This window comes from Patiria miniata, unplaced genomic scaffold (genome assembly GCF_015706575.1).
Source record: "Patiria miniata isolate m_02_andy unplaced genomic scaffold, ASM1570657v1 HiC_scaffold_7, whole genome shotgun sequence".
Lineage (NCBI taxonomy): Eukaryota > Metazoa > Echinodermata > Asteroidea > Valvatida > Asterinidae > Patiria > Patiria miniata.
The window spans coordinates 21,275,280-21,397,765 of record NW_024037074.1 but is presented as its reverse complement, the minus strand read 5'-3'; the positions used below and the strand labels follow the sequence as shown (position 1 = coordinate 21,397,765).

The following is a 122,486-nucleotide window of genomic DNA, read 5'->3' as shown; positions in this document are numbered from 1 at the left end:
GGTCCAATCACCAACATGACGTGAAATTGGAACAAAACATATCCAGAATGGGATATGATCATATTCGCAAAAGCCTTTCTGTGTCGGAACAGAATAATAATTATCATCAGCAAGATGACTTGTGTGTGAGCTGGGCAGAATAACTGAAATTCATTGTACCATCTGCAGTCATAATCCCACCAGATCAAGTGTAGAAATGTCGATTTTGTATAGGCGCATCATATTTCATATTTTTTTTTTTTTTTCTATTTTTTAAAATGTTTTTAAAACATAAGATCAGAAATGTTGATCAAAAGTCAAGCTTGCACCAAATTTCCTTCAGCTGTTTTGTGTGTGTGTGTGTTGGGGTGTATGTTCTGGGGTTTTTTTTGGGGGGGGATGCTTTGCTGTATGCATGAACAATTACTTGATAAGGTCAGGGCCGATATGGAAACCATAATTAAAAATTGAGGAGTGGTGTGGCATTCTCATGCAAGCAATCAGCCAGCACAAGCAGTCAGCTGAAACTAACTCCTGTGATACTAATTCACATGGAAACAATTCCAACCAGGATGACTTTTTCCCTCAACTTGTTTGCATCCACACAAAGTTTGTTCATTCCTGTATTCTTATGTTCATGGCTAGTTGGATTTTGCTGAAGGGAGAGGGGGCAGCCCGCAGTGTTGCAGACATCAAACAAACAAAGCTATGAAACCCCTATTTTTTAATATTTTTCAAATCCCCCCTTCATGGTAGCAGTACCTGTTGGAGTCATTTGTTACAGGCCATTGCTATACCGTCCATTTATGCCAAGTCATTTATCTCTAATTCATACTACCTATTTCTAATGGTAACATAAATTGCTGGTCGGCAGGGCATAGCACTTTTCATGTGTTATTAGCATCAAGGCAGTTAGTGCACGCTCATTTCATCGAACAATCATTTCATCAAACTTTTCATCATAGTTAATGTGAAGCACAAGCTAATTATATTTTGTGAAAGGCTGGAGCAATTTCATTTGAAATTATCATCAAGGTAGCATACACTGTACACCAACCCATAGACATAGGCATGGGCGTCGCCAGGACTTATTCTAGAGGGGGGCAAAGCCCATTTTCCCCCCAAATTACTGTATTTTCCAGCATTTTCCCGATTGATCATTTTTTCGAGGGTGGGCAGGGACATTTGCCTCCCCCTCCCCAACCCATTAAATTAACAACAATATGATTTCACGCCTCTTTTTCTTTTCTTTTTTTCCCCCTTTGTTTTTTGTTTTTCTTTGGTTTTTCCGGGGGGGGGGGGGATGGGGGAGCTTCCCCTTCCCCCCCTCGCAACGCCCAGGGGCATAGGCTCATTTAGTGTCATGTCGTAAATTAGATAGGCCTATCACCTTCACTCAATACATTGTCAAAAATATTGATGATAAATGTATTTGCATGCCTGAGTGCAACAAACATTTGGCCATTGTGTCTCGGCTTTGTGTTATGATCCAAAAATTGATCTAAATGGAAGTATGCAGGTTGCCAATATTGACAAGATTCTGGGTATTAATGGAGAACATTCTATAATTTCGGGTCCAATCGATAACTTTTTTTCAAACTGATTCAGCAAAACTGAATTCTACTTTACTGAACCTTAAATGTCATATTGCCTTTTTTGAGAACTACAGAATGAAGTTGTTAAATTTATGGATACAGTAATACTGTTTTTGTTGCTTTCTATTGCTGTAGTAAATTTAGCAACTTTATGAGCATCCCTCCAAATAAGTAGAGGTGAACTACACGTATTTAAAATCCAGCAAACTGCGATGTTAACTAGTAGTCTGCTTATAATCAAGCTGCATTGATCAAGTTAGAGATGAGGGGATGAAAACAGAAAAGTCATGAAACTTTTCCAGACATTTCAAAATTGTGGGATTAAGATCAGTGTGCACATGCAGCAATGTCCAGCACACGAGAGATCTGGTCACAAAGCACCATCTACTGAGCATGCATTTACGCGTAGTCCATGTCTCCACATAAACTTAACCCTTGTTCTTATTCTCCAATTTGATTACAACAAATTGGAAACTGGCTGGCTAAATTAGTTCTCTACAACCTCGACACGCTTGAGTGGTTATACAGGTGTCCTGATCTCACTCTCAGAATTACGGACTGGGATGTTTACACCTTTTGCCACTATACATGACTTTTTCTAGCTGCGCTCCTACAAATATTAAATGGAAGAAAGAAAAATATGTTTCAATTCTTCCTGAAGCTCAATACATTAGGGTGAAACTTAAAATGTATAAAAAAAATTCAGTGGCGAGACATACATGTACATGTATTACAGTGACAATTTCATGTAAGGCAGAATTGTTAAGGCTTGTATAGTCTGAACTTAATTTTGAAATCACTTAGGTTGAGCTGCACTCTAATTGAATGAATCAAAATTGACTTTCTTAGTGTGCACATTTCTATGATATTCAGAACACATATAAAGCCTAAATAGCTTTGGACAATATGAGCATGTTTAAGAATATTGAGCAACACTCTCACAGAAAATAAATTGGTTTTCCTCCCATGGATTTAAACCTTCTACATGATGTGAAAAGAGGCTTTCTGGATTGTGACTGCAAAGCAAATTTCTAGGGATTAAATTACTCCTGTAGATGTCACCCCTAGTTGTAAAAATGGAAGAGCACTCCCGGCCATATTTCTTTTAAGAAATCAGCAGGAAATCAAGACCGATTGTTGGAATAGGCAGGTGGAACTCTTGTTACAACATGACACAACCGTGCATGGATGACTCACACATAGACATATGCCTGCCAACACTGTCATATGATCAAGAGTACTGCTACAGTTCTGATGAAACCTACTCAATTCAAAAAGAGTGGAAAAGAGAAAGAGCCAATTAACTTTTGAAGCATTGTTTTTGTAAACAGGCAAGAATGCAACATGAACTTGAATGTTTAATGTTTTCTCTTTGTTTTCTCCCTGCACACTCCGTCTTGGATTCTATTTGGATTTCATTGGATTTAATCACTCTGTTTAAAGGGAAAATACAACATTTGCAAACATCAAAAAATAAAACTACCAAATCATTTTGAAATACCTTGCTGGACTGTTAGTGAATGACAGTGTAAAGCATCCTGTAAAATCATGGCACCTGGTATACTGTCATTTTCAAGAAAAGTGGTATCTTTGTATCAATTTCCAACGCTGATCGGCCGATCAGCGTTGGAAAAAACTGGCTTTTTTTTCAAATACTGACCCCAATTGACCATCGCACTTGTTTGCAATCTATTACAAACATATGAACGGGTACGAGCCAGCTAGACTGGTTCCCTGACCTTACAATTCCCCAATGTATGTAAACTGCTCTATTTCTTCTTATATGGAGTCAGGGAACCAGACTACAGGAAAATGATTGTTTTTCTTGGTTTTTATAGCATTTTCGAACCCAAAACCTCAAAAAAGTCAGTGTAACTATATTTGCTATATATTTCCAACCCCCCAATTCCATCCATTTCTGAAAATTACAGTAAAAGCAAATGATGTATATTCCCTTTAAGACCGCTTGGAGTCTGGGTGTAAACGTGAGGCCATTTGGGCCATCCCCATTCCGGGGAGGGGGGGGGGGGTCCCAATAGGGGCCATGCCCCCACCCAACCCCCAACCCCATCTCCCCAAAAAATGTTATAATTTTCATGAAATAAAATAAAATGTTGCGTATCTTCATCACAAGCTATCAGCTTCACATCCCTTTTAGTTTTCAGTATCACTATGTGACAACAGCACAAGATCCTTTCCGATTTTGAAAAAAAAATGAAACCAATCGAGCCCTCTTGGCCCCCTCTTGGCCCCCACAAAAAAATTCAAGATTTCATCTTTATAATGCGCAACACACTAGCCTTGTCAATAATGAGATACATGTGCCAGCAATAATCTGTTTTATTCTGTGTCCTCAAACGTCCAGCTTAATGTACAAACAGTATGAGGCAGTTACTTATGTACAAATTTTACAGATGAGTAACATCAACAATAAAATGGTGTTATAATACATCAAAAATTCATAGAGTATTTATTCATATACATTGTACATACTCGTCGGTATGTGCATAATGATAACGTACTGAAAAACACTTACAACCACGATATAGGCACTGTAAACTTTCAAAAATATACATTTTGAAGGCGATTCAAGGCATCTTGTTAAAATGTATTCAGAGTTGATTTCAACTAGTACAGGTTCCACAATCATATTACAATTTCAGAATTTCCTTACCAAACCAAAGTAAACTGTACACATGCCACACCAGGCTCTGACCCTGCCTTAAGTTACAGAGCATCAGACTCCAGCACAATCCATTGTAACTCGCACAATGGAACAAATACACATGAAGGGAATGCACAGTCAAGGTAAAATATAGCAGAGCAGGTCATTGGCAGCTATCCAAAATGTAACTGATGACACTATTCTTGAAAAGCTTACTTGGTGTAAAGATAGTGATGGCAATAAACTCCCTGGGAATTATTCTTTCTGGCATGCTGTCATTTTGAAGAAAACCCCAAAAAGGAAGGCAATATTTCCACAGATACGTCAAGTGGCGCATTTTTGGAAATTTTCGTTAGCAGTTGCTTTGTAATTAGGTGCGCGCAAGCATTGATACAACGCACACGTGCGCGCAGCAGCTACTATTCGTCGGCTCTGTGCGTGGCAACGCCTAGCTGCAATCAGCTGAACAAGAACGTGTCCCAGATGTTGATTTCGGGCGCAATTCAAAACATGACTCTGCAACTTTTGAATAGAAATCGACATCCTAGAATTTTGTTTTCTCAGAATAAACAGCATTCACAGAGCTAAAACTTCATCAGGTTAGTTGTTAAGCATCCGTGTTTTGATTTTGAACACTTTTGTTGCTTTAAACAAAAGCAATGCACAAATGACAAATGGTCTACCCTACCTTTAACCTCCAAAAAGCAACAAAATGGTAAAAAAAGGCATTGGAGAAACAGCTGTGGAGCAATTCCAATAAAGACATTGACTAGTCCCAGTGTTACAGTCTACTGATATGCATAATAATAATGACCATTTAAATGGCGTCTAGCAGTGATGTTTCTGCAGCTCAGTGAGTCGAGTATAGCTACTTCACTGAAGCTCTTCTGTGTATATTTGTGGGTGTACATGAGTTTGTTTCTGCATTCAATAATTGAACAACAGAGGACAATAGGGTCCCCGATTCTCGAAAGGTCCCCAATTTGGCGATGTGTACAAAACATGGGAGGTCTTCCTAAAAAGTTAAATTACAAACAAAAGAGGGACAATAGGGGGTCCTGATTGCAGGCACATACACACTTGGGTGCATATGTACACTGTATGTTTGCCCTACCAGGGCCGCAGTAAGAAAAATTTGGACCACATTTGTGGATTCTCCACAATTCCTGCACTTTTTGGCACAACTTTCATTCAACTGACTTGTGGTCCCTTAACTACAGAACAAGCTTACATGTGACAAATGTCTTACAACTTGGAAAAAAAGTGACAAACATCAATCCTGATCCCGAGTTGTGAATATTACTGTGATTTTATGATGATGTCATCAGGTATGGAAATACTAGTGATATCTGCAAAAATTTAACAAATTCAGTTCGTTTATATAATTGGTAAACCGGCCAAATCAATTAAATTCTGATTACGTAAGCCAAAAATAAACACAAACATTATTCAGACTTTGTCACAAGATTGGAGACCCTTTACCTTACTTAAGATGTTACAGGAAGGTGAATAACAAAACACAAACAGGAGCTTGATCAGCAGTTATTGCCCAGTGTAGCCACCAAGTGTGTAAGCTACATGTAGGCATCACCAGTCACCTTGCATCACTTGTAAACAAACTGCACTGTAATGCATAAACATGCACATGTACATTTATGTGTTTACATATAATGGGCTATATTTCAGAATTACATTCAGTTTGAACAGATATGGATTGATAATCTGAAGATACATTTTTATACTACATTTACACTATCACAATATACATTTATACATGTATGAATATAACTCAGCCATGCCAAGTACAGGTGCAGAACTGAATTGTCAATGATTCAATGCAACTTGTACATGACGACTTGCAATCATGACAGCTAGTTCCAAAACACTTACCCATCAAAGGAATTGAACCTATGAACCACATTCTGCATGTTATATGCATTGTGCAATGTCAAGACTCAAGAATGACCGGTAACAACGAGAATCCAAAATTCCCATTTCTGTGCTCTATAGAGGAATTTCCAATCAGCATCATGGCCTGCAGGATCTCAGTGTTAGGCCATTGTTGGGTATTAGGGAGTTGTTTTGTCACAACATGAAGCACTGCACATGAGGCCTGCAGTGTCAATGATAATGTCCACAACCATCTTATGAAAATCACTCAAACATCAATGATAAATAAAGAGTTTACACGTACAATGTAACACCCGAACCTGTTAATATTTTTATGGAAAAAAATACCCTGATTTATTTTGAATACAAAACTGCAGAAAATTAATGAAAAAAATGTATCCATTTTTCTTTGCACTCGAAACAAATTCACTGTTAAAGTTTGCAAGACATGTTTAGGGGAATTAAACACGTGAAATTCACAACTGTACATTCACTTCTATACCATCTTGCCACAAATAATACATCATTAAGTTACATACACTGTACATGTGCATAGCAAAATGAGACAATATTAAGAGCTGATTATACACTGTACAAATAGAGGGATGCGTTACATTGTATAGTATAATTCCAGAAAGTAATTTACATACGGTAGTCCGACAATGGATAATGCTATCGATATTGAGTGGCCTCAAGTAAATGCAGATTTTCCACCATACTAGGTCCCACATGTACAATTATTTCAACAAAGCTACTACGGATGAGTGCATTCAAATAATTTATATCACTTTCAGAGCTGGCTCAACTACTGTACATGTATATGTGCACAATGTATACCCATGGCCAATTTTCTGAAGGGTAACAAACGTTCACTCTTTCTAAAAGGGTCCATGCAATAATTTTTTCTTAGGAACACATTTTGCACTAGTTTCTACCTCTCTTAAATGTAGAAAACTATTTGACATCTATTTTTGGTTAATGTTATTGAATGTATGAAAACTATTTGACATCCCTTTTTGGTTAGTTTTGTTGAAAAGTGGGTTTTTTTTAATCATGTTAAATTGACATGCCTCCTTCCGGACGACTGAGGGCACTGTTGCTGTGATGTCACTTCAGGAAGACTTTGTTCAGTTTAGGGGTTTTCTGTTCAAATTGTGAACTAAAAAATTGCATTAAAAACATTTGTGAGAAAAGTTTGCTCATTGGTTTACTGCCATGTACTGACACAACAACGAATCACCAAAGACAAGAAAATTTACGACAACAAAATATGCAAAATTCTAGCAACTACATGTATGTGTGCTAAAATAGTTGAGGTTTCTGCCTGGAATGACATCACAGCTTGCTCATGAATATGGAAATTTGCATTAGCATGAAAACAAAAAAGGCAACAAAATGCCCTTGAAAATGGCAAAACGAAAATTGAAAATAAGGTTACATGGGACACAAAGGTGCATTTTCAAGGATTGCATTAAAAAATTACATTGCATGGGCCCTTTAAACAAATACAAGTCATGTGTTGTTCCTGTAGTTGTAACAACAGCTAGACTTGTTTTTTAATTAATTTTCAGTAAATATACTACCCTTATCTACTGACTGGCCCGCCAGTCCATTTTGAGCCACTGTTTCCCATCCCAAATTCTCTGTCAACATTAGATCATAAACTGTTTCCCCTCTATAGTCTGTTATGCACATGTGGTGCAAACAAAATATAAAGTTTTTTTGTGAAGCAATTTGGCGATAGAATTTGCATGTGAAAACCTGCAGTTGCTTCAGATTTTGTATTTGATCAAAATTTGCATACATTTAACATGTTTAATATTCTTTCTCTTGTTTTGTTTGCTTTTGAACACATTGTACAAATTTGCTCACAAAAACTACACGTAATGCTATTTCAAAGAAGAAATTCATTGGTTCCCTGTTTGCTTAAAAGTTATAACGTATATTCTATCATCACATCATCATATCATGTTCTGAATAAACCCACCTATGCCGCTTGATTATTGAGTTGTTAATATGAGTTGTCATAATTACGTTTGTGAAATTGGATTTCTTCTAGTGGTACTTCACCTGTTTATTAATTAAGCTTACAAAACTACAAAGCCAACGAGATGTGCGGGGTGTGCTTTATAAAACAAAACTTACAAAGTGCACGGAGCCTTACTGCCTTAATAATGTTTCAACCATTAAACATTATTTTCAATAATTTTACAAGGTGCACAGTCATGTATCATCACAAATGATTTGGTGGACCATGGAGGAATGAGAACGAACTCACTATGAAACAGCTATGCCCGTATCAACCACGTTGTAGTTCACTATCAATGGGAACCCTCATTTGCCGAGTGTAAACAAAAGCCTGTCCTTGTACTTAGTACAGATGCAAATCAAATTTGACTTCCTGGAATATACACAGAATAACACATCTGCCTAAGCTGCAACGTGTCAAATTGTTGCAAATTAAAGTGAGAGTATTTGCTGTCAACGTCACAGATTTGCTATGCAAACACATTACCGTGGTAAGGTTTTAATATTTCTGGATTTGGACAAAATATACGAAAACCCTAACCTTGTGATAAAAAAGCATTTTTTTTTTTTAATGAAGGGGTACCTATACATTTAGGATCATCTTTCAATTGCATAGCGAAGACTTTACTACATGTCACTCTCATTTAAGGATGTGATGTTTACACATTTAAACGAAAAACAATTCTACATCCGTTCCAAAAAGGGACCTACGTTCACGCGATCTTCCTTTGAGTTAAACATACACAGCACCAATAATTAACGATGTTTTCGAACCTACTTAATTTACAAAACCTTAGAAGACCGCAGTACTTGATTACAATTGGGGTGCACGCATAGTTACGTTTGTACTTTTACAATGACTGCCCTATATTTATAATGTCAGACATACAGACATGCAGACATACATGTACATGTAATGGGCAGGCATGTGGCTAGAAACATTTAACTGTTTAAACAGTTCTTAGAATATTTGCTAAACATTTACAAAATGAAACCCAAAGTCACATCCTTATTCTCATTCAGAGTGTTCACGATGAGTTCAGCTTAAGATGAGTAATATCATGTAGACCATCAAGCCACTTTGTTGCATTATTTATCCCCTTAGTGACCATAGCAACCAAAACTAAATGACTGCTGTTGCTGCAGATAGAATAGAAAGCATTTTTTTTTTTTAAATTCAATCTTAAAATGTTTTGTCATTACCAACAATGGTAAGTCAGTCATTAGAGCTCTAGAAAAAAAGTCCAGTTACGTACATTGTACATGTATGTTTGTATAAATTGAGTGTGTGATTGAAAAACTCACGTCTGCCTCATTTTTAAAAAAAAAGGGCAATGGCATAAGCACTGTAGATTTGCACAGAGTGTTAAAAACACATACCGTAGGAGGCAAAGAAAGAGTTCTTTTTTATCATGTACACTTCACAAACCTTCATGCATCAATTCAGACACATTGTTGCTTTTTGTACACTACAGGTACGCTGTATGGTCCACAAACTATTAACAATATTTAGTTGACTGCTGTGATGTGTTACCCATGTATGGCATTTGTAACACCCGAGGGGCACATACATAGCACTGGAGGCGAGGCCGAGGGTGCTATGTCCCCCAGAGGGGGTTAAAAATCACATATATTCCTCAATCCACATCACAGCAGTCAACAACTGTTTTGTTATATCGTGCCAATAAGTAAAAAGATAAAGGTTTTCAATGCATAAATAAATGAAATCACTGCAGTGTAACTTTTTGATTACATGTACTGCGAGCTTTCCTGCTGGAATTGAGATTGAAAGGTTGCAGTTCTCTGCTGCAAAGTGCATGGGCCCTGCACATGCACCCTGCATGTGCGCGCAATATATGCAATGCTGTGATATGAGATCATTTTATGCAACGCGATGTATATGAGGCTATTCATATGCAACGCAGTGTATATGAAGTAAACAGTCATTTGTATAGACTGGACACATGGCCGTTCTAGACCAATAAAAACACAAGATAACCATGTTATTTGAAACTTTTGAGAAATGTTGTGGAATTACACTGGGCTGACTGCATGCGATATGGTTCTGCCTAAACCATCTTCATCATCATCCTCCAAGGTGATGACTTCATATGGGGAGCAATCCTGAAGGCCAAGATGGAGACACAACCATGCATAGAAACCCTTCTCTAAGTCAGTCACTGAAGTCCTCCATGAGGTAAGATACCATGAGAGTTGCTGGACGGAGGAATACAGTGAGATACCGAGAGCTGTCGTCAGGATGATCGGAGGAAATGACAGGATTAGAAGAGGACAGACAACGATGCGGTGAATCCATCCCCTCTCGTCGTAATAGTAAAGGAAAATGTTATACCAGGTAAGCACACCTAGATAACACGTGACAACTAATGCTGTTAGAAAGACGAATGGAATGCAGATGATTGTGAGTAGGATGATATGGGGACCTTGCTGGGGACTGTATCTACATCCATCATCATCATCGTCGTCATCGTCTGGCTGATCAGCAGTGGTCACTCTCTGGTGTTTATGAGGCTGGCCCAGCATGTGGCATCCACTGCAATGTTCCGTTATTTGGTCATGCTGGTGGTAGGGTTGTCTCACGCCATTTTCATCTTCAATATGAATCTCTATCTCTTCATTCGGAAGACGAGATGAGCATCCTCCTCTGGTGGATGATGTCCCATGACACTGGCCAGCACCACCCTGTTGTCCATCTTGTACATTGCTCTCTGGGCTGTCAGCAACACAATTATCAATGCTTTCAAATTTGACGTGCTTGTTCAAAGGTGCCTTTGGCATGGCGAAACTGAGATCATAAACTCCAGAAACTGCAGGTTATCTAGCACGTCATATTATCCTGAAGCCCAAAGCTCTTATTATCCTGAAGCTCTTTGACTGATCATACACAATGTAGAGTCAAATAAATTTTCCCTGTAGGTGAGGTAAAAAAACACAACAAAAAACTCAATTTAGTGGGTGGCCTACATTGTCATTTTTGTAGGATGGACTTTGCGTTGGTGCGATGTATGGGCTTTTGCCCCTCGCATACTTTTTACTTGTACATGTGAAGACAGTACAGTTTTAGATGTGGGAAGAAAACCCCACTTAGGAATATTCTGAAGAAAAAACACGGAATCAGGTAGGGACTGAAAACGCAATCCACATATTGGCCCAGCCAGGAATCGAACCCGGATCACAGCGGTAGAAGGTGAAGAAAGTACCTCTTCTTTGTTTCCACGCAATTTGCAAATATTCCAAGGTCGAAGCCCCCGCTGCATGCTACTTTTAAATTATTCAATGGCATGCATTTATAAGAAGTAAAAAAGTGAGGAAAAAACACAGCTCGTATTTGCCAGAAATTTTAACTGTGAGCATGGTGAGCATGTAGCCCCACTTGCGTGGCCTCCGTATTGCTGCGCTGTACGTTAGGCCACACACCTGGTTTCCCAACCTACTGAGGAGTTTACTCCCAAACTGGCGCATATGGACTCCAGAAAGATGTCTGAATTTCTCGAAAAAAAATGAAGAAATATCACCTAACCTACCCGGGGGGCAAAAGATGAGAAATCATAGAATACAACCATATCAGTGGTATATAAAAAAAAATGCCAAAAAAGGGTGCGCCAGTGTTTGGAATAAACTCCTCAGTAGGTTGGGAAACCAGGCGTGTGGCCTAACGTACAGCGCAGCAATCCACACAAGTTCCTCCATGGGCTAGATGAGCATGGTGAGTGTGGTTGGAAAATTCATCCCACCCACACAATCACAATGTCAACGATTAACCCCATACTGGATTTTCTGTGAGCCCCACACCAATGCATGCAAAATTTCCTGAAAAGTTTAGTTTCCCTGAATTTGAAATCTCAATTCTTTTTTTGTTCACCCAACATTCACTATGGAACTTTTTTGGAAGCTACTTACCATCATGACCAGTAGTAACCAGGAAACATCAAAAGGTCAAAAGTTGCACGACCTGGCTTAGCCTAAAATGCAGCAGTCATTTTTTAGGACAAACTCTGCTAATTGTACCTTTCATGGCCAATATCAAGGGGGGGGGGGGGGGAACAGTCTAGATTTCGTAATAAACAGGACTCCCGATGCAGCGTAATATAAACGAGTCCTGTTTATTACGTCAGATTTACTATGTTTTGTTTGCTGCCCCCAATGACGACTTTTACACAACGAAGTGGCTATCGTTACGGCAGCCATTGTTTAGCGCCCTCTACGATACTTTTTTGATACGCACGCAGGTATATAATTATTTGTTTCCCCACGTTTTAGCGAGCAGTGCGACGCTCAGACGATAGAGGGTAGGATTTTGCACCGCGAGGTTGCGGGTTCGCATCTCAGTTTTGCACTTGAATTTTTTTCCTTTTCTAACCTGAGGCTTTGGACATGTTGGAGGATTTTTTTTAAAAGGGAAATAAAGTCCGAATTTCATAACGTTCAAATTCACTTTTTTCCTTCTAATTTTATATTTTCTTCTCATGTTTTATAAAAGTTGCAGTCTACCGTAACGATAGAAAATGGGAAATGGGTTACGGCTGCCGTAACGATAGCCACTGCGTTTACACAAATTGCACGTTCGGGTCGAAACAGGACCTGAAAAACAGCTCTCAAAAGTACCTTTTGTACTCATTTCATGACAGACACAATAGTCGTTTTTATTTCATCACACCTTAGGCTACATTATACATATACCCGAAAAAATACATGTCTTCGAGCATTCCACAACCTCTTTAAAAAGGCATAGGGCCTAGGGCCTACACAACACGAACAGAACTTACAATTTACATTCCGCCACCGCCGGTAAACTTTCAGTCATGGTCCTGTTGTAAATCAATCATGTCAATAACTAAGCATGATCACCGATAAGTAGTACGTTACATAAATACAATGTCGTGAACTTTGAAGAGCCCTGGATCCTTCATCTGGTTCGATAAAATTAAAATACTTCACAGCTAGAAGTATAGAGCACAGCTGGCAAGTCGTCGACTGACTAGCCACTTGCCACAAACCCCGCGCGCGCGTAGAGGGCCTACAACTTAACTGTACATACGTACATGTACTGTGACAATCGTATTTTGTACACACACATTTCGCAAAATGACCCGGAGCTCGACGCTACCATTTTTAATGTAGGGTTACAACTGTCTAACTCTTAGAACTATTAGGACATATTTTAGTACCTGCAACTACATTTATTGGAACAATTTTCACTACTTTAACTGTTAATCAGTTATTCATTATATCAAATCAGCTCAAACAGCGTCTCAGCGTATTCAACTTTATAATTCATTTTTCTCCTTCCCCCTCCTCGAATGATGCGAGTCCGCGCCGCGCGCTCAGCTAGCTCAGGACATCATGACAACTAGGGTATTTTTTTGTACAGGGCCCAATGAAACGCCAAACGTCATGCATTAAATTGGTCTACGGGGAGGGCGCTCCTAGCGTTGAATAGGTAAACGCGTGTATTTAACACGAATTATACATCGGGTATAAAAAATTAATGTAAGCGGGATTGAAAGAAAATGAAGTGACGAATAAAGAAATAAATGAACGAGTGATAATATAGTAACAGGTTGAGATATAGCGATGTTATCGATGTTTATCAAATCAGATAATACAATGGTGTAGCTTTTTGAGGGGAGGTGACTGAGCAATGCAACCAGAACTCAAGCGGCGAAGAGGCCACATGGTTTTAACTTCCGAGTAGGCAGGTTTCAGATCTCCAAACTAGTCAAAGCCCCGCTTCATTTTTTTTTTTTTTAGAATGATAATGTTATATGTTGGATGGACTAAATTAAAATGTTACTATCAAATGAACTTAGGTAAACGAAGCATCTGAAAAAAAAAAAATGAAATCATACTTTGCTGAACTCAGTCAATGTGTTACACTGTTAATTTCTGTCGATTGTTTTCAGTACTATATATCTAGTAATACTCATTACTGCCACTTCAGACGGTCAATAACAATAAGACATACCAAGAACATTTCATTAAAAAAAAATCCACATTTTATTTTTTATCATTATGAATGCAATCAGTGCTCAAGTAGAACCCACTGCCCATAATATGAATAGATATAGATGATCCCATTCAACTGATGTATAATAATAATAATGATATTAATTACTTGAAAACGCGTTCCATGTTCACAAGGACATCACAAAGCTTGCGCTGTACAATTATTAAAAAAATACACAGTCTTAAGAAAGAAAAATAATAGTCATTAATAAAAAAAAAAAATTAATTAAAACAATTTATAATTAATTACATGTAGTTAAAATACTGTTGTACTGTTTACCCCCCTCCCCCCCCCCCCCCCAAACCTGTATATGAATAAACCATAAGCAAGTTCAACATGATGAAAAAGTGGAAAATATTTGGGGGAATTGTTCATTACCGCTCCCATCTCAAATCCTGTTCATGCAGTTACAGTCGGCTCATTCACAGCATAATACAGTACACATAGGCCCTACACTGTCACTTTCAAATAAAGCACTAAGGCATTTCCCCCTGAAGCCTTGAGTGGGGCTATTAATAATCACAGAATAAACTGCTTTTTAAAATGTTACATAATCTGCCTGATATGAAACAATAATAGTGCTTCGCACAACGCTGGAGCAAATCTTACCTAACAGGAACGTGGTGGCGCCCTTCCCCATGAGCCTTCCTGTTTCACATTTTTTCAGCGAAGTGTCCGATCTTCCCCTACAAAGTACGAACATCTGCTTTGGTACATATATGTGTACGTGTATGCATGGATCTTTGGTACGTGCGCTTGTTCATTTTGTTGTGAGAGCATGCAGTTTGCGATATAAAATGGGGAACCGATCGAAGCGATACACATGATCTGAGGATATAGGTAACATTTATCGAATAATATTGCTGTTTTGTTTAAAAATCATGTCGGGACAATATACAAAGGACGTTTTGATTTCAAAATGTATCGTACTTCGTAGTTTCGATAAAGTCATGTACAGAAAATAGTTTCATAATTCAGCAAACTTGCCACATTGTTTTACCGCCATTCCGCCACAAAAGCCCTAGGCGGCCTAGTCCCATTCGGCTGAGCGGATTTAGCATGCAATGTTTAGTCATGTTACTGATAGTTGTAATTTTATAGATCATAGAGAAAGGACACAGATTAATAGGCATTTCATACGTAGACTAGAAATGTTGGGCGCGATTGGTCGATGCGCACGATCGGTCGATTGCACTGCTAAAGCGATCTACAATGTAGCTTGACCTGTCATGCCTGTTACATGTGAATTCCTGATGAGCATGTCAGCTGGAGTTACTCAAGCTACAGTCGATCATGACGTTATTATTGGTCAATCCCGCTGCCACCAGTCAAACACCATTCCTTTCTAATTCTCGGCTCTGAATATTTTTTTTTTTAAAAGGTATAAGTCCGAGATAACCTACAGAATCAACCCATCGCACAACACAATCGACCAATCGCACAGATCCACCGATCGCGCCCAACAGTAATACTCAGTGTGACAGTTCCAGATCACTTTTTAGGTGTTGGGCCTTGAGCCCAACGAATGTCAGACAAGTCGACCGTTGAGACAACTCGACTCGGGACAAGTCGACCGTTGAGACAACTCGACCGTTGAGACAGGTCGACCGTTAAGACAACTCGACCGTTGAGACTGCTCGACTTAATGGAAATGAATACACGTGGAGCAGAAAAAGTTGCACAAATCTGTGGCAAGACCGATCATGGGTGCGGCGCGGGCATACTCGATGTACAGAGGGCGTCGCGTCGGGCCGGTGCGCCCCGCCCGCCCGCGAGGACCGGGCCGGGCCCGGCACGCGGGCACGTCGACTGGCGCAGCAAATGGGCGCACAGGGCTGGCAAAAACGATGTCACCGTGCACGGTACGGACAAGTTGACCGGCAAATGGGCGCACAGGCCCAGCAAAAATGATGACACCGTGCACGGTACGGCCACGTTGACCGGGGATGCGCGCACGTGGCCTTGAAAAAAACGAACGATGTGCACAGACAATCACGCTGCGCTATATCGGCTCTGTTATATGCAAAAATAAAAACTCATGTGTCATCACTCCCAAACGGCGATCAGCCGCCGTCAAAATCCCCGGTACTATCCCCGAAACTAGGCCTAAAACATGCGAGGCGACTTGTCTCAACGATCGACTTGTCTTTCCATTTATCGCACATACGGTCGAGTTGTCTCAACGGTCGAGTTGTCTCAACGGTCGACTTGTCCCGAGTCGAGTTGTCTCAACGGTCGACTTGTCTGACCCCCAGCCCAACACCTATTGGTTTTGTAAGAATTTACTGTTTTTGTTCTTCTCGGCATATTCTCAGCAAATCCTTCTCCAGAACTGTTTGGAAAAATGGAAACATATATGAACTTCATTTGTCAATACATGAATGCCCAATCCACCGCAGATGTGGTTTTTTGCAATTACGTAATCATGATGCCATCATGGGTCACGTGACGTCACTCGAAAGTTTAATAAATTTAATCTTTGAAATTCCATATAAAATCAACCGTGAGAGACCGGAACCTGAAATTTGCGGGAATCGACATGGTAATACATGATCTTCATTTTATGTTGTGCGCGTAAAATCACGTGACCCTTCCTTCCGGTCGAAACCGGAAGTGCCTAATAATTTAAAAGTGGAAAAAGATATGAACTTGCTTTTAACGATTTAAGTGTCTGCCTGGATTGACCTTTCAAAACAAGTAATGGGTGACGCCATGAAGTGTTGGAGCGCCCTCTAGCGGCAGGTTAAAAAACGTCAAAAACGCATTTTCACTTGATGTCTGTGGCGAAGTTTGCGGTAATCGCTTCAAAATTAATGTACGTGATGACCTTAATGCAGACAACACCTGTGCGCGAAAAAAAATTGATTACGTCATCAGACCGGAAGTTACAATAAAAAGACCTTTAAACCTTCAAAAATTGCTAAAAAATCAACCGTGATAGATATAATCAAGATTTGGCTAAATATAGCACAGTTAAAATAGCTCTTGAACTTTCAGGTAATGACGTCATCAAGTATCGTATTACAAGCAATCAAAGATTTCTAGATTTAGGCCTAATCTTTGAAAATCAATGTAAAATCAACTGCTACAGCTTTGATTTTGTTTTTTATGGCAATCGATACAATATTGCAGGGTCTTCATTTTTGGTATTAAGTGCAAAATCACTTGACCCTTCCTTCCGGTCGAAACCGGAAGTGCCTTATTATTTGAAATTGGCAGAAGATGCGAACTTGCTTTCAACGATGTGAGTGTCTGCCTAGGCAGTACTGTACAAACATTTTACAGGTGACGTCATCAAATGTTAGAGCGCCCTCTGGCGGCATGTTGAAAAATTCAAACATGGATTTAAACATGCATATTTTGAATTGATGTGTGTGGCAAAATCTGCGGTAATCCATGGCCCAACACCGTGTAGTTGTTCCTACAACCTCTAGTTATATAATTGCTGCTGTACATGCATTACATGCGCACATGTTGGACTTCCAGTTCCATGGTCCGACTCCATGGTACCAGTGACATAATTTCAAAGTAAAATTCCTCCTCTTCAAGTTAAAACCAAACATTGGACACGGACTCAACTTAATTAATTAAAGGGAAATAAATCATGGCTTTTGTACAGGACTGAAACTGGCCGACACAAAGTTACGGATCACTTTCGACACTTCTGGATCACGCATGCTGTGCTATGTGATACATGTCATTGTACAAATTCACCATTCATGACGCGCTCAGCGCGTGCGTCATGTGTCACGCCTTCATCATCTTAACTGCACACAGAACTGCATTGTGTGCATGGGTGATCCGCAACTCTCACGCGGAGATAAACAACTTCCAACTTATCGCCTTTTTTTAACATTTGGAAATTGGACATGAGGCCCACTCGCAAGATCAAGTCCAAATGTTAAGAAAAGGCGATTAAACTTGGGTCCAAGTAAATTACTTGGGCCTAATGTATAGTAGACTGGGGCTTAATAGCCCCATTAGTGTTGCTCTAATGCCTAACTACATGTAGTACTAGTCCAGAAATTGGGGACTCTCAATACTGTGTATGGGAGTCCCAAAACTTAAGGTATTGAAAACATGCAGTATAAGAAGTTGGAGCATGTTTGGACATGCACCAGTCCAGTCTTTGGTCTCAAATTGATATCACTTGACTTCCCTCTCAGGTGCAAAATAGTGCAGAAAGGTCTCTTTTCAAAATTGAATTGAGACTTCAAACTTGGCTGGTGGAATACTGAGGACCTTGTCTTTGCCTTATGAACATTTTTGAGAATGTTGTCAGCCCAAAAGTTGGCCTGAATTAGTTTGCATGTTTTTCAGCACTCAAGGTCCTATTCTGATGCCTAACGTGGTGCACTTTGATTTTGTTGCCTCTAGTGCCTTAATTGCTAGAGCAAATATTTCAGAGTCAGTGACATTTCATCAAGCTCTTAACTAAACATTCCTGTCCATAAACCTTGAATTCACCTAGGCCTACCCAGTACAAGGTTAAAAGAGAAATTTTACTTTTGGTGTGATTTTCCGATTTTATTTTGAAGTGTGCAATGAAACCTTTTAAAATGCATCCAAAAATAAGAAAAAGCAGGAAATCAAAATCAGGATTTTTTTTCGCTTTATAGGCCTATTCTTGTTTTTTTTAATTTTTAAAGGTGATGACCATTGACCCCTGACATTGAGAAAAATACAGCGTGAATTTGTGGACAAACCCCCTGAAAATTACAGGATTATAACTAGACATCTAGAGATACAGACTTTTTTTTTTCCCCTGGTTATTAACTGGGTAAATGTCAACCAAGTGAAAAAAACAGTACTGATTTTGATTTCTTTAGACACACGCAGCTGTCCCTACCCTGTGGCTCACAAAATGGAGGAAATCCAGTATTTGAGCCACATTTATTGGGCTTGGGCAACTAAGCCCCAACCATACAGCCTACAGTACAAAATACAATGTACATGTATGTATTTGGGATTATAGCTGTGTTCCTATTACAGGAAACAAATACTGTTGTGGATAGAGGGCCTTGATATGATTTTTGAGGGGAATTTTGGGGTCACGATGAAGACAACAAAAATGCAACACAAAATGTACTGATGGCGATCACTGCGACGCACCGTGAATGCACAAAGCCGAGCTGATACACATGGCATCTACCTGCCTTAAGAATTTCTCATTTTCTATTACGAAAAATAGGGTCATTAAGATTAAAGAACATACCTACTGTATGGTTGCAGGAGTCATTTTCTAATAATAAAAACACTCATTAAGGACTGAAAGAAACATGGGGCCTGTGACTACACAATTGCCTTGATGTATCGGTACATGTAGGCCTAGTAGGGCACTTGCACTTACAATGTAACACGGACTAATGTGAAGTGGTCTTAAGGTACCTTTACCATTAAGTGAATGGACTTGCAACACACAAAGCAACCATTCAGAGTATTAAATCAGTTTGATAAACTTGTCTTCCATTCACCAAATTGTTTAAGTCAATCTTGAAATGGAAACAACTTGACAGTCAACAAACTTTCCATTTTGTTTGAAATACTTTTGATACCTGCTGGTGTCAACTGGAGTTGTGACTGGAAATGTTTTTTTTGTTCGTGGTGGTGGGGAATTGGTTTGGGTTTGGAGGTGGGGGGGGGGCTAGCTTGACAAATGTTAATATGGCATTGTGTGCGTAATAGAGGTCATTTGAGCATGATGTAATGTTTGCAATTCTATCCATTAAGGCTACTCTGGCAAACCATGGCAAACCGATTCCAATTATTTACTATTGTGACGTTCGTCGTCAGCCAATCAGATTGTTTGTGTAGACTTGTTAGCCAATAGGAGAGAGTTTTACATTACACAAAAATATGGCGACCATTACGTATGGATCTACGGAAAGAAATGTCTACCTAGTGGCAGCCAAAGACCAGTATGTAGCACGGGGGTACCTTATCGTACATGAGTTCATGTTGGTAGCCAACTTTTGTTACAAGCAATCTGATTGGACAGAAATTGTATCAATCCATGTTTGGAATGAGTTAATCACATGAGCCATAATAAATGGACTCAGGTTGCCAGGGTACTGTCTTGGGACGTACAGGATCTTTGTAATATTGCCCTGGCTGGCGAGGATGATCCATCCATGGCTTGAAAATAAGCGCTTTCTGGAAGGTTTTTGATTATTTTACAAATTTTTTAATTCAGTAGCAATGTATGCATGTCTTGCTGATGGTTTGCATTGAATTCTTAACCCCTCATGCAGGGTGAACCAGTATCTGTCAAGATGTCCGCCACAGATTCCAGCTTTGCAGACTCCAGCTTTGACCAGAGTGAGTACTTGTATACATGTTCATGTAGCCTCATCCTGTATTTTCTAAAGGATTGTTGCCATCAACGGACATTTGACAATTTGTCATATGAAGCACTTTAAATTGGCTGCTTCTGTCAAAGAGAGAAATGTAGCTTCTGAACATGTTTGGGTGCAATTATGGTTGGACATTGGACCTTACTGAAAAGCGTGCCTCAATAAGGCACATTTACTCTGTCAAAATGTTTGAACTTCATGTAAATTTCCGTTTGGCTGAATGTTTCATGTTTCATGAAATGAAAAGGAATTCCCTGCAATAATAATTATATTTCAGTAATTTGAATGCAAATGATTCACACTACAGTTTGCCACAAAGAGCTTACCATGGAAGGGCCATTTTTGTATTGTGGGAAAACAGTTGACAAACACATTTAACAATATTCCTTTTTAAACAGGAGAGGGGCAATTTTACAAAAAATATTTTGGTTTTTTTTAGATTTTTTTTTTGGGGGGGGGGGATGTATGACTTTCACTGAAATGTTTAATGTGAGAATAACGATGAGTTAAGTCTCCCAAATTCAGTTGTGTTAGTGTGGTGTCGCTCGTTAACAATGAAGGATGGATAATTAACTTCAGTATAGTATATACAGGCATGCAACTTTTCCTCGGATCCACTGATTTCCTCGTTTTTTACTTCTCATGAATGCCATTACAAATTGAAAAACACTGTACAAAGTCTCATGTGGTTTGGAATTTCCTCGTTTTTTCCAAATTCCCAGTTGCATGCCTGTATATAAAGGATGTAAGACATAAATGTGAAAGGGGGCATCACTCCTATTTCTAATTCATGTGCCTTTCATTTGGATTTTAATTCATTTACATATACGTAAGACAACCATGATACTGTATTGCTACCAGTATATTGTAGGTGAGGAATTTGACGTGCACCTGACAGGTCATATGACCTTGACAATGGCAAATCAAAATTGATTATGCAAGTACATTTTTTTCCTCGATTTCCTTGGATTTCCTACATGTAGACCTATTATCAGTGATTTTTAGAATGTTTGTAACATTGATTGATTTGTCTGTATCAGGTATGCAGGATGATGATTTGCCTCTATCTGGTCCAACGTCTCGACAGAATAGTGCCTCCTCTCTGCCTGGGTTGAATGATGGAGGACTGCAGCTAACAGGTACAGACCGTGCAGGGCTAAATATGCTTGACAGTATATAGAAGATTGTCGTAAATGCACATTCTTCCTTTTCTAGTAAGATGGCAGATTGAGGGGAAAGGTGGAGGGTTTGTTAAGTTGAGCACATGCACACAAAGAAAGAACAAAGATAAAACTGCCATCTTGAGTAGAACTTCAAATAGTCTTATTAAGTCCACACTGTTTGCAGCGTATCATTGACAATGTAATGAGTGTTTTATTGTCGTTCCCGTAGATGACGATGATGATACATCTGATGCATTTCGTAATTACAAAGACAGACGGCGGAACGCCCACACAGCAGCTGAACAGAAGAGAAGGGATGCCATTAAGGTATCTACAGACCTCATTTCGCGATGTCACATATTGAGTAACATTTAGCTCATGCCTGCGTACTAAATACGTACATGTATATTACGTTTTGCTTTGACGTACAAGATGCAGCCATTGTGACGTTATTATGAACATTAGGTCTATATGCCATCTCACTGATTTGATTATCCCTTCCACTTTTATATCAAAATGACTTGTGCTCGTCAAATTGTCTGATTGGCAAATTATGCTTCGTAGTATACTAGGGAATAGTGTGTAAAGCAGATGGATGCAAAATTGAAGTACAGAAGGACTGTGCAGCTCTCTTCCCAACCGATTTTATCAACTTTTACCTGTTTGCATATTAGTAGATTCAAAAGCTTGATATTACACTTAAAGAGTCTGCAGGACTTCTCTGTAGCATTTTATTATCATGTCTTTTTTAAGATTCACAATCTGAAGTGCAGTATATCTTTTAAAACAAAAACTGTTTTTGGGTGGTTTTTTTTGACAACAGAAAGGTTATGAGGAGCTGCAGATGATAGTTCCAACATGTCAACAGGTTGACAGCGTAGGGTCCCAGAAACTCAGCAAAGCCACCATACTACAGAGATGTAAGTCTCGTTCTAGTGGCAATAATTGGACTAAGAATTGGACTTATGTGAGAAAAGGATCGAGGAGATTCCATTCATTACTGTTTGTAAAGTTCACTTTCCTTGATAGAAATTTCCAACATTATTGTACATGTACACTGTGTAGTGCACTGCACTGTCCCATCACAATGTAGATGCCTAGATTTCTTCAGACATTGCATGTATCTGAAGTCACCAATCTATTGAAGGAATTTTAAAACAAAGGCATTTCATTAAAACTAAGCTTAGATAAGCCACAAAGAATACAAACATTTTCAGGCTGGCATACATGCATGAACATCCTATCGTTTGTGGACTTGGTCTGTTGAGCTGCAGTCAAGTCTTTTTCAGACTTCACTGAGAATACTGGCATGTAATTTGGGATCAAAAGAATTTATTCCATAATAACAGATTTGTTGGAGTACTTGGGCTTTTGATAATGGGTAAGAATCTGAGTATTCAATAGGTTGTGCTAAAAATGTCCAAAGTTTGGGCTAATAATTGGGTATTTTCCCGCAAAACTTGTGTCGGAATGTGTGTCTAACCATTTGTATTTCTACTGACCCAAAGTACTGGGTCAGCATAACCTTGGTCCATAAGCTTGATTCCTACTACATATTTAATATTCCCTTGGAGATTCAGAAAAAGGACTCAACTACGGGTCTCATTGTATTCTTTGAAGCCCTCCTTAACCTTAATCAAATTTGGTTTGTATTTTCAAAAAGACAGATTTCCTGTAAATTTCTAAAGTTAAGAACCCTTTTGATATCTTTCCTCTTCTAAACACATTTCATATAATAATAGCGAAGGACTCATTGAAAAGTGTCAGATATTTGAAAAAGCAAGGTTTCTGTATAATTTTTGTTGTCCCACTTAGAGATTGAATTGGTCTATGTTTATGTTCTCCAACAGCGATTGACTACATCCAATACTTGGTGCAGCAGAAGAAGAAACAGGAACAAGAGGTGGAGAATCTGAGGAAAGAAGTCATGGCCCTCAAAATCATGAAAAGGTACGTCATTGACTGATAATTGGCTTGCTGTGTCAACCAGGTACTGATCTAACCACTGCAAAAAAAGAAAGTCCACACTCATTGGAGGGGTCATAATTTTGAATCTGATCGTCTTATGATGACGTCATAGACCTTTGAGGAATAAAGTTGGCTACATTTTGATACCCGGTTTGCTGCCAAAGACTGTAAATCGCCAACATTGACAACGGTTTATGAAAAATGATGCAGTTTGAAAAGTTGCAAATTTAAAGATTATGCGAGGAGAAATTGCTAAGCATAACCTCACATTGCCCGTAATTGGCCCCTTTCAACTGCACAGTGCCCGAACAAAGCGCGAGTAAATCAATTTGCATGCTCCCATGCATGCGAGCACTGTGCGATATGTATTCCCAGCCCGTTTGTTTCGGGCACTGTGGCATTGTCACGCAGCACTTTCCACTTGCGTACTCTTTAAATTTGCAACTTTTCAAACGGCATCATTTTTCACAAACCGTTGTCAATTTGGACGATTTACAGTCTTTGGTAGCAAATGGGGTATCAAAATGTAGCTAACGACATATATATAAATGATGTTATCATAAGACGATCTGATTCAAAATTATGACCCCTCCAATGAGTCTTTTTTTTCCCCCGGTGCTTATTTTTATACACTTGCAATCCCCACTCTATGGCCTGTTCTGTCAACCAGATGCTTTTGGGGGGAGCTTGAGATACAGAAACAGCTCCCCAAAAAACATGTTTTTTGTTTTTTTTGATTTACAGGTTTTTGCAAATTTGTGATCCTTATTATATCTCAACTGTACTGTCAAAAGTACAGACTGTAATTTTGCCTCTAAAATTATTTCTTTGGGGGAATGATGAGAAGAGGTGTATCAGTTCAAGAAATGCATAACCCAGAACTTTTACAAGCAAACGTTCCACCTTGGTGATATCACAAACTTCAAAAGGGCATAACTGAGCCGAGGAAAGTCTGTTTTCAAACATTAAATCATCATTAAATTTTGGGAAATGTTTATTTGAGCAATATTTACAAATGCTTTTTGGACCAGCCTCCCAGGATGAAGTGTGTTGGGAGGGAACACATCACATTTGACTTAAATGTGTTAAAAAACAACTTGAGGAGTAATAGTAGAGAAATACTGACTACTCCCTCGCTTCATTGTCAAATCAGCCAACTGCTTCGGAACAGTGATTTGACACCACTGCTCTTGAAATAAGCCATGTAGTATGTGGTTTGTTTCACAATAGGTATTTGCAGTGTGGGCATTTATCTTTTCCAAAAAGTTTTAATTGATGACCATCTCCAGTGATGTTGATGCTTTTTGCAGTCTTTGCATTTTGTCCATACATTTGTGCATGCCTGCGTGCGTGACAAAGTTTCATAACTATGTGATTGAAAATCGCAATATTTTTTTGCATTAACCCTTACTCTCTGAGGGTAGTTTACTGCATGTCAGTTGGTTATGCCAATGCCCTCCAGCTGCAGTTTATTGGCAGATAGTTTGTCTTAACAGTGAAGGCTCCAATTGGCAGGAGTTGGAGGCCCTGGAGGGTGCCTGATACTGACCAGCTGGGGGCACTCACTTTGTTATCAGAGGACTCTCATTGTTCTCTGTGGCATGTATTGGAGTGCCTGTCCAGTTACCCTTGAAATGACATGGCAGATATTGGAGGGCCATGCAAAAAACATAGGAGATTTTCTTGAGGCACATATTGGCATGCGTTGGAGGGTCTAGTAGGGTAAGGGTTAATGACATAATTACATTTCCCCAGTGACCCAACTCCTTCCATCCCCAACCCCACCCCACCCCACCCAGAATAGAGACAGTTAGGTATATGCCTCTTTAATGACATATTTCCTTTTCTTTTGAATCATACAGTAATTATGAACAGATTGTCAAAGCTCACCAAAACACACCAGGTCAGGGCCAGAACCAAGTGTCTGACCAGGTCAAGTTTAATGTGGTAAGTATACCCAGGCAGCCCTAACAGCATTGTATTCGGTTACTCCATTAGCACTTGTATTACACTGTAATAAGTTATCCCGCGAGCACGAGTGGAACACAGTGTACAATGTAGTGCGTCTGTGTCCCACCGGCCATGTGGGACGCGGACGTACTACATTTTCCGTGTTCCGCAAATGCGATAACGAATTTATCTTCAAGCAAACTTGACGCACAGTAAAGTTGGAGCTAGCACTCTTTACGCGAACTTTTAGCGGTTTAGCTCATGCAGCTGGAATGTCGCTCGCATCTTGATATACCGGTAGCGCAAAATGCAGGGTGCGATACAGTATAACATCACACTGTTGTTGCCATGGATCGACCAATCAGGATCGAGGATACAAGTTTGCTTGAAGACAATACACTTTATAACACACCTCTTGCTGTTTCTTTATCCTGGTTGATTGAAACACGGTACAGTATAGTATATTGAGTATACTCAAAATTTTTGACTGGTTACAGCGCCCTCTGAAAGTTCAACTCAAAAACTGAATCTAGGGGGAAAAGTGTTTCTTTAAAAAGTGTTTCTTTAATTGTTGAATTGCTTATGAGTTAATTGTTGAATGAAAACAGTTCAGTTATAAAACCCTGAAAAGTTTCTTTTCTTGTTTTATATTTTGGACAGAGGTGAGTTATAAAACACATATGGACTGGCATCATTTGGTCACTAGTGCACGTCTATGCCCCCCTTGGGACTGTGAGTGACCAGAACAGGGTCAATAGGACCCTCTTCTGGTCACTCACAGTCCCTCGGGGTATATAGAATATATAGCTCTTTGCAGCCATTTCAGCGCAAAGCAGCTAAAATCAGTCACAGTAACCATCTCTCAGGCATGCAACTTTTCCTTGGATCCGCCGATTTCCTCGTTTTTTACTTCTCATGAATGCTATTACAAATTCAAAAACACTTTACAAAGTCTTGTGTGGTTTGGAACTTTCTCGTTTTTTTCTAAATTCCCAGTTGCATGCCTGATCTCTGCCCTCACAGGTACCCATTTACTCCTGGGTGGGGAGAAGTAATTAGTGACAAAGTGCCTTGCCCAAGGGCAATGCACCATAGCCCCAGGCTGGACTCGAACTCACAACCTGCGGAATTACCCACAGACCACAAATTCAATGCTCCAGACATTATAGCTAAGTCCACCACATGTCCACCACAACAAGCCCAGTCACAAATAGATCACATGTCAAATTACAAGTCATAAGTAACAGGGCCTGAATAACACAGTTGTCGTAGTTCATTTGAATAGCTTGTGACTTGAGATGTGATGTCTTGTGATTGACTTGTAAGGGCTTGTGATGGACTTGACTAACACTGCTCTGCATTCCTACCCAAAGGCCACCCCATTGAACTGTGCCTTTCCTATCTGTTGTCTCTGCCCATAGTTCCGTGCCATCATGGATTCCCAGTTCCAGTCTTTTAATGAATCCATCTCAGTAGCCAGTTTTGCAGAGCTCTCAGCGTGTGTGTTCAGCTGGCTAGAAGAATACTGCAAACCACAGGTATGTAACATGACATACCAAAGACGTAATGTCCTGTGTAATTGACTATGAAAATATTGATTGCTAGGGTGATCCATTGAATGTTCCTTTTTCACATGGAAAAAAAAGGTGAGGGAAGTACAATGCTCCAGTTCTGTTTAAATGCCTATTTGTCTCAAACCACTCTAACAGCCAAGAAATGAATTGGAGTTACACAAAAAACAATTGCCAAATTTTAACTTTACTGAAGAAATGTACAAAAAAGGGAGTGCTGTGCTTGGTGAGAACAAATGCTGCCCTCTGTTGATCAGTGTTGGTAATTCCAACAGTGTCTGCAACTGTTTTTCTTTTACACTTAGTAATTGTAATTTTTTTACTTTGAGTATGGATACGACAGTGATATTTTAACAGGTTGATATTCAAAATGTGTATGTTTTATACTTTTGTTTTTATTTCCTAAATAAAAACATTTACCTTGTTGTGTTTGTCAGCTGGGACAGGATCTAAATTTCATGGACCCTGTGCTTGCACAAAAGTGAAGGGTGTGTAACTTAGGGAGAGCATGTGAAGGACACTCAGTTGATTCACACACACTGTTCATCATGTAGATAATATACTTGTATACCAGCATGCATTAGACAAGATACCATCCATTGGTCCTTCAATATCGACACTCTTTGTCACATTTAATCAGCTATCTTGAAATGCAAATGTAGTGTTTTTTTTCTGTTCAAGTGTTTTATTGATTTTGTTTTGTTAAATTGGTATTGGCACCTAGTCATGCTAGTGGTTGTTTGTCATCCCTTATCATTCACATCTTGAAAGACCTGAAATAATCAGTGGTGTTTTCTGTAGCCCATAGTATGGTAAAACCATTGACATATTGCTGTTTTATACTTGTGATGTTTTCTTTTCAGACATTACGGGAGCTTGTCTTCAATGTATTGAGGAAACTTCATCAAAACCAGGCTTTCTGATCAGACAGCGGATCAAAATCTCAGCCCAGTATGCGGTTTAGTCCCTGCTTTCTGTATAATGACATTAATTTATTGTAAAGTGAGCTTTTTCGACCATGACAGAAGATGTTTACACTAAAAAAGGAAAAATTTGTGAAGAAGTTTTGATTTTGAAAAGAGGGTAAAGAGCAAACTGACACCTGTATTCATTTTGAAATGCATCCAGCAACTGGAAACCATGTGTGGTTGTGTTGTACAGATCCAAATGGGTTATGAAATGTAACAATATGTGAAATGGTTCACTTTCATTTTATGATTTTGTGCTGCTTTTGGAAATAGCTTTTATTGAATGCTTGAAATGAATGACCATGAGCAGAAACACTGCATATTTTTATGGAAATGAAAGCAAAAGACATGATTGTCACTGTTTCACAGTCCTCCGAGTTGAGTAACGCATTGGAGCAAAACTTGCTTGTTTTTGGTGTGGTTATACATGTACATATGTATTTAGGGTGTGGATTGTTGGACCGAATGTCACTTGTAAAATTCCAAGATATTTAGCAATTGGAAAAGAATTATTCCGTATTTCGACTCATATTACATTAGAAAAAAAGATTCTAAATTCCAGATGTGTTTTTTTTTGTAAACTAAATGGGTCAAGGAAAATGGAATTGAGCAAATGGGTGTGCCTATTAAACTAGGTATTAAATGTAATTCATTCAAATTTTATCCTTTTTGGCTAGGCAGATGACTAAACTTCTTAATTTAAAGTAATATTAACAAAAACCAATTGGGCCAGTTAGCATGGAAGTTTTGAAAAATAAGGCACAGAAAATGAAACAGAAGAAGATATTTCACCCTCAACACTATTCCCTTGGACAAATGCCAGTTGGAAAGGGTCAAAACCTCTGATTCCAGCCAGCTATAAACAATGGATGATTTTTACAACAAACTTCAATAACAAATCCCAACTTGAACATAAGTCAAATTGATTATTGTCATGGCAAAAATGAGGGTAATAGTAACTTTCAGACTTGGGCAACACTAATGGTTTCCTGAGGAGTTTGGATTGGTGAAGTTGCTGGATAGACAACAATTTTGTTTCAAAAGGAATTATGTAATGCAGGTTACAGCGATTTCATCATTCAAAAGCTTTCAGTGAGATCAATTTGATGCTATTAATTCAGTACACAAGTACCCCAGCAATGCTTCCAAAGAGAAACATGGGGGGACCACTGCATTGCTGATGATGCCTGACACTCATGTGAAGATGCCATAGGTTTGTGTGCATTCAGAATCAGTTGAATTATGCATACTGACACCCATATGAGCACAGACCAGTGTGAATAGACAGCATGTCCCTCCCACGAGAGCTCTTTGTGATTGATGTCTAATGTCCATGCAGAGTCCATGGTAATCAATGCAAAAAGTGCTTAAAAATCCACAATGTAGTACTGATTTGTGTCAGCATTTGATATGGACCCATTTGTTTTACTTCAGATCTTGAAATGATAAATCAATGCGGCAGAATGTTTGTAGAAGACACACTTCACTTGTTCCAGACATTAGATTCCTTTTACATTGCATTGTCCTTTGTATGCGCCTTAACGTAGCACAGCCACAGAATGCAAACAATCATTTAAACAGCCTGGTGCATTTCAGGTGTTGAGAAAAAAAAAGGGAAATTATTAAATCTTTTATATATACATTTCAATGTTTATATCCTAACAAAGTTACCTAAAGACCTAAAGAAAGAGATATCGGCCTAGTATGGACAATTTTCATTAGTCATTACTATTTTGTTCAGTGTATCCTGAATACTTGCAAGGTGTTGTGATCATATCATATATTTAGGAACATTTCCATGAATGTCCTGCAGGCATGCAACTTTTCCTCAGATCGGCTGATTTCCTTGTTTTTACTTCCCATGTGTGCCGTTGAAAATAGAAAAACACTGTACAAAGTCTTGGAAAGACTTGAATTTCCCCTTTTTTGTGACTTCCCAGTTGCATGCCTGGTCCTGGGAAGTTGGATATTTTCCAAGTTTAGAGCATCCCATCACGACGTGATTAAGTGTCTGTGTGATACGCCCAACAGGAAATAAAAAAGGTACATGTATTTGCCGAGTCATGACCTGGTTGATGAGTCAGTTGTTTATTTTTGTGATGGTGAATGCCACGAGTCATTTTGCTGCAGTGTTATGGGGAACCCTCATAGCATACTTTGTGGTGAAAGACCATTTGGATCTTATTGGGCCAAGTTATATCATATATCAGAATGATTTTGCGAGTACATACAATGGCTAACAAGGTGGTTCTGGAACAGCGCGTCTCGCCTGCTTTTGCGATTATCTTTAAAGAGTGACCTCTGACTTTGGTGTGTGACCTTTGACCTCATGTGAAGGTTCCCATGCATGTTGCCCCTATGACCCGAGTTTGGTTCCAATTGGACTTCAACTTTTGAACTGAGACCAATGTTACGAAACTTTAACCAAAATACCACATGCATACATAGTGATTGCATAGTCTTCTTTCCTCCACAAAGTCCAGCCGAGACAAAAAAGAGAGGAATATCTATCCATTCAAATGCAATTGTTAAACAAAAGAATAAAATAGAATACTAAAGAGACTGACTTTATGACATTGTGATTTTTTTATTACAAAAGAATAGATAGATCTTTTATACAGTTCCTGTCATGAACAAAGGCAGATAAGGTGCATCTAACATGCAACTCACCAATATAACAATATATATTATTTACCTTGCCTTTTTTAAAACCATCATAAGCCTTTACATACTTAATCTGTTAATGCATGTAATTTAACATTGATGCATAATTCTTTGCCAAATAATGCAGTCAGTCATTTCAGTACACACCTTTAATCACTAGACTTACAGAGCATGAGCTAATATGTCACAATAACATAACTCATTTCATTGGCCCTTTACCATGATGCATTTAGACATTTGCTTCCAAGAAGACATGCATGTTAAATCTACATTATAAAGGCCGATCAAGTTTAAAAAAAAAAAGTACTTTATCACAACTCACACAAAAAGAATATAATGAACAAATGACATCCCTTTAAGAGCAACAGATGATTCACTAAATGTAGGCCCATATGCTAAACACTGTATTGTGAAAGTGGATGTGAAAGTTTGTGAGCAAATGTATGCAGCAACACTGTCTTAACCCACTCCTATGTATTTTCTTGCATTATACGCACGACCAAAATAGATAACCAAAACACCGCAGCATATTATATTCCGTGTCAAATCTCAAATTCAGAAACGCTGTTAATTGTATCCCTTCAAAAGCTACCATAAGACAATCAAGCCCATAAAGAGAGCTAAAATGCCGTAAACTGTACATGTAGGAATTAATATAAAAATTATACCTGATTGAGTTTTTAAAAAGGGTTGCCTTTTATAAGAAACTGTAAAAGAACCAACACTGATATAACCTGATGGTTGAGTAAATTCTGGACCCAAAAAATGTCTCTAAAACTGTTGAAAGTACGTAAACGAAAAGTATGTAATTGAAAGCTTACAAGTTCTGCTGAAGCATAGCTTACCATTGATTAAGTTATTTCAGTATCTTTTTTAAGTACATGTATTCTGGGCAAAGTGAAATTAGATGTCAACATGTTTGTATGGAATCTTGCCCTTTCATGTAGCTGGTGTTGTGCAGGGGCAGTCCCTAATGCAACAATCAATGTGTTTTGTATCAGTTCACTTTCATTCATGACTCATAATCTAAATATGCAGGTAATACTGGGGACAGTCCCTAAACTTCTTATATGCCTGTGTGGGTGGGTGCAATTCAGGCCATTGTGTGGGTGGCTTACAAAACTGCAACCAACTGGATCCAAGGTAAACATTGAATGACACCCCCCCCCCCCCCCACACACACACACACACACCAAAAAAGATACAAATTTCTAACTTGCAATGTTGTACATGAATATATAACCAATGCCATAGGAAGTAAACTGTACAGGATGTTAGAAAGTAAACTGTACAGGATGTTAGAAAGTTGGAGGCATTCCATCATATAAATATATGAAATAGTTGTACAAGTATGTTTATGTTGGTAAATTTTATACAGCCACGTTGCCCTCTATAGTTTTGGTTTGACCATCACTTTTATAGTTCATACTATTCTTCTTTTGTGGGAATATTACAATGCAATGCACTGAGTGCATGTAAATCAACCTAACGTTACCACAGTAACCGCAGTGGTAAAGATTAAGTTAAAATTTGCATATCACAAGTACTTTGACAAAAAGACCATTACCTAAAGTACCATATTACAAACAGGAAAAGCAAAATGGGGTTGGCAAATAATTGGGTTTGACACAGGGGTTAAGCATTTATTTGTCTTGTTAGTTGCGTTTCTGTTCATATGTACCTAAAGGTAAACAAAAGACATTAAACAATAAATTATTATACTATAACTGGATCATATTTCTATGGAATATGGTCAAAAACCACCATCTACTGTTCTTGCATGGAAAATGTCTGCCATAATTTGTCCACAATTCTTAAATTCTATAAAAGGTGACACATCATGCTTTGAACAACAGTATTTGCAATTTGTATGAAATACATACACATGTACTTTGATATGTCACACTTCAAACAAATAAAAACTTCATGTTTACAACTGAGAAAGCTGGTTAATTGTCAAGCAATTCTTAAAACAAAAGAACACATTGTCATGATTTTTCATTTACAAATACATGTATTTACAAGTTGATGTACAATATGCCCTTATAGACTAGTCCTAAAGGCACGCTCTGGGCAAAGTGAGATACCTACAGACGCCTACTTTTTAGTGAGGGCGCCATGCAATCTGGGCCAGAACCACTGTCTCAGGTCCTTCTTGGTGTAATCACAGATTGTCAAATGGCGCAGGATGTTGGGTAGTTTACAGTTCTCCACCATTACTGGGATCAGACGCTTGCTTCGTGCACCTACACACACACACACACACCAAGAAAACAAATAATTTTAAAAGACCATTGGCAATTGAAGGTTGTGAAATACAATGCAGTTGTTTAGGGGGATAAGCTTTTTCATTTGAATCCTATTTTGCTGTCCATGTTTAGACAATGCTCCTGATTTGTGTGTACTACAAACTACTTAATGATTTTTTATACCGCCAAAATTTTTAAAATACAGAAATTAACATCCAGATAATTACTAATTAACAGCTAATTTTGCGCTCTGTAAACAATTATTTATACCAAAAAAAATCAATGACAATAATGCATAAAGTCATATGAAGTATTATTATTAGCTTCAATGAAATGATTAAACCTGGTCAACAGCCTGGTTCATAACTCCTTGGGAAGTTTTTGGAAATTGCCTCACCCAAAAAAGGAAAACGCCACACAATCTCACGGGATTGTAGACTTTTTCACAAGAATGTCAACAAAAATCAGTTAGATTTAAAAGCACTCAGTCTGACGCATACATGTACCACTTAAAAGTTATTGGATCTGCAAAATACAGTACCTATCTTATACTGCTATCCACCCAAACCATTTCTTTTTGGAATGACTTACTTGGGGCAATGCTATGAGCAAACTTGGTCTGAAAGTTGCAGTCCTCACTCGTCAAGAAATCTGGTGACAGCACGATGATCATGCGCTTACATCTACATGCATGGAGAAGGGAGAGTATAAGAACAAGTTGCCCAGTCAGCACAGAGAGTTTCAACAATTGGCTGACAAAGCAGACTAGTCGGCCAATCCCGTATGCAGTGCCAAAAGAATTTATCTAATGGAGTAGAATTTATTAAACAACAGCTGTAAATGTTCATATCAATTTAAGTGGTGAATGTCTTTCATGAAAAGACGCAAAAGAAGGGGGTATACCTCATGTCATGTCAAGTTATGGACAATATTTTCAAAAGTGCCAACATGATTGATATTGTGTTCAGACCTACATGATCAAATGAATTAAGTATAAAGTGCCTATAAAGTATATGTGAATATGTCCGTGCAAGGGGTGCACAAACTAAACATAGTCTGTAGGTATTCTGACTCATGACATATTTTTCTTGCGCATGAACTTTAAAAACAACTTTGGTAATAAGAGGGGATTCCCATACTACATTTCTGTGGCCACTAGCCACAATGCCACATCACCAAACAGGGCATCAATCATCTTTTCTATGAAACCACCATCATAAAACAACTTATTATTATTTCACTCCAAATGTACCTGTTTTCAATGAGTTCAGCTGTGATGGTTGAGTAGGATCCTCCAGGTACCAGGTCCCTGAAATCAATACACAGTTTTAAGTTGTATGGTTCTTTCTCAAGGACGGCCATCATTTCCTTCACAAACTCACTGTCAGCATAGGTGAAGCAGACATAGGCATCAAACACCTCAGGAGGGCCTGTATATACATCAAGACAGAAAGAGACAGAACATGTCATTACCCTGTTTCTCCGGTCGTGGGGATATCAAACATATCAATTTCAACACTGACCAATTTTGTGTAATATTCACGTGTTGCATATTTATGTCAGTTGGACTGAGTTCCAGTGTGAGATCAAGTCTGCGCCGTGTTTTCTAATAAAATAACAATATTTGTATTTTTCACCTTATATCTAAAAAAGTGTGTCCCATTTTGCCATTTGACACACAGATTCTTTTCAATAGAGTACCTTTAAATGTGATTGTGACATCATTTCCTTTACCACAGCGCAAGAAATCACATGTACACAAGTTCCGTTATGATATACTTATGGGACGCAGTGACAGTGTACGCATGTACAGTGTACATGTACAGTGTACATGTACATGTACATGTAATATTTGAGTTCAGTGTTGTTGCTCAGGATGTACGTGCAGCTACACAGGTTTCCTTTATCCATACATGGGCATGCTTCTCTGAAAAACCACACCTTCACGTACCTCCACAAATTTCACAATTACCAAGAACTTTTCATGTAACTTGTCATTACATTTAATTGTTATTGTTGTATGAGTAGTAGGCCTATGCTATTTTATGTGAATACAGTTGTGATTGTACATATTTAAAAGTTGCATTTTCATATATTTGCTAATAACAGTACACATTATGGTCCTTTTTTGGGTAAGAATTCCCAAATTCTCACCATCTTTGCCTTGTTTGAGAAATACATGTGTTAATGAATTGGGAATTTTTAAATCACAGGTTAAGAATCTCTTTTTAAAAGGTAGTATTTTTCAAATACTTCTTAATTAACTGGTTAAATACTTTTTATGTGGTGACGTTTTGTAAAGCATTTTGAGATTTTCAAAGTGAAACACTATATCAAGAAAAGCAAATTATATTATCATAGGTATTTGTCTGTATGCATTTCTTTTCCAATATCAAATGACATGTTAAAAACCAGTTAACTGTATACAGTTTACAACACTTCCCATGAAATGTGTGTGTTTGTTATTCAGGAATAATGCATGCATAGTTGACAACCACTCTGAGTTACCATTTATGGGCATGGATGAAGCCTGCATGCCGATGTTATATTCAGTACACAATCCCAGCACACACAAAAAGTTGCTTTCGTTTCAAAGTAGTTTTTGCTTGCGGCAATACTGAACCTGCGCACAACTTATACAAATCCACACAAAGCGTTTGTGCAGTGATTGTTATGGTTATTGGCAGGACAAAAGTTGTGAGCTAAGTTGAAACGTTCTTTTGAAATAAAATATAACACCACCTGGGTGAACCCTTTGTATGGAATAAAGAAGGCCTGTATAAAAATAAACCATTGAATTGGTTTACATAGCAACAGGTAGTGACGGAGACTTTCAAAAACACAAACTTTCTAGGAAAGGCATGTGCAGTTTCAATGATTTTGTCATGCATAGCTTCATACAGTTTTTAGACATTATATTTTCAAAATACAACTAGCCACCAGAACTTGAATTCAAGGGGCAACTGGTTAGAAGAAAAGAGACAAAATTTGATCTATGAATCCTACAGGGAATTGTGTGCAAGATTCAGGGTAAGATCTTATTTCCCCTGTTTAAATTGTTCTTGGTGGTGAATGTAAGTATTTCTGAATCTATACTGACTATGGGAACTGAAGCCATATCAATTGACTTCCGGCCAACTTTTACAGGCAATTTAGATGCAACTAAATGCTCTATTTAAGCTAAAAGAAATGCCAGGAAGAATGAGGTACAGTTTTCTGACAATTTATGGAAATTCCTTAGAACATCACACGCTGGTATTACAATTTGCTTGTCATTATCTATTTGGAGTTTGCATGGAACAAGATGCCTGTAATCAATGGCCCCATCTTACATGGTGTGCATTTCAGTTGTAATAACCAAATCAACCCCAGCAGAAACTACAAACCACTGCTAAGAAATTACGGAAAAAATGTTGCAACCTGGCGCCACTCCAGCGGTTGTGTACAAAGTCTATGGAGAGTCAAGGGCGTCAGGTTGCAACATTTTTTTCCGAAATTATTTTTGCTGCAGGCCTACATGCATGTCATGCCCAAGAACAAAAATCACTTTGGATCGAAAAGACAACACAATCTACATGTACATGTACATGTACATGCATGTGCCATGACACCCACCTGATGGATGATCCTCCAATGTAATCCCACGCAGCTCTGGTGTCTCAGGAACATTTGGGTAGCTTTCACTCACTGCAAAACCAAATATTACACAAATTAGTGTCAAATCTAAGTCCCTTAATTTGTATTTTGACAATAAACAATTCTCTTAACTTTTTAATATAACACATGAGTGACTACAGAAATGATATTCAAGGGTTTTATGCTGAGGACTATCTTACCTTCTGGGACTTGAACTGGTTGTCCATTGACGTCTCCTTTGCGTCTCTCCACCCATCGACTAGCATCTCGCTCTAAAAATAATGATAGAAATAAATTCAAATACTCATAGGACAAATGTACATCTATATAAACTTGTTAGAAGAATGTTAAACTATGCTATCTCTTGAAACTAATGAACAATTTTGAACTGTTTCCCAGTTCAAGCAACAACACCAACAGAACTGTGTTGTGTCTTTAAAGATACCGCTATCCAAACTTTCTCATAAGAAAACAGATATTTTCACTTCATTTCAGAGACACTTTTTTCAACCGTCCAAATTCAGTCAAGCTTGACCAGGCACAATTACTGTGCATGTCATACTTGCCGCATGTCTAGTCCGAAAAATTTGGGACTCTCAATACTGTGTATAAGAGTCCCAAAACGGTATTGAAAACATGCAATACAAGAAAATAGACTGGCACCTGAAACAGCCAGTCCAACACTGCTTCAGTACTGTATCAATCAACTGTGCCAAAAGAAACGTGGCAAGTTAGGAACTACAACATGTAGTCTGTATTTACTACACATTTCTCCGTAGTCAGTCACCAGACAGATGACACTGACTAAAGAGGTCAATCTTTTCAAACAGTTGTACCATGGTTGGACATGTACCAGTTTAGTAGCCTCATTTGGAAATCACTTGATTTCCATTAAAGAAATATCTCCTTGAAAAATTGAAATGAGTCTCCAAACTTGGTTGGTGAAATACTGAGGATCTTTTCTTTGCCCAATTAAAATTTTGGAGAAATTTGCTAGCAAAAGGGTGAGTTGGCCTGATTTAGTTTTACACTTTTCAGAGCACTCCAGGTCTCAGTCTGATGCACATCTAGCCCATGCTCAATGCAAATTTCATGCACTACCCAAGCTTAATACATGTAACTGGCAACATCAGAGTAATGCATGACCACAGGGCTGACAAGTCAAGATGTTTGTGGATGATACCAAAGTTTACAGACAGATGAGGGGAGGGAGATGATGACCAAGTGAAAATGCAACAAGACCTTGCTCGCTCCAAAAGTGGTCTGAGACATGGCTACTCAGCTTCAGTGCCACTAAGTGTAAAAGGATGCACATGGGAAACACCCATCAGGAAACTGAATACAATCTTGACGGAGAGGTAATCCCACACGACATTGAGGAAAAGGATCTGGGAGTTATAATCACTGAAGATGGGAAGACTAGCAGACAATGTGCAGCAGCAGCAAATAAGGCCATGACTAAACTCAGAATCATAAAGCGCACCTTCAAGCACTATGAAAAGAAATGCTTCACAGTGCTCTACAAAACTTACATCCGTCCCCATCTGGAATATTCTGTCCATGCCTGGTGTCCATACCTTAAGAAAGATATCACTGATGATGGGAAGACTAGCAGACAATGTGCAGCAGCAGCAAATAAGGCAATGAATCATAAAGTGCACATTCAAGCACTTTGACAAGAAATGCTTCACAATGATACAAAACTTACATCCGTCCCCATCTGGAATATTCCATCTAAGCCTGGTGTCCATAGAAAGATACCGTTATGTTAGAAACAGTTCAACGAAGAGCCACAAAACTCATCCCAGGCATCAAACATCTGAGCTACCCAGAAAGCTTGCAAGAAACAAAGCTATACAGTCTAGAGCAGAGGAGCACAAGAGGGGACCTGATAGAGACCTTCAAGATTATAAAAGGATTAGAAAGTATAGAGAAGTCCAAGCTCTTCTCAACCAATCCACACACTGACAGAGGCGGAGGTCACAGGCTGTAGAAATATTTTTCCTCAGTCAGAGTGAGCACAGAGTAGAATAGTCTCCCATCAAGCGTCATAGAAGCTAAGATCACAAACTAATTCAAGACGCAGCTGGATAAGTTTTGGAAGGAACAAGGATATGGGGTCTTAAAAGGCTTAAGCCTGATAATTGCCCATCAAACAAAATGTAAGTGTAAGTCTAAGTGTAAGTTACAACCCATTTTTATATTACTCTCAACCTAACTGCCCTTTACTAAGTAGAGGACCAAGTCCGCCAAAATCCATCACTCACTCTACTTCCAATACATCATTACATGACATAATGGAATCCACCACTGAAGTACTGGTGGATTTTGATGGACAGTACACATGGCTTATATGACAGCAGTACTGGATGGTAGGCAAAATCAATCAGATTCCTCTAGCATTACTTCAGGCCTCCAGGCCCAAGTCCATCATACTCCATCACAATTTAGTCAAACCAGGCCAGCAACACTAAGTCCTCAAAATCCACAAAAAGGGGGGGGGGGGGGGGTGGATTTTGATGGAGACGGAAAGGTGAGAGTACATATACTGCAAATGCTTGTACATGTATGCAGTAACGTTCTTAGCATACTGGAAACCAACCAACATAAATTAATACACCACACCTTTGAATTTAGTTTGTGATTGCACAAAGTTTCAGGTTCTTGCAGGCATAAATTTACAGAAAAACTGTGAATGTGATGATTTTGAAGACACGTCCTGCTCCACGCCCGTTGTTTCACGCCCCAAACTAACCAACAAGTTGGTGTGATGTTTCCTGATTGATGGATGCTTTGCCCGCTATACCATTCAGATTCAGATGTATTTTCCACATGTCGAGAAACAGAAAAAGTACTCTCTTTTTTTAACCATTTCAAAACTCTCTTGGGTTAGTTAGTACACTTTGATTGTATTCAAGAACTGTATAGAATGTCATTCAAGGAGCATCTAAGAATGATAATGATGATGATGATGATAATGATGATAGTAGTATTAATCATCACAGTCTTAGTCTGCTGTACTGGTTTTCTTTTTTCTTGCACCCCGTGGCTGGAGATGCCATTTCTGCACCAACCAATATCCTAGTTCAGCTCAAGAGGAGCTGTAAAAACGGATTACTGTATCAAGTATCAAGTATGATTACAAAGGCAATAAATGAGAACACTGAACACAACAATAATAACATTGTAGTGTTAACTACCAATCAACAGAGAATTGGTTCTGACCTGTAGCATTATACGTACCTACTAATTTCCGAATATCATTCAGCACATCATCCCTGTTGATGGTGCTTAACATCTCCAACAGTGCTCCAATGGTGCTATCCGGTCTGCATGTCCAGGCTGAAAGAACTATCTTCATGGGATCTTTCTCCAGGGCAAAGTTTTCAATCTCCTCGTACTCAAATCCCATTTCTCCAGCTAACCCGGTCCAGTCATTATGTAGGACTTTGGGAGGGTTCAACATGAGTGATAGGCGAGTCCGTGTGGGTACATTGAGTGCCTTAGCAGGAACCTTCTCCAACTCACACTCATTGTTTGAAGATCCATATGAAGGCATTTCTACCTGCAACCCACACATTGTGTGTCTGTACACGTGCGGTGAGTAACCATCGCCAATACTGCTGCTCATTGTTGTGGTCGTCCTCGAAGTTGTAGCACACGTAGCTGATACAGCGCCCAGAGACCCGGGCTCATTCGATTGGGAGTCGGATCCGGAGTGTGGGAACAGGCAGGCTGTTGGTTCAGTTCTACAGAGTGTTGCTGTTAATTCTCTCCCGTCAGTTTTATGTGTACCACTGTCAACACTTGCAACCACTTGACTACCACCAGCAGTACCCGTACCATTGTCGCTTTGATTCCCGCCCAGCCCCTGACCCGGATACAAACACGCCGTGGCCTCTCGGTCACACTTCGTAGAAAATGTAGACTCCGACATAACTATTCAAAATATTTACCACACAACACTCGTTCGATTCTCAACACAAATGGGTGGACAATAACAATGGTATAAAGGTCCTTTCAGGCGTGTCAAATTGTCGATACGGGACGTGCACCATCGATGTGTACAGTCACTTCCAAGTCTACGTCATCTCTCTGCATCTATAACTATATCGGGTGATATCTATCTAGTTCTGGAGTTGAAAGTTTGCACAATGCATGACACGATGACGCAGGACGCGTACATGCACGTGTGTAGACCATACCAATCTTGCGCCATGGGTTGCACCTTCTTCTTTTTTTCTTTTTTAATCCGCAGGCTTCAGAGAGGTAAAATACAAATAACAATATGTCTATAAAGACTCATTCTAAAATATTTGATAGGAAATTATCACAATTTAACTTTGTTTGAAATCTTTACACTTGAAAAAAAAAAGTGACAGCGACCTCAAATCGTAACATGTATCACCCTATTTTAAAATGGACCATTCTCCGCTGATGCATGGGGGTTTCCCCTACAATCCGCGTAGACTAGTTCCCGCCTCTTTTAAAGGAAAAATACATCCAAAGTCGGCCGATATCAAGATACCTGGAAACGGGTGTCGGACGCTTCGCCCCATTTCCACGTCGCCCCATGTCACTTCGCCCCTAACCACTTCGCCCCATCCCCACATCGCCCCATCCCCACATCGCCCCATCCCCGCTTCGCCCCATCCCCACTTCGCCCCATCCCCGCTTCGCCCCATCCCCACTTCGCCCCATCCCCACTTCGCCCTAGATGTAGATTGTTCCTCCAAGAGTGAAATTAGGATGTCAAAGATATTGTCGTTCTCAGATAAGTGGGAGACGGGTTGGTATAGCGGGTTGGAAACAAAGTTGGATCTTTTACTTCAAGCTTTTTTTTCTCGGTAGGGGAGATCGATAGCTTGAGAGAGGTTGGTTATGAATTGTTCATTTGGTGGGCTAATTCTTTCCGTTGGTTAGCAATTAGTGAATCTGTTGGAATTGTTTTTAAGCCAATAAAATAGATGAGATTTTTTTTTTTACATGTAACAGCTGGGGCGAAGTGGGGATGGGGCGAATTGGGGATGGGGCGAAGTGATAATGGGGCGAAGTGGGAATGGGGCGAAGTGGGGATGGGGCGATGTGGGATGGGGCGAAGTGGTTAGGGGCGAAGTGACATGGGGCGACGTGGAAATGGGGCGAAGTGTCCGACATTCCTGGAAACCAGTCCAACATGGTTGTGGTTGTGGTAATATTGGGCGCCTCCTTTGTTATTTTTCTTGCAAGTCATTATAAGGTATCGATGGGCAATATATAACAGAGTCAGTGTTAATAGAAACGTCGGTATTAATAGAAACTTCGGTAAAATTCTAAATATAACAGCATTAAAAAGATTGTCAATCTTGTTTTATCGCAACCTCGCCCCAGCCGCCTCTTGAGCAACGTTCCCACTTTTAATAAAAGCAAAAAAGGGACTTCACTTCCTATTTAAGTTTAATTATATCGGATATCGGAAATTGGCTTGAATCACAAAAAAAGTAACACGAATGTTAGAATTGGCCAGGAAAGCCTAAATTAAGTAAATAAATACAAGCATTACTTGGGAACAGTGACAACAAACCATGGTCATTTACAAGTATATTAAAGCGCAAACAACTATTAGCAAAAAAGGCCAAGTACAAATTAAAAGTTTTTCTTCTGGGCTTTTTGAAAAAAAAAGTGAGGAGGCCCCCTTTTTTTCCCTTTTCTTTTTTCAAGACGGCGGATTTTCCGAGATGATTCTTGCATAGTTCTCGACTCTTTTGCGGACGTACGCATTGAAACAGATTCTGAACTTGCATACATAGCTTCAATTTTGCTCGAAGAAAATTAAAACAAAACAAAAAAACACCTAAATATAGGTTTTCCCGGCCAATTTCCGAATTTTTCTGATCATTTTCATTATCAGCCATTCAATTTCGCGTGAATTTACAGGTCTGGTCAAATTGGGATTTCTTTTTCATCGTTGGTGCATTCAATATCAATTTTTAGGAACCCAATATTTTGTTCCCAAGGTTCGTATTCGTACGTTTTGGGGCATTCTATTTCGTTTTGGTGCGTTCCATACTTAATTCGTGGCATTCTTAAATTAAGTTGTTGACATCTTTTGACGGTTGACGCATTCAACTTAGCGAACGTCGGTGCACATATGACGTATTCATGCTGTTCTTTTCTTATTCGTTTATGGGCAATAATTTTCATCGTTTGGTCATTCAAATTGATATGATATTTTTATTTTAAACATATTCCTCTTTTCCTCGGAGGTTCTTTGTAATTGTGATTGTAAAATTCATATGTAACAAATTAACTGATATGAGGATTAAATGATGTAACGAAAAATTAAAAAGTAAATGAAATGGGCTAAGTATTTTTTTCTTTACTGTTGATGATCTTTTCTACTTATTTAAAAGATTGAAAATGTATAGCAGGCATCTTTATGTTGATATGTTAATTATTCTGTTTCTTTTCGTTCTGTTTTTGTACTTTTTTTATTCATCGCTGATTGACCTATCCATCTCGTGACGTGCAAGACATCGGGGAATGTACGTTTGGTAATGGTTGTACCATCGGGGACATTTCTCTAGTCTTGGCTCGGGGGTGATTTCCCAACTGTTGGGAAACTTGGGCCACTTTCATCAGACGATTACATCGCCACTCCTTAAAATTCGTTCCTCTTTATATCTGTTTGGACACTTCTTTAAACCTTGAAAATGTATCTTTGTGTCCCCTTTAACCTTATTTTCAAGTTTTATTTGTCCATTTTGAAGGGTATTTTGTGTTCCTTCTCGTCTAGCTAATGCAATGTTTCATATTCATGAGTAAAACTGTGAGCAGAGACCTCAATGTTACACGGCTATTTCAGCACACAAATAGTTGCTAGAAGTTTGGATATTTTGCTGTCGTAATTTATTTTCTTTCGTTTTTGTGCAACGGAACATGGCAGTAAGCGCAAGCGAATGAGCAACCCTTTCTCACAAATGTTTTCAATAAGAACATTTTGGGTTCACAATTTGAGCAGAAAACCCCCATACTGAACAGTGTCTTCCTGAAGTGACATCACAGCGACAGCGCGCTCAGTTGTCCGGAAAAGCATGGACACATTTAAATGTTAAAGAAGTGCACTTTACAAAAAGATTAACAAACAAAAAAGATGCCAAATATAAAGTTTTCATACATTTAAGAGGAGTAGAAAGTTGCACAGTATGTGTTCCTAAGAAAAGTTAATCGCACATACCCTTTATTTAGGAAAGAAAGGTGTGCATCTACGGATTGAAGACGTCAGATATGATTAACGCTAAGATATAGGAATACGGACATGCAGGAAGTCTTATAAGATGTTTGACAACATGTGAAATATGTTTGCCCATTAATGAAAACGAATGCCTGATCAATACTGCTGGTTCAGACGAAATTGAATGAACAACACGATACTTTGAATTTGAATGCATCTTTAACAGGGCCGGACGTGTGAAGCTAAAATACGATATAATGATCGGATAGTGAAATTGAATGATTCTTTTTTATTGTCGAATGACGATCTGCGTGATGTTTCAATTTCAATCTAAATTGAATGAGCCAGAAGTTAAATTGAATGAAAACTTGGTGTAATTGGCCGGGCATATTGCAAATGATTGATAAAAAAAAAAAATTAAAAGGAAACTGGTGATTTTTGTTACTTGGCCTAAGCAAACAACTATATATGAGCACTGCTCTTTGCTCTGTACACCCAAAAACTGTTTTATTTACCGGAAATAAACACTTCAGTTTGAGATTAAAAAAAAATCACTCTTGACCTTCTTTCCACCCACATTGGCGCCGGATTTGTTTGGATCGTGGGCGTGATATCGCTCAATAAATAAGACTGATCATAATTCAAGAGGTCCGCTGTCAATCTTAGTAGTACATGTAGCTACATATTTTTTTTTATATAAACATACACTTTACAAGAATTCCAGCTTCCTAAATTTAGTAAAAGCAAAATCCTGTATTTCCATCCGTTATTGGTTTTATGGCCCAATGTATGACTACACTTTATTACAATTTGTGTAATTATACTGGAAATGTGCGTCATAATCGTATTAATTTTCTAATCATGTTGATAGTTGCCTATGCTAGAGGGTTTTGAAGTAGGGATGACGTTACCACGTTAAAAGCCCAGGCTCAATACTTTATCTAAAGTAGATATCATTAACATTTGTATGTTTTTCAGAGCACAAAGCATGACATTTAAACTTCGTTATAAGTAAAATGAACTTGGGAAATTGCTGTTTTAGTGTACTGTACCTTCACATTGGCAACTTTAAAGGGAATATACATCATTTGCTTTTGCTGTAATTTTCAGATATGGATGGAATTGGGGGGTTGGAAATATAAAGCAAATATAGTTACACTGACTTTTTGGAGGTTTTGGGTTCGAAAATGCTATAAAAACCAAGAAAAACGATCATTTTTCTGTAGTCTGGTTCCCTGACTCCATATAAGAAGAAACAGAGCAGTTAACATACATTGGGGAATTGTAAGGTCAGGGAACCAGTCTAGCTGGCTCGTACCCGTTCATGGGTTTGTAATCGATTGTAAACAAGTGCAATGGTCAATTGGGGCCAGTATTTGAAAAAAAGCCAGTTGTTGTTTTGTATCAATTTCCAACGCTGATCGGCCGATCAGCGTTGGAAATTGATACAAAAATACCACTTTTCTTGAAAATGACAGTATACCAGGTGCCATAATTTTACAGGATGCTTTAGACTGTCATTTACCAACATCCTATTAAGGTATTTCGCAAAAACTTGGTAGTTTTATTTTTCGATGTTTGCAAATGTTGTATATTCCCTTTAAATAAAAGTCTTGATCCAAGCTGGAGTTGGATTTTATTCCCTATATAAAGCTGGCCCCAATCCCTAAAAAGTGCATTGAAGTCACTGCGGCAATAGAGGGCGCCATCAACAAGATTAATCCAATCATCAAATCCAGTCTTCAGAATTTTGGCATTGTTACCCAGGCAACTTGTACATTTTTCTTTTTATATATTTAATAATGTTTTTATTAGTTATATACTTTGGGGAAGTTGGGCTATTAGTTTGGGAAATTTTCCTTGAAATAGGCCTATACTTATTTGAAAGAAAATTTCCCAAACTTCACCCATGCCAGAGCATACACAAGTTCCCTTTCCCATACAGACATGCAGCTGCATCGAAATTGTTGATTTCAAACAAAACACTTTTCAGAACTGATTTCATGCTTTGGTTCTGACGTCACCACCTATCCATATACAATGTATGAGCAGTCCACCCTAGTTATCTGGGTCTGTGTAAATAATCACGCCCACAGCTCTTTGCTCCTTTGTAAAGGGTACAAGCTTTACTTTGTACAGGTGTGGTGCTAAAGGCCACTGGACCATGCCATTGAGCATATTTACACCACAATAAACTACAAAGAGATGTCCTACCCTCCATTTTTTTGGGTGGTGCTAAATAAACAAAGTTGGGGATTTTTCTGTTTTGGAGGATTGGGTGTACTTGTAATCAACTAATTTGGCTTGTACCTTGTATGCTCACACCCTGCACCCTGGTAGCCATCGCTTGGGTGCAAGATTGGCAATGGAATCGTTTGCATCACACTGATATCTTCTTAGCGCAGTACACAATCCAGTGACCATTGTAAGTAAAGAGTAGCGTACACATTTCAAATATAACAAACTATTTTTGGGAAAAATTGATGACCTTTCAAAACTTACTGCAGTGCCCCTCCCAATTTAATGTTCTACGACCAAGCCTGCTCTTGTGTCCAATCTTTAAACCCATGAAATCCAAGAAGCTGAGAAAGTATTTGCCTGTGCATCGATGTGTGCGCATTTCAAGTTCGGATAGTGAAGTGTTCTCAATGATCTTGCTGTTCCATGATGAATGACATCCAACTTAACCATGGTTTGAACACCGCCTCAAAACCAAGGCAGATGGTGGGTTAAGAATCTGAAACTGGCCAGCGCTAACTGTGTTCTGCATGAATGTGCTGGAGAAATAGGCCACTCAAACTACAAGCTAGGCAGTACAGCCAAGCTAGATGAATAGCAACCAATAAGATATCAAAATCACAGTTGGCATTGGCTGTTCTAATATATACACTTGTGTCAAATTTGAGGGTGCATCAAATATTGGGTTGTATCATAAGTCTCAAAACTCCAAGGGTCTCAACTTGAAGTCTTGGTTCGGTCAAATTAAATTTGCTTCTCAAAAATTACATTTAATTTAAATTATTAAACTGTTCACACTGCATAGAATGATAATGTAATGTAAGCATGGAGCTATAAACAGGTTTGTTCGAATTTATACAGACAGTTTTATTGACATAAAATGGCCCAGCCCCCTTGCTACGAAATGACCAAGACGTAAGTGCAAGAAAGTAAAAAACAATTATGCAAGGGTGCTACACAAATATGCAACTATCGCTCTGAAGCACTGACGTCTTGGGCAAAGACTACATGGAATGCTGATCACCAATACAAAATATCAAAACATCTTATCCCAATGCATAGAAACTCATATGCAACTTTGTTACTTTTTTTCAATATGGTGCTTGAATTTTAAACAAAAAATACACAATTAGACCTTGTAAACTGACAGTTTAAGATGAGCAATCTGAAAGAGTGATCCAGTTCTTGGGTTTACATATAAAAGGTGTTAAATTTCATTTAACAAATGAAATTGAGTTAAGTGTGACACTTCCATAAAAATCAATGAGCTTTGAAGTACTCAACTTGCCAGGATATGTCAACTATGAATTTTGTCCATTTTCCTATTCAATACTGACTGCTGATTGAGGTTATCCAATAAATGTGTGGCGATATTCCACTCTTACGACCACTCCAATCATTAATTACTTAATCCAAAGAGCAGCTATTTACAAAACTTATTCTCCTCTAAATCAGGCCAGTTCCTCAAATAAGATCAGCCCCACCAGATCCAAAAAGAAAGGTACATTTTCACTACAAGAGCCTGATTTCTCAATCCATCTGCTATATTTCTTCAGTACCAGGCTTGTCAAAAGTATCTATTTGAGACAGTCATGCAAACGTAATGTTTGAAAATATTTGAAATTTACAAAGGAAATTTAAGTTTTAAATGTTAATACAGCAAGTTAATCAAAAGCTATTATACCATAAATGATTCTTATGGTAAGAAACATTGTAAAATCTGTGTACAATTATGTGACACTGGGATGCACCCTATCACCAGTCGGAGGACCAAGCTTATGGAAAAGGTATAGCCCAATTTTTAAGTACTTGTTTAAAATCAATATAGTTGATTTACAGCATATTTTGTTCAACTGTGTTGGTATATGAGGATTAAATGCTGCTCTAATAAATGTGCACCCAGAACCATATTTCTAACTTGAGCATTATTCATATTACATTGTAAAAAAAACAGTGTCTTGCCAACTGGAATGCCATATGACAACCAGAGATTAAAAGGTTTCTTGTTTCAAAAAAATCTAAAAATGGAATGGTTTGGATTTCATGCATTATGTTTATTTTGTTAATGCCTACCTACACTTGCTTAAATGCAAGTGATGAGATATTTGTCTAGGCTGGGCCCCCGATGGCTATCTGAACATCTTGGGTCATCTGAGTCGCTTGTTGAAACAGAAAACTGAAAGATACAAGAATAATGAAATATTAGATATAGCTATGCTAAATATGTCATGATTAATCCACACAGTATTTATGAGAAAAATAATAAATAGATTTCTGCATTTGCATATACTCCTGAGTGGTAGGATTTCCTGCACAAGGCGGATTGATGTTGGTAATAAAATGACCTTCATATTGAGTTTAATGTTAGGAGAACCACAAGACAGTTATGAGGAAGAATAAATGAATCCTTGGTTATGAGGAAAAGCTGATGAGTCAAAAATATTTTTAAATGAGCTTTTTTAAGACAACCTTTCAGATGGAGGATGAGAGATTCTGAAGTGGAAGGTTTGTCATTTGATAAACAATTTATGACACCAAGATCATGACAATTCTGTCAGATGGCAATGACATACACAGCCATATGGTTGCTAAGGCGAAGCGTCTGCCGTTGATAGGCAAAGCTAATCCGATTAGGTACTTAGACGCTATGACAGAGCAGTGAAATTCATGCACCCCAAAAAACATGGCCTTTTTTAATGTTGTGTTTCTCAGAAAATATGCTCAGTATGATTAAAATGTTAAATTATAACCTAAAAAGAAATTGTAAACTTCATGTTTGTGGAAAAATCGCCGTCATCAATGCCAAAACGTCAACACTGGTTACTGATAAAGCTGACCTTCAAGTCTGGAAGAAATTGTTCGCAAACTTCCCCAAATCTATGTATTTATATCAATTTCTAGGAATTTCTCCAAGTTGTTATTTCAAGAGTAGTTGAACACTTATATCATCTTAGTATATTCAGAATTTCAGCTTAAAGCTTAATCTGTTGTTGCAAACACTCCAAGGAAAATTTCGACGAGGATTTTTTGTCACCCAACCCACTACATTGTTCAGCAATGAGGGGGTATATTAGCATATTCATTAGCGTCACTCGGCGTGACTTGGCGTTGGTCTCGGTATCGACCAATGGAAGCCGGCAAAAAGGGTGATATTTATCAAGTAACAAATCGTGAAGCAGTCTTTTCTCCAAATTTTTACTGCACACCATAATGGATAAGAACCTTGGTAATATTCGTGAAGCTTGCAAACGCCAGTGTTACAACTTTCAAAAATGCACGTAGCCAGGCCTAGTTTTCCAATATCAACGAAAAGTAATGAACATATCACAATGATTTTTAGCACATACTTGGATCATTACAGGGAAATAACCCTGAAAGTTGCATGCAGATACGGTCTTCCAAATGGGAGAAATTAATTTTCAAAGATTTCGCTCGCTAACATGAACATGTCTGTGTGCATGTAGTTTCATTCAAAATAAAGTGTTATGTAACCTTTATGTGACCAGGGGAACACAGGATCTTCAAGTTTAGATGGAAAATATACTGTTTTTATTCCTCATTGGCCGCATGGCAGCAAAGCGCAGCCAGCGCTGTAAAACTTTCTTTAAATTAAACGACTTTACAACATGTGTGTGCTCTCGTTGGTGGCTAACACAGGACTGAACCAAGCTTATCTGAACCACAGGATGTTGGCCAGTGCCTCACATTCCTGGGCAGACCACATAAGGCCTTTTCACACTGTCCAAAATCTCCGGGTTGGAACCGGTTCCAACCCCGAGATTTTTTTCAACCCTTTTCCCACTTCTAACATTTCAACCCGGTTCCGACCCGGGTAGCGTGCTCTAGCCGGATCGAAATCAACCCTGGGAGGGACCAGGGTTGAAAATCTCAACCCGGATCGAAATTGCATTTTTCGGCCTGAACCGTGTCGAAAATGACAGTGTGAACCGCCCGGGGTTGAGTCACTCACGGCCGATCCGTGTTGAGTTGAGGCCGACATTTTACCGAAAATCTGACACGCCGTGCATAATATTTCCCTCCACCACTATCGCCGTCACAACACCGATCACGAAACAATTGCTCCCTAATTATCATCCAATAATGTATCGGTGTATGGAGCATCCTTTACCGAGTCTGGGCTTGTATTAGGTCTGCAAAATGTACCCCAAAAAAGTACATTTCTAATGTTAAATAGAACGAATCGTCTAACGAAATGACCGGAGCCATTTTGGAAATATTGCACACAGCTGCGCTGGTGTCGTACACAAATCGGACTCCCAAATCGGATTCCTTTAGGCTTTACTCTCTTATTATTGGCCAAACCCTTTCACGTGACAGGTCCTTCTCATAATAGGCATGCGCAATACTACCAATGAGTCCGTATTTCACAGAGTAGTAAATTCACGCTGAACACCGGCCTGTCCGTAAGCCTCGTGCGCGCAGAAGCCTCGTGCGCGCAGCAGCCGTGTGCGTCGCAATGCATTATGGGATTGAGAAAATCATCGCAGCGCCCTGTGCCGAATGCGATCCGTGTCGAGAATTTGTAGTGTGAATACACGTGGGCCGTAGCCGGATTGAACGTTACACGGTTCACGTAGCGGCCGTTCCCGTAAAGGACAGTGTGAACGTCGCGTCTCTCCGATCCGTGTCGAAAAATACTCGGGCTGAACCGGGTTGGATCCGGGTAGGTTTCAACACGGTTCGAAACGGAGATAGTGTGAAAAGGCCTATAGGGATTATGAATAAACAGAGAAGGGGGTGATGAAACAAAGTAACTAGAAAAGCTAGAGTCTAATGAATAATAATGAGGTACGTGTAGTCAGGCCTCCTGCCTGGAGGTAATTACTTTTCCAGAAACCTGGAATGTGTGGCTGACCCACCCAGGGCTAAAGGACAGATTTTCTCACAATATAAAATGTACATAAAACAATGAAGATAATAATAATTTCAATACTTTGAAAACATGAAAACAATCCAAAACTTGTGAAAAAGCATTTCCACGTACCGACTAATGGGTTACAAAACATTAATAAAACTTTCAAAAGAGATAGGAAAAGTAAAGGAGATTATAAAAAATATATGGTTGAAATATGCTTCAAATATTTCATCGGTTACATTTAGAAATCGCCTTTTCCAATCACATGGCTGTACATGTAATGGATATCATGACAATGATGGAAATGGTGATTAAAGCACTAGTAATAATGATGGTGATAATTGACAATTGTTGACTGCTGTGATGTGGGATATGGCGTTATTTAACACCCAAGGGGCGCATACAACAGGGGGCGAGGTTTGTCACTTACTTTGCCAGAAATAAATTAAATCACTTTTGATAACGGTGATCTTTCGTGCCGGAAATAAGACGGAGCGATTGCAGTTCTCAATCACGGGACGCACGGGCGTGCCCGGCGCGGGAAGGCCCTACGCGTGCAGTATGTGCTCGCAACGCTGAGGTAATATGTATGCAGCATAGTGTATATGAGGCAAACTATATGCAACACAGTGTATATGAGGTAATTTAAATGCAACTCAGTGTATATCAAGTTAGCGGTTAATTTTATGGACTGACACATGGCTGTTCTAGACCAATGAAACAGTATGAAAAGACATAATATAACAATGCAAGTTGTGGTGAGGAGGGTGACTGTGATGATAGTGATGACAATCAGGGATATGGATCATCTTAAGACCTGTTCATACTTCACACAAATGTAAACGCAAAGTAAAGGGCACAGTGAATTTGACAGTGAAATTCACTAGGTTTAAAATACGCTCAACTTTAATGAATTGTCTCGCACCAACATCTTGTTTGCATTAACAGTTTGTGGAGAGTACAAACAAGTCTTTACAGGCTTAGAAATTAGGTGTTTTTGTTTTCAACTAACTTATCGGTGTTTGGATCGGCCACATCATGTTCTGTGTTGTCTTTCCTCAGTCTTTGTAGTTCCTCTAGCTTGTTACCAACAGCTGATAAACATGTCTGGATTCCTGCAGCCTTCTTGGATCCTACACAAAGTCAACAAATACATTGGTTGGGATGCAATGATACCATTTTACCACTAATATACAGCACAATACATATTGTGAAACATAAATTATAGCATTATGAAAGCTGTTTAACATGAACACATTTGTAGTATTTAATCATACATATATGTTATCCTTATATTTATCTTGTGTGTTGAGTTTTATTGTTCTGATACTCGCAATTTTGTTAAAACTGCTGATTTGTCCTTAGCTTGCTATTTTTCACAATAGCAAGATTCTTAAGTCGACAAATTTGACTTCTAAAACCTATTTCATGTGAAAGTGCACCACTTCAGCCATGCATCGGATTTACATAAAACATCCGCTGCTGTTGGACAATTATGATCACAGGTTTTACAGTGGTTGTTCATGTATGACTTCACATTGGATACATAACAGTGACTGAATCAGCTCTGTCTACCAGTTAAAAAAATAGTTGTTTCTGGTGTTTTTTCTCCATTTTCCCCATTTTTGATTGATGTCTATCATGTCTCCCTTTGCAATGACCAAAGGGACTCAGGTTGGTGTAGCAGTTCTTTCCTCACTTTCCACCGTTGTGACCCGGGTTCGAATCCCGCCTGGGCCAACATGTGGATTGAGTTTTCAGTCTCTGCCTGATTCCGTAGGTTTTTCCTAGAACATCATTCTGGGTTTTTCCTCCCACCTCTAAAACTGTAATTTCGTCTCGTTGTCTCCTCTCTACAGGTTTCTTTGGGCTTGCGAGCTACAGTGCCTAAGGCGCTTTTGAGGAATCCTTGGTTTCATTACCAGAAATGATTAACCCTCCTATGCAAACATACATTCTGTGCCAAGTTGTCCTTTCAGTCAAAATCAAACAAGTGACTGTTTTCAAGAGTTAAACGCTCCCAGCTTACATAAAGCAGGATTGACTGGCTGGGACTGTTTATGTAACTTGATACAGCTATGCTTTGACAGTAGGAGATTGATAAGACAGTTGTGCTTAACAGTTGCCTGCTTTTGTCTGTTGACTGAACTTGTTAAGTCAAAGTGCTTGGCAGGGGAAGTGGATGGAATTTTTGACTGTCTGTGACTTTTCAAACAGTAGGAGGGTTAATAATAATGATAAGTATCATGTTAATACTTTTGAACAAAATTTTTTAATGCCCAAGTGTTCTACATCATTGGAAAGCTATTCAGATTCACAAAACACCAAAACCTTGATTGAGAAGCTTTCTGACTGACTGACATCTTTTATATTATGAGAGAAGACTTAGACACAGAAGATGCAATTACCGTGGCTGATTGCATACAGTACATGCAAAACTGCTGTCAGATCCTCAATGCTTCCTACGGCATCTGATGATGTGAACCGTTCCATCTCACTCACAAAGGATCTGAATCAAGGTAAATACAACATGAAAATGTTCAGGAAATATTAAACCTGAATGGTGAAGGAAGGAGTAAATAAAATATTCATAAAAAGAAGAACATTAAATTAGTATGTAAATTCAATCCGTAAAAGGCCCGAGACAAAAGTCACAAAACAGACATTCCAGAAGCCCCATGTATCATTGAGTCAGTGCAACAAAGTTGTAACTCAATCCTGCAACAAAGTCGTATCTTACGCGAATACACTCCGCGCAACAAGGTCGTATCTTGACATCCATTGACTTTGTGTGTACATCCGGGTTATTTTAAGCAAGATACGACCTTTAGACATCCTAAAACTCGCGTTTTGTGTAAATGTCATTGTAGGAGATAGGACCTTGTTGCACGGACACGACGATATATGGATAGAGATTGAGAGATTGATTTACCCCAGCCTGGACTGTGTACGTGCTATCAGACCCAACAAGAAGGCAGATACTGTGGGTAATTCAGTCACATCTCGGCAACGGTCCAGCCCACCTCCTTGCATGTGATGCGTTACCTCGGCAACTGAAGCAGCCATGATGGATGACATGATGTCATGTCTTGGGCTGCCAAGGATTGCTTGCTGCTGCTGTTGTTTGTGGCAGCAGTGTAAGACTTCACGCATGGCTGGCTTCATTGCAGTCAGGGTCTGGACAACACAAAAGGCAATCTCATCACTTGTTCTTTATATCCATTATATTGTACAGGGTGTAATAAAAAAAACTCAAAGCACCCTGTTTTCACAGCTTTTTAAAAACCTATTGCAAAAATTGATACATATTTGACAAGTATTGATCATTAGCTTTTCCAACAACAAAAATATTTCAAATTGGAAAAATAATTAATGAGTTATGGCCAGTTCCAAAAAGTGTCCCTCTTTTCATTTTGTCCATAGTCTTGATTGTCACTTATTAGGAATGTAATGGGCTTGGGGTGAGGGTAGCTTTGCGGTCTTCAATTTCTTCACCTTGAATGGACAGGCGCTCCTCTTAATACACAATTCTGAATAACCACCAACATGCTGAAGGGATTGTTTAGTTACCGTATGTAAATTTGGTCTTTTTCATAATTAATTCCAAATTACAGCGTGTGAAATTTTGAATTTAATGGATTACAATCTAAAATCAAGCAAGGTTGGTGTGACATCATAACATAAAAACAGAACAAACTGCAAAACTTCACAGAGGACGGGTCTTATTAGCATTCATTCTACACAGTAAACTGTTTCCTCATAGAAAATGATTTCTTGGCACTTCCATTCCTACCTTTTGTACTTGTTCCTTTGTCCCATCTGAATCCTGCATAGTTCTGTCTACCAGTGTCTTGATGAGACAACCAAGGAGATGGCTGGATGCTACATCATCAGTCCTCCCCCTGTCATCCATCAGGCTATGGTTCAGATCTTGCTGGCTCATTTGATACAGAAGTCTGGTAACCACTGGAAGTAACTCAAAGCCATAGTCTGTGCCAAGACAAAAAGGGGACAAGATCAGACCTTAACCCTAACCCTCAAGGCTATTTTGGCTAGAAACCCTGCTAAGTGCAGCAACATGCAACACTTGTCCAAGTGACAACCCTGCCCAGTGTAGCAAGATCCATCAGGCCAAAAGTCTTTAAGGCCAAACTGCCTCAGAGTCTGTGGTCACCGAATGCAGCAGGATACACCTGTGGCATTGTTCAATGGGACTAGCTCTCATTGTCTCAGAAGCTGGCCGTTTATACACTGGTGTTGGTAGCTGAATACATCAAAGTGCACCAGACTTTTCCCCCTGATGCACTGTGTTGCATATTACTTTTATTAGGATTAAATATACCACTCGGGTTGGGTACATGATAACAAATCAACTTTTGTAGAATTACCTTTGTTTTGTTGCGTTAAACACATTACAAACATTACCAGAAATTAAATATACATGTAGTTCTTAAAAATAGATGTTTTTATTTTACTGACTATCTTAAGGGTACATTGGATCATTTTGCACATTGCACAAGTCTACACTTGTGCCCTTTAGCAAGGCACTTAACCATTATTGCTTCGTCCTTCAGATGGGACGTAAAACCATAGGTCCCGTGTGTTGTGTAATGCAATGCACGTAAAAGAACCCAGTAACACCTATCGCTAAAGAGAAGGGGTTTGCCTTGTGTTTCTGGCCTCCTGTTCAAACTTCCCTGCGGAGTATTCAGGAGAAGAACCAACCAAGTACCAAGTTGATCAGAAGATGTTTTGTCAGCTCATTCTTTTGTACCTGTTTTGAGAAGCAGCTGACAGAAGTCAGCCAATCCAGTCTGGAATTCCTTGTCACTGATTCCAAGCATGATGGTCTCACTACTCATGCTGAGAATAACCTGCAATGGTTGGATAAGACGGGGAAAACCCAATGAAACAGATAATAAATGTGTTATTAAATATATCACTGCTTCCATCCATGCTAGATTAACTTCAAACGTAGTGAATACACTGTCTTTTTTTCTAACATCGGTATATTCTCAGGTTTTCTGAATACTTCTGATTATAATGTTTAGTACTTTCCAATACTTCTAACAATAAGTATATCATTCCAGATAGGCAAGCCTGTGTTGAGGTACCTTCAAGATTTCCATTCCAAGATCCAACAGATTCCTATCTGCCGTGTCTACTGCGGTTCTTTTAGCTGCTGGGCAATCCTCATCAGCTGACTGGTGATCTGTCCTGGGGTCTGGTCCCCCTTGCATCCTAGTGAGTATCTCCCTATCTGCCCATGCAATCAGCTCAGTCAGAGTCCATGTCGCACCCCTACTCATGGTTCCATCCTGAGTCTAAGTAGCAGAGACAAGTTATCAAGATAATTCTGGACGGATTTATATTATCATTATCAATTTACTCAATGTAACAATTAACTAAATATAACAATTATCAATGTAATAATTTACTTAATGTAAATATAATAAAAATATGTGTAGCAGTAATGTAGTATTTAACAGTTCACTAATAAATTCAACTTTATGCAAGCATGGGTAAAAGCATGGAGTACACATGTTTAGGTCAAATGTTTCATTTTTGGTGTTGTCGCTGTTTGACTGGTGGAAAACCTCCAGAATCAACAGTAGTAACCATGTACAGCCAGAACAGTTGAAGAGAGAGACAAAATACAGAGTGAATGATGGAAATGCTGCAGTTTGGGTGAACATTTCACCATCATTTACTCTTAATTTTGTCACTGTCTTTACCCTTTTTTGGATGTATATGGTTACTAACGTTGATTCTTTCTTCAAACGCCGGAATAACTCTTACTGTAAGATTCTGGTCCAACTGACTGACCAAATGACCAGATGTCAGGTGGATTTGCAGTCTGCAGTACATCTGAAGGGATGTCACCAAGACCTCATCAGTAACCAGGTCACTCAAGGGCTTAGGGCTCATCAAACGCTGCTCCAGACACACCTGAAAATAATGGGTGGAAATTATATGACATGGGCTCTTTAATTAATAAACTTTTTATGCAAGAGTCGCCAAAATGCTGAATAAATTCTTGAGTGAAGTTTTGTTCAAGGCAGGATTATAGAAAATCCAAACGAATAGTGGCCAATGCAAAGATGTAATTGTAAGTATAAAACCTACTTTGGAGACCAATAAAGCTACATTTAACACCTTTTGTTTTTACCAATTACTGGTGTGATTTGGAACAAGAATTATAAGCAATTGCCTCTTAGATGGGATATGCATACAATGATATGCATACAATCCAATCCATTTCATGCAAAGACCAAAATATCTTCTTACCAGGGTAGTCTTGAGGACTGAGCTGAGATCTTGAAGCTTATCGGAGCAGGATGCCAATAGGACAGATAGGCATGGGAATTGTGACAGTAGCCAGTCCAGGTAGCTCAATGCAAGAATTGGCTGTGGCTGAATAGGATCACAGAAACTGACCTGCCGAGATTTCTGCATCCAAAAATACAATATCAACTCAGTAAAAGATCATTTGTGACCACCCATGCTGTTAAGTAGGCTTAGGCAAAACTGAGTCATTCAAAATCAGAATCGTAATTCCAAGACTATGAGACAAGTATTTTTTTCTCTTCTTCCCTCAAAGCATGTTGTATTCATGTACAGTAAAAACAAGTTTAAAAGTAAAGTAAAAAAAAAATAATCGAAGAAAACAACACGATGGCCGGAATTGATGACCAGACGAGCAGAGCTATCACTCCTCAAAACGCTGTACTGCACTTAAGTACATACAGCCTTACATGAACATCTCAAAGCTCCGTTATGGAGCAGATAGATTTCTAAAGACTGACTTATGGGATCTATTGTTCTAATTGTTACTTTGTGTACCTGCTTCCCTACAAGGAACCATGTGTACCTCACAAAGCATTGTGTTGTTTCTTGATTACAAAATAACTCTTTGCTTGCATGACATATTGGCTAATGTTACTTTATCTGAATGGAGAACTTAAATGTCTTGCACACCACTAAATGCTGAATGTCATTCGTGAAGGGAAATGGCCAACGAGATCTCTATCGCACGTTATCAGCACGTGTGGACTGCCATGTGTACAAGCATCCAGGTGAATGCAACAGTGGCAGAAAATTCAGAAAGCAGGCCACATTAAATCGCTTAGCTTGCTTACTGCATGTGCTCATTCTAATATTGATCTCGTCCAAACCCTGCTCATATTAATCATATTTGACTGTAATATCTGTGACCAGGTCTCAACTTTTCAAAAAGTTACCTTCTTAGATTTTGAAGTTACCTTCTTAGATTTTGGACTGGTCCTGAGTGCAGCCTCCAGCCAATCAGATATGAGCTCTAGTACATCAGAGCCCCGCCCCCAGGCCACAAGACACTCCAGGAGGGGTCCAAAGTCAGACGAGGTGGCAGAGGGCGTCATGGCCTTCAGTGTTGTCAAACAGCTCCGACTGTCCAAACAAACGAATGCATTACAAACCAGATCTATCTCAATCCCAATAATTTTTCACTTTTCATTTCTCTTTTCAAGGAATAATTTCTGGGTTGTTCTTTCTACAGGCATGCAACTGGGAAGTAACACAAAAAGATGAAATTCCAAGCTTTACAAGACTTTGTACAGTGTTTTTCAAGTTATAGTGGCATAAATGTGAAGTGACAAAACGAGGAAATCAGTTGGTCCGAGGAAGAGTTGCATGCCTGTTTCTATGGAAAGAACTACTGGTGTAATTCTTCAACAAAATAATTTTAGACAAACAGTATTTGACATGTAGATACAATGAACATTTGAAAAAATTACTTTGATAACGAAATATATGCCATATAAATGCCGTTCAAAAAAAGTACCGTTCAAAAAAGACAGATTAGGTGCATTATTATTCTACCTGAATGTTGGAATAGATGACGACGGTACATATCCAGCAATGACTAACACAGCCGACAAAGCACGACCATCCTGAAAACAAAATGACATATTTCAACTTCCTTGATTACTGTGTTATGTTATTCTTCTTCACAATTTAAAAACTACCAATTTGTCATGACTCACATGCAATATGAATTGACTACTTGGCAATAACGCCAAACTGCTTCAAGATTGTATTGTTAGCATGTACCGGTACATCATATCCATTGGATAATGAAAGATATTTGGTTTTTTTATTTGCAAGATCAAAAGCCATCTTCATCAAGTGAGTATAAAATACTCGGGGAAAAATACAAATTTATCCACATAAACCACAGCAGGGAATTTTAAGGTTAACGTTATTACAACACAGACCCTTAAAAATTCTTGTTTAGCGTGTATAATAGCAGGCTTCTCCGTTGAAGGGGGATTCATGAGTGTACAATGATCACATGCCTGGATTCGTTGATACCTTTCAACACTTATGCGTGTACAGCAGCTTATTTCACAAAACTTTATGCAGTGGCTTAAAGTGAATGTACAACATTTGCTTTTGCTGTAATTTTCAGAAATAAATGGATTTGGAGGATTAGTAGTTATAGAAAATATTGTCAACTGACTTGTTTCACGTTTTGGGCTTGTAGATGCTGGAAAAACCAAGAAAACCTATCACATTCTTGTAGTCTGGTTCCCTGACCCCACTTAAAATGAAACAGAGCAATTAATACACTTGGGGAATTGTAAGGTCAGAGAATCAGTCTAGCGGGCTTGTACCCCTTCACAGGTGTGTAATCAATTGCAAAGAAAATTCAGAATAACTCAATATGAAAACTTAGGAACAGTTTTTGAAAAGAGCCAGTTTTTTTCCAACGCTGGTCAGCCGTACAGCGTTGGAAAAATAGTTTTTCTTAAAAATGTCAGCACACCAGGAGCCATGATTTTAAAGGATGATTTAGAGTGTCAGTCCCTAACAATTCAGTAAGGTATTGCGTGATAATTTGATCATTTCATTTTTTGATGTTTGCAAATGTTGTATCTTCCCTTTAACTAACCCTGCACCACATTTTATTGCGTCAATTGCGCAACATTTCAGTTATGATACACTTCACAAAAGTTTCACAGTGCGTACGTCCGCAACTCACACAACAAAATTATGGCGTACATTATGCAATCATTTTGGTAGCGAAAGGTACGGTGTTGCAACTGAAATTGGACCATTTTACTGACTAATTGCGATTATCATGGAGTCTGTCATTGCTCACTTTATCAAGGTTGATACAAGACACTCACAGCTCTGTGCCTGAAGTAAACAAATTGCTATTTCACCCGTGACAAAATTGCCACACAATTCCGAAGGTCAGACAAATTGTTTTCAAAATGGCAGGCAGAGGTGATTCAAGGACTATTTTGTGACTTAACAGAAATCATACACAAACGGCCTACAATACAAGCAGGTATTTCACATCTAAACTTTTGAAACGTTTTGCGGCTACACCAAGTTTTGTGAAATCGATCCTAAACAGTGTTGTAGTCGAGTACTTTTTTCCGAGTACCGAGTACTGCCGAGTACTTAGGTGTACGCGTACGAGTAATTGTACTTCCGAGTACAAGTACGGGTCTCCGAGTGCAGGTACTTGTACTTCCGAGTATGAGTACGAGTACTTGTAGTCCGAGTACAAGTCCGAATAAAGGTACGAGTAGGCCTACTAGTACATTGTGCTTGAAGCCGAAAATTATGTGTACTGTTAATCACTTGTGATACAAACTAGGGATCGTCTTTTTAAGCATTTTTCAATTATTTGAAATTAATTTTTAATTTGTGGTAACGTATGTGTACTACGCATATAGTCTGCTTCCCTGACGTGACAATCTAGATCCTAGGCCTGTGTTTATGTCTGTGGCCCTGATGCCGGAACCGGGCATAAGGGCCGTTTTCCAAACCCTGGCTTCAGCTCAGTCTCTTTCTCCATTCATGCAGGTTGGCAATGGGCTGGACCCAAAACCAGGGTTTGGAAAACGGCCTTGCTCCAATCACCCAAGTTAATCGAACAACCATTTTGAGGAACACCTCGGCATTTCACGTACATGATTGGCAATTGTGCCCACATACGGCAAATGGTTCATTGTGTGTAATTGGCCCAGGCCCAGTCAGACCGATATACAGACTCACTCACTTGCCGGAACGTGCGCAGAGGAAAGTAAGAAAACTTTGATTTCACTGCAAGTCAGTCAACCATTTGAACTGAAAGTATAATCATTAAGACAAAGCATTGGACAAAGCAACACGGCCATGGTAAGTCAAGCTATACCATTTTTTTTTTTCGAGCACTGCATTTTGAGTACGACTACCTTGATGATCGAGTACAATTTCGACATGTCGAGTACGAGTACCTTGCTGCCCGAGTACGAGTACCGTCATTTCGAGTACGAATACTTTGACATTCAAGTACGATTACTCTCAAAAAAGAACTCGAGCAGTACTCGAGTACAAGAACCGAGTACGAGTACTACAACACTGATCGTAAATTTTTTTCCCAGCTGTGCAACAAATTTGGCACAAGTTAAGCCACTGTTCCGGAAATCAGCCGTTGGCCTCCCACAATCTTCTGACTGTACACTCCGTACTATTTACGCTGATGTTTTGAACCATTAAAAGCCATTAGAGACCATGTCCCACATGGAATATACACCATGTCACAGGCTCTGTGCAAATAGCAATGTCTTTACTGTCATTCATATTAATGAATACAAACGTATAATACTGATGGGCTGACCTGGAAGACAGCCAGGAATTCTGGCAGGGCTTTGCTGAATCTAGACACAAGCTGCTTCTTAGTGGTTTGATTCTCAGGCTGTGGAGTCAACACACACACAAAAATGAGTCAAGGAAAGAATATGCATATCTGGTAAGTAATTAATGGTTTGAGTATTATCAACAGCTTTATCAATACTTCAACAGATTCTTGATTGATGAATACAGAATACTCAAATCATTGCTGTTGGCAAAGTTGTTTTTAGTGATCCTGGAGGCATTTGCCTCAAATACTAATTCTCTGAATATCGCAGTTTGATTTGTTGCTCCCCAAAATGGCAGATGAGCTCCACCTCACATGTATGAAGGTCCTGGTAGATTACCTGAGTCGATGCTGCACAAACATATCTAATATATTTACAGGCCTCACAGTGCCACTCTTCATCAATACAGTGTTTTTTTAACAGGTTTTGAAAATCAAAATGTGAGTTTTAAGAGGTTTTCCAATCACCAAAACATAGGCATTTATAGGTTTTAGGATGCAAAACTTTGCAATTTTTCAGCAAGAGGTAGCAGAAATGTAGCGAGTTGCTTAACTCAAGTTTTGACACTAGATAATTTCATGCAAACTGCAAAATTCTGAAACACTTGTAAAAAATCTTAAGACAGGTAGGTCTACATTGCCAATGTGGTTATGTTGGAATAATGATGACTAAACTAAACTACTATATGTTGGCCTCAAAACTGACTTGTGAAGATGTATGTTACACAGATCTCTTGTAATATTGCAATAGTCGATGCATATATTACAGTCTGACACCTGACTTGAGTCAAGTCTATCCTGCATCTTGCATATAAATTTGGTAAATTTTTTACAGATTAAACATAAATATCATTGTTAAACAATTCCAACTCGACAGTCAAAGGGACTCATATACTCTCAGTATTGCTGAGGATCTCTAACATTTCTTTTTCAGGTTGATAAACACCACGTTCCAGCCCATTTTCTGCAAATATCTGCAATGGAATGAGTGACATGAAGTAAAAGATCCCAACAGCCAACTCTGCATCTACATGCATTAGTACCTTAGCCAGCTGATCATTAATTCCTGTCCAGAGTACAGCAATGATCTCCAACATTCCTTCCATGATGTCAGTATCTTGTAGACTCAAGCTGTCCTCATCTCTAACCACGTTCTCCTTCTCCTCCTCCCCTTCATCTTGCCCCGCCCCCTGGGTGGGGTTTGTTTGGGATTGTCCGTTCTTAGACTGAGCCTTACGGACACAGCCCAGAATACATTGGCCAAGAAGCAGCAAGAATTTCCCTGGAAAACAAGGTGATATGTGAATATCAACCATGCTAAACTGTCTTTCACCACCAAAACTCAGAAGAAACATGCTTGAATTATTTCCCATCAAATTATTTTCCATATTAGCAACACAGAGTGTCTAAAAAAGGTGAAAAACAAATTGTCAAGATTGGGATTGAATATCACCAGCATAACTTGTACAGACTTTTTTTGGTCTTACTCAGACGAGGGAAGACAATTCTCATCAGCCATAATGGAATATCTGTGGCTGTACCACCACTGAGCTGAAGGGAAAATGTCTTTCTTTAAGTTTCTTCGATTCATTAGATGGAATGTGCATTGGGGTGATGTCAATTCAATGTTGGGTTTTATTCAATATTAAGTTTATTCTGATCAAGTATTGAATTCCATTACTTGCAATACATGAATGAATTATAGACATCTAGCTCATAGCTTCTTGAAGAAATTTCAGAAATAAAAAAGATAAATTTTCATCAACATAATAAAAAAAACACCCCTTAAAATACAACAAAACTTTTGATTTACATTTTTTCATTGTACAGATTCACAGCACTTATTTTATTGTTTTTTGTCCATGTCACTTTAGACTTTCCTCACTTCATACATCGTATGTAGATGTTAAATTAGTGCCGCAGTTCTGTAATGCACATGTAAGACCGACAGTGATGTACATTCATGAGCCTACCTGCTGTAGCTACTGACATATGCCTATGTGCATACTGATAGAACACCCTGCTAGCAGTCGGGTTAGTCTGGATCAGGGTAATACAGCGTTCTATTTGGACCTCACCAGTCCTATCCACTGGCTGGAGTGAATTGAAGAGAAGAGCGACCAGACGACGAGCCACAGGGGCAGAATCTTCCACCAGTTGAGCTAGAAGATGCTCCATAGGGGTTATATTCCAATACTATATGTACAAGAACATAACAAATGTCTCAATCTGGCGGAACTTAAAACCTTCTGATACAACTCAGTGAGGGTCATTCAATATATTGATATTTCTTGAATAACCCTCCATGAATGGGTGTGCACCTGCGTACGCTGTTGCTATAATTCGTCGCTTCAGTGCGTTACATCGTGTAATTGAAATCAGCTGAATGAGAACATGTCCCGGACGCTGATTTTGGGTGCAATTCCAAACATGACTCGGCAACTTTTGAATTGAAATCGAGATCCTAGAATATTGTTTTCTCAGAATCTATAGCATTCGCTGAGCAAAAACTTCTTCAGGTTAATTGTTAAGCACTCGTCTTTAGATTTTGAGCACTTTTGTTACTTCAAACGAAAAAAATGCACAAATGACAAATGATATACTAAATGCACTAATCACATGTATTTCAGAATACATCTGTGATTGTCGCAGTGTGCACTTCCTACACACCTGGTGTGCCTGGTAAGACCTTGCAACGTGTGTTTCAAATGAAATCAATATCAATTTGTATCAATATGCTTTGGTTGATATAACGATTATAGAAAAGTATGATATTCATCTCCAATTATCTCAACGTGAAAATGACAAGAGAATACTTCTCTCGCCCCTCGATGGGATACCATCCAACCCACGTTACTCAAAGCAAATACTATAGGTTGACGAGAGGCAGGTGGGGAGTGAAGTGGATTGCCAAAGGACAAAACTAACGACAAATGGCTGAATTGGAACCTCTGACCACTAGGACATGCTCCCCTGTTTCATTAAAGCAACGCACTTCCACCTGCTTCAATCATCCATTGATTGCATGTCTAAGCATACACAACAAGTCATCATTCGGAGACCACATCTTACCTTGATGGTTCTCAGCCCTTTGATCTTAAGCAAGAGATCCACAAAGGCCACACGGACCTTTTCTGAACTGTCATGGATGAAATCTTTCAAGATGGGTAGAAAGTTCTTCAGTAATGGATGACTCAGATGGTTGTCAAGGAGGTTCGTCAGACCCTGAAAGGCGTAAGAGCAAAGAATAACATCTTTAAGGTTGCAAACTAGTAAATAAACTGCCATAGACCCAAATGATAAAAGTCCCCTCTTCCAAAATTCAGGAAAAATACTCACAACTCTCCAAGGTGGTCGAGACACACATCAAATTATAGCTTATATCATCATTTTTTATTTTCTGTTACATTTTGTGGGGTAATCCGATGACTTTTGGCAGAAATTTCCATCCAAAGATGATCACCCCTAAAAAGTCCTGATACCCATCGCCATTTTGAAAAATGATGCCTACACTCCATTGTAAAACAGAGCACTTTAGGGCCAAATTTCACAGAAATACAAGCTCACCGTCCTGTGCACAGCTTCCACCCTTCTTTCTTACAAACTCTCAAGTTCATGGCCAACAAAATGCTCTAATAGCAGAGAATTTGAGGGCCTGCACATCATGATTTGGCCGGTGTAGGCAATTTTGGGCCTATGTACTGGCCTGCAACCTTAAGGCCTTGCTACAAGTACAAATGGTTCCTAGGAAGCTGCTTAACTGGTTCACAGTTGTGCTGCAAATGAACCAGGTTTGTAAAGCACCTCACCAGCTAACAAAAAAAAACAATTTACAAATGGATATCCCTACAGAACAATGTTTGGTGGCTTCAAAGAATGTGTCATCCAAAATCAAGCTGGTTATTATCAACTAATGCTCCCAGTTGCTGAATTTCAGGATAATGTAAATGCTTTTGTACTAATCTTCAGACAAACATTTTTTTCCAGCTGAATCTTAAGTCTTAATCATTTCCTGAGAGCTCAGCCATTTGATAGAACATGAACATGTCTGATGGCGGTAGTATTCCAGCTTCACGAACTCAAACTAATAACTGGTCTTCTCAAGTTCAGCTGGCATGTCAAATATAAAATCTGGCCTAACATGCTTCATCACAACAGATCTGTGACAGGCCCAAAAAACATACAGCTGCATCATTTTTGTTGAAAAACGTTGACTAGAAAGCGACAGCCTTAAAGTTGCCATCATGTGAATACTTCACCTTGAAGACGGCAGCCCTTACATCGGCTGTACTGATGTCAAATGCCATGTTTCTGATCAGCTTGGTCATGAAGGCTTCCAAGGTGTGGCCTGGTATCAGCTCCCAGAACACACTGGCAATACGACATATGCCATGGACACCGGTCACACGGACTACTGGGCAGGGATCATCCAGCAGATCCTAACAAAGGAGAACATGGGGCAGGTGTAAGATTGGATTTATTCAGTTTGAAACTGAAACATGTACACATGCAGTCTTCTGAATTTGTGCAAATAGCCTTCCTGTCCATGTAGACAGAAAAAAAAACAACTTTTGTGTACAGTTTTAGAACATTTGCAGATTTCTTTTCCTATTTCTAGAACTTGTTTTGCTTGTGATGTCATAAGATTTTTGCATTGTCTGCAATCCTTGGTTCTGCTAAAGAACATAATATGGAAGCACTTCAAATTATCCTCTGAAAACTCTACCAAATGGTATATTAATTGCCCAATTTGTCTCTTCACAAAACCAATAGTTGACTGATGTGTTGCCATGCAACTGGATTAAGGATTGTGTTCAATTGATTTTCTGAACATTTATTTTTCAGGGGACCCTGTGTAAATCTGTCATATTTGGGTTTGTTTTAAATTGTGACAGGGTATTCAACTTCAATACCCTCATTCGTGGATTCTATTTTTGTCTCTTGTAATTTGTTATTAATCATGAATTCACAATAATCTATCCTCATATGTAAAAAAAAAAAAAAAAAAAAAAAAAAAATTAATCAACTTCATGAAAGTATATCTCGTTTTCATTTCAAAGATATATATATTTTCAATAAATCTTCACCTGGAAAATGTCAAACTGTTTTTGTGTGAGTGCATCGGAGTCCTCCTTGTTAGATTCTGGGTCTTGCAGAGGGAAGGCGTCAATCAGTAGAGCTGCTGCATTGGCACGCACACTGGCATTGGCAACCTAGCAAACACCAAGGCAATTACTAACATCAATCAATCTGGGCTTCAGGAGGAGCATCAGAGACCACGTTGAGATATCTAAATATTGATGGTAACGTTTGAGGGGCCATCGAGACCTACACAAGAGAATCTAAGGAGATTTCTGTGGAATGCCTTGATGGCAGTCAAGATAAGACAGGGTGTGTTTATAAAAGAAAATGATTGTACTGTAACATCACGAGACAATAAAAGAAACAAACTAGAGCTAATGTGCTTCCCGAAGCACGGGTATCAGCCTAAATTGCCGTTTCATCAGTTTGTCTGAATACTGACTCGCACTGACCACCAGGTGACTATTTCTACACGCGGCGGAGAATCTGGCTGAATACCCGGCTATCTTTACGCAGGTTGTGTGCAAAGTCTATGGAGAGTGTGGCACTGTGCTTGCAATTGCCTGTCAACGTACACGTGTAGTTAACCGCGTGCACATGGACGATATCGTTTTTGCATGCTACACAACATTCACAGTATCGTGCGTGGTGGTTTGAAACCTTTCCAGAATTCCTTTGTTGTTATATTGTTTTTACGTGCGTTTTTATATTGTTTTTTGTACGGCTTTTGTACGGCTATTTGTATATCTGCATTTGTATTCCATACCGGTGCGTTAACGAAGCCAAAATGAGCGTGTCATTTTGCTCTACGCAAACAGCGCAATGCGTGCGCGTATTTGCTGCAGATGCTTCTTGCCAACGGTCACGTTTTTTTAACCATCGATGATGCGCTTAAGTTGTTTGCATATGTTCTACTTGTGCGTTGCATGTAGAGTACACTTTCAAAAATTCAATCCATCTAATTTCATTATGTTCCACAAACGCGCACATGAATTAAAAATGTCTACACCCAGGACGGCTTCAAAGCGTCTCCGCGCGCAGAATGACGAGTTAGCGCTCTAGTAATTTAATATAGCTCTATGATCAACAGTCACAATTATAGTATAGTTATAGTATAGTTATAAGTACAATGGAAACCGTATAATCATTACCTTGACGGCTCTCCATATGATGGGTTCATAGAGAGTTAGAAGCATCTTATCCACACCCTGCTGGCGCTTCTGCTTGCTGAAGTAACTCAGGAGCTGTGCACAGATAAATGGTCTTCATGTTAAATTCTTAACGTATGTGTACAAAATAGGCAAACCAGGGTCAGCCAACACACATATCATTTGTCAGTCCACAGAAATTGACTGACAAGTTAAACAAATCAATAAAAGTGCCTGTGCCGTATTAACCATTTTCTTAATTTCGGTCTTGCACATGCAACCCATGGATATTAAGGGGAAAAGAGTGTGATGGAAGAGTTATAAACGAGTGGTTTAAAACCCATTAGGGGCCTGGCCACCAATAATGGCCATCTCACTATTATCCCCATTCATAAATACCTGTTCAAACCATAAAAAGTTGAAAACAACCATTTTCGTTTACCATTTTACTCCCTGTTTGGGCCATTAGTATGGTGCATGTAGGGCACGTGTGTGCTCAATATCTTCTAATACGGAGATCATATTAGTGGTTCTCAAGCACTTCGTTGTAGCCTGCATGTGTGGCACAAACAGAATACAATGTCTCGCAACTGGTTTTAAACATGGCCACTTAACCACCGAGTGGTGTTTGAATGGCACTTGATGAACCCTTGACCAATAGGAGTAAGTAAACTGTCCCAGGTTTTTATGAATTAGTGTTCTAAAATCTAAATTATGTATTCATGAAACATACCAAGGATTAATCAAGTTGATTAACTGAAGAATCCTTGTCTATTTTCTTAACCCTTACTCCTTGGGTGTGTGAAAAAATCATATTAAAAATTCATATTAAAATCACGTTAAAACTATTAACCAAAAATGTCATCCAGGTTTTCAGTTGTCTAAATTCAAGTCCCAAATTTTCATTACAAATTTCGAATGAAAAGGGAAGGGGGTGTGGCGTAACGTTTTGTACAGAGCAATATTTGCTATGCAGTCAGGGAACATGACCAAGATGGATGCTTTTGATCATACCTGTCTCAATGTTGAAGCCAATGATCTGGAGCCCACACGACAGGCATGCACAGCATGATACATCAAGTCCTGGATACAATGTTTCTCTAGTTTCTGTGAGTAGAGAGATACATGTAATAGACCAATCAGTGATCAGTTAAGCTCTGCCCAATAATGTTTTGAGCTCCCATATGGCGTTGGATTTTGCAAGAGTGAGGAAGGTTCCCAGTAATCACTCAAGGAGGTTAAGGTTCATAATGGAAGCAGCTGGAACTTGCAATGTAGCATTCAATGGACCAATAGTGCTCTTGCATAACAACAATTCAACAAATGACTATTTAAAAGATAGTAATTTACCAATAAACATTGAGACCAAGTTTCCATTACTTCTCTGCATGTCTCTGAGGAGCATAAAAACTCTTCGTACAATTAGCCTTTTGCGAATAACCTATACCCTTTGCAAGTTACATTTGAATAACATCTGGTACACTGATTTGCTCTTAATGCTTGGCATAGTTTAACTTGAATTCTACAGACCAATGACACTGTTGCTATATCACATGATTCGGGGCAAGCTCTTGCATATACCGGTAGTTACCTAAGAGACGCTTAGCACCAATACATTGTTCACAATGGGTGAGAATGGCACAAAGACACCACACCATCTCGGAGCTGGGGGTTGCTAGCGTAACGCTTGCCCCGAATCTCATGATATACCAATAGTCTCTTTGGTCTGGAGAATTTAGAGTTAAAATGTGCCAAGCATTCGAGCAAGTCAGGGTACCAGATGTTACTCGAATTTAATTGGCAAATGGCTTATTAATTGAGTATATTTAGGATATAGTTTTTTTCCACATCTATGGTAACACTGAGGAGACACACATGTTGTTGTATATGTGGAAGTGGGTTATTGCCAAGTCCAGAACAGTAACTGAACCATTTTCAACTAATACGAAGCATCTCATACTTAATCTTTCAAGCTGTGATTAAGTCAAAACAGTGAATTCAATGTTTATAGTTTTCTATGAACCATACTTTTTGATTTTGTTGCGAGTTCAAGGAATTACTTTAAATTTTGGTTAATAACTTTAGGGGAACTTTTCTGGCCCGTGACAATAATTAAACCAGTCGTTTTAATAAGAATTTTTTCGTTACTGTGATTATCTTCAACATCATAATGTAAAGGCACTTTGAATTGATAACATTTTACTCACTTTGCAAGAATTAAAGATAAAAGAAGTTTAAAAAAAGAAGCCACAATAAATATAAGTAAACTATTACCTCGAGAATAGGTCCACTGGAAACCCTCCAAGCCTTGAAGTATATCTCACCGTAAGAGTCAATAGCCGACCTAAGTGTGACACCAAGTAAACTCATTATTGGATTTTGTTTGATTCTTTCTACACAGCTGACCACAAAGACTTATTATTCCTTTAACTACTTCGCACCGGAATTATTTTTGTGGAAAATTTTGATTTTCGCAAAAGGCAAGATTTTCCAGCCAACTTCTGATAAACAACCAAACGCCACAACTACTGATTCACAAGAGTCATTCCATCAGTATTTGTACAATATTTCTTGCTCATTTCTTTCAATACTCCGGGGCGTGCACTGGAGCGCAAATTGTCGAACAATAGGCCGTGCACTCCAGCCAATTCAAGATCCACACGGTCCACCTCCACAGACATCACAGACTTTGTGTGTGTGTACAAAAGGCACAAGGGATTAGCGTATTTAGACGTCACCCCGAGGCGAGTCGAGGCAATCTTGACGTTTTAACTCGTCAGCCGTGCCTGTGTATAAAAACAGCCAGTGCTTGTTATCACGTCATCCGACGCGAACTAGTTAACATACTGGGATTCTTGAAGATAACTTACTTTGGACAGACTGGTAACTGAGTCTTAATAGCCTTATGAAGTCTCTCAAGGAAAGATGGATTCAATGTCAACAGGAAGCTTAAGAATCGACGACCCTGCATTAATACAAAAACATGATGAGAATCCCAACAACAAAACAGAAATAAGAACATGTATTATCATTTGTTTTGCAATTTTGCAACCTCTTTGGTTGTAAGAGCTTGTACATTTTTATCTGAACTTTTGCACAATTAACAGTGATTTTTGCTGATCAGTGATTGTTCAAAGCAAAATTTATTCCAAACTAAATGTGGCTTGAAGATAGATTATCCGGTTCGTTAGTGTGACGTCATCTCAACTTGACCATGCGTACTTCACACGGTGTAGCATAGCACGAATGGAACCGAAAGTTAACGCCACTTGAGAGTTTAGCCAATGGGCGTAATCAGTGGTGTGTGGGCGTGTACAATGAAGTCACTAACGAACCGGATAGACATGTATCTAAACGGGTAGACAGAAAGACCAGGTCTCTTAATTGACTTCAAACCTTTAAAATCTAAAATGATGAATAAAATAGGTTATCCAAAACACTGGCATTGAAGCCAGGTTGTTGATGCTGCTTCCTACCTTGTCTTGCTTGAGATAGTTTGGTTTGGTCATACACTGCTCCAAGAGATCCTTCAGTGTAGTACTGCTCTCCACATCAAGGTTAATCTTGCTTAAGGCATGGCGTAGGCTATCCAGACTCTTGATATCAGCAATGGTTGCTGATGACTGCAGGCTCCTGACTATAAAGTACATGAGGGTGTTGGCCACAAGCTCTTCCCGTCCCATGTGCTCACTAACCCACCTGGTAGTCATTAACGGGAAATTATCATTATTTAATTCTCTGATCTCTACAGAGAGAATGGGAAACCATTTACAAATGGTTTGAAACAATGGTGAATAAATGAGAAAATAAGATTTCAGTTTTGCTTTTTAGAAATTTTATCTAGACTTGAGACAAAAAAAAACATGTCCTTGTACCGCCCACATTATAAACACACCCTAATCTGTCCGAGACATATGTACCTGATGTATGCTGATAGCTGCGTGTAGCTAATTTTTTAGAACAATCTAAAAGTTCACAAGATCCTCATCACAAGAGTTGTAAATCATGAAAACATAATAATTCACTGCAGACAGAAGCGTCTTAACAAGGTGACTGTCAGATATGGTGTCTTTTTATTCCTCTATGTGAAGGAACGTGGTGTTTAACAATACAGAAACCAAACATACCACTTTTCACACAGCTTGGCTATTCCATGCTGTAACTTGCTGGCAGAGTCAGGAAGATCTAATAATACACCTAAGAATAGAGATGAAAACCAAACAAACAAATTGAAACCTTTCACAGCCATTCATGCATTCATATAGACTTTGTGGAAATGCATTGGTAATGTGTTGTGATTTTTGAAAGCTATTTTCATAATGGGCTCCATGCACAAGTACCCCCTCAATGGCACAAAAGGAGAGTTGGGGGAGACCAATGGAAATGGAAGAGACATTCAAACGCATTGCCAGTTGAATGGTGATTATTAAGCTCTTCAATCAATTTGGGGTTTTTTTCTCCTAAAGTGTTTCATTTTGACAGAAACATTTTTTTATTATTTGGGGCTTCTGCAATCCTCTAAAAATCAGGTGTTGAGCCCCATCACCCTTTGGGTTTGTCTATGTTCTTTGACCTTCTTGTGTGTGTTTTATTTTCTTGAAAATAATGCTCTGTGGCTTTTCTTTAATGTTAAATGAAAAAATGCAAGAAATTGGTATGAACATCAACCTTGATACAGAGATGTGCATACAGTGTGCGTCATGATGATGTCAACAGGTATCAAATTACAAGTGATTTAAGTTCAAAAAGTGACCATTTTGTTTCAATCATAAATCATTAACAAACCGAAGAATCATGTTCATACTTTGCTATCTGATAAACCATATGCCTTGAAGACAATTTTTCATCGTGTACGTAAAGTCGCTTGACCTTTACTTCCAGGGTTAAAGAAAGGTCAGCGTTTGGTGAATTGAAAAACACTGAAATAATAGATTTGATATTAAAACAAACATAATTTCATCCAAACGGGTCAAGTGATGAAAGATGAAACTTTTTCAAACATTACCCCTTGTCCAAAGATGTGAAAGAACATGTGATGTCATCATGACATCATCACATATCAAATTACAGGCGATTTAAGGTCAAAATTTAACAAAATACTTTCAACTATATCTTTTGAACTGAATGATTACTGGGTTCATTTTTAGTGAGGTGGTAAACATTGCCTTTGGCAACATTTTTGGTTCCTAGATACAAAACTACTTGACTTTTACTTCCGGGGTTACTGGAAGTGCAATAACTAATGAGTCTACAACTTGAAAACGAAAGTATTTTGCTACAGTAACGCTAATTCAGAAAATATTCAGTAAGGAATGATGGTAAACTGAAAAATGTCACGATGGTGTCATAGCCAGAAAGGACCCTCTCTAGTGGCACATCCTAAATGTTGAATTTGTTGACAATTATTTTTAAAATGGCAACATTTTACCAAATTGCTCGTAAACATTCTTTGGACAAAATGATGACGTCATCATACCAGAAGTTATGGTTATAGTACGGAGACTTTGGAAATGATCAATGTTTTTTGCATTTTAAAATTAATATCCATCATTCGGTACCTTTTGGGGATCATTGTTACCAAAATAATAATGTCAGCTTCATTATTGACGATGAGCACTCTAATAGTGTAACATCATGAAACCAGAAGGCGGGTGTCATTGATACGTGCGTATATGTTTGTGTAATATTTATATTTCAAGAAGTTCTTTTCACTTTAATATAGCATTTATAACCTGTCTAAACTAACTTAGCATTCATTATGTACAGTTTTTACTGATGAAGTCATCAAACTTGAAGTAACATGTTAATAAAATGTGTTTTATGCGATCTCTGAAGGATGCATTTGTTCAAATTCATAAATGCTTAAACTGAACATTTTTAATTTCATACTGTTCCTGTTGTTTGCTTAATCATGTTCACAACTGAATTAGACAATGTCAAATAAAATAGTTCTGTGCCCCATCACCCCGTGTTTGTTACAAAGACAAACACAAACCTCTAGTTTTTGGTTGCTTTTGTGCAAGAAGACTGATTCTTGTCCCAACGCGTGTACATTATAAATTCTAAAAGGGAAACTACGGTATTTCTCAGAGAATTGATAATCAAACTTTTGTCAATGATGGAATGATATTAGACACAGACACCTTAAACACTTACCATGAAGGTAAATAGTTGTCTCAAACATTGCCTGTGTAATGACTGGCTTGTTCATGGCCAGACAAATAGAGGCCACAGTAACAATGCCTTGGAGGCAGACATGGGTTGCCAAGGAAGACTCCTACATGTCAATGTCAAAGGTCAAAGGTTGATTGGTGCAAAGATGTCTTGAACAAAGATCACATCATGAGTAAGTAACTGTGGTTAATATTACAATGAGTTTACAACACGAAAAAACACGTACACACCAGGGACATTCTGGAGAAAAGCACAAATCAAATGCCAGATAGTAGAGTGAACAAAAATATTTTAAGATGTAATTTCAGTAAAATGATGATCTCAGATCCTTACCATTAAACCTCAGAGATATTCATGCATATCATATGTGTCAAGGAACTTGTAACAAACAGAAGTAGAAGCAACAGGCAGAGATTTTTAATATCATTGCTTAATTTCTCTTTTTAATTAACTTGTGTAAATGTTAGAAAACAAGCTAATTATTTCAATGTCAACGTCGGAAAACAAAATTTTTAATATTTTTCAAAAAAATACATGCACACAACAGTGAGAGAACTAAATTAGGTACAGGTCCTTTTGTTACTTCTCATGCCCAATGGATTTTATACAAATCTCTACAGGTGGAACTACATGAACTAACCTTGTTCCCTGCCCCCTCTTCACTATCTTCTGCAGTTTCAAATGGTGAATTCAGGAGTGTAGATGCACACATCTGGTTCAGACCAGACCAAAGACGATCATACTGCTTACGTGAGAAGCTCTGTAGGATCTCTTCAACAGTCAAGTCATCGTCTTTTGCATTCTGCAAATAATTGCAACAAGTTACAAGCAAATCAAAATCTTATAATGCCTATAAGTGGTTTCTGTGTCAACACATAAACAAAACAATTACCAAAGATTGGAGAAGCGTAGGGTCTGGATCCAGGATTGTTTTAAGCATTCTTCACCATTTCTTTTGGGTGCACTGACAATATGATAGGGAATTGTTAAGCCTTGGTGGAGGTTTGCGCTCTCCAAGTGCTTTCTAGTTATAATTAAAACCTAAATTGGAAACAATCATACTGCTTAATTTTTTTTAAAGCAACTAAAACAATGGCAAGGGGCATTTGGTACAGTGTCAGTGAGTTCAGGACAAGTTATTTTATAATTTACTCACATGTCGTTGCAGGAAATGAATGAATTCTTCCTGATCGTTGTTTTCAGCAGCTTGGAGGAAAGCTTCACGTAGGCAACTTGGGGCCACCATCCTTGATAACTACAAAGACAAGTAATTCAGATGACTTTTCATTCATAAATTTGTTCTTATTAAATTAACAAGTTTGCACGCGTATGTAATCAACAGTATCGCATAATTTTTTTTGAAGTTTTAAATTTGAGTATAGACAGTTAGGTTAGGTTCTACGAGTGACAATTAAAGGAATAATAGTGTGATGAACAAGTAAAACATGATGCATATATTGATCATCTTCTACATTGGTTTCCACCCCAGTCCCTGTGGGCAGAAACCAGTTCATTATATCTCCAGTGCCACTCGGTATGCAGTGGCATTAACAAGCAGGAACCAGTCTATACACATATTCACACGCGCTGCAACGATTTTGCACTCAGTCTGCACTTGTTCTTCAGGACCACATCAGCGCTGCGCCCCTTCGTAATGTTGTCACTGTTTCGCCATACAAACAAATCGGGACTTAACATGTCATCAAATGAACAGCAGCTCTCCAACTTGAACAGAAATGTTTCTTTTCTTCCAAACTGTAAGTTAACCTAAGACCCACCATCTTAATTCTCGATCTCTACTGGATACTGAGGTGGTGTATATTTGGCACTTTGGAATGTGTTTTTTTTTGGGGGGGGGGGTTAAAATCTGATGGTTTTGGTGGGCCATGACCTAGGAGTATGCGATGAGGTTTTTTTTTTTAGGTCCATGAAAGGTTCCCTAGGCTCTACTATAGCCATGTCTTGACCAAATGTTACTCAGGCCAAGTACTGAGTAGAATGTCATGCTTAGCATGTTAAACTTCTTCAATTGTAAGCACAGAATGTTTAGTTATTTAAAATATGCCAACCATAAGAAGCAGAAGCCATGAAATAAGCCAAATGGACATTTTACTCGCACATGTGTAATCTCTCATAAACAATGCAATTCCTGGATATTGATAAAGAAAACTTAAACATGTCAAACAGTCCTAGACCAGAGACGGCAAGCTTAACACATGGGTTTGTATTGACAAATTCTGTCCAACAATTCATTATTCACACAAGATGTCACTTTGTCTATTGCCGCAGCACCCCACTGTTATAGGGAACACATGGTTAGGCCTACATGGTATCCAGTCAACTTGACAGTCTGCCATGTTTGCAAACTGGACTCGAACCAACTCAACCGTTTGCCATTACTGCCAACTCGACTTAACCAACTTGACCATTTGCCAACTCATCCACTGTACAACTCATGGAGACAACTCGACTGTCCAATGGACGACTTCATACTTGACTTTCCACTTCCAGCACGGTGGCACAACAGACTAGTTCAATAGTTTAATATTAGGTTTTGCCCTTCATTGATGTACAAACACTGTAAACTCAGTGTGAGTGTGTTACCTCCCGAGCGAAAGTTGGAAAAAATCACTCGGGTAGGACTACCGAGTATAGAGTTTATATGTCAGTAAATGGCAAAACCTTATATTAAATTTATGTCACCCCGACGCAAAATTCCATCTTATGAATATATATGGCAAGCAGTTGAGTTGGTTTGAGTCAAGCTATTACACGAAACAGTCGCTGATAAAGCGCGACTTGTTTTTCTTCGCGATCGAGCAACGACGGTGACGTCACGTCAGACGCCCTCAGCGACAAGCTAATTCAAGAACTGAACCTCCATGCAAACACATTGAACTGTAAGTTTTCAGACTATTTTCCTGTTTTTTTCCAAAATGTTCGCTGTTTGGGAACAATATAAGGGGTCTCATGGAATGTCAAGAATGTATAGATCAATCCAGGATAACTGTCTCTCTCATTTGTATTCTCTTTACCGGTTTTTTGGGGTCTTTTTGTCCTCGCGTGGGTTTTTGACTATGCTACTGTGATGGTGCTACCAAAGTATGGTGAATCGGTGGAGCGCTAGTATGGAGGGGTACCCGTAATTCAACGCTCCACTCAGTAGAGCTAGTTCAGTACCAAAGTGACTTTTGCAGTCTTTTTTCTTCAGATTAAGTCATGTTTGTTGTAATTTTAAAACGCACTTTCACAGAAAATGTGACTTTCCTACCTTTTCTTGCAGTTAAGACGCGAGAACACACGCGAAAGCCTGACACAATGAAAGCCTGATGCTGATTGGCTGATAAACAAAACTAGAAAAATATTTTTGTTATCAGCCAATCAGCATTGAGCTTTCAAAGTTGCCATCGTGGTTTTTGAGCCTGTTTTCTGGTTGTCATTCTTTTTACCCCATAATTTCCCTCATAAATCAAAGCTTTGTCAGTGCCATCTTTACTCCTAGAACTATGAGGCTCCACGTAGTGGAGCCTCATAGGTTCAGAACCCCGCAAAATTGTTGTCAGCACAAAACACTAATTAAGTACAAAAACGTCCATCCCAACCAAGCCGTTTCCCACAGAACCGCTGCACAGTTTGCCCCTAAACTCCGTACAATACCTCATGACATACTCACGCTATGTGCACCCAACAAACATCGGTGGATTCTGTCGGTTTTTTGCAAAAATGATGGAAAATATGCCCTTTCCGCACTGAGCCAACCTGACACTTGAAATTTGCACGCGCGCAAAATGATCGCAGTCATTTTCGGTCCGATCGCTCGGAGCGCGCCGCGGGGGGTATGGTGTAGGAGCGGAACGATAGTATGCGCATGCGTAGAAGTGCGAGTACGTACCCCCCGCGGCGCGCTCCGAGCTATTGAACCCGAAAATGACTGCGATCATTCTGCGCGCGTGCAAATTTCAAGTGTCAGGTTGGCTCAGTGCGGAAAAGGCATATTTTTCATCATTTTGCCGAAAAACCGACAGAATCCACCGATGTTTGTTGGGTGCACATAACGTGAGTATGTCATGAGGTAGACCCGTGAACGTGGCGTTGTATACAACGCCACGTTCTTGTTTCATTTCGAACCTGGCGAAATCGATCCGACATACATAATTCCGTATGGGTGTTGAGTACTCACCTAGAAATCTAAATTTGCCCGTCCGATGGTTTTGGCTGTGTAATATCGACGAAATTTGCCCATCAGTAAAGACCCATACGAACGTGTAGAAATTAGATTTTAACCTGACCCTGACAAATAACCCCGGACGCGTCTGAGTCGCTTGGACAGATTGACGGCTGTTTCATGTCGCAACCCCATAAAAAAAAACCCCGCAGACGATTGGCTGCTCGGCTCATCTCGTGTACAGTACGTGTGTGCACACACACGCGGGCGCACGTGCGACCGCGTGCGGTGCGGTGAGAGAGGAAAGGACTTGAAACTTGTCTAAAACGATGTCTGTTTTAGCTGCGACAGTAAACAGCCGTCGAATCATACGAAAATAAAACGCAATGCGCATGCGTCAGTTGGGAGAAAATGGCAGCTAGCAGTAGCGAACGGACTTCATGAACCGGGGCCAGAATTTTCCTCAATTTTTGTCAAATGCAAGTTTTGACGTACAAATAGAATTCAAGACAGCTTCATATGTGAGTACTTATTACATGGGCAAAATAACGTCCAGTGTGTGTAACGGAGGGAGTCAGAGGGACACGTTCGCCAGGTTCGAAATGACATAAGAACGTGGCGTAGTTTACAACAAGCCACGTTCACGGGTCTAGTCATGAGGTATTGTACGGAGTTTAGGGGCAAACTGTGCAGCGGTTCTGTGGGAAACAGCTTGGTTGGGATGGACGTTTTTGTACTTAATTAGTGTTTTGTGCCGACAACAATTTTGCGGGGTTCTGAACCTATGAGGCTCCACTACGTGGAGCCTCATACTAGTTCTAGGAGTATGCCATCTTCACACAAAATCAAACATGCCAATGGAAAAAATGTTGCAACCCGACGCCACTTCATTGTGTACAAAGTCTATGGAGAATCAAGAACAATTTCTAAATATTTCCAACATTGGAAATGTTTCTCAGTCCCAAATACATGATGTCTTATCATATTTTTGCAATGAATGACCTTCAATGAGATGATATATGAAGAAAAAAGTGGCGTCAGCACGTCAGGTTGCAACATTTTTTTCCAAATTCATGAAATTGGAAATGTTTCTCAATCCCAGATCAACATTTTTGCAATGACTGACCCTTATTGAAATGATATGTGAAGAAAAAAATGGCGTCAGGTTGCAACATTCTTTCCAGAAAAGATAACGCAGATGTCAAGAACAATTACAAAAATATAAAACAAGGCATTTACCCAAAATTCTGCCGTCCGTTTTCAAAATTCGTTTTCCAAATACGGCGCGCAAAATTCAGATATCACTGGTGTACGTGTACTTAACTTGTACGTACATTGCCAAGAAGATAGACGAGCAAAGTACCAGCACTGATCCTTTGGGGCCAACATGTACACTTTCGCGAGTGAGGCCTTGGCCTTGGACACGGGTATCTTTTTGTACGGTGATCCGTGTAACACAATGACGTCATCAAATTGGGCAGTGGGGAAGGGCGCCCCGTGCGGTAGGTAGGTAAACGCGATGAAGATAGAAAACTTTAAAAAGACGAATTCACCGAGAAATGAATTGAAAAATAAAGGAATAAATGATTGAAAGTATAAATGAATAAAAGGGGAACAAAAGTAATCCTGTGTCAGTGAGAATAATGGCATACTTATTTAGTTATTATTTTTGGGGGGTGGGGGCGACAATGTAACCAATAAGGAATCTAGCGAGGATTGCTTCCAAAGTCTACAACTTTTCTCATGTTGTTCAAATATGAAAGTGGGATCTTCAATTTTTTATCGGTTTTACTTCGCTTAGAGTTCACGATGGAGAGTCTCGCCTTTTCTTTTTTTTCAGGAAGAAGGGCTAAATTCTCTGTTGTATCCGCGTTTTAGTAGTGAAACAAGCCACGTGGAAAACAACTTTGTTTCCCAATGCCATCTTCAAACATTTTTTTTCTTCAACTGATCCGGTGACGAGACGTATTCGCGTTGCCGCTTTAATTTTCCGATGGTGTTCAAGCGTAGCACCTTAACACACTCTTGGGGAAAAAATGGTCCGGTTAACATATTCTTTATGATGGGACTTGCGGTTTTGCCGAAGTCAATTGAGCGTGATCGGCTGACTGATAAGGTTTACGCACAAAACCCCCGGCCAATGAGGTTTTGTATAGAAAGGTGGCCGAACCACTTTTTGCGAGAGTGTGCCGGTAATGCTGAGCATTATACTGCCAAATTTACCAATGGCATCTCTACATTTTCTCGTGCAAATAGGACCCATTTTTGGACCCTAATTTTATCAAATCTGCGCTAAAATAATGGCCCAAAAGCTAAGGAGATGATCCTCGGCTATATTCGCACGATTCCAATGATTTTTAAACTAGACGGTCTCGATTTTTACAAAAATTGTGGGGTCACTTTTTATGCAAATGACTCGCGTAGAAATTTTTGAAACCCTAATCAAAATTATTGCGTCTGGTGTCGGTCTTATTGCGCCATTCTGATATATCGTCTGCCTAGGCGAGCCAAGGCTACTCACTTTAAGTTGATGAGGGATAGACTGGTAGAAAATGGAAAAGACAGAGATTGGTGGTGGACAGTTCGGCAACTCTCTGGCACTGGAGGCCATACAGATTCCCTCTCTGCAACAAAATGGCATCGCTTTCTCAACTGCTCAAGAGAAAGCAGAGATATTTGCTCAAACCTTTTCAAACAAATGTAATCTCAACTCTGCAGATGATCCACCACCCGTTATCCAGGATCGTGCTGCTGAACGCCTCAGCCATGTCACTTTCAGGCCACGAGACATAAAAAGAAAGTTGAAAAAGCTGGATCAGAACAAAGCATTAGGACCTGACGGTATCTCTGCCAAGGTTTTTGAGGTACTGCGCTTTAATTAGAACTTGCAGCTCCACTCGCCAAACTTTTCCGATTCAGCTTCAGCAGAGGCTATTTCTCCTCCCAGTGGAAAGTTGCAACAGTTGTTCCTGTGCACAAGAAGAATAGTAGATCTTGCCCGTCAAACTACCGGCCGATCTCTCTACTATCTACCATCAGCAAAGTAATGGAGAGCATCATAAATGATCAACTACAGAAACATCTTTTTCAAAACAACCTCATATCGGACAACCAATTTGCATTCAGAAGGCTCCACTCTGTCTCTGATCTCCTCACCTATATGTCTCATCTGTGGTGCACCATCTTAAATGAGAGAGGTGAAGCTCGAGTGGTCGATCGCCCTGGACATCAGGCGCCTTTGACAGAGTATGGCATCAAGGTCTGTTTCAAACTGAACTAGATCCATTTAGAATCACTGGCCAGCTGCTTACCTGGATGAAGAGTTATTTATCAAACAGACATCTTGAGGTAGTGGTTGCTGGACAGAAGTCACTCCTGCTATGAGATCAATGCTGGTGTTCCCCAAGGCAGTATTCTTGGCCCTACTCTGTTCCTGATCTACATCGAAGATCTACGTGATGTGATCCGCCATTCAGAACTTCTTGCCTATGCTGATGACACCATCCGCCTATAATGTTCCAAGGCCAAGTTGTCAGTGATGAGCCGGAGATGAAACTTCTTGGGGTTACTTTCTCTCGCAAACTAGAATGGAAGACGTTGCGGAGACTGGGTCCAGTCTTCAGCAAGGCAGGTCTTGTTACCATTCACAAGACTTATATCAGAAGCAAGATGGAGTACGCACCTCTAGCCTGGATGGGAGCTAGCACAGTGTACCTCTCGGCTCTTGATAAAATCCAAAGGAGAGCATGCCACCTAATAGGATTAAGCCAGCAAGAGCAATTGAGGCATAATCTTAGCAGTTTATCCCATCGAAGAAATATTGTAGCAGTCTCTTGTTTATATAGGATGCAGTGCAGCAAGTGCCCAACCTTGCTGAAATCCATGGTCCCACCTGTAAGGCCACCTGCTGCTCGACAAACCAGGCAATCCATGCTACTCAACAAATATGCCCTTCAGTCCCCAGTCCCCCAGGGTATGACTGCAGCAAGAACTCTGCGAAGTTTTGATAGAGATTACCTTCCTGCAGCAGTGAAGATCTGGAACAGTCTACCGCCATCAGTTCTTTCAGACATACATTACCAGGGCATGCAGTCCTTCAAATGTAGAGTAAATAAGTACATTGAATAAAGAATCAGTTTAGGGCAAATGTGACTGCAGTGTGATGCTAATAGACATATATCTCTTCACTTTCTAGTGAGTGAGGCATAGTCCAATAACTATTGTTCCTCTTCTTATTTCTTTTGTTTTCTTTCTTTTTTTATTGTGGGATGGTCTGTTGAAACAAGCACTTAGCTATCCCCTTGGGATATTATGCTTGTTTTTATCGGGGTGCTCCTTAATGTGAGCAGGTCATAAAAAAGCCCCCCCCCCCCCCCACCACACCGAAAAATAATAGTAATTAAATACTGTTTTTCAAAAGTGTGCTCGTTTATTCAGAAATTCATGAAGCATATTCAAACTGATTGGATGTTTCCAAAGTGTCTTTCCCATTTGCAAAAGCTCTTTTTAAAAGCCCATCAGCCATTAGAAACACACTCTTGGAAAAAAATGGTCCGGTTAGGCCAAAAAAAAAAGTCTCCGGTTTCTGGTATGCGCGCGCGTCGCCGTAGCCATGCGCGTCGGCAAAATGAAAAAGGTTTTTTTTCAATGAAAGATGATGTCTCAAAACCGCCAAACTCACTGGTTTGACTGGAATCCTGCTGCTGCAGAATTTTAACGTGTTTTTAGATTGGGTTATGGTCGAGAATAAGCTTTATGTGGCCTCTCTGGACTCCCATATATTTGCACTAAGTTTAGTCGGGCACCATTTGCAGTCATCAGCACACATTTGAAGCAAAAAAATCAGGTAAAAAAAAAAAAAGCCGCGTCGCCGCACCACTTTTTGGGCAAGCTCCATACCAGAAACCGGAGACTTTTTTGGGGGGCCTTAACTTAGTTTTTATGATGGGACTTGTGGTTTTACCGAAGTCAATTGAGCGTGATCGGCTGACTGATAAGGTTTCAAGTTACGCACAAAACCCCGGGCCAATGAGGTTTTGTAAAAGGTGGCCGAAACACTTTTTGCGAGAGTGTGCCACTCATTGGTAGTACTGCGCACGCGTGGGTACGATACTAAGCTATTTTTAGGATCGTTTCGGGAGAGTGACCTGTCACGTGCGAGGGATCAACCAATAAAAGGGAAATAGGGGTCCGATTTTCATAGGAGTCGGATTTTCATGTGACACCGGTAAGGCCAAAAAAAAAAATATTCGGTCTCTGGTCATTACATGAAAAGCGCTCTACACTTAAAAAGAATATATACATTCTTAAAACATAAAAATAAAATCATTAATAGTTTAATTAATTAATTAATTGATTAATTTAATAATTAATTACAAAAGTATTATTTACTTTTTAAAAATCCTGTTGAAAATAAGCCATAAAGTTTAGAAAGAATTGGGGGAAATTGTTCATGTGCACCCTTGAATCCATGCATATGTTCCTGTACAGTGAGCTCATTAGCATAATACTGTAAACTGCCAAACATTTCGGGCACTTTTAGGCATTTCCCCATGAAGCACATGAGTAGTGCTATTTTTAATCAGAGAATAGACTACTTTTTAAAATGTTACATATCTGCATGATTTTACTAAAACCAAATAAAAAATAGTTAAGCGGCTTTATCATGTCGAGTACAATGTACGTGCATGGAGCAAAATCTGCTTTTTACCTACCTACCGCTAGGGGCGCCCTTCCCCATCATGACCTCAGCTCAGAGCAAGTACACATCCTGTTTCACTGTTTTCAGCTGACTGTCTTATCTTACCGTTCCCACGATCTTGTTTGCCTTGGCGTTTGTAACAACATGGCATCGACTACGGTAAGAATTTTCCTCATTACAAACTTTGAATTTGCCTTATGTATCGTGTGTCTGCTTAGTTTGAATTAATTCACAGAGGTTTTAATTTCCATAATTTTAGCTTACTATTTGGGCAGGCGGGCGTTGCCAACGCAAATTAAACTGGGCGAGTGGGTAGAGGCCGGCAGTGGATATTTTGCCGGAGACGGCAAACCTTTAGTAAACGTTAGTTTGCCGGTGTCACGGTCTCACTTCGCCGGCGTGCGGAGCAACTATAGAATGCAGGGCCACGCCGGAGCAAGGTTTTTTTATTTTGCGTGGAGGCGTGGATGGAGGATAGGAGTAATACTAATAGGCTACAATATAAGAATATGCAAACGTGCAAAAAGTGCTAAGTAGGCCTACAGCGAATGCACTTGTCTTCTCATCAATGATCAGAATCGGAAGGGAGGGCGCTTGTACGTCGGGGCACGGAGCTGCGGAGGCGCGGAGTCGCGAAGTCGCAGAGACTAGTCGCGGGGCACTGGAGACGCGGAGTCGCAGAGACGCATGCCGCCGATAGAGGGCGCAATTCTCGACGGTATTTTTTACAAAGGAAGGATCCATATCCATTGTTAATTTCCTCGCAAAGGAAGGTAGGAGGGCGACGGGGCACTGGAGACGCGGAGTCGCAGAGTCAGGGAGACGCGGAGTCGCAGAGTCGCAGAGACGCGCGCCGCCGATAGAGGGCGCAATTCTCGGCGGTATTTTTTAGAGAACGAAGCATCCATATCCATTGTTAATTTCCTCGCAAAGGAAGGTAGGAGGGCGACGGGGCACTGGAGTCGCGGAGACGCGGAGGCGCGGAGTCAGGGAGTCGCGGAGGCGCGGAGTCACGGAGTCAGGGAGACGCGGAGTTGCGGAGACGCGGGGCACTGGAGTCGCGGAGGCGCAGAGACTAGTCGCCTCCACGCAGCACGTCGCGGAGTCGCAGAGACGCGCGCCGCCGATAGAGGGCGCAATTCTCGGAGGTAGGTCGACTGCGGCTCCACGCCTCCACGCCTCCACGCCTCCACGCAGCACGGTACAATTCTCGGAGGTAGGTCGACTGCAGCTCCACGCCTCCACGCAGCCGTACGGAGGCGCGGATGTAGAGTGAAGTGGCCCTGCATTCTATAGTTGTACCCGGCGTGCTAGCTTCTCCGAAAGGTCAATTTCGCTTCAACACGCATGCACAAAATTGCGCAGTGGTGTACATTTTTTGTCAACTTTATTTGTGTGCTGAGTTCTTCGGGGTTATACTGGTGCACGTAATATCATAGGATATTTGTATGCATAGATACAGGGTACCAGTCGAATCCAGAATTTTCGTGGCGTGCGCAACTCCCAATAACCAAAAAAAGACTTGAAATGCACATTTATTCCCTGTGCCGTGGATCCTGAATAGAGATCAGTGCACGTGGCCCCCAGACGATAAATGCATGGTCATGATGGTACAGGAAACAGCATTTGCAACTCGCGCCCTCGCTCGACAAGCAATTTGCATAAACGCGACGTCACAGCTTGAGGTCATCTCTTGTCACATTAAAAATGGCTGCCATCACCAGACGTTTCACGAGTGCATATGGGCTCCAGAAAGATTCAAGAATATCTCGGAAAATTGAACATCATTACACCTAAGCATCCCAGAAGTGATAGATGGGACATCATAGAATACAACCATATGTAAGAAACGGACCGTAATTTTTATGAAAACGCCCTCAGTAGTGCGCGGTACCACAGTGTGTGGCCAGAGGTTCAGCGCAGCATACCGCGGCCACACTAGTGGGGCTAGGGCAGACTTAGCTGGAGTTACCCAGCCCTAAATTTTATCATTGGGTTGTCATTTAGGGCTGGAGGAAGTTTTTCACTTGAACCAGCAGCGTTGGCAGGTCCCAAAAAAAATTGCGACAAAATTGCGAAAATGTTCAATTTTGTCCCTGTTGCACACTAATTGCAACTGCAACTCACCCAAACCTTGCCTGGAATAACCATTTGCATTACACAGGTGCTCGAAGTAAAAAACGATCCACAATAAAGATTCAGCCTACAATTGCAGTGGAAAAAGGAGGAATAACCGACAACCGTGCAGGCATGGTGAGGACTGCAATTGGATTTGTGCACAAACAAACTGCGTGTACAATGAATGGCGGTCGATAAACATGCACAGCGCGCTGGTACTAGTCGTTCTTGCCGGCTGCGCTGGCTGTTGGCGCATGACGTCACGCGGAAGCGTAACACCCGACAACTGTTTTTTTTGGGACCTGCCAACGCTGCTGGTTCGAGTGAAAAACTTCCTCCAGCCCTAAATGACAACCCAATGATAAAATTTAGGGCTGGGTAACTCCAGCTAGGGCAGACTGGGCTTGTACTGACCATGGAGATGCACAGGTCTCTCCGCCGATCAACGTGACCGTCCGTTGGACATGATTGGACGTTGAAATCTTTTGTGCCGGCGTATGTTATGTATCACGTGCGCACAGTGAAGCCGCACCTGGCGGCGCGATTCGGCCCACAATTTGGCTGATGGCACCACTACGCCGCTCAAAGCACGGTTAATTTTTTGGCACTCATGAGGAAAGGACCCACCCTGCTGATTTCCTTCGACCTTGTGCCCCCCCCCCCCCAAAAAAAATCCCAGCACTTACTTAGACCAGAAAGTAATACCTATGACGACTTCAGGGACTTTTCCAAAGAAAAGTGGGACAATTAACTGATTCTTTGGGGACGGACCGTGGTTTGGGTAAGTCAGGTGCCGAGTTGGAAGTCAGGAGAAAGAGGCATAATTCGGGTGCCGAGTTGGCTAGGTGCCGAGTTGACAAGGTGCCGAGTTGGCAAGGTGCCGAGTTGGCAGGTGCCGAGTTGGCTAGGTGCCGAAGTGACCGACATTCCTTTCTTTTTGTAAACGATATTGAGCTAGCCCCATGCCAATTTTCTGGACTACCGCCGTAAATAAGGGCCACACTTTGAACATGGGCACAAGAGTACAGGGCCACTCCACTCTATACATGTATATCTGCGCCTCCGTATGGCTGTGTGGAGCCGCAGTCGACCTACCTCCGAGAATTGTGCCCTCTACCGGCACGCGACTCTGTGACTCCAAGGCTCCGCGGCTCCGTGCCTCCACGGCTCAAGTGCCCCGTCACAAGCACGTCCTCCCGTCCTTTGCGAGGAAATGCTTTAAAAAAATGGATCATTTTGCATGGAGCCATGGAGCCGCGGTTGATCTACTGCCGAGATTTGCACCCTCTTACCAGCGCGTGACTGCAAGGCTCCACGGCTCCGCTTCTCCACGGCTCCAGTGCCCCGTCACAAGCGCGCCCTCCCCTCCTTTGTGAGGAAATTAAAATGGATATGGATGCTTCGTTCTCAACAAAAAATGTAGTCCAAGGATCATTCATATGGATATTCTACCCCTGACAATTGCACCCTCTACTGGCGCGCGACTCCACGGCTGCAAGGCTCCACGACTCCACAACTCCGTGGCTCCATGCCCCGTCACAAAATACAAGCGCGCCCTCCCTTCCTTGAGAAGACAAGTGCATTCGCTGTACTTTGCACTTTGTGCACGTCTGCATATTATTGCACTTTATGCCCACTGACCCCATCTGTTTCCATACTAAGACCTAGATAATCAATTCCTGACATTGTTCTCTCTGACGGCATTACTTTCTATCCTTTAATCGCAGGTCTCGATCCAAGGCTCCAAGTACATAAAAACCTTGCTATGGCATGGCCCTGCATTCTATAGTTACTCCGGAACATGTACCCAAAAATGTGGAACTTAGTCAATTTTTTATTTTTACATTTAGACTATATTTGTAGTTTATTTACGCTTAAGCACACTCACCCTCTTTATAGCGATAGAAAAGAAGTCCTGCCTTTCTCAGATGTCTAGTTTTCGTGTAATTTCCAGTTTCGTTTGCACACGTATCGTCAGACCCCCTAAAGCTACGCGCTCCTATTTTTGCACACTCGCCTTTAAGTTAAATTTTGCAAGGCATCCTAAAAAATAAAAAACTCCAAAATTGAAGGCTTTCCCGGGAATTCAGGCAAAAAAATGAAAACAGTTTGCTTTTTACAGCTATTTACTAACTACAAAGCAGGCAGATGCTTCTGGGCCTGCAGAAGTTGAAAATATGACCATACGGTGACCTTTCTTGGTCTACCCATGTCGTCAGTGTTATTATAGTTAGCATGACATACTTTGCAGTTTCTTGGGGGTGTAAAACTTACAGTGCAACCAAAAATACACATTTCTTATATTATTTTGGAGTTTTTGGTCATATCTTCTAAAATCTGGCATCTTGAAAATTGCCTCTAATGATTGGGATGATCAGAATAACAATATTATTGGGATCTGCATTTAATAGATAAATATGTATAAAATGTATGTAAACTGTAAATAAAGGCCTTTGTAATGATTCAACCATTAGGATATTGAAAATAATCTTGAAATTATGAAAAGTGTATTGGCATTGAAAAAAGAAAGGAAAAAGAAAGAAAATATGTTAGAAAAGCTCAGGGAAATATATTTTTTTGAAGCCAAGAAGTCTTTAGTTATTAAAAAGAAATGTTTATATTGAGTTACATGGCCCGGTCAGCACAGATTTCCATGCAGCATCCAGTGTGTAGAATTAGGCAGGAGTTTTTTCTACAACGCCAAAACTGCACGCTTTGGAATTCCCTGGTTGTCACCACAAAAAAAGAGATTTTGCTTTGTAAATCGGTATGGTGGATGATCGTAAGTCAACAATATAAGTTTCTTTTAGGAAAAGAGCGGTTGCTTTGCTATTTTTAAGCTACCTGGTTGCAAAGCTTTATCTGCGCAGAAATTGGATGGTCGAGGATATATGTATCTAAATTCCAACATCGAAAAGATCAAGTGCGTACTGGATCGTCAGTCATGTAGACTAGAGTCAAGGCGCATGTAGCAACCCGGACACGAAAAAAGTGGCGAGTGGCGTAGCTCGTTGGCTCCATGCGCCACCACTGATCTCGCGTGGTCTTTTTTTTGGGTCCGGGTTTTTTGTTTTTTTCATCCCCAAAAATTAGGTAGAGCTATACTCTTGTGTTACTATTTTAAATTGACTCCAGCATTTCATTACAGAGTACGCCCTATATTTTCTTGTTGTGATTGGTGGCTCTGGAGGATTTTTTGTAAAGGGAAATAAAGTCCGAAATTGTAAAATGGTCTGATTCCCATCTCGTGAATATGCAGTCACGACAATGTTGGCGCAGAACCAGACTAAAATTTGTGACGGTCAAAATTTGTAAGTCCCAAAAAAATCACTGTGCATGTTGAGTGCTCAGCCGGCAAAATATCATTTACTTAAATTTAGCCGGCGCCAGCTAAATATACACTGCCAATAATAAATGAAATGAAATAAGATGACACATGGCCTTCTGAGCTAGCGCAAGTATCACACCCAGAGGAAGGGGCATTTTTATCAGTAACCTAGGGAGTATTATGTTTATTCTGAGGAAAGAACAATGACATCACAGCATATTACTTAGTTGACTAGCATTAATTAAAGGAATTTAAAGAACGGATATCATCGATGTCATCAGGTTGCCACAATGGCCTAGTGGTTAGTGGGATTAGTTTCTGATTGAAAGGCCTTGGTTTGAATCATGTCCATTTTTCATCTACTGTTTTTCATCTCCAAATTTATCTTAAGGATTACGGTATTTTAATGAAAGGGAAAAAGAAGTCCGAAACCTAAGTTTCTTGAAAAAAAAAATATCGCGAACTGTGGCGCTAACAGGGCCCAAGTGTCCCTTCCTCCATATGTGATACTGGCGCTACTGTCTTCTAATTTCTAGTGATTTCCATTTGATTTAAATCCCGTCTTGGCCTAGGCTAGTCCGAGTATCACCCGTTATCCATGGAGCCATCTCCTGTCTAACATCTGATATGTCAAAGCATGCAGATATATGCAAGCAGCGCGCCAGCCAATCAGAGTCGATTTTACTAAATCGTGACGTCATTTCATCCCCAAATCAGGACTAACGCTGTGATTGGTCAATTCGAATGCAGCGTTTTGTAATACGAGTTCCGTTCAAAACTGACTTTTGCAGAGTGTCAGACTGTCCAGTACTAAAGTGACTTTTGCAGGCTAAAGCGGTCTTTATTCTTCAAATTAATTTCTCTTTGTTATAATTTTGAAACACACTCCAAAAAAATGTGACATTCCTACTTTTTTGCAGTCAAACATGCACGTTGTAGTTCTCACAACACGTGTGAAAGCCTGACACAATGAAAGCCCAATGCTAAATGGCTGATATTAATTTTTTTTTTTCTTTATCAGTCAATCAGCATCAAGCTTGTTCTCTGTCACCATCTTGGTTTTTCGACCCTGTGTTCTGGTTTTCGTCTAGAGCGTCTAGAATCTAACATTTTTCAGGGCCCTTAAACAGTCCCCCGAACCCACACCCTGAGATCTTTGCACTCCCATTAGCATGATTACTGCTGCAACGTCTGATCAAGCTCCATCACCAAATTCTCACTCTCAGCTCTTACTCAAAGTCGGCAGCTCTGGATATAAACGGAGCACGGCTATGTAGCCACTTTCACGGGTCCATATTATGCCTATGGGCGTCAAAAGGGCCAAAATTAAGGCGACTGTGTACAAATGTAGTTACAGGCTCTGTACAAAATTCACTTTTACTTTAGGAAGTGTATATTTAGACCGTCCGGTCTCGTGAATACAAAGTCACACTGACAATGTTGGCGCAGAACCGGACTCATGTTTGTCACGGTAAAAATGTCCATCAGTCCCGAAAAACAGTCACTGCGCATGTTCAATGCCTTTCCGGCAAAATATTGTTCACTTAAAGAAAGCCGGAAACGGCTAAATATACACTGCCTTCAATTTATTTGACTTTAACGGGCAGGGTTTCAACTTTTTGTAGGAAATTTGGGGGTAAAATGACGTTGACAATGACAAAACGCAACACGAAAATAAAGATGGCGATCACCGCGATGTAGGCCTACCTTGAATGTGCAAGGTGCACTGAATCGGACGGCAGCAACCGTAAACTGCGTATGAAAATTGTAATTTCTACCACAATAAACTGTTCAAAATTAGAAACAAAGTGTCATGAGAAGTGAGGGAAGGTTGGAAAGGTCATTTTTGAATGATAAAAAAACACCCTTGACTCCAATTTGATCAAAACTAAAGAGAGGCCCGTAACTACACGATGGCCCTGTCAACGGTATTGCTTTCAAACTCACAAGTGGATCGACGGTAACACTTTGCTTTCAACTTACTTGGACATTTCAGTGGCATGTATTGTGAGCCGTAGAAGATTGTTTGAGTCACAAACCATGGAAGAAACATCAGCAAGCATGCCTCAGGCAACAGACTGTATCACCCAAGAGGTTGCAGTTTGTACCAATGAAAAAGCTTGTACCAATGAAGAAGAGGTTACAGCTTGTACCAATGAAGAAGAAGTTACGGCTAGTAACAACATGGAGGTAGGGAAAGATGAGGAAGACGAGCAGTGTGACCAGGAGGAGGATCCCAGTCCACCACGGAAAAAAGCCAAATGGTACAAGCAGCGTTTCAATAAGGCTTGGCTTGGAGACCCAGATCTAGCTGGTTGGATTGCTTGTGATGAAAGAGATGAGTCCCTGGCTATCTGCACCGTGTGTAACAGTAGATTGAGTTACTCCAATCGAACGGGTTTACTTCGACACAAGAAGAGTGCAAAGCTGACCAAAATGACACAAGCCAAGAAGCATCCAGTCAGAGAAGCTAATATAAGCGAGATAACAGCACAAGCTGAAGCTCTTATAGCGGAATTGGTAGCAGAACAGCAAGTCCCATTCACGGTGTATGCTGTACATCATCAAGTGGTATGTCAACTTCAAAGCAGGAAATTCATCAGCAAATGAAATTGCCTGATATTAATATCACCATTACAAAGAATATCACCCCTGTGGTTTTACATGCCAATGCATGTGCACCAATGCGCATAAACATCAACTGCATGTTTCCCACCACACCAGTTCATATTTTTACGAATAAAAAAAGCTTCCCTCGAAACATTTAGCAGCTAATAATTTTGCTGTCACTCTCGGTTAAATGTGGGCAGTGGATCTGGCTTTCCTTGAGTATTAGTATCCCTAGCAAATGATAAATAAGCTGGAACAACACTGAACATACGCAGTGACTGTTTTTTGGGGACTTAGAAATTTTTACCGTGACAAACCTTAGTTTGGTTCTTTTAGTCTACAAAAGTGCTCAGATTCTAAAGACGAGTGCTTAGCAACTAACCTGATAAAGTTTTAGCTCTGTGAATTTTGTATATTCCGAGAAAACAATATACTAGGATCTCGATTTCAATTCAAAAGTTGCTGAGTCATGTTTTGAATTGCGCCTGAAATCAGCATCTGTGACATGTTCGCATTCAGCCGACTGCAGCTATGTGATGTTACAAATAATAGCAACCACGTGCGTATGTGTGTCGTGTCAACGCTTGCGCACCCAATCACGGATTTGGCGAATTACAAACCAACGGAAATTTTCAAAAATTGCCATATTTGGAAATGGCCTTCTTTTATTGTTTTCTTCCTAATGATGGCATTTCAGAAATAATAATTGCTTCTGTCTTTTTCTAAGTGCTGGACCAAGTCCACCAAAATCTATCACTGACCCTGCTTTGCATTGAATGCTTCAGGACCACATTCGCTGAAATCCACCACAAGACCACCACTACTATAGGTGGAATTTTGATGGACTTGGCACGAATGGCATTCTGCCAAAATTCCCCAAAGGGGGGATAGATTTTGATGAAATTGGGAAGGTTAGGGTTAACCTAACCCACCTCACTCCTCCAAAATCCTCCTGGCGGTTTTGGAGGATTCTAGAGGATTGAGGATGAATGGTGATTGAATCAAATGAGGATTCTGGAGGATTGAGGATGAATGGTGATTGAAGCACATGAGGATTTTGGAGGATTGAGGATGAATGGTGAATGAAGCACAAGAGGATTTTGGAGGATTGAGGATGAATGCATTTTGAGGCAGGACTGTCTGATGATTTTGAAGGATTTGGCGTTGGTTATCCTTCATTTAAACACGAGTGCAAAGTTTTGGGATGAGGAGGATTTTGGAGGATTGAGGATGAATGCATTTTGAGGCAGGACTGTCTGACAATTTTGAAAAATTTAGGTGGAGTTGAAAATTTTTGGAGGATTTTGGAGGATTGAGGATGGTTGTAAGCAACAAGGGCCTAGGGGGTTAGGGTTAAGGGTACATGTACATTAACAGCAATATATAGATATATAGTGCACTGGAAGCCCAAGCAAGACGCCTAATACACAAGCAATAGTCATGCTCCAGTCATATTGAAATAACTAATGAAGTAGATGAGATTTCAGTTCTCTTTTGAAGATGTCCAGGGATGTTGTTTGACGGAGTGTGGCAGGGAGTTTATTCCAAATGGCACGGGCCGCCTTGGCGAAGGCACGTTGACCATAGCGAATTGTTCTAGTTCTTGGTTATGCTAACAAGTACATGTATGAGCCTAAAGATCTGAGAACTTGATGTGTTTGCTTGAGGGAGATAAGCTGACGGAGCACGTCCATGCAAGATCTTAAACACAAAGAGGCAAATCTTAAAGCTGGTCCTCTTGGATGCCAATGTAGCTTCTCTCAGAAGAGGAGAAATGCAGTCGTATTTTCCACATAGGAAAACAACCCCACAATTAGCCCTAAACCCGTGAGTGAATTTACTAGTCCTTCCTCACACTTCCAATGGTAAACTCAACACCCAAACTGATGGACTCTGATGATGGTGGTATACATGTACCTGACCCCATGTAAAGCATAATTCAGTTTGCTAGTGCAATATACTCACTCCAACTATTCTAACAAAACAGGCGGTTGGATATCGAAGGGTTGGGGTGGTTAGGATTACATGGTGCATTAGGTATGGGATCACAAGAAACATGTTTTTTCAAAGAAATATGTTCAAGTTCAAAGTCTTCCGAAAGGATTTTATTATTACCAGAATTTTCTGTGTGGAAAAAGCTGAAACATTTGAGTAACTCATCACAAATTCTCCTACAGAAAAAAAAATACACAGTAGTCAAAAGAGATAAATTGGTGTTAAGGACACATTACGTATGGGACCAAATTCTCCATCACATGCGATATATTGTTTGTGTAAATTGCCTATTGTCATGATCGTAACACAATCAACAGGCTTGAGTATATTTTGACACAAAGATCCAACTGTTAACTATTGGAAAACTGTTGTCATAATGTCATATGTTGACTCCAGCAGTCAAACAGCAAAGTACATGTATACCGGTAGGGTGTAGAAAGGTGGAAGGGACCCAAATACTAATGGCACATGTTAATTTGACAGTAGTCAAACTGTAATGGGACAGGCTTTTGGCGTAATAATTCAGAGTTCATCTTTACTCTGCAAGATTTATGCCTGTCAGCTGTCACTTGATGCTTCGGGATCTTGGCTTCAGGCTTCTGGTTTGTGCCTTGAGGTTTGAAAGTACATGTTTACATCTATAGGGCAGGCTAAAGTGCTTTACTGGTATGGTTTTTTTTTTTTAATTGCTACTCAGGTACTCGGTCAGTCGCTCGCTCACTTGCTCAGTCGGTGACATGATCAAAGACAGTAGGTTGGCCCTTCAGCACCCGATTTCATCAAACTCTTCGTAACTTACGATGCATCGCAGCGATGCGACGTGTCGTATCTCTACGATGGGTCGCAGCTGCGACGCGTCCTGCGATCCATTTCACGAAACACGTCGTAAGTGCGACGCGTCGTAGGTGTATTTATAGCACAACTCGGTGACTGTTTTATGTATTTAGTCAGCGTACAGTAAATAGTCGTCTGATATTCAACAAAGAGTCGTCGGATCTCAGCTCGAAATTTGTTAAAACGTAAAACAAAATGGCGGCCGTGCGATGCAATTTTGAAGGAAAACAAACTCTCATTGGACTGTATAGCTACTTTGAAATTTCAATTCTAATATTCCGGTCTAATTCATAATTATTCAATGAATTTTCTATTAACAACTTTTCACACATTGCCTCGGTATTATAATCTCGTTAATGTAATGTTTATGGCATAAAACTGGCTTAGAAATTACTCTTCTTATTTTGCGACGACCACAAGACATGTCTTAACTTGCGACATGTTTAAAGCCGTTGTCAAGGAACTTACGACGCGTTCAACACATCGCAACTTTCGTGAAATGGAAGATACGACGCGTCGCGAGTTGCGACGCGTCGCAGCGCTTTGTGAAATCGGGTGCAGGTCCAGAAAACCCCTGCAGGTCAAATGGTCTAGCCTAAAATTGGAAAATTTCAGACAAAACGTGAGACAATTGTGCAGACTTACAGCTACAATTACATCTAAGGAAATATTGGGAGGGTGGGCTGGACATATTGGACTCCTCGTGGACTGAAAACAGATGTAGATAGATGTGAGCCAACGTCATTTATAAAATTGTGCCTTTCTGTTTTTTTCTTTGTGACTCCCTGCAAAAGATAAAGTCTGTCATGGCCATCACCTGTGGCAAGAAGTGGCAAGAATTGTACTGTTTGGCGCACTCTTGAGAGCCAAGTATGGGTATTGATGAAATGGAAACTCTAGTTTTACTGCACTATTGTCAACAATGTCAAGCCTTCTTAGCCTTGTACAAATGGTGTAGTGTATAGACTTGCATACATGTACATATTGAACTTGTATGTGGCGAATCTTTTAAAGACGCGTCCATGTGAAATTTCAGATTCTTCTTTTACATGTGATGGTGCAACTCTTGTTAAGAATCTTCATTTGATTTCTGGATAGTGTATTAAGGTACATGTATCCCATAAACTGTACATGGGATGATGTGCATGTACTGCCTTATCACAACATAACGTCATAATGACGCTTTGCCTGTTCCAGTTTTCAAGGTTATTTAATCTGCACGAACAAGTTTGAGGACTCTTTGTGATCTTAAAACTCTTTGTCTGTTTCCCTGACTTCTCTAGAACATTGTTGTGAAGCTGGAAGATTCACCTCTTGGTTATGAGGCTGCTTCAGCAGATGATGCAAATGAAGCAGCAGCATCTGGTGGGCCTTCGTTCAGTCAGGATGCTGATTACAGTTACGAGATGATGGATCTTCATGAACAAGGCTGTTCATCGGATGGAGATGATCATGGGAGGAGGCTTATGTACCTCCTTAAAGAAGGTTCCATGCCCCGGCAGAAGAACAATCCCTACCCTGTCAGCTTGACCAAAAAGAAAGAAGCCAACAGGTACTTCAAGAAGAGATGGACGCTTCAGTTTAGATGGTTGCGCTATGACAACACTAAGCAGGTTATGTACTGTGCCATTTGTCGACTCTTGGGGACAGAGAAAGCAGGGAAAACAGGCTTCATATCAGGCATCTCTCGCTTCAAGAAGGAGACACTTGTGACCCACAACAAAAGTAAGAGGCACAATTACTGCCGGAAACTGATGCTGAATGCCGGCTTAGACATGCCCACTTGTGAAGATCAAGATATGTTGTCTGTGATGCCAGGAGAAGATCAACCTGTAGACGCACCAGCCATCCATACCAATCCTTCTGTTCATATGTTCTCTGCAGACAATATACCATCAGCTATCCATGTCCAACAACCCATCCATGTGCCGGTATCAGAGGTTCAAGCAATCCGTCTACCACCCAGGAATGTGCATGTACCAGTGTTCTCATCGTTGATGACTACTCAAGGTGTTAATCATAACCAACAAGGGGATTTTCTGAGAAGAGGAGTACACAATCTCAATCAAGAATTCCGTAATCCACTGGAGGTATTCGCTTAAATACAAATCATGGGCATAAAACTGTCTTGTACCACCGGTACATAACATGTTAATCTTGATCAAAAGAAGCTCAAAGTGGTTTTTCAGCAGCTCTATCAGTTGCATGTACTTGGTACATGAATACACATAATAGAGAAGCAACAACACATTATCTTGTACATGGTTGCAAAAATTATAATAAAAAACCCCAGCATGTGTAATGAATACAACAAATGCAGAAAAAAAAGAACCAGCTACAGTAGTCGGGACTTTCTATATTCTCAATGTACATCATATTAAATGTAGACTGGTTCATGTACAGACATCACAAACTTATAAGCTCACATGGAATGCTAATGCTTCTTACTTTGTAAGTATTAAATAAAGAGGACAATAATATACAAAGCCCCCAAGAAGCACATTCAAGGTGATGTACCTGGACATGAGTTACATATATGCACATGTACTCAAGATACATGTATATATCATTCATGCTGATCACAGTAATACACTGTACCTGTACATGTACTTAATAGTATAATCAGAATTTGTTTCAGTCATACAGGTTTCTGGATTATTGTACATGACAAGTCTTGTTCCTACCAATAATATTCATGACCTTATGCTGTACAGTAGTAGAACAGCTCTTGATTTCCGTATTGCATCTTTTTTGACACAACATAGATTCAGACTTTACATTGCTGTCAAGTAAACAGTTGCCAGGCTACATGTTCATGTCCATGAACCTACATGTTTTTAAATCCAACTGAGCAATCTGTTGAACATCAGCTGTGGCCTGTCAGGCAATCACATTAACGTATTGTGTGTTAGGAGCTGATTGACTTGAAATGACAAGTCAAGGTGAAAATACCATGAAAATATTGTTTATTGTACACGTACAGTGTATTCATCCAGTTGACTTTTTTAAAAATAACGTTTGAGTGTATGTGTACTAGGCCTGGGCAAGTAGTGGAATATTCAACTTAAGTACATGTACTCGCAAAGAAATTACTCGCGAGTAGTCGAGTACTTGCAGATATTAACCGAACCCCCCCCCCCCCAAAAAAAAAACCCAGAAAAATGACATAAGATATTATGTTGGGAAGAACAGCAAATATTGTGCAAGTCACACCACTTCTTCAGCACAGAGTTATCTTACTGTGCAACCTTTTGGAGTCATTTACTGCATTTTTGTTTTTTGACGAATGGAATCCTAGGGAGAGAGAGGTGAAGGGAGTGATTCCCTTTTTGCTGGGGACGTATTAAGCCGTGAACCCTAAACCCTAAATTGCTACTCGCGAGTTCTGCTTCTACTCGCGCAGGGAGAAGTAGATGAAAAACCACGAGTATAACAACGAGTAGCATAAATTACTCACGAGTAATTGAGTTACTTGCCCAGCAGTAATGTGTACAGTAGGATTGTTGCTTGAAGTCATAATGTAATTAGGCATTGGACCTGGATTCAAACTCCTTGGTCTCATGGGCTTAAAGTCCTCGTATGTCTGTTTGGTGTCAGTTTCAAACGTCTTCAAGTCTTTGTCTCATTCCATTCTCTGACTTATATATACTATAGTTTCAACTACATTATACAACTGAGATTAAATTGCAGGGAAAGTTGGTCTCAATAGTGTGTGCATTCATTGTACATGTTATACTGGTATGTCAGACAACATGACGACTGACCAACTTGACAAGTGGTCCATGGACCTTTTGTTTCATTTTTGTTTTTGATTTCTTGTCTTTTGAGTTGAGGGCACTGTGGTTGAGTTGTGTCAATGGTTAAGTTGGTTTGAGTCAAGTTGACCGACGGTCAAGATGTCTGAGCACAATAGTGTACGGTACATGTATACTGTACCAGCACATGCAGCCAGATGTTTTCTTACAGTGTCTTATTGGCAGGTGTGAAAAGCACTCTGTACTTCTTCTTGACCCATCCTGCATCTGAATTTATTTTCCTGTAGATCCTTATCAAGTGTGTCAGCTTTATGTTGTTGCCGAGGTTTTCTCTGAGAATTATGAAGAGGTTTGTGGCACATTCCCAAAGCAGTTCAGTGAGTACCATACATACGAAATGTAGCTGCATATCCATTTGAGGTCTTCATCAGTCATGTTGTAGAAGAGCTCTTGTTTTATATCATGTTGAGACCATCGTAAATTATAATAAAGAAAATGCTGATTGAAATCCTGGCTGGAAATTTACGACAAGCCATGCTGGAAATAAACAGTTGTTACCCATGTTTACTGTTACATGGAGATCACAAACATGTAGAAGTGCACATCTGATTGTCATATGTGTACGTGTACCGGTACCTCCTCAGATTGTTTGCTATATGACAGGTTCTATATATGTAGTTGCTATATGTAGTTCCTGAAGATGCACTCATGTACTTGCAAGCTATTACTGGTGTTGGAACATTAGCACACTTGAAACTGTGTACACCTGTACTAATGTGTACATATGTGTGGTTGCCGTGTCTTGTGTTTACGATAGAGGTTGTCATAAGAAGGAAGCTTTTCAACACAGGACTCAATCTGATAACGAATTGACTGAATCTTGAAAGATGTAACTTCAAGAGTGATACCGTATCTTTGTGTCATTTCAATATGCTGTTTTACAGTCTTGTGCCTGTTCCATTGTAGTTTTGTGCATCCTTGACATGAAAAGTCTTGGATTTGTTGAGTTTGACACATACTGTACTGGCTTCAGATAGATGTCTTGTCAAATTCCTTGATTTTCTGTGGTCCTACAGTTTTTCACCTTCTAGGCCAATGAAATATTGTGCATAAAATGTGCAAAGCAAGGTGTGCACTGTGCAGCGATGGGAGTACATGTAGCAGGGTGTGGTTTTAAGTCATCGTAATGCCGTTGGCCATGGTGTGTTATAACTGCTGCAAGACTGACATCCTGGAGCTGGGGGCAGATAGGAATTCTCCAGAGTATTTGTCCCTGTTTTACATAATGTGTACATGTATCTCTGGTTTTTCACATATCTTAGAGTTGTGTGTATCAAGAAATTTATTATAATGAATTTAATGCTGTATAAGAGGTATCACATAAATAATCAGAATAATTGGCAATTTAAAACACTTTTTCCCAGTGTTTATGGATTGTTAACGTATTTATAACATACAATTCATCTGTAAACCTATTTAATGAGATGTTTACAATGGGTGCAGGTGGCTGTACCAAGTAAAACAGTTGATTAAAATAATCGTATGTCGTTCAATTGTGCATGAATAATTTGGTATTGTCAGAGCTGAGATGAGATTATGACTATCAGTTTCTTTTCCTCTCTATCAATCAGGAACGCTTGTTTCTTGTTTACTGTGTGTTACTGCATTGGAATATTTCAAGTATTGATTATTTACCAATGTCTTGTTTCTATACTTGCCAAACAGACTTAAAAGATAAAGAAATGGAGAATGCTGATTCTGTTCATGATGCTAACTGGATAGGCACCCTGCCAATGGGTACATCCTCCAACATGTCGAATGCTCAAATTGTATCTAATGACCATTCTGCCACTGAGCACCGACCCCGTTTACTTCCAAGGAAGAACTCACTGGACCAGAGATTGCCCTACCGGAGATCAAGACAGCAAACAGCATCTAACCACTCAAAACCATCTGTAAAGGGGAAAAAACATTGCCAGCGTAAATTTGTTCAGCGATGGCTAAGGCAGTTTCCTTGGCTTCGCTACGAGATGGGAGTCATGTTCTGCGCATATTGTAAAGACACTTATTACTTGACCAGTTGCATGTACCTTGGCCTCTTCATTAGAGGCACCAGCACGTTCAGGAAGGATTACGTCATTGCGCACGATCGGAGCAAGAAGCACCTGGAAAGCATTAAGATAATGAAAGCAATGCCCAATGGTTATAGTGACACCCAAACGTCAGGCTCTTCTTCAATTGGCGCTGAGCTTGGCACTTTGCCAGGTATTTCATCATCTCCACCTCCTTCATCCTCATCACCACCATCTTCACCCTCACCACCAGCATCCTCCACAACCACTGGTGTACATGTAGTCATCAAAGAGGAACCAGAAGAAGTCCCCTGTAATAGTGCTGTGCAGGAGTCATTCACGCTAACATCCATGGTTATGGACAATACTCATCCAGTGCAAGTTAATCCTGTAGCATTGGATCCATCTTTTCATTGTGCACATGAAAAGGTCACAACACGACTGGTTGCTGCAGACAACAGCAGTCAACAGGTTCCCCTACCCATGGATCCATCCAGTCTTGATGAGGTTGAGTCTATTGGGATCACACCATTCACTGCAGTCAACAGTCAAGTATATTCTCCGACGGTCAACTCTTCTGGTCTGATTCCGTGCATCAGAGTTAATGGATCTGTCATTCCTGATCCAGGCAATCAAGCCAACTACATGTACGGACAAGCAGTCAGAAATTCATCGGGTCTTGATGTGTATAACACATTCGCATCATCATCAGTTGTTGCAACAAACAAAGTAACAAATTCAACGTTACAAGTGCAACCCCAATGGCCACCTCTGACACACCCTTCAACAACTACTGCAGTTACATTGAGTGAAATACATGACGTGAGTCTGTGAAATTCCAGTTGATTCACATGTACTTCTCGGCATACTATATAATTTACCTCTTCTTTGTTCACCATGTAAATGAGGTAGTACCAACATTTCTCCAAATCAGTAACTTGTTAGTTTGCCTGTTTTCAACCTCACTTTAGTAGTGGTTCTTGTACAGTACATGAGTCAGGCTCAGTGGAATATGGCTTTAGTTTGAGTCCTTGTTGAATGTACACGTATGTCCAATTTTGCATTGCTAATTGTGTCTCTGTGTATAGTGCCTAATATTTCTCAACTTCTCTGTTCATACTAATAACTTTTCAGAGTTCTATAACTTTTCCTTGGTGTAGTATCATAATCAAGAAAACCAGATGTTGGTTTTCGATAAATATATGTAAGTACTGGGTCATCGTCAGATTATTAAAAAAAACTTACCCATGAAAAGTTTCAGCCCAGTAGATATACTTTTTGAGAAAACTGTGGACAGACATCGTCATTTCTCTTGATGCAAAGCAGGGTTCCCATTGAAAGCCCTCCCCTCCACAGTCCACATTGTTGATACGTTTTGACCTGCACCCTCTGATCGTACATGTATAAACCCATTTTTGTCACCCAGGAAAAATAAGTCTCATTCTCGGATACAACATATGCCTATATAACATATTCTAAACTAAACTAAGTTTGGTAAATTTGGGGCAGTTTTGGAAAAAAACACCTTTTTTTTCTTCTCTTTTCTCAAAATGACCGCATACTAGACACAATGAATTCACAGGATACTTGATCCTATTATTTACTTACAATCTAGGATATTTCATAATATTTCGGGAGTTTCATTTTTGAATGTTTGCCATGCATGTCACAGCTCAATATGTGTCATTCTTATTATTTTGGTTTCGTTATTTGTGTGCTGGTCACCTACATCTTAGTTCGTGTAGGTACACATGTATTTAACACTTTATAGTATTAGTACTCATACATTGTACATGCATGTACATGTACTTTTTACATTTTGTACTACTTTTATTGATCAGACTACAACTAAAGGATTACTGATGTACATGTACATGTACTTGACTATAAAATAATGTTTTTCACAAAGGATGTGCACATTACCTGACATGTACCGGTATGGATATAATGAAATTGAACTTTGCCTGTTTCTTGAATAGAAATATTCAAACACTTCTATTTGTTAGTGTGCCTTTTTGTAATAATTCATTAGAATATTTGCCTATTATTTGCATGTATACACCATTCAGTGTTGCCCATGCAGACAAAACGATTTGTTGTTCGAAAAAGTTAACTTTCCACATACTTTTTTGATTTGTTTTATTTGAACGATACAAACGTTTTAAACATCCTTAGACAAAAATTAATGAACTGTTCCATACAGTCCAATCAGAATTTCTTCAGACATGTCGAATGGGGACTAAGTGAAATTTTGATCGGAAAAAGTTAAATTAATGCGCAACACACTTCTTAACGTGTACACACAAACAAGTGTTGTACAGTACACTCTTGAATGAGAATTTGCCAAATGATGTTGTACAGAATGCAGTTTCATATTTGGCCCAAAGCATGAAATGACATTTAGAATTATTCATCAGATTACAATACGATTAGTATGATTCATTTTTCTTAATCGTATCTCTCCCCTTGTATTTATCTAAACTCTGATTTGTTTTCTTCCAGCCTGTGAGCTCTGGACAAGCCGCTACCCAGGCTGCGGCCCAGGAACTGATCACATTCATCAATAAAGCTCCATCGCCTTTTCATGGTAACAAGTTTCTCTATTTTAAATTAATCAGGAAAAATGCAGACAGATGTCCTCATTGTCTTAAGACCTATAAATTACAACAGTTAAGTTATTGCTTAGGTAAAAAAAAAATATTTCTGCTTCCGGTTTCCCTACCTACCCTATTCTGAAAGTCCCTACCCTTATTTTTTTATGTGAAAAATGAGAAGAAAAAAAACACAAAACCATCAATTTGTACCTTTTACCCTTGACTACACACACACACCTCCACATGATCGTACACACACAAAAATTGGCCCCAAAAAAAATTACCTATCTATCAACCCTATTTTTAAATGTCATGTAATCGGAAGCAGAACTTTTTTTTTGGCCTTATGTCCCAAGAACAATTCATCTTTATTGTCATGCCATCTTTGCTGATGCACAAAGGGGCCTTACCATTCTACATGTACATTAAGTTTGGTTGTTGTTTTTTCGTCCAATACTTTGTATGGGCGATCTTACTTATTTTTTACTGAACTTGGTGTTATGCATGATTTCACATTATGCAGTCCAAAATTAAAGGGAATATACAACATTTGCTTTTGCTGTAATTTTCAGAAATTGATAGATTTGGGGGTTACTATTTTACAGCAAATATTGTTACACTGACTTGTTTGAAGTTTTGTATTTGTAGATGCTGGAAACACCTAGAAAAACAATCATGTTCTTGTACTCTGGTTCCCTGACCCCACCTAAGATGAAACGATGAAGAGACGTTGGGGAATTGTGAGGTCAGGGAACCAGTCTAGCTGTCGTGTACCCGTTCATAGGTGTGTACTCGATTGCAAATAAAATGCAGACCAATTAAATATGGTAAATTAGGGGCAGTATTTGAAAAAAGCAATTTTTTTCCAATGATACAAAAATACCACTTTCCCTGAAAATGACAGCACACCAGGTGCCATGATTTTACAGGATGCTTTAAACTGTCAGTCACTATCAGTCCAGTAAGATATTCATAATAATTTGGTAGTTTTGTTAGTTGATGTTTGCAAATGTTGCTCCCTTTCAAAACATTCTTTTTACGTTCTAAACATTATTTTGTTGTAATTGGAAGCTCTTATCATTAGCTGTGTTGTGATGTGTACGCATGGTGTGATCCTTTTACAGTGGTGAATGAGTGTCGTAAACGACTCCTTGCAGCTGGCTTCACTGAACTCAAGGAGAAGGAACCATGGAATGTCAAGCCATTGGACAAGGTGAATTACTGTACAGTGTGCTTTACATGTAGCCAGTGTTTATTTCATCATTGGACTTGGTTACAATTCCAGAACGGTCTCTTTCTCTTGGATGTATGTGTGCTTGGTTCCTGTATTTTCCCTGATGTCGGATGGCATTGGAGCATGTGTAAAAAAAATACACTTCTCAGAATTCACATGAACTCTTCGGCATACAGTTGTGGACAAATGTTAGCTTTACTGCTGAAACTATATTCTGTACAAATATTGAGTGTTAAGTTTGTGATGAACCTTATATATCGTGCTTCAATAATATTATATTCACTTTGTGTTTCTCCTTTGCTTGTAACCAGTGTTTTGTGACACGCAACCAGTCCACCATCATGGCCTTCGCTGTCGGCGGTCACTACAAACCTGGTAATGGATTCAGTATGATTGGTGCTCATACTGATAGCCCCTGCTTGAAGGTAATAGTCACTAGAATGCTTACCAATGCAAACCTGGTAATGGATTCAGTATGATTGGTGCTCATATTGATAGCACCTGCTTGAAGGTAATAGTCACTAGAATGCTATACAAACCTGGTAATGGATTCAGTATGATTGGTGCTCATACTGATAGCCCCTGCTTGAAGGTAATAGTCACTAGAATGCTTACCAATACAAACCTGGTAATGGATTCAGTATGATTGGTGCTCATACTGATAGCCCCTGCTTGAAGGTAATAGTCACTAGAATGCTTACCAATACAAACCTGGTAATGGATTCAGTATGATTGGTGCTCATACTGATAGCCCCTGCTTGAAGGTAATAGTCACTAGAATGCTTACCAATACAAACCTGGTAATGGATTCAGTATGATTGGTGCTCATACTGATAGCCCCTGCTTGAAGGTAAGAGTCACTAGAATGCTAACCAATACAAACCTGGTAATGGATTAAGTATGATTGGTGCTCATACTGATAGCCCCTGCTTGAAGGTAATAGTCACTAGAATGCTAACCAATACAAACCTGGTAATGGATTCAGTATGATTGGTGCTCATACTGATAGCCCCTGCTTGAAGGTAATAGTCACTAGAATGCTAACAAAAAATACCAGGCCATACTTAAATTTGCATTCCCCGTGCTATTTTCATGTTTTATCCCCCAAAATAGATTTCTTTTCTAAATTGCTATTTTTCTAGCTATATACAAAAGTTAATCACTTTTGAATGAGACATGCACTGAAAAAAATCAGCCAATGTTTAGTTACTGAATTATTATTTCAAATTACTTGCGGCCTAACAACCGTTTCCCGCAGGGTAGGCTGGTTCTGGCCCCACAATCTTGGTACCAATCTTGGAACCAGGACCCATAAGTTTTGTGGTGACGTTTTGACCAGCATTTGACTGGAGGCGTTCACACGTTGCTTTTAATGCACAGGCTTGCTCGTGATCACACTCTGCTTTTTGCATGCCTGTAAAGACCTTTGAGTTTAGTGTAGTGATTTTTGTTTAAAAGGCAACTCAGTGGGGTTTTTTTTTAAGGCAATTCCAATAAGAAAAGAATGTGAGGTTTTCAACTTATAATGTCGATTACCGTTAACCCCAGTCATTCTGTTAAATTAATTTGTGACGTCAGCAACAGTGTTTAAAAAGGCAGATTTTTTACCCCACAATTTGTTATTGGCTCTCAATTTGTTTAAATGGCTGCATCAGCTTTTAATATTTGTTTCTCTTTAAAACAATGACATAGTTCCATTGCCTACATTTACGACACTTCCTGGGAATAGGACAGTGTCTTCTCTTTTCCAAACGTCATCGAGTCACAAGTGCCACTAAAAGTAAAAGTTTTTTAGAAAATCAGTTCAAATCATCACATATTTATCTAATGATGCAAGTTTTTCAAAATGGATCTGATTGATTTCTTTTAATATGATTCCACTAACAGATATCAAAAGTGAAGTACAATATTCTTCGTGTTTTTCATACAGTTTTGGAGTTGGTCTTTAGCTCAAAATAGCCCCAGCCAGAGATGATGATCTGATATACAGGCTTGAACAGCATAGCCCATTGATTGAAGTTCATCTGAGTTAAGACAATTCATTATGTAATGAAAGAGTTAACTTGATGTTGAATGAACACTGGCAACAATTCTTGTAATATTGAACTCTTGTAGGTCAAACCAGGCTCCAAGAAAGTGAAGAGTGGCTACCTTGGTGTTGGGGTGGAGTGTTACGGAGGCGGTATCTGGAATTCTTGGTTTGATAGAGACTTGACTGTAGCTGGTAGAGTCTTGGTTCAGGTAAGCTCTCCAAAAAATGCTAAAATTCTGCAGACTAAATTATGTCCAAAATACACCAAAGGAATAAATCAGTAATTAAGAGATTGAGCTTATGATAAGTTATTACAAGAGTAACATTTGCGATAGTACTTTCTATGTCATTCAGGCTCCTTCATGCCCTTCCTGACATTCTTTTATTTACAAGTTGATAATATTTCTACTTGCTGAGTGAGGCTAAGATTTCCAATTCTTCTTTTGTCAGGAGGACAGCAGAGTTCGTCACCGTCTAGTTTTCATACAGAGGCCCATCCTGAGAGTGCCTAATCTTTGCATCCACTTGAATCGCTCAGTTAATGACAACTTTGGACCAAACAAAGAAACAGAAATGTAAGTACCTAGCCTTGAGCATTTCTGTTACAAAACAGCTCCCCTCAACTAATCTAAGGGGGAAAATCAATAAATTTAAATATCAAAAGCACAGTGCAGTTCTATCTCCCAATTCAAAGTGTATTATTCACAATTTGTAGTGTTTGTACCTAGGTTGGAGTTTATTTGTCGCTTGCTGAATGTTCCAGTTTGGCTCAGTATACCGGTGCCTTTTCCTTTAAATGTCCAATATTTCTCAATGAATGTATGTGTAGAAAAACAATGCAAGGCAGACTTGTATGACGTATGACTCGTACTTGGACTTGAATCAATGCAAGCCACATTTTAATACTTTACATCGGATGACGATGATGATTAATAACTCAGACTTCACATGTTACTTCAAGCAGGGCTTGAATTGAACGACGGCCAGTGCCGTCGTTGCCTTCTTACTGGCCGAGGTGCCCCACAAAAAATCCCTGTCTTCACGGCCAGTTTTGCCTTGCCCCATAATTACCTTGGCCGTCGTGCCCTTTTTGCAAAAACATCTATCAGCCTATTAAAACCACTACAATCCTTGATTCCAGTTGTTTCTCCACACATTGACAATGTATTTCGATGCCATGCCAGCCCGATCAGTTGTCTTAATATCTCGCCGAATCAATCACACGCGCGCAGTACGGCCGTGGCCGGCCGGCCGGCCAAACGCCGGCGATTCCCCACTGTACATGATGTACACACACGTACACTGGCAACTGAATCTCCAGTTCCTGTATGTGCCGATACTTCAAGTAGCGACACCCCTGCCGCAAAAATATATGTCTGTATTCGTACACACACATACCAGCAGGAGTAAGTACGGCAGATCTTACGTGCAGTCAACAGACTTTCTTTTTCTCAGTGCTTGCATGCGCGGTATATACAGAACACATTGCTGTTCGTGTACGAGGCAAGCGAGCTCGGGGCATGCATAGTAAAAACACACGTGCACATGGCGTTCCGAATTCCGATTGTCAAAAGCGGACATTGTAAATGGTGATCGTGTATTAATTATGGGCCCGATTCCCCAAGAGAACAAAATCAACTTTTAAGCCACATTAAGAACATGCAGGTAGGTTATAGATAGAGGGAAGGGTTTCGAATTTTTAAGGGTAATTTGGAGGGAAAACGACAACGAAAAAACGCAACACGAAAATAGAGATGGCGATCGCACGTCACCAACCATAAAAACCGCTTACAAAAAACGTAATTTCTATCCCCAAAAAGTGTTCAAAATTACAAAACAGGTGCCATATAAGCTGAGAGAAGTCTGCTTTAGGTTGAAAAGGTAATTTTTTGAATGATAAAAACACCTTTGACTCAAATTTGATCGAAACTAAAGAGGGGCCATAAACTACATGATCGCCGATATAAATTCGCATTTTTTTTAGCCGGCCTCTGTGCCCCTTCTGCAGATGTTAGTTTGGCCTTGGTGCCTTCCCAGCTGCCCTTGGTGCCCTCTATAATTTTGCTCCATTCAAGGCCAAAGTGGCCTTGCCCTAAAAATTCCCAAATTCAAGGCCTGTTCAAGTATTTGATTCATACGTATGCTCAGACATTTCTGCCATAAAACAGCCCTAAGAGGCATAAATATTTATCCTGTAAAATGTGCAAAACATGACGTTTCTTATTATTGTACAGCATATACCCGGCGGTAATGTGGTCAGTATCTAATGCTGACATAAAGGCTGTGATACTTCGAACTTCGAAAGCCGTTTTTGGATTGTACCTATTTTTTTTTTTTTTTTTTTTTTTTTTTACCGTTTAGTATTTCTGTGTCATTTTACCAACTCTCGTACTGTTAGAACTGGACTTCTCATCTTGGGAAAATTGGCCTGATTGGTTTTACTATGCAGAGGATGGCCTGTAGAAGTAATCGTTACTACTACTACTACCACTACTGATGGATACTTATATAACTTTTAACTAAGACCAAAGCGCTTTATATTATTATTAACCTGCTCACTGAGCCAATGCAACATTCCAAAGACAATCTCAGCTCACTGGGGAGTATAGAGCTCTATGCAGCCATTTCAGCACAAAGCAGCTAAAATCAGTCAAAGTAACAATCTCTGCCCTCACAGGTACCCATTTACTCCTGGGTGGAGAGAAGCAATTAGTGATAAAGTGCCTTGCCCAAGGGCACACGCACCATAACACCAGGCTGGACTTGAACCCACTACCTGCAGAATTACCGACAGACTATGGGTTCAGTGCTCCAGACCACGAGGCCACAGGAGGAAAGTTTACCAAGCTGTTTGCACTGGAGAATTGTGAAAAGTAACCATCGTTTTGGTGATTTTCACCCAAAAAAGTCCAATAGGAACATGGCTGATTTTGGTTGATTTTGTTTGCATTTAAGTCATGACTCCAACTCTTACTTGGTCTGATCCATGACGTAAACTCTGATTCACTATTAAACACTTAGTCCTGGACTAAGACTTCAGGATAGAGGACTGTAGTACAATGTGAAAATGGAAACCCACCCCCCCCCCCAAAAAAAAAACCAAACAAACGATTTTCAGCCAAGTAAAGTAACAGAACTGTAATAAAGGAGAATATTTCGACCTGCAAAGTGATTTGTTTTGAGGGTTTTCTATTGGAAGATGCACGAAGAGAATATTACAAAACTCACAAAAATATATAGAAGAGTTGTAGGTTGGCGTGGCAACAAATCAATTTATTAAGGAGATTGGGATAGCGTCTTATATTTTGTGTGTAATTTGTGTTTGTATAAAACCAGTTACCTCTTGAATGAATCCTGTGTGTTTTTGTCCACTGATTCCTAGTGTTCCTGTGCTGGCTACGTCCGTTAGGCAACAGATTGAAGCACCTGTGCCCGAGGAACAACAAGATTCTTGTGAGGTGAGAGGCTCAAATCCCTGCTCAAACATTTGGATTGTGTTTTTAGTAAACTGATTTCAGAATTAACTCATGGAAGTGCAAGCAAATAACACATTTGCAGAAATTCAGAGTTGTACAAAATATTACTAAACTATATTACACTTTAATTTTGTGATGCCTATGATGGCTAGCCTTTTGCTGCACTATACATACCACATGTATACCACATGTTTCTCCTATGTGTAACTCCATCCACAATAGGAAGAATGGTTGCAGAGAAATGTCTCGCAACTTGCGTACGTGAGAATGATGAAACGTAGTATATGGTTAGACCTTCACTTTGATACCCTGCAATGTTTGTTTTCTTTGACTTGATTTTTTTACATCATTTTCTGAAGAAATATATCCAAGAATAACTATATTCTTGAAGTACATTTTTACATTCCCAAGTCAACTTGTCATGTTCACAGCATTAACGTGGCGGGATGTACAAAAATGTATGAGAAGTCCTGGTGCACATGTTGTACTTCCAATCTGTTTGCGGCCAAACTATGAAACAAGTGTGGCATACAGTTTTGTTTAGATATGAAAAGCCACGCAATACATGTCAATATAGGATGTGATGAACAGAGTTTACTTTGGGAAGATTTTCTCTACCAATTTATTGGATTATATTTCTCCATTTGAATTAATCAAATTGTGGAAAAGCAAAGCTTTTGTTTCTTGTGGCATTGGCCCTTTAGCAAGTTCAGCAATGTCATACCGATAAGTTTTGAGAAATTGCACCGCAAATTGTTTTCCTTGCGATTTTGAGATATTTATTTTGAGGACTCTATCGCAGTAAAGTGTACGTAGATGGAGTCCATATATGGGAGAGGTCAGGTTGTTGGTGTGTATGCGAATACGTTTGTCTGGAACCTTCTGATTTTATTCTAAGATATGTATTTTCTGTGCCGTTTCAGGCTTCTTCCAAGCATCATCCCATCCTCATCAACTTGCTGTGCAAAGACCTCAGTGTTAGCCCTGAGCAGATTCTAGACTTTGAGCTCTGCCTTACTGACACACAACCAGCAGTAAGTAGGTTACAAATCTCTTATGTATGTAAAAACATCACACCAGTGTACCATAATGGTCTCTGTAACAAGTTGAACAAAGCAATTGGTTGAAGCAGGAATTCAGCCTAGACCTCTGGAATACTGTTCTGGTGCTCTACCATCTATATTGGCAGTTTGTCATTTTCTCAATGTCTTAACCCTTTTGTCACTGTAGCCCCAAAAACCGTCTACGGTCTAAGCGCTCTATGTTTATTTTTTATTCCTCAGTGAATAAATGCAATGTAATACAAATACAGTATGGATGCTAATGATGCTAATGGTTATAATCATTTAACGGTCCCTCTCTGGCTGGCAAATTCAACAACACCCATCCCAACAGTCACAAGAAATCAAGTGGCTGTTTCTAACAGTTCAGTGCTCCCTGACTAAAGCAGGATTGACTGGTTGTGACTGCTTGTGTAAGATGATACAGCTGTGCTTTGACTGTAGGTGATTGATAAGCCAGCTGTACCCATAACTGCCAACTATTATGAACAAATTATTATGAATTAATGTTAAAAATATGAAAATACAAATGCACTCTTGAAAGTTACGAATTTCAAATTTTCGGCCCCAAACTTTGCTTTGATTATTTCAACTAGTGTTCAGGAAGACAGAAAGTGGTTGATGAACTTGACACATGAGCTTGAGATCTTGACACTTCACCATGGCTACCTGTTTAGTCAGTAATGGTTATGTACATAACCATGGTAATGTGTAGTCACTGAGAACGCTGTTTTGGTTAAGACATAAACAGTGTATTACATTACTTCTCATCAATGTCATGGAGAAAAAAGTCAGTATACTCATGTAAGCAACACTTCCCTTGCAGCATTCCTTGGCAAACTGTTCAATAATAATTATTTCAATAACAGTGAATGTATTTTCCTAGGTATTCATCCATGATCCAATTCCCTATTCAGTGTGAGTCACATTCATGGTATGTACACATGTGACCTTTAATAATTGATTACATATTGACAGGAATATTTCCTTTTTTGCAGACAATAGGAGGCGCCCTGAATGAGTTTGTATTTGCTCCTCGTCTTGACAATCAAATGAATTGCTTCACGTCACTCAAGGTACGTATGTACAGGCACAAGTTTTGGGTAACGGCTGAACATAGTCAGCCTTGTGTCTAGCACATCACAGTTAAACATTTGTAAATATTTATTGGCAAATCAGTTTTTTAGAAAGGCAAATTTGAATAAAAATGATAGATTCAGAATTGATAATAGACATTTATATCAATGTAATGAGTGACATCCTCTTTGCACAATAAGAATAGTATACCAATTTTGACTGCTTTGTGTGATACAGTAAAATATGCCTCCCAATATGATCCACTGAGCATTCTATTTCCCAGAGGTGAGGCCAAGGGGAAAAAATATTTGTGGATTACAGAGGGAGGCAAGTATTATTACTATACCTCATACATATTCATGATGGAGAGCCAAATTCTCACTTGTCAATTCACCATCACGTACCAGATGCTTTTGTTGCTGTTTACCATGCGCGCCCGCGAGGATTCACGCGCAGAGTAAATACGCATGCGTAGTAGACTGTCGCGACAGTCTACTACGCATGCGCTTTACAAAGCAATCGTGGAACTGTCGCACGGGTGTAGTACTCATGCGACAACATCGCCCTAGCTACACATCGCCCTAGCTACACATTGCCCTTAGCATTTTCCCAAGCTCAATATTGCCGAAATGGAGAATATTGTGGACAATAAAGATGACTGCTGTACAAACCAAAGTTATCCACAAGCAACTGTATTTTACAACTCGTGTCCGTGCAACAAGGTCGTATCTCCTAAAATGGGCATTACAAGAAATGCAAGTTTCAGAATGTCAAAAGGTCGTATCTCACTTAAAACAACCCGGATGTACACACAAAGTCAATGGACGTCGAGATACGACCTTCTTGCAGAATGGAGTTACGACCTTGTTGCACTGACGCTGACTGTAGTTACTGTATTGCAAACGAACTGAACTTTTTTGACGTTGAGCCATAATATTCTTCTGGTGAGACAAGTTTCTCTGACCCACGAGGTGCATACTGCAACGGGAAAATGTGGCAACTGAATATGTATGAGGTATAGTTAAAGAAATATAACATGGTATATTTCAGGTGGATAGTTGATATTCGCTCCCCTTGGTATTGGAAGTTGGCAAACTAGTTCCCTTGGCTTCGCCTCGGTAATTAGTTTGTCAACTTCCAATACCGAGGGGAGCGAATATCAATATTCGCTCCCCTCGGTATTGGAAGTTGGCAAACTAGTTCCCTTGGCTTCGCCTCGGTAACTAGTTTGTCAACTTCCAATACCGAGGGGAGCGAATATCAACTGTCCAGCCTCAAACTATGTTTTATTTGTATACTGTACTTCCTCTTAACGCTCTATACTTGTGGCATGTTCAATGCACCAGTGTACTTTTTTGGTTGTGTCCAGTGGTATTGTGTCAAACTGGAAGACTAAAAGGGAGTGGCATCCGTTGCCTAGGTAGAATGACTGGCCATTGTACTGTAAATAGGCTCCAAAACAGCCTAGGATTTGGTCATGGAAAGCCTTATTTTGTCCTGGAAAAGTTTTGGAAAAATCACAGAATTTCATTTGAAGATTTCTGGGGGAACCCCATAGACAGTATATTTGGAGACTTATTATGATTACCTTTATAAAGTAAACGTAATGTTAAGAGTGTTGGCATCTAGTACAACGGATGTAATTAGATGTACTCAATGTATGAATATAACACAGATCTTGATGCATAGTATCTGCTGTGTTTTCAGGCACTGATTGATTCCTGTAGTACCAAAGACAGCTTGGAGAATGATCCCAACATCCGTATGATGCTACTCTATGATCATGAAGAGGTGAGAGTTGGATTATAAATGGGTGCATGTGGGTGTCAGGGATTATATGCTATACTCATAAATATGCCTGGTGAGCGGTTTAACCATGTCCATTGGTCGAGAGCCCACCATGTGGGTGGTAACCATCTTGTAAAACATGAAGTGCTTGCACAGTAACAAGTGCTTGAGTACTACTTCTTGATAACGTAAAAGGGTAGAACTAAATCATTGGAAGTTTGTCAACTATTTAAGTCATTTGAATGGTTTGGACCTAAAAGGTATTGATGAATTGGGTAATTATGTGACAGAGCAGTTATAAGGGTGATGTTTAAACCGATTAAGGGCTGGTCACTTTAACATTGGCCAGGCCCATAACTGGTTTAAACCACACCTTTATAACTGCTAGCATTCCCTTGTTTAATCTATTAGTCCCATTTCTTTACAATGAGTGTCGTTTTTGAAATAGTGATATAGTTCCATTGATGCATTTTTGACAACACATACAGCATTGAAATCAAAATTCATACAGCGCAGCCAGTATCCAAAGTCTAGACTATCCCTTTTTTTTTCTTCTTCTTTTTCGAAATGGAGTGGCTTGTTTGGGTGGCTTCAGCAGCAGTGTCTGTACACATTTGAGGACTCTTTTGTTTCATAAAGAATCCTCCAGAATTTAACTCAATACGTGTGAATGTTTATGCCCCCAGGTTGGTTCTTCCAGCGCTCATGGAGCCAATTCCTCTCTAACTGAGTGGATCATGAGGCGTCTATCTGCTGGAGGGAGCCCTACAGCCTTTGAAGAATCTGTTCCCAAATCATTCATGATGAGTGCTGACCAGGCACACGCTGTCCATCCAAACTACTCGTAAGATATCATCTTCTTGTCATCCAAACATCTACTGAAGTAGTATTAAAATATGTTGAATATATTCACTATTTGTACCATAGTTAATATGCTGTAACTGATATTGTTATCAATGTATATCATTCATACTGGACATTCAAAGCACCTCTTATTGCAATCTTCTTGTGGTTATTCTTCTCCCGGTCTATTTCCACTCACTGGGAAGTATACAAAGCCATGCCATTTCTCTGTCAAAACTTCAAACTTTTCTCAGACAAGATCATACTCTTGGTTTGTGGAAAGCAAGTTTGGGCAAAGTCTTTCGCGAGGTGGAATTTTGAAGGCTCAGCCACTACAAGGAAAGCCATTTCTTTTTATTTTTCCCAATCCTGATTATTGTTGTTAGTTGCAAGTTCTGCAGCCAATTTTTTAAAACAGTTCCTACGGATTTACGCAACAAATTTGGTGCTCAGCTGAAATTTAGTGTAGTAATGCAACATTTTAAATAAGTTAAACATCTTGGTCTTCTTAATAAGGAAGATCACAGCTTTCATTGAGGCTGATTGTGTATGATTCCACATTGGTGACAAAACAGTGATTAAAGTATTTTTGAAATTAGCCTTGTCTTTGTTTGTAAACGGGGAGCAACTATTCAAATTCTGTCATGGGTAAAAGGAGCATATCATGTACCTCAAAAAAGCTGTGAATTTCTTGAACTCTATTTGAATGTGAATTTTATTTCAATGTGATTGTTCACACACCCTAGGTGGTTAGGGTGAAATATTCACAATATGGAAGGTTGTGCAACTTGTGCCCTGAAATATGGCTTTAGTGGAGTTATGTCATTGTGCAAAGTTTTGTAACATTTTCTCTTAATTCTGTCCCATACCTTTGTATCGTTGTGCTATCTTTGTCTTCCTGAATATTCCCAGCACAGGATACACTTGTCCTGTAATGGATGAGATAAAATAATATGTTCAGGCTTGATTATTATCATTCCCCATTTCTCCTCAGAGACAAGCATGAGGACAATCACAAGGTGGCCCTTCATAAGGTACTTATTTGTTTTTACATTCAATCAACACCTAATTACACAAATTGCTAAATCACATCTTAATGGTACACTCCTCCGGAGGTCACCTAAATTTAGTCATTTTAATCATTTACTAGCCGTATTTCTTATCGACATATTGTCCTAAATGTTAAAAAAACAAACTTTGGCTTACATGTGATGCAGCAGTGATTGTTCGTATTGCCTATATTATATATTTTCTGCAGTAAAGAAAACCATCCAATTTTCAGCCAAATGGTCAACATAACGCTGGCAACGCATAAAATGCATATCGTATGTGATTTCAGCTCCCACGCTAGTTTCAGGTTTAGACACATGGCAATCTTTGCGCTCATACGTTCCAAGCATATTTTGCAACTAGCACTCCTACAGTTCGATTTTTTAGTACAATAAGTTTATAACCTGAAATTAGTTCACGTGATAATTGTACAAAAACCATAATTTTGCAGGGTATATGAATGGTTATATTCTAATTTTTAACGATCCTTTCAATTATTATTGTTTCATGAGAAATGCATTTGAAAGCCCCAAAACGCTCATTCTCAATGAAAGTGTCCGTTTAATCTCAAGATGTGATATGAAAACTATTTTTTGAAAGGACAGTTCATTCAATGCATTGGTTGGTTTTATCTTTCAAACTAATTTGACAGCATAAGGGCCCATTTACACTAGCACATAACCCAAGCAGGAAAAAAAATTCTAACATGCTGTATGTTAAAGGGAACCAGTTTATACTCAGCTCATGCATACTGTGCAGTAGATAAACAATTGCTTAAATAGAAAACGCGAAAACATTTTTGTAAATACTGCGTGTAGAATCTGCATTCCTGGTGAGTCGGTCATCAGATACACATGGTTAGTGGGAGAAAAGAGACAAACGGATTCATTAATCCTGTCTGAAGGAGAATTAGGGATACATTATGAATCATGTTGGCAATGATGTCTAACATTGATCACCATGTTAATCAAATAGCTGATGTTACCTCTTCGAATTGTCCTAGTTTAGGTCTCAGCTCATTCCTGCTGCGTTCATTCCCATACTAAGTTTTGACCATAACTTTAATCTTAGGCTTTCAAGAGCAATGTTAGCATTGATTATCTCTTAATAACAGTAGGTAAATGTGCCATTTCTTGTCTAGGGTCCTGTGGTGAAATACAACAGTTATCAGCGGTATGCCACTAACGCTGTGACAGCATCTATTGTCAAACTTATTGCAAAGAAAGTCAGTGTTGAACTTCAGGTAATGAAACATTTTAATTCCGTATTTTCATTCATCTCTGTTAAATAGTGGTAGTTTCATTGCCTGCGAATAAAATGGTGTCCCCACGTCAACATAATTCAGCCTTGGTAGAAAACACTTTGGCAAACTGTTAAAACATCGCAAATTATTTATAATTATAGTATTAAAACTTAACAGAAATACAAAGTCCCTTTTTATAAATTAAAAAGCTATAAGGCATTAGGTCTCATTTGCATTTCGTTATTTATCTTTAGTTTAACACCTTGATTAATTTTGACACAAAATTTCAAAATGTTGGTATACAGTTAAAAATACTGCCAGCAGTTGGCATTCCAACAGCCTCTCTCTGTCAGAATTATCTGATGGTTTCCTTTTGTTATCCAAGGATGTGGTTGTTAGGAATGACAGTCCTTGTGGATCCACCATTGGCCCTATCTTATCCTCTAAGCTGGGTCTGAGGACGTTAGATATCGGTTCCCCACAGCTGAGCATGCATTCCATCAGAGAGATGTGCTGTACATCAGGTGTCAAGCAATGCTGCACTCTCTACCAGGTGAGTTTACATTGCATTGTTCCTTCTGCCTAGGGACCTCGTGTGCAGACACACCCTCAGTAGACTGATCCATTAAGCCCTGTTCTATTGTGCTTTGACCAGTCACAACCGTTATTTATGTCTGACATGCTTGCACTAAAGTCTGACATGCGTGCATGTGTGTATGACCCGCGCAGTAGGAACATGCAGTGATGCATTGGGGAGGTACGCAGTGAGCAGTGCCTAATGGATCAGGCTACTGTGACAAAGACAGAGTGGGACACTCTGGAATGCCAACATCTCCCTCTGCCTGTTATAATGTCTGTTTTCTTATAAGCAACAAATGATAATCTCATGAAAATGATAAATTGTCAAATAAACCGCCAAGGCAAACTGACTAGGTTCACTTTCAAACCACAATTGGATGAGCAAAGAAATTGAGATTTGAGCTATCAATATCTTGGAGCAATGTACCAGGGCTATAGCAACTGAGCTGTCTAGCCCTATAATGGTGCTTGTGGTTTGATTCCCACTAAGGATGAGAAGGTTGGGTCTTGAGTAGATTGACTTGGATGATATTGCCTGTTTTTTAACCCATTGCATGAACTATTTCTTGCATTGATTTAAACAATTGTTATATCTTTTTATTTGCTTTGTTTTTTTTTCAATTTAATTGTGTGAAACGTCTTTGACTGTCATATTTCTGCAGGGATTCTATGAGACTTTCCCAGCCATTGATGCTGTGGTCGATGTAGACTGATTGGAAGCTCTCCTGAGGGTGTGTGATGATCTCCCATCTCCGGAACATCTAATCACCAGCCATTCTCAACTCTACGACCATGCCATTAAAAAACATCTCTTTTGCTACTACTGTTTAAACTGAAAGTGTTTTTGATCATGAACGTTTCTCCAGTTTATAGACGTGATTAAACATGACACAGTAAGAGCCCAGTCCCCTGCAAACATCTGGCTTTCTTCATAAACATCCATACACATCAACTTATGTGTCAATTATGTGTATGCTATTGAAATGGCTAATACTTGCCATTAGATGTATAATCAGCTTAAACTCACAGAGGTGAAGCATGGATGTTATCATTAATGTGGAATGGCACATGGCCTTTATCAGTAACTAAAGAAACTAGATTTGACATGTACAATTGAAGCTGGATATTGTAGTATGACCATGTTAGATGGTGTGTTGATTATAGGATGTACATTCAATCTCGTTTGTCATGGGTTTGGAAAAACTTAGTCTAGGGCGGAATGATTCATTAATGACACATCATGTGTGTGTGAAGTTATGGATAACACTTGCATTGAGTAGCTTGCGTACTGCTCCCAAACTCCATTGTAATGTTACCTAAGAGATGAACCAAGAATATCATACAGAGTTGTGGCAGTTATGTGTAATCTTCAATAGGGGCAGTTTCATATTGGCCAAAATGACTTCTAGTTTCTTAAAAAGTACCAGATTTTGCAATTTTGTGTGAAGTTAAAAGTACCCTTAACCTTCATTCAAGTGAAGCATCGTTTTGCATGTTTTTCAATCCTTGTCTAAATATTCAAATCAAAACAGAAGCCCAACCAATCACTCCATTATAATTGATACTGTAAATTATTATCACACACAAACCCAAAAATCAAAAATTATATAAATTGAGAACTTTGGTTTTTCAGTAACGTCTTTTTCTTTTTGGGGGGGGGGGTGCAAAATGCAAGCCTTAAATATGTTGCCAATCTTTTGTGAGATCTTCAAATTTTTGTTTTATTTATTTTTTATTTTTTGGTTCTGTTTGGTCGGGTGAAGTATATTGGAATCTTTTATTGAGCTCCACTTGGACATGTTAATTGTATTATACAATTCATTTTAATAACTGACTTTCATGTATACACTGATGTACTCCTTTACCCTTTATGCATCCAGCAAAGTCGTTTTTTATTTGACTGTTTAAGGCTTCTTTTTTTTGCAAGTTTATTATCTTTTATTCTTAAGACTTGAGAAAATACTCTGTTATTAGGAGATTGCATGAGAAGAATTTAAATATAAAGAATTATGTGTATTTGCAGTTACGGTCTGAATGCACAATTTGTACAAATATGATTTTTTGTTGGTCTCTTTCAATGAAATAATCATCTACAAACTTTTAAATGGAAGTTTGTTTTATTCTTATCTCATTTGTCGTGTTTGAGATTATTATTGGCTTGTGTGTTTTCTTGCTTTTGGGTGGTTAGGGTTTCATATCTAACTACCCAGTTAAACGAATCGGCACACAGCTGAGCTTGTCTCGAACCCTCACGTATTGCGCATCGACATTAGCGCCACCATCGTTCAAAGTGCGAGCCATCTTCGTAGATTCGCTCGTACCCCCGCCCTGCCCTGTTTGCGGGGCGGGGGTACGAGCGAATCTTCGTCGAGTGCTTAGAAGTGTTTACTTTGTGGGTATGTTGGGATTCGGTAGTAAATGGCTTTATCATCCAATCATAGACGTTTAAAAAAGCTCAGAGGTGGTCAATGAAGCCACAACAGTGAACAGCCCAATTTCCCCATTTTTTAGTCGGCAGGATTTCAGGGATTTTTTGAAGTCGCGCCAACCGTTCATAAAAAGTCATTTTACTTCGACGACTCTCCGGCGCTTTGTGCTGACGGAAATTTGTTTATGAACAAACTGAACAATTAGATATTTGGGTTGAACGCTTCACAGAATCAAGAATTTCGTATATAGAATCGTTTAGGCCGCCCTCAGTCGACTTCGCGTGCGACGACACAGAACAATCGACGACTGACTTTTCAGGATCAAGCTGCGGCCCGAGCTACGACCGTCTGGCCGGAAACGCATCAGTCGCCGATTTTTTTCTGGCGACTTGAGTGTAACTGCGACGATATTAAGAAGATGGACATCAGTCGGCGCTGAAAAAAAAAAAAATAAATAAACGGTCGAAAGAGTTAATTTTTAAACTTCTGCGCCGGGACGGGAACGCGTTCCTGAAAGGCGTGAATCAATCGCAGTCGACCTGTATTGTTGTTGCGACGTCGTGCACGCACATGGGCGTACCGTTGCCCGGATTTTTTTCCGGGGGGCGGGGGGCAAAGCACATTTTTCCCTTACCTTTTTCAACATATTCTAAATTTATAATTTGTTTGTTTTTTTCTTTTCCTCCCCCCTCCCTTTCCAGGGGCGGCGCCCCCCTTCCCTTGGCGACGTCCATGTGCGCGCATCCGGATCATCTTATTTCATTGTGTAGCCAATCAGCGTGCAGCACAAATCAAACTCAGCCGGCGGCGTGCGTGGCCGTGGAAGATCGCTTGTTATAGACCGCTTGCAGATGCGTTCGATGATCGACGCGCGAAGGCGCGCGACGCCATGTTGTGGGACAGGCGTATATCTATCCATGCACATTTTGTCCCATAACATGGCGTCGCGCACCTTCGCGCGTCAATTATCGATCGCGTCTGCAAGCGGTCTATTATCAAGACGCATCACAGTGGCGGCGCTATATAGCTACGAGAGGGCATGGGGATTCCCCCTCCCCTCCCGTTCTTCCCCTCCTCAAGTGTTTTCTTGCGCCCCTCCCCCCTTTGTTTTCTCCCAACACTTTATCAACAAATAGATTAATTATGTTTATCGCTGTTAAGATTCACAAAATGTGGCAGGATGACCGTTTTAGCTGATTTTCGGCTAACTTTGACAGTTTTTGGTTAAAAAACGAGTTTGACAGGTAATTTGACAGAATGGATTTTTTTTGCCGATTTCTGGCAGAATTATGCAAAATTGGTTATTTAACAGAAAAATACAGCAAAATTGAAAAAAATTGTACATTTGTGTGAAAATGCTTTCATCTTTTCCGTCAAACAAACTCTTGCATAATGGGACAGGTTGGCTAGTCTACGTGCTGAGGTTCACTGGGAACCCGACTTCGTGACGCAACTGCGTTTTGCATGAAATTTACTCAATTTCATAACATTTTTATGTGACTATAGATTGTTTATAATGTATTTTGAACCTTAATTCATAAATACCTAAGACAGTTTACGCATTCCTATTGGTCGAGAGCCCGTCACGTGGCCGGTCTTAAACGGATGATAAAGACATGGCTAGCTGGTCTTAAACACTTTTCCAGTGTCACAATAAAATGTGGACTCCTAAAAATCCAGTGCCTCTTATCGTTTCATTGGTTGATCGTTCACAATCCTAACGTAGGCATGCGCAACACTACCAGGGAGTCAGAATTTTAAAGTTCTAAATTCAAAACGCAACGCGCCAGGTGCGTTCTGCGCGACATCGCGCAGAACATGATACGCGCGCGTCAATCTCCATAAAAGGGTTGTTTACATCCTACTCGCCAGCTGAACACTCCATTATTTTGCAAGAGGGATGTTTCAAAAAGCATAAAGTGAATTTGTTGAACAAAATCGGGATGTTTTGAACGAATTATATGATTTTCTCTTACCGAAAAGGTATTTATGAATGGGAATAAATATGTGCTCCGTCGGTATTTATCACTCTGTTTAAGACCACTTAGAGTCTGGGTGCCGATAATTACCCTCGCCTCCGGCTCGGGTAATTATCAGCACCCAGACTCTAAGTGGTCTTAAACAGAGTGATAAAAACCTCCGAAGCACACATTTATTCCCTTATTAAAGAACCTCCGAAGCACACATTTATTCCCTTATTAAAGATATAGTCCATCACTTGTAATTTGTGCATTTTGTTCGTTTGAAGCAACAAAAGTGCTCAAAATCTAAAGAAGGGTACTGAACAACTAACCTGATGAAGTTTCAGCCCAGCTAGCTTCAGCTGTATATTCCGAGAAAAACAGCATTCTAGGATCTCGATTTCAAATCAAAAGTTGCTGAATCATGT

At 39.6% G+C, this 122,486-nt stretch overlaps 5 protein-coding genes and 1 long non-coding RNA gene across 13 annotated transcripts; 3 read left to right on the top strand and 3 right to left on the bottom strand.

Moving 5' to 3' along the window:
- Positions 1-9,254: 9,254 nt before the first annotated feature.
- LOC119745959 (transmembrane protein 169-like) lies at positions 9,255-13,188 on the bottom strand. Its single transcript, XM_038222678.1, has 2 exons — positions 12,945-13,188; positions 9,255-11,088 (listed from the first exon to the last, which is right to left on the bottom strand). Exon 2 carries the CDS (start codon positions 10,954-10,956, stop codon positions 10,192-10,194), a length of 765 nt encoding a protein of 254 aa, XP_038078606.1. The 5' UTR covers positions 10,957-11,088; positions 12,945-13,188; the 3' UTR covers positions 9,255-10,191.
- A 1,686-nt stretch (positions 13,189-14,874) lies between these two features.
- On the top strand, positions 14,875-30,265 carry LOC119745665 (max-like protein X). Its single transcript, XM_038222190.1, has 9 exons — positions 14,875-15,025; positions 20,437-20,503; positions 21,579-21,677; positions 21,931-22,028; positions 22,525-22,621; positions 23,552-23,651; positions 25,532-25,616; positions 27,041-27,157; positions 28,054-30,265. Exons 2-9 carry the CDS (start codon positions 20,458-20,460, stop codon positions 28,111-28,113), a joined length of 702 nt encoding a protein of 233 aa, XP_038078118.1. The 5' UTR covers positions 14,875-15,025; positions 20,437-20,457; the 3' UTR covers positions 28,114-30,265.
- A 456-nt stretch (positions 30,266-30,721) lies between these two features.
- LOC119745664 (myeloid differentiation primary response protein MyD88-like) lies at positions 30,722-40,835 on the bottom strand. The gene is made up of 6 exons (XM_038222189.1): positions 39,951-40,835; positions 36,908-36,979; positions 36,687-36,758; positions 34,324-34,501; positions 33,663-33,754; positions 30,722-33,068 (listed from the first exon to the last, which is right to left on the bottom strand). The coding sequence occupies exons 1-6, from the start codon at positions 40,642-40,644 to the stop codon at positions 32,920-32,922; spliced, it is 1,257 nt and encodes a 418-aa protein (XP_038078117.1). The 5' UTR covers positions 40,645-40,835; the 3' UTR covers positions 30,722-32,919.
- Positions 40,836-45,524: 4,689 nt separating this feature from the next.
- LOC119745663 lies at positions 45,525-48,109 on the top strand. The gene is made up of 2 exons (XR_005273641.1): positions 45,525-47,362; positions 47,582-48,109. It is a non-coding gene; the product is annotated as an uncharacterized LOC119745663 (long non-coding RNA).
- LOC119745662 (condensin-2 complex subunit G2-like) lies at positions 47,005-79,606 on the bottom strand. 3 transcript variants are annotated; one of them, XM_038222185.1, is made up of 27 exons: positions 79,518-79,606; positions 75,270-75,368; positions 74,754-74,915; positions 74,096-74,216; positions 72,067-72,136; positions 71,416-71,638; positions 70,810-70,904; positions 70,214-70,283; positions 68,954-69,046; positions 67,943-68,035; positions 66,797-66,922; positions 65,969-66,148; positions 64,782-64,934; positions 63,683-63,905; positions 62,753-62,991; positions 61,689-61,766; positions 58,895-58,965; positions 58,276-58,462; positions 57,323-57,484; positions 56,834-56,983; positions 56,149-56,358; positions 55,809-55,908; positions 54,828-55,024; positions 53,967-54,211; positions 53,443-53,543; positions 52,047-52,167; positions 47,005-48,334 (listed from the first exon to the last, which is right to left on the bottom strand). In XM_038222185.1, the coding sequence occupies exons 2-27, from the start codon at positions 75,357-75,359 to the stop codon at positions 48,268-48,270; spliced, it is 3,627 nt and encodes a 1,208-aa protein (XP_038078113.1). In that variant the 5' UTR covers positions 75,360-75,368; positions 79,518-79,606; the 3' UTR covers positions 47,005-48,267. The 3 variants fall into 3 exon arrangements, with proteins under 3 accessions (XP_038078113.1, XP_038078115.1, XP_038078114.1); XM_038222187.1 differs by having other exon boundaries at positions 58,297-58,462; XM_038222186.1 differs by lacking the exon at positions 79,518-79,606 and adding an exon at positions 77,385-77,411.
- A 4,426-nt stretch (positions 79,607-84,032) lies between these two features.
- LOC119745251 (aspartyl aminopeptidase-like) lies at positions 84,033-119,794 on the top strand. 6 transcript variants are annotated; one of them, XM_038221477.1, is made up of 17 exons: positions 84,038-84,138; positions 96,148-96,954; positions 98,907-98,996; positions 103,194-103,278; positions 104,410-104,498; positions 104,831-104,944; positions 106,635-106,760; positions 107,002-107,126; positions 109,934-110,009; positions 110,951-111,061; positions 112,087-112,164; positions 113,873-113,956; positions 114,640-114,797; positions 115,791-115,830; positions 116,988-117,089; positions 117,475-117,642; positions 118,331-119,794. In XM_038221477.1, the coding sequence occupies exons 1-17, from the start codon at positions 84,124-84,126 to the stop codon at positions 118,379-118,381; spliced, it is 2,319 nt and encodes a 772-aa protein (XP_038077405.1). In that variant the 5' UTR covers positions 84,038-84,123; the 3' UTR covers positions 118,382-119,794. The 6 variants fall into 6 exon arrangements, with proteins under 6 accessions (XP_038077409.1, XP_038077403.1, XP_038077405.1 ...); XM_038221475.1 differs by lacking the exons at positions 96,148-96,954; positions 98,907-98,996 and adding an exon at positions 100,345-101,513 and having other exon boundaries at positions 84,036-84,138; XM_038221478.1 differs by lacking the exon at positions 98,907-98,996 and having other exon boundaries at positions 84,039-84,138.
- Positions 119,795-122,486: the final 2,692 nt, after the last annotated feature.

What these genes read in the sequence shown, in the direction of transcription:
- LOC119745959 (XM_038222678.1), bottom strand. Translation starts at nt 10,956, where the DNA reads ATGCCAAAGGCACCTTTGAACAAGCACGTCAAATTTGAAAGCATTGAT.
- LOC119745665 (XM_038222190.1), top strand. Translation starts at nt 20,458, where the DNA reads ATGTCCGCCACAGATTCCAGCTTTGCAGACTCCAGCTTTGACCAGA. An exon ending in AGACTCCAGCTTTGACCAGA is followed by an intron (nt 20,504 to 21,578) that starts GTGAGTACTTGT and finishes TGTCTGTATCAG; the next exon opens with GTATGCAGGATGATGATTTG. An exon ending in TGGAGGACTGCAGCTAACAG is followed by an intron (nt 21,678 to 21,930) that starts GTACAGACCGTG and finishes TCGTTCCCGTAG; the next exon opens with ATGACGATGATGATACATCT.
- LOC119745664 (XM_038222189.1), bottom strand. Translation starts at nt 40,644, where the DNA reads ATGTCGGAGTCTACATTTTCTACGAAGTGTGACCGAGAGGCCACGGCG. An exon ending in GCTGAACTCATTGAAAACAG is followed by an intron (nt 33,755 to 34,323) that starts GTACATTTGGAG and finishes CCATGCATGTAG; the next exon opens with ATGTAAGCGCATGATCATCG. An exon ending in TGCTCATAGCATTGCCCCAA is followed by an intron (nt 33,069 to 33,662) that starts GTAAGTCATTCC and finishes GTGTGTGTGTAG; the next exon opens with GTGCACGAAGCAAGCGTCTG.
- LOC119745662 (XM_038222185.1), bottom strand. Translation starts at nt 75,359, where the DNA reads ATGGTGGCCCCAAGTTGCCTACGTGAAGCTTTCCTCCAAGCTGCTGAA. An exon ending in TTAATGATCAGCTGGCTAAG is followed by an intron (nt 61,767 to 62,752) that starts GTACTAATGCAT and finishes TTGACTCCACAG; the next exon opens with CCTGAGAATCAAACCACTAA. An exon ending in TTGGAATGGAAATCTTGAAG is followed by an intron (nt 55,909 to 56,148) that starts GTACCTCAACAC and finishes CAACCATTGCAG; the next exon opens with GTTATTCTCAGCATGAGTAG.
- LOC119745251 (XM_038221475.1), top strand. Translation starts at nt 100,362, where the DNA reads ATGGAGAATGCTGATTCTGTTCATGATGCTAACTGGATAGGCACCCTG. An exon ending in CATTGAGTGAAATACATGAC is followed by an intron (nt 101,514 to 103,193) that starts GTGAGTCTGTGA and finishes GTTTTCTTCCAG; the next exon opens with CCTGTGAGCTCTGGACAAGC. An exon ending in ATGTCAAGCCATTGGACAAG is followed by an intron (nt 104,499 to 104,830) that starts GTGAATTACTGT and finishes GCTTGTAACCAG; the next exon opens with TGTTTTGTGACACGCAACCA.